Source organism: Astatotilapia calliptera, chromosome 7 (genome assembly GCF_964374335.1).
Source record: "Astatotilapia calliptera chromosome 7, fAstCal68.1, whole genome shotgun sequence".
NCBI lineage: Eukaryota > Metazoa > Chordata > Actinopteri > Cichliformes > Cichlidae > Astatotilapia > Astatotilapia calliptera.
The window spans coordinates 53,137,974-53,240,672 of record NC_137428.1 but is presented as its reverse complement, the minus strand read 5'-3'; the positions used below and the strand labels follow the sequence as shown (position 1 = coordinate 53,240,672).

Genomic DNA, 102,699 nt, shown 5'->3' with positions numbered 1-102,699 from the left:
ACAAAAACGTTTTATTTTTTTTAAAATACATTTTATTTTTGATTTTTTTTTTCTCTTTTGCGGGAAAAATACTTACAAAACGACTTAAAACAAAATATAGAAGACTTGCTGGGTTTTTTCAGTCGAATTTGTCACCACACCACGTGAAAAAAAGTTGTTTCATATATTTACAGACTGGAAGGTCTATAATGTTCTAACTCAGAAAAAATAAAAAGTGCATTTTTAAATCGCTGTTCTAACCTTCTTAAATATCCCATGACAAATATTTAACCATAAAATTATTTAAAAACACCAACACTAAAACTAAAAATATTAACTGGTAAAATCAAACTGTTGCTACATTTTATTTTTTTAAATATGCTGAGGCTGTTCTGAGGTCAAATGAATGAAAATGGTGGTTTTGGGGAATTGGGGGATTTTGAAACGGTGAGACAGTATGCCATGTCTGTGTGTTTTAAGGGCCAGTGGTGACAGAGATCAAGGTGAGCCTTGACGCTGTAACAATAGATGCCTGTGCTCCCACCATATGCCCAGACTCCCACACCTGCTGGTCTTTCATGGATCATGTAGGAATCTCCAAACAATGAAACAGCACCCGAACTCCCATTTCAGTGAGTGCATGAAACACATGCACAAGTCCCACACACAGGTTTCCTGCACCGAGCAGTTTGTAACAGGCAACTTTTGATGTTTTGTGTTAATTAATGTTAAATTAATAATGGCTAATAAGGACTGATCAACCATTCATTAGTCCAGGACACAAACTTCAGGATCTTCCACATAAACTGTGATCAGATTTAAAGATCCCAGAGCTCTGGAGTTTAATAACAGTGCATTTTATACACAGCCTAAATTTTTCACCAGCACTATCAGATTATTCGAACAGCTCATAGACCTGGTTTACTTTACAACAGAAGAACTAACATTTTCTGATAGCTGAAGCGCAACCAAAGCACGATTGAAAATGTAAAGTTTAATTGCAAAGTGTTAAGCTTATTAAATTTTCCCTTATGTTCTGTATTAATCCAAAATGCCAAAGCATCTTTATGTATCGTCTCACTGCCTGCCATTTTCTGCAGAGGGATCTCCACCACTGGGTGGCGCTATTGTACTACCTTAAGTTCCACTTTTAAACTCCTCAGAAGTTCATGGTTAAATAGAAAAGACCTTTGCTACACTGTACAGAAAGTGCTTTCCTAAGTCACATAACGTCTCAGCACTGTGACGTGTCACATCCTACTTCCTTACATCCTGTGTGTTTGATGACTGAGAACATGGAAACGCCTGTACATGGGAAAAGATGCCAGTTTCTCCTCTCACACCATTTTCGCAACAGAACAAGTTGGATCTTGAGGTTCTTTGTATGCCTTTAGACTGCTAATGTAATGCTGCTAAATCCACTCCCTAACACTCTGGGAAATAAACGTGTCCTGTTACTAAAGGAGGATTTAAGATGTGACCTTTTATAGATTTGGGGGAAATCTTAGAGATGAGACTTTTTAAGAAACAATAGCTTTGGTCTGTGGTCAATTCTTGTTTATATTTACTAAAAGGAGATACATTCTAGAAAAAAGTCAGTATGTTTTAACTTAGCCTCAGGTATTTGTCTTCTCAACTACCAGAACATACCAGGAAACAGGAAAATTCCATGGGTTCATCTTCAAATTGGATATTTTGTCCAATAGAACACCAAATCACATACTATTGTTGGTCACTTGATTAGGTACACCTTGCCACTACCAGGCTGGACCCCCATTTGATTTCGGAGCAGTCTCAGTACAACAATAGACTTGACTTAAGTTGCTGGAAACATTCCTCAGAGATTTTGGTCCATGTTAGCACCACATTGTGCAGCTGCTGAACTTTCATGATGCCAAGCACCTGTTCCATGACATCAAAAAGGAGTTGTACCAGAATGAGATCTGGAATCTGTAGAGGTTATTTAAGCACAGTGAACATCAGCAAAAAATAAATAAATAAGGTCTGAAGTGTGCCAAGAAAATATTCCCTACATAATTACACCAACTGTAGCAGCAGCCTGAATTGTTCATAAGAGGGGAAGAAGACATCTATGCTTTTAAATGTTTATGTTAAGTTCCGACCCTACCATCTGAATGTTGCAGCAGAAATTAAGACTCATACCAGGCAACATTTTTTCCAGTCTTTTATTGTCCATTTCTGGACAATCAGCTTCTGTTCTTAGCTAACAGGACTGGGCCTTGGTAGGGTCTTCTGTAGCAGCCCCATCTGCTTTAAGGTTTGACGTGTTGTGCATTCAGAGATGCTCTTCTGCATACCTTTGTTCTAACAGGCGGGTGAACTACAGTTGCCTTCCCTTCATTGCAGTCTGGAAATTCTCCAATGCAGTTTCACCCAGGGAACTGCCTCTCAATGGATAGTCTATTTTGTGGACCACTCTTGGTAAACACTGGACATGTTTGTGTGGAGAGAAAGTATATTCATTTCAAATCAATATAAAAGCAGAGCAGCAAATAACCCTCTTTGGAGAACCTGTAAAAGAGGGGACAAAACTAGAGTTGCATTTATCTCAGGCAAACTGCTTCAGATCTTTGCTTTTAAGAACTGAGCTCATTGATGTTCTGCAATTGTGCATTTTTAAAAATTATAATAAAACAATCAGTTTAACGGGACTTGCTCATTCTTTATACCACAACATCTGAGTTTGAACTGATGTTTTGTGCAAATGCAACTAAAGTGCCTGCATTTCTTTGGCTCTTGGGTGCAGGGTCACAGATCAGTAGTACTTTTACCGATAAAACCCAATACAATACGATATGGCTCGTCCTGCCCACCCCACCTGTTACAGCTCAGGTAAAAGCAGAAAGAAGCGCAACAAAGAGAACAAGTTAGTGAGACATGACACACTGGGGAAGGGTGGGTGGAGGTTTGTACAATGCCTTTACAACACTGGACAAGCACAACACACAAAGACACACAGTCCATATTAGGGGAAATGGTTTAATTCGGAGACAGAGGCAAAGAAACACACCACACAAACAAACATCGACCCAAAAAAAAGAAAAAAAACAGAACAGTCTTTCAGCTACGCACTCCACTATGGGAAAGAACAAAACTACACACAGGTAAAAAGCAAGGCTCAAATTAAACAGTTACCTTTTCAACTAAGACAATTATCCACACAAGTTGTCAAAAATCCTGATGACCATTAAAGTATGTGGACAGCACAAATATACTAACATGAAACTTACCACAATTTAGAGGATCCTAACCCCACCCCCTCCCCTGAAACTGATTCATGAAGTGAGGGACACAGAGATCCAAGGGGGATAAAGAAGATCAAAAATCAGGCATCATTTAGTGGCAAAAGCAAAAGAGAAGAAGAAGAAAAAAATTGCTTGACACCAGCAAGAGGCCAGACTCAAGACCTGGTCAAGGCAAGGCCACATTGATAGGCCAGGCAATTTTTTATTTTTTTTCCCCTCCCCCAATATAGATTTTTTTTTTCCTTTAATTTCCAATATAAAAAGCTTCACGGGTACAAAATACATATGAACCACCAGTTGTAGAAATTGGACAGCCTGTGTATGTCTTTTTTTGTCTTTTGTCTTTTTCAAATCCCACCCAGTTTCAAAAATTTGTAATTGAACAGAACGAAAAATATATATTTATATATAACTGTACTGTGTGTATAATACAGATTACATCAAGATGCACTCACTTTGGCTTTCATCAAGACAAGACAAAAAACATCTATTAAATTATTGGTGGAACATGAACAGAGTCCTACCGATTATCAGACAAGAAAAATAACAAAGTTTTTCTCTACTCTTTTTCTTATAGATCAAGACGATATCTATAGAGATGCAAAGCTACCACACTGTCAAAAAAAGGAAAAAAAAAAAAAAAAAAAAAAGCACTTCAGAATATGAAAACCAACAGAAGAAACCGTGATTGTTAGAGCTTAATCAGGATTTGTGATGGAAGCCCCTGAAGTGAGTAGAGTTCCTGTTGGGACTGCTGTGGACTATACATTGTGCTTTATTCCCCCCCTTTAAGTGTTTTAAACTATATTCACTCATAGTAACACTTCACCATGCACTGCATCACCACAGACCTGCAGTCATTTCAGTGGCCGACACATGGCACCCACACTGACTCTTCTGCACTGTACCTCTGTTTTATTAAATTCAAAAATATCCCACCACCACCAAAACACACGTGATCCCCCACGGTTTGTATCGCCAAGTGTCACACGCGCTCGCACTCACTAAGAAAGACGTTTAACCTTCAAATGTATAGGGAAGTTTATTGTTTATCTACAAGGTTTTAAACCAACTGTTCAAATTGAGTACATCACAATACACATTTACCAATAACTCAACACAGTAAAGGCAAAGGGGAGACATTAGCAGGTGACAAGAGCTTTCATGACACTGGCATAAATAGACCCAAAAGAAAAAACAAACCCAAAACAAAATAGAAAGGCGAACTGCAGCAATCTCTAAACCAAGGCCTAATAATGTGTAGGCAGTTTCTAGACGTATATATGGCACTTTGAATATTGTATTGCATTTGGATAGAAAACAAAACAAAAATACTGTAAAAAGCACATGCCCATATTAAAAGAGAAATCAGTGGTACCTTGGAAAAATTTGGGATTGTAACCACACATACACACGACATTCTGCAAAAATGATTAGCTCCCACAATTGTGCTTAACATCTCCTTACAAAACTATAACACCCCCTCCCCCCGCACCGGTTCAAATTTGGTACCTTCCTTTTGTTTAGGAATATTTAAGTTTAGAGTAAAAGGGGAAAAATCCCAACTGAAAAGAAAGTCAAATGGTGGTTAACAGTGCATTTTGTGTGGTAATCCTGCGTCAGTGTCTAGTTTCCCCCCCCCCCACAAGCACACACACACCAAAAAAAAAAAAAAAAAAAAAAAAAAAGAAAAGAAAAAAAAAAAAGAAAAGAAAAGAAACAAAGAGCCCTGAGCTGACAACTCTTTAGCGCCATCAGGTACGCAGTTTTAGGGAACCCTTTCTTTGGGGGAAGGGGAGGGTGAAGTGGTAGTTTTACCAGGGTCGTCACACAAAAATGCCACCCTGATAAAAAAGTGTAAACTTTCGTGCTGAGAAAAATGGAATGTTATTTGTAAACCAACACTACTGTGGTGGATTAAGTCGATTTAATGTGCTGTGTGACTTCTTGAGCATCACACGAGTGCATGTTTTTAAAAGAAAGAGGAAAGAAAAACAAAACGTGCAGAGACCCACAGGTTGCGTGTTGTGTCCGAGTTCTCTCCTCTTCAGGGGCTCCCACATTTGCAACCACGAAAGAGTGTTTGTGTGTGTTTGCATGTGTTGCAGCGTGTGTGTGTGTGTGTGTGTGTGTACAGACAAACTAGGTAATATTACAGCAAACAAAGTGGTGAGTTTAAAAAAAAAAAAAAAAAAAGCACAAGAAATATTTGACACATGGGCACTTCAACAACAAAATCCAACAGAACAACATTGTCTGGCATCTGTATGATTAACAGACATTGTAAATCATCTCTCAACGAGGCATCCAAACAAAAGCAAAGTGAAAAATTCATTAATTAAATTAGCAAAGAGAAATTCACAGAAAGTTGACAAGATGTACGTACCATGGAAGTTTAGCAGGGATATTAAAAAAAAAAGAAAAAAAAAAAAAAAAGGGGGGGGGGGGAAGGCTCAAAATATGACCCTTAAAAAAAAAGAAAAAAAAAGAAAAAAAAGAAAAAAAGAATTTAAACCAGAAAACAAAATTACAATTAAAGCAGAGGAATTTTGAACTTTTTAATTTACTAGAAATGACCCTCAAATGGTCATGCTGATCAAACAGATTTTTAGTCCTCTTTAAAAATGTAGTACACTGAAGACCCTCCCGCCCCTGCCCCCCCTCCCTGCCCAAACACAGATGACATTACAACGTAATCTACAAAAAACCCAACGTTTGCCTGGGTTCTGTTAGTTAAACTTCTATAGATTCAATGGTATAAAATATAGTTAATCTAAGTGTGCATTTAAACCACAGATTGTCTATTTGTGAATCAGTTCTAAAAAAGTTGACTCATGTAGGTAGTCATTTCTCTCAACAGAGCAATGTACCTTTTATTGTGCCATCAATAGTTCAAAAACAAAAAACCCAAAAAGAAATCAAAGAAAAAGAAAAACACTGGATATTTTTATAAATGAATTTTTCTTTTTCTTTTTTAAATAGCCTTGGTGTAAGTCTTCACGCTGCCTGCAAAATGTAGAGATCATTACAGAGCACTGAGAGGGATTTTAATGGTCAGACTTTCAAAAGTGTTGGAAAGTGGTCTGTAGCATTTTTTTTAAGAAGCCAACATATTGCTAATGGCACCAAATAGCACAGCTGTGTGCCAATCCCTGTAATCAACTTTCAAGTGAGCTTTACTGAGAGAGGTAAAAAGAAAAAACATTAAAAAAAAAAAAAGTCCCACAAAGCTAAATTAAAAGTAAGAAATCCCACAGGTTTTTTCTTTTTAAAACATTCGCAAAAAAACAAAAACAAAACAGGTCACTCAAATGAACTTAACCTAGGTAAAGTTTTCACATTGATTTTGCTTGACCTCTCTCCCACCCGTCACATTTCTATACAGAAAAAGCAAACGAAAACAAAAATGAATATACATGCAGAAAAATCAGGTTGAGCTAAGGTCAAGGTCAGTGGGTGGCCAGGTATTGGGGTCAGGCGAGCTTAGAGAGACATCACAGACAATGGTGGGATGATGTGGGCCAGGAGTTTGGCTTGTCTTTCAACATCATGAAGACATGCTAGGCTAATGATGAGCAAACAGGCATGGAGATTTGTTCTAAAAAGGAACAAAAACACAAAAGGAAGAGAGGAGAGAGAGAAAGAGAGAGGACAAAGAGGAGAGAAGAGAAAGTTAGGGGCACAGCACAAGAATCATTTAGCCATGAGGCACAAAAAAACAAAAATAATGCCAGTCACCACATATACAGTAAGGACAACAGGGGGGACGGGCAACCCCCCCTCCTCTCCCAACGCACAAAAAACAAAACAATAATACACAGATTTAAGGAAGTGACACCACCAGGACATATGGCAGAGACTCCAACATGCACAAACTGTATACTTGGCACCCAAAGAGATCCATCTAGAGCCAGTCCCTTGTGGGAGACTTGGAGGATGGATGGAATGACTGGAAGAGGTTGTTAATAAAAACGCAGAGAGGTAGCCTAGCTCAACATGGCTTAGATAATGAAAGATGACAGAGAGAGAAACAGAGGGGAGGGGGTAGAAGAGAGGTGTGGTGAAGACTGGAAAATCTAGCGTAGAAAAGAGTTTCACATTGACAATGATACGGATGAGACAAACTGCACGTAAACAGCCAAACACAGGCTAAAGCTCTGGGCTCGGGGGTCCTTGTGACCTAGCTTCAGAAACAACAACTGATCCTTAGTCAACCTGTCTAGCTTGACCTGAAGGCAATGAAATGGCATGGAAACATCTGATGCTCTCCACTAAATACAGTGACACAAAATACCTCCAGCGAACACTGACTCCAGTGATAGTCATAAATAATCATATACATTAAAATACTAAATCAGACTCAAATTACATGACAAAACCGCAGGAATGAAATACAGCAAAAATGTGGAAAGATCATTGCAAACATTTTTTTTTCTTTTTTAAGGAATAGGCCGAGTCTCCCTCCTGTGATGGGCTTCTGTCCCCTTGCCCCACTGAGTCTCTGCTGTGGTGACCTTGGCTGGAGGGTGAACTTACCCTAGCAGTGCTAGCTTTAGAGCTGGGGAGGGGGAAGGCCCCGGGGCTAGGATCAGTAGGGTTTGCTGTCGTTCTTGGAGCGTTTCAGCTGAACCTTCAGCCTCTTCATGCCAATCTGGAAACCATTCATGGCCTGGATGGCAGCTTGTGCAGACACAGGATTGTCATAGCTGACGAACCCTGAGAAAAAAGAAAAACTAAACTGAATACATTACAAAACAGCAACTTAATGCCAACATTTCATTTCCATATCACCAGGCTGACCATCACCCCCTCTCCTTGGCATCTGCCTTCCTGTAGCCAGACAGACTCCATCTTCACCATCATGGATTGCACATGGTGAATGTAGTTCTTTTTCTGCTCTAGAAATCCACTAAAAGTTTAAGAGCCACTAACCAGAACCTCCAGCAGGTGGAGTACTGGTTCACGTGCCTCTATATCAAATGGACAGCAGAGCAAAACAAGGACTGCAGTCACTACCTGCAGTTCACAGGTAGTGTGAGTGTTTAGTGAACCTTCTGACAAAATGTACAAAATAATTTCCATATCAAAGTTTAAATGTGAATCATATTTGCTGCATTGGGTGTTTTCGTAATTTATACCTCAAAAGTGTATTGTGTAATTTATTTTGGTTTTAAGGGGAAATTAAACAAGATGACTCATCAGTTTTACACATTTGGACACCATGTGGCTGGACAGGCTGCAGAGGAAAGCCACATGGTGTTTTAATTTTCTCTCTGCCAGTTAATGTCAGAGAGAAGGGTCACAACTATAAATACTGCCTTGTGAATCTGAGATTTAGAGGGCAGGAAGAGCAGCATGTCCAACAGACTGCTGTCTCAAACCTGCTCTGACAGAGAGACTGACGACCTTCTGTCCCCAAGGCCATAAAACTATTCAGCTTCCCTCAACTACAGTCAGAGTTACCTTTATTCTAGCACTTTGATAGTGAACTGCGACTTAGCCATGTTAACGTAATGCACAAAAGCATGTGCATTATTACATACTCCTCTTCAATTTTTGCACCATTTTCACTCACTGCTTTAAATTTGCATTTGAGGTGGTGTTACATCACAATACTGGTGTACTGCTTGCACTCAGTAAAACACTAATGCAAATGATATTTAATACCACCTCCGGTCAGACATACATGCATGCATCTAATCCATTTACATAGAAAATACAAGTATCAACATGTTCATCTTTACAGAGCACTTAGACTCCATTTAAACTTTAAATCTGCAGTGAAACAAAGCTGCTATGCCATTAACTGATGTAACCAGGGAAACGCCAGCAATGTCACCACACTTACCAAAGCACTTGCTCAGATTGGTCTGTTTGTCAATGAAAACTTTGGCGGAGACCACATTTCCAAAAGGCATGAACATCTGCAGAAGATCCTGGTCCCCACACTCCTGGGGCAGGTGATAGATGAACAGGTTGGCGCCCTCTGGCCCTACTCCATTTGGTAAGAAATTCAGATACTCTAGTTAGACGTGAATTCAAATGCACACAAAACATTTACTGTAAACATAAAAGTTCATTGCATTTAGGAAGAAACTTCTGAAAATTCTTATTGAGTGATGTGTGCCAGGGATCTTCTCACCTTCCTTCTGACTGCCAGCCACACTCTGCTGAAGGAGAGACTGGCTGTAGAGGGCGGGCAGGGCAGACGCTGTGTACTGCTGCATCCCTGAGTAGGCCTGGGTTAGGGCATCCATAGAGCTGACTGCTGACCCGTTGGCCATGGAGGCTCCCAGACCCCCGTTCATGGCCCCCATACCTGTAAGAAGCAAAAGTTTAATAGTACCCATTGAGCATGGGGACCCAACATCAACATGCATCTTCCTTTTTTTGGCTTGTATCCAGTTTTTAAATAAGGAGATTCTCACCACTGACGCTGCTGGTGAGAGCGTTAAGGTTGTTGAGGCCCACAGAGGTCCCAGTGAGACCTTGCAGAGTCCCCAGAGATGCCAAGGGGTTCACGGCAGCGGCAGCACTGGACCCTGCTGTTGACCCAACTGTTGACAAATGACAAAAAAAAAAGAAAAAAAAAAAAGATATTCTTAAAACCTTACATCTGCCTCACATTGTTATGGTTATAGAGGAGGACATGGCAGAGATGAGGCAGTTAAAAATCTGTCTCACAGAGAGGAGCGGTCATTAGTAAAGCAGCCATATGTTAAACTTAGACAGATGGAGCCAATGTATATTTACACAGATTGAAGGGAAATGGGGGCTCTCATAAAATTTTTATATGTGGGTGATTAACTCTCATAAAGTAAATGAGGAATGGCTGAGGGCTGTTAGGCAAATAGTAGATGAGGGAGATTTGCAGAGGAGAAGTGGCCCGACTGTGGACATGCACTGTACACCTCAATCAGCGAGAGAGTGAATCTTTATACTTTAGTTAATATATTATACATGAATTAGTACACAAAGAGCAGAGGTGGCGACTCAAGCAATTACAGCCAGGCCATGCCAAAACACACCCCTAACAAAACTAACTAGTCATGATGCTGCCATGGGGCTCGACTCACAGAACTGTTGTATGTATTGTACAGGCAGCATTCAAAATTCATCTCATGTTTGTGTTTAATTACCTGGACTGGCAAGAGCTCCCAGGGCACCGCTGCTGGTAGACAGAGCGCTGGTGGAAGTTGGGCTGGCAGAACTCTGAGCTGCAGCTGCAGCGGCAGCTAATGTGGCCAGGTTCTGCAGCTGAAGTGGATTCACACCCGCTGAGAGTACAAAGACACGCGAATTATCAAAGACTGAATTTTTCTGCATACAGCATAAATTTGAAAGTAGTCATGGAAGAAATACATAGATTTTAAAAGCAAAAGAACAAACAATGAATTTTTAAAGTTTAAAATAGGATGTGCTGCCATTCATTTAAAAGCTTTCCTCTATATTAAACTGCTTGGATATTGGGAAATTTACCATCACCAAATCACATTCTCAGATCTCAGAGAATGCAAGATGGACACGGCTGTAAAACCTCATATTTTTCTTCCATTTACCATTTTGGAGATTTAAAACCAGGATGGCTCTGACTTAGTGGCAAATGTCATCCTCATACAGTGGCTACTTGTCAATTACAGGGTAGGGCCACATTAAAAAAACAAAAAAAAACGCCTTGCTTTTTGAATGCTGGCACAATAAATTGACAAGAGAAGTCGCCCCCCACTGGTCATGAGGGAGAGTGCAAATTCAAGCCACTTAAACCTGGATCGGGAAGCTATTTTAACATTTTAAATACAGTATATTACTTTAGCATGACCAACAAAAGAAGCAGACTTGATCTATCAAATCCATCTAATATGAATTCCAACTTGAAGATTTATCATTCGTTTTAGCACCCCATCTGTAGTTTTCAAGCTCTTCACATTGGCTTTTAATATGACCAAGGCAGAGGGATGAGCAGTTTGTCTTCAAGCAGCCGGAATAGGCTGAAAATAGCATTATTGGTAATTAGCGTGCCACTGATCTGAAAAGAGTAATGTAATTTAAGGTACTTAAAAGCATGTGGGCGAAGCGCAGCGAGACAGAGGGCTGGTGACATGAGCAGCACAGCTTGTAGGGGTGGGCGATAGAAACGATATAAATTTGGCCAACAATAGAGATTTTGACTATATCGCTCTATCACGATTGCGCATGTTGATGTCATCAAGCTGCGCCTGTTTTGGTTGAAAGCATCGCAGCGGCTACAACCATTATCATCTGCACGTCATAGACACTTCACCTCCACTACTGGAACTTCAACATTATGCACTCCATACTGTATAGTAATGCCACTGTTTTGCACATGTCTCAACTCTGTATATTTTTATATATTTTATTTATTGACTATTTAATTTGTAAAATATGTGTACACACACACACACACACACACACACACACACAAACAAAAACATTTAGTATATACATCCAGAATTTTTTTTTTTTTTTTGCATATACTATTATATATTGTACATATATTTATTAGTTTCAGATTTAGCCATTCGTATACTTTGCCTGTTTATGTTATTGTATTTTGCACAACTCTGTTGCTTGTGAAGCTCGCACACAAGAATTTCACTCGCATGTGCTGTACCAATGTACCTGCACATGTGATATGACAATAAAAAAGTGATTTGAGTGATTTGATTCAAATTATGCCCGGCGACAGTCATAGCAAAGAGATGAAGCACTTTTGAAATATGGGGAAAGCCAAAAACTGCGCTTCCTCCACTTCCATAACATTGATTCATTAATGTTGAATTCTCTCGCAGCTGTTCTATTCCCATGTTGTTGCAGTATATTAATAACTAACCTTGTATTGTGGATGAATAATCTTAATTGCTCTCCTGACTGAAGTTTGGCCCCTGTATAGCATCCCACTATGCGATTGCATTTGTCTCTAACCACCAGAATCCCTCACGTTAACTTTTATCGAGTGGAAAAAAAGTTGGCGTTCATCCTCCAGCTTCACTGTGCTAATGTTATGCTAACATAGCTGTGTCGCTAGCAATCACATAGCACAACATTATATACCAGGTAGTCCAACTTCAGTAACCCTGCAAACGCCACTCCTGTTTAGTTTTCTGTCTTCATTTATGTTGGAAGTGGTAGCAGAGCTGTACGTTTTAATTAGTTTAAAAAAAAAAAATCTCTCAGTCAGAACATGGCATGTCATGTTTACGTGGAAACTAGCGAGCTAACTTCCTGCTAACTTCTAACTCTGTTAAAATTAATAAATTCTGTTTTCATGGATGCCTGGATGTTAAACTTAATTGTTACACCCGATAAAGCAGCAACGCTGATGATTTAATTAAAGATGAAAGAATTTAGACCGTTTTTAACTCAATGTTCGTTTGACTTTGGGACCTGAAGGGATGGAGTTTTGGACCCAGATTACGCCGCAAAGCTCCTCACTACGGCAGCCATAATGCTCTGACAATCCATCAAGTCGTGCAGCTTGCCAAAGTTGTACTAAAACATTTAACATAACGCCAAAATCGGTTCGAGGTGAGTAAGCACAACCAGAATTCATACATAAGGCACACTCTCGATTTTTGAGAAAATTAAAGGATTTTAAGTGTGCCTTATACTGTGGAAAATACGTTATACAGAAGAATAGAATATATCGTGATATATATCTCGTTACCGCACGTGCTTCAAATTATATCGCGATATGAATTTTAGGCCATATCGCCCAGCCCTAACAGCTTGTTCTTTTTGCATTCCTACGACTCGTAAACTGATCTTCTGAAACTCACCTCCTAGCCTTTGAATACCATTGAGACTGCCTTGGTTACTGAGAGAAGTGGCCTGCTGGAGCAGCTGTCAAGATATGAAAGAAAACAAAAGTCAAATCTAGAAAACAAAATTAGATCAGACATGATAATTAATATTATTTTTTCCTAACATTATTAAATCCTCTTTAAATTTGGGGACTAAACTATTCATCCATCCATCCATCCATCTTCATCCGCTTTATCCGAGGCCGGGTCGCGGGGGCAGCAGCCCAAGCAAAGAGGCCCAGACCTCCCTCTCCCCAGCCACCTCCTCCAGCTTATCCGGGGGAATACCAAGGCGTTCCCAGGCCAGCCGAGAGATATAATCTCTCCAGCGTGTCCTGGGTCTGCCCCGGGGCCTCCTCCCGGTGGGACATGCCTGGAACACCTCACCCAGGAGGCGCCCAGGGGGCATCCTTGTCAGATGCCCGAACCACCTCAGCTGGCTCCTTTCGATGTGGAGCAGCAGCTGCTCTACTCTGAGCCCCTCCCGGATGGCCGAACTTCTCACCCTATCTCTAAGGGAGAGGCCAGCCACCCTTCGGAGGAAGCTCATTTCTGCCGCTTGTATCCGTGATCTCGTTCTTTCGGTCACTACCCACAGCTCGTGGCCATAGGTGAGGGTAGGGACGTAGATCGACCGGTAAATTGAGAGCTTCGCTTTTACACTCGGCTCCCTCTTCACCACGACGGACCGGTGCAGCGTCTGCATTACTGCAGCCGCAGCCCCAATCCGTCTGTCGATCTCCGGCTCCCTTCTCCCATCACTCGCGAACAAGACCCCGAGATACTTGAACTCCTCCACTTGGGGCAGGAACTCATCCCCGACCCGGAGTGGCCACTCCACCCTTTTCCGGCTGAGAACCATGGCCTCAGATTTGGAGGTGCTGATCCTCATTCCCGCTGCTTCACACTCTGCTGCGAACCGTTCCAGTGTGAGCTGGAGGCCCCCACCCGATGAAGCCAACAGAACCACATCATCCGCAAAAATCAGAGATGAGATTCTGAGGCCACCAAAGCGAAAGCCCTCCGCCACTTGGCTGCGCCTAGAAATCCTGTCCATAAAAATTATGAACAGAACCGGAGACAAAGGGCAGCCCTGGCGGAGCCCATCACCCACCGGGAACGAGTCCAACTTATTGCCGGCAATACGAACCAAGCTCTTGCAAGGGTTGTATAGGGATCGAATGGCCCGTAGCAAACTATTCACTGTTTGTCTAATCTGTGGAAAATTATCTGATGCACAGGAACAACTCGGGACCAAGATTTATACTCCATGTCATTATTTTGACAATGTTAGCAAGAGGCAACACATTTTGACCAGAAGGCAAAAAGTTATGTGAGGTTTAAATTAAATAAACGGCACGACAGCTTTTACAGCTTCATGCAACAGGCTCAATGTCTCATTTTTGTCCCAGAAACATAAAACGCCTCAGCTGTTGCCATCTAAGTCACATGTTCTTTGGCTCTGAATTAGAGAAGGCATATGCAAGTCACATGTCAGTGTCCTTTAGCCAGAAAACAGTTCGAGGAGGAAGATTATTCTACTCTGAGCCAAGTTTCAGTTTGTACTTTTGGTCAAAGTATTGTGCAATATTCAGCTTACACAATGACCTAATACATTTTCAGCTTGCAACAGATTATTTTATTACTTAGAACAATATGGTTGGATATGTCATACACAAAATGGCAGCTGTGTTTCCAGCTAGAACAGTCATTACCAAAACTTAACAAAAAAAAAAAAAAAAAAAGGGATCACCTGACCTTAATATCCTAACACAGGAACACATTCATAAAGCTTGGTGATAAAATTCTTACATGCACGCTCACGCACCCACTCACCCACCCACGGGATAGATTGATAATTATCAGGTGGTTCAGTGCTCTCTACCAAGTGTATTCTGTACACTCAATATATTTAAACAGATAAACTATAAAGGTTTTAGTACATTAAGGCTAATCTGTGTGTTCTTTAATAAAACTCACAGCCAGGTACTGCGGTGAAAGAGTCCCCAGCCCAGCCAGGTTTCCCCAGGTGGAGGCGCTGTTGAGCTGCTGAATCTGCTGTACTAGCTGCTGCTGCAGGCGTCGCTGCTCCTTATCTCTCTGTGTGTCAGCAAACTTCACCACCAGAGGTGAGGAACAGCCCTGGAGCGGTGAAGAGTTAAGAGATGTTAGACCGGTTCAAAAGCACACCAAGTTTATTTACCCATGCAAGGACAGTCACTGCATAGGGATTTTTTTTAATTCGTTTTTTTGTTTTGTTTTTGTTTTTAAAGGGGGGAGTGGGGTGGGTTTGGTTCCTCTATGCCTCAAGATAGTTGTATGCCTGTTGCATTCATATCAAAGCTAAAAGAGAGGACATGTGCCATGCATAGCTAAACCAGGCCACATTCCAAATAAATAAAAGCACAGGACAATGGTGCAGACGGTGAATCATTTAAGCACGTTAAAGAGTTTAATCGAGTCCACAAATAGGCAGACAACAGATGGACAACATTAACAATAAATAACATTCAAACAGGGATATGTCAGACATTAAGAAAAATGCATTACAATACGGAGACTCTCGCAAACAGACAGTCACATGTTCAGACAGACGCATGGACAAGGCATGCGGTGCAAAAGTATTTTAAGAGTTGAGAGCCAGATGGGGACCAGGCTGGTTAGGGAAAATGGCTTCTGCACCAGCAGCAACTCCCACAGCAGCTGAGAATAGGGGAGTACGTGATTGTGGGGGCAGAATAGGTGGCACTGCTACTCCCCCCCCCAGAGTTTAATCTGGTAGGAGGAGTGTTATGTTTGGTTGGACTCCTAATTAGACTTGGTCTGATGCTTCACTGGGGAGCCTCTGACCTGCTAGCTGTCAAATTACCACTGCTCTACTTCCACAAAGACTCCATTGGCTATATGAGTACACAGACCCACTTTTTAAGAAGTCTAAAAGGGGAGCTGTTTCAGTCTAATTTTTTTTCCTGATAACCTATATTTGATAGTGTGGATTCTTTTCCCCTGTAGTCCAAAATACAGACTAATATAATGGCACACTAATGGGTAGGCTCTGTTATCAGAATCAATAAGTGAAATGCATTTAGTTCAGCCCAAAATAAAAGATGACAGCACTTTTTGTGTCCTGTTAGTTCTGAACTCAGCAGCTATGTAAAAGGCAATGTTTCGAGTTTTATTCAATTATTCTGCAGATGACAATGTAATTTTGTAATTAGCAAGAGTGGTTTTGGAAATGACTCATGCTTTGTGATGAATGGATGCCATCTGCTTGGACAGGTTCCTCATCTTTCAACACAAGGGGGCAGCAAAATGTATGGGGAAGGGGGGGGAGGGAAATGAGAAATAGGTGCTAAGGGGTACAGTACCTCCATAGTTTGAGAGTGATGCATGGTTTTGATTGCATTCTGTGCCATTGCCCTGGTAGCAAATGTGACAAACGCACAGCCTGTAGGGGGGAAACAATAGGAGAGGGGGAGGGGGGGAGGGACAAGAAGAAACAAAAACAAGACAAAAGGTTTGGACAACTCGTTATGAACCCCAAAAAAAGACATTACAGTACAGAGAATGGCAACTCCCAAGCACACAGAACCACCCTCACTGGTTAGCACATGAAGAAAGAACAACAAGGAGAACAGTAACACGTGTCAGATGAGCGGTGATCGACAGATTAAATTGCCACCCAGAGAGGCTCGACTACGTGATGTCATGGTGAGACAGTCAACGTGATTATATACACAGAAAATGCACACATAAATACACACTGAAGGGCTTTGATTTACTAAAATATGCAAGGCCTGCAAACATCAAAGGCTAATAGGGCCCGTTTCAAATTGTAGGAACACTGCGTACGTATACTAGAAAAAGAGCAGAAATTCATAGCTAGCTGTGTCTTCTGTGGGATTTAATCGTATATAAGCATCGACGCTAGAGCCTCGTGCTGCCTGCTATCTGAGGCTTTATTCAGCAGAGTGCTATGTAGGAGATGCGATGACAGGCTAATTCCAGCCTTTGTAGAGTGTGATGAAGGAGGCGGTAAAGGAGGAGCTGAGCTGAGCCGCCTGCCAGCTGAGCCTACGAACACCGGCAGCCAGCGGTTGCCTAGGCGACGGGCCATTGTGGCGGACAGCAAGTGCAGTGGCCCTTCACTGCGAGTTGTGGAGGCAGAGTGTCACAGTAATGGGAGGATACACTATGTGGACAGAAAAAGTGCCACTGGAGGTGAATAGCACTTGATCTGAGGGTGCCGGGGTTGCAATGAAGAATCAGGGAGGGGCCCTGCATAAATACTTGATGAGAATATGTACTCTGGTGTGCTGAACATGGCGGATGCGCGGTGCTGAACATCATGTCCACACCGAAGGCACGCTTACCTCTGCTCTGACCATCCGGTCCCCGAAGTATTCGGCACTCTTCGATCTGTCCGAAAGACGAGAACATCATTCTGACCTCGTTCTCACCGTATTTCTTTGAAACCATGCCGACAAAGAGTTTTCTGTCTTCTACCGCTGCAGGAAGACGAAAACAGGAAGGCTATTTAGTGAAACCCAAACAATTATGGCGCTGTGAAAGCAGCACTTACATCAGGTGCGAAAATCTTGCACCCCTCTCTTTCTTGTTCAAGCAAGCGCTCTCTCTTTGTCATGCTGCCACATTTTCTGCCTCTCACTCAGAGTGCCAGCCTTTTGCACAAATCTCTGCGACTTGTCGCTTTGTTTTCCTTCTGTCTACTTCTCTAGACACAGAAGTATATCATCCTGTACCAGCTCTGCTCTTAAACCACTGCACTATATAGATGCTGTGTACTGCTGTCAATTTTACCCTTTTCAAATCTCACACCCCATTTGCCTTTACCTAATCCTTCTCCTTACAGGTTTTCCTCAACATCTCCATCTCATGGCTTACGTCATCCTGCATGAATCCACTTACCACTTGTTTTCTCACTGTCAGCGGGTTTCATCTGGATAGGATGATGCATCTAGGGGGGGGAAAAAAGAAAATGTAGGGAAACCATTCACATCTGTCACCATTATAAACTCTGTTATCTCTCATCATAAAGGCCTCATGTCTTCACTCATCCTTCCATCTTCGAGCATTTCTCCCCATCTCTTGTTTTGTTCTTTTGCTGTAAGACCATCATCCCTCACCGCCGCCAGATTCAGGAGGAAGTGTCTAAGAGTTGCTGGTAAGGGATCAAATTCTCCGGTATCCAATTTCACTTCTCGCTGTAATGTAGACTCGCGATTGAACTTATCGATTGCTACTGACAACATCCCTCATCTTCTATAGAAGAACTCTGTTTGACAAGCAAGCTTCTTTGGTATTGCTTTCGAAATGTACAGTGAGCTTCAGGTTTTGTTTCTTTTTTCCCTTCCTCCAGATACAAGTCTGTCAACACCCAATACACTATTGGATCACATACAAATAGAACAAGGTGTGGCAAATCTGAGCTGTGAAAAATCTCATTTCAGTCAGCATAACATCTCTGAACATGACGCTTGTTCTCAAGCTTGTTATGTGAGAAAGTGGAGGCAGAGCAAATGCTGTCACTTCATGCCACTTAATGAACAATTTTCTCCAAGAAGACTGAACTTCAAGTGACTACATCTATAGCACACTGCATGCCATGTGACGTGAAAGAAGAAATAAATCTAGCCATGAGATGTCTGAGCAGGTTGTACTTATGAAAAGTGGTGGGTTTGTTTTTGACAAGCACTAAGGAGAAGCAGACAGATGGCCTGCTCAGTGTGGGGACTGGCTAGCGTCACTGACCAAGTAGAGAGAGGCACAGAAGGGAGAGAAAACAAACAGGGAAACAAGCTTTTCCTCTATCACGCAAATCAAAAATCAGTCAACTGCAGTCAATGCCAGTAACAGTAGGACTCAGGAATGGGATTTGAGAGCTGAGCCGTTAGACCACACTTTGTTTGAAATGTCTGCCTGATTGATAGTCTTCCAGAGAAGAGAGCTAGGACATTATTCTCAGCCTGTGAGACTCATTTATCAGCTCGGTTCAATATTTACCTGCAAGCGCACTGACAGTAGCTCTTTTTACTGAAAGACTGGACTATTGGTTTCATCGACAGCTGGGGTTGTTGGGTATAGATTAAATTGATTGGAAAGCTGGCAATACAGAATGACGTATAGACAAGACAGTTTTGTGGATGTTTAACAAGCCACTGCACTTATTCCAGTTGGCTGGACTTTAATCTCACTAGAAGATCGGGTTAAGTATTAGGGGACCACATTCTGTCTCACCGGGCTGCATTGTTAAAACGGGGGGAGAGAGGGAGAAAAAAAAAAAAAAAAAGGACGAAAAGAAAGCCTTCAACTTGCCTTCAGCTCCTTTCCTGCTTCTAATTTTGGGGAATAAAAATGTAGATGTGCATCAATAATTCATGAGTACAAGCATTAATAATTTGTTCCACTTTGTGGCAATCGGGTCCTGTGTCTCAGTGAATAACCTGCAGCCTGGTCAAGCAGGCTTTACCCGATACCTGCACGCTTAGCAATTCAGTGTGCCGAGGTTCAGGCCGGTCCTAAGTGTCGCGTAAGTGATAGTGGGGGTTGAGACATTTCTCAGGCTAGACAGGCGTTCAGTGAACCGAGAGCTCATTATCGGCCAGCGTACAGCTCACAGCCTGCATAGGGGATGTAGTGGGGCTCAAGCAGCTAAAAGCAGCCCATGCTGTGCCTACTCACCCCACTTAAGGTCTTTATGTTGTGCAGTGCATTCTGGGCCTCCAGTGCAGCTTTTCTTGTATAAAAAGTTACAAAACAGCATCCTGCAGAGTGAAAAGAAAAAATAAAAATAAAAAAAATAGGGACAAACAATGGGTGGAGGGAGGGAGGAGACAAAACTGCATTAAAAACACAGCACACAGACATTAAATGTAATACCATGACTGCTGCAGAACAGGAAAGATGCTAAATGGATGAAAGTACTTTCACCACATATCATATTTTAGAAGCACGTGACAGGATATTCTTAGCGCCAACTGTTAGATGGTGCACATACACCATGTAGGAGCTGGCAGCGAGGACAAAGGAGTAATGAGACAGCTGAAGGATGTGACACAGCCAGAGAGAGTACCACAGGGTTAGACGGCTGTCAGGAGGCACTGATGTGCAGTCGGCAGGTCAACTCAGCCCAGGCCAACACATTACATTGAGTATATTGCTGCATTACATAAGAATCCAGTCCCATACATGTGTGCATACATATAAACATGAGGCATGAAAACAGCACAAAGAAACAAGAGGGAGTGGGAGAGAGCAAGGAAGAGAAACCATGGGAGGAGAGAGTTTGTGGGGGAGGGGAATGAAGAAAAGAGCGTTAGGAGGGGAGGAGAGGGAAAAAAAAAAAAAAAAAGCCTCTCATCCTTCCGTCCCAGTAGACCGCCAGTGGCGTTCCAGCCTGTCAGTTTCACTGGGCTGGGGAAGTGGAGCACTGCAGCGTCTCTGACCTACATAGTGTGTATTATGCTGTTACTGGAGCTCCCAGGCCACGGGGAGGGCTGTTGAACTCTAATATGCATCAAGCTGCACTCTCCTATCCCTCCCTCTCTCTCCTCCTCTCTCACAACCAGCTGAGCTCTCCCTTTCTCTACTGCTAAGCCCGTTCTCTGATATACTGGAGCTAAATAAACCATCCGGAGAGGCGTGATAGTCATCAGATGATTTTTTCATGACCTGCAGTAGGCATGACCTAAAAAAAAGAAAAAAAGAAAAAAGAAAAAAAAGAAAAAAAAATAGTGCAAATCTGGTGATTTGTCAATTGATCTGCACCAAAGTAAACAAGCAAAAATGGAAGTAGGATTACAGCACTTTCAACAAATAAATTAAACAAAAGCAACATGATTATATAAGAGTTGGTTGGAGAGTGGCATTGTGTGGCATGCAAATAAACAACAGCCAGACTATCAGTAGGTCATTGATGAAACTGCAGTAGGAAACAAAACTACTGTGAAAGGAGGCCTACAGTGAAACTGAGTGTAGAGGTGTTGTTGCAAAACACATTCAACTTCACTTGGCTGGGTGAAAAACCTCCTGTGATCAGGCCTGATTATCTAATAGAATACATTAACATGTCCATAGGCCATCACAGCTGACACTGCATAGAGCAGGGGAGGGGTGCTGCTTAAACAATAAGGAGCTTTGAACTCTTCAGCCTCCCAAATGAACTGCACAGCGTTGTGTGTATATTTATACACACACACACACACACACACACACACACACACACACACACACACACACACACACAGCATTATAAGAACCCTGGGGACTTTCTGGTACACCTGTAAACACTCGTAGGATTATTTAGTGGTGTTACATGTGTGTACATCTGTTCCAAGGCCCTTATCATGGGAATTCAAATGCTCTCCTGGTGGCATGCTGTCCAGCAGTTTTGGCCTTGACACAATAAAGTCAGGGTTTGAAACTCGCTTTAGTCAATGGGCCACGTACAGCCCAATTTGATCTCAAGTGAGCCAGACCAATATAACCACCCTTTCTGTTAATTTAAATAGTATTTATATTTTAAGGTAAGACATCTATTCAAAAAATAAATAAATTAAAAATTAACACAAACAGACAAAGTGATAAGTGCAATTTCTAACATGTAGAAAGTTACACATTTCACTGCAGTTGTTGCCAGTCAAAAGATATCCATGTCAGGTCACATGTTTGATACTCAAGGCTCTTTCAGAACAAATGGTGAAATTGTGATATATCTGAATTTAGTGCAGATCTAATAAATGCCATGTCACAAGTTTATTTTCATCTATTTAGCATCTTTCCTGCTCTGCAAGCTTATTTTGTTGCTATATTGCTCTGAACCCAGAAAAAACACAAGACAGGATAAGTTACACTCATTAATTAAAAAACCCACTTCTGCAACGAATTGAGACAGAATGTCTGCACATTACAAGATAATATAACCTTTTTGTTTTTAAATTACAGTTGTGCAGCCGATGTTTACAAGAATACTAGAAAAGGAGATCCCAGAAAGACATTTATCTCTCCAGACGGTGCAACTGTTGTCAACCTGTCTTTGGCTTGTTAACAGCAACACACACACGATCAGCAAGGTAGTGTCAGTGATTCATAACAAACACCTCACAACAACTACATCTGGCCTGGATTGCCAGGGCGGTGTCTGGTAGCACAAATATGGTTCCTTTTAGACTCAAGCTTAGCATCAAGTATATTCCCACCACATTAAAAGCCAAGAGTGGTTTAGCGCCTTTAGCTACAGCGAATCATCCAACCATCAAGGGAACTGAGATTTGGGTGACCAGGACAGTTACATCAAGGAAACTGTCGTTACTTTATTCACCTGCAGTTAGTTACGGGAGACTGAGCACTTCCAGTGGCACTTTGCAGCTCTCTGCAGACAGCAGGCTTCCACTTCACCGTCTCCTCTAATTGCAGCCTAAACTGAATCGCTCAACTCGAGCACCATTTCTAAGGTGAGCGCATCGATGGATGTCTTAATGGAAAATTGCAGTCAAGTAACACTCCCTTTGTACAATGCTGCTTCTAAAGCTGCATTGTACAAAGAAGAGGAAATTTAGAATATATGAATATTTAAAAAAAGATATTATTTAACCCTGAAACAAAAGACTGCTTGCATATGAGGTGATCTAACACAAACACAGCTGCACTGCATAGGCAATGCACTGCCTGTCTGCACAAGTGCTAAAATCTGAAAGCAGATGAGGAGAGAAGGGGGTTTGCACCAACTAAGAGACCAAGTTGTTTTTATCTATGAGCAATGAAGGTTTTCCAGAAAGTTTCACACCTAATTAGTGTCCATCTCTTATTAGAGATGGTATATAGAGTGAAAGTGAACAATAGAGAAACTGAAAGTATCATCTGAGCTTTTCAGTTGTGTCACTTCATTTAAACAGATTGCAATGCACGCCTCAAATACCTGCAGACTGCTGTTAGCATGCTAGATGCTATACTAGTTTTCCCCACTAGCAACTGGTGCACTCCTCACATATGGCAAAACAAACAAAACAGGTTTTTAAGATAATCTGGATGGATACATAATCCAATGTTTTCAATTAAAATAAAATTATTATATGCCAGATCGTTTATATTGAAATCTAAATCACTAAGGAGAAATTTTGCCTGCAAGGTAGTAGAACAAATTATTCCTGAAAGTGAACCTTTCACCCAGACTGTACCTTTGCTCTGAGGAGGATTCTGAGTGCGATCACGAAGAATGTTTATCTGGTGCACGGCTCCAAAGGGCTCAAATAGCTCTTTAAGTTCTGTTTCTGACCAGGAGCGGGGGATCTGTCCAACAAACATCTTGATGGAGTCAGGGTCTGGCTGGTCCAAGTGCTCCAGCGACCCGTTCATCTTGCTGCTGCTGCCGTTGCTAAGAAGAAAAAGAAAGAGAAAAAAAAAAGAGAGAAAGAAATGAAAAACAATTTTTGTAATGTGTATGCCAGAGGTTAAACAAATTTAATATCATAACCATACTGCTTCAGTAGGTCACGAAAAGTAAAGGAACAATTACCATTATCTGGTTTAGAACTACTTGCACTCACATCTAAGTACTGTCCGGTTTGGCAGCTAACAATTTCAACAACCAGCTGATTTCTGTTTGCAAGCAATAGTGACACTGTCTAGAGCAGAGGTTCCCAAAGTGTGGGGCCCGCCCCCTGGGGGGGGGGGGGGGGGGGGGGGGGAAGCAGTAAGAAAAAACTAAAATGAACCCTTGGACACTGCTAGCATCATTGACAGGTTTTTTGACGGGGCTCCCACACAAACGGAAAGCTGGAGATGAAGCATCGCCAAATATGTTTCCAAACCAACTTCCTTCCAAGCCAAATGCTAGAAAATGTGATGAAGCACATCTTCCCTTTGGCTTCACCTACACAAGTGCCAAGGTAGGTCTCTGTGACAGAATTAGTTTCCCTTGCGTCGGCAGCACGCGCTGGGCTCTTCAAATCACGGACAAACAGTATCCCACATTCTTGATTTTTAGTTCACAAACACTTCTTGTAAAGACTAACTCCTGACATTTTGGAGATGTGAGCTCTTTATACAGTAAAGTTAGTGGGATCCAAATAATATCAGGCTGATCCTGCCACGATTTGTTCCCCCAGTTCAAATCACAGACTAACAGTATCCCACAGTTGTTTATGTTTTTGAACCCATTTTGCACAGAGAGGCATTTGAGAAATGTATCGATAGCAATGTTGAATATTATTACACAGGGAAAAAAAAACAAAACAAAAAAACCCACGAACATTTTTCGTGTAAAACAAAGGGGGGGGGGGGGGGGGGGGCAGCAAAAAAGGTTGGGAACCACTGGTCTAGAGGATGGATATGCACCTTTTTTTTTTCTTTTTTTTTTTTTAAATTGCACGAAAGGACAAGATAAATGGTGGACAAATGTATGCAGGACTGAAATAACTGCATAATACTGCTAACACAACTTTGGTTCTTTGCAAGCATCTGCCAAAACAGCATGCTATTGCTAAGCTAGCCAAGAACCCATAGTGAAAGCCGAGTGAATACCTACCCCAGCTGCCAGACCCTTAGCTTCAACAGGCAACAAGCACATGAGCAGCCTCCCTTTCTACCCGTTCACGTTTCTAAAGCAGAATCACTTTGTATTCTATTAAGAGAAAAATCTTAGAGATGTGCCCTCATTACAGATTTGTATTGGTGTGTGGGGTTGTAGCCTCAGGTTTGTATTGTTAAATGGTGATTATGAAACATTAAAATAGCTGAAATGCACTGAGTAACATGAAAGTAATGTAATCAGTTGTATAACAAATTACTCTCGGGAGTAATTAAGTAATGTACTGCATTACTTTTAAGAAAAGAGTTCTGTGTAATATGTGTAACAATGACGTTTTTGAGTAAAGACTCCAACACTGATTACAAAGAGGAAATACCTCTTTGAACATTTGACCCACATCATGTAATTAAGTTGCATGAATGTAATTTCTTTATTGCTGCTTAAGCAACGGTTTTCACTCTCAAAACTAAGCCAAAGAGAACCTGATGACAATCGATAAGGAATCTAATTAGTGATATCGATAGTGGAATTGCTAAATTCTTATCAATTCCCATCCCTACAATAAATATCTAATGCAAATTTTAGAGTGGCACAGAAAGGGCCTGAGCAAATGATCAGCTTCAATGAGTTATTCTTCCAGCAAAAAAGGCAATGTCACAATAGTGCCAGTAGTTCAGGCAGATTTAAACAGCCATAATGCTGCTTTCTTCTAGAGGCTGAAGTTTAGAAAGTCACTAAGGTCATTTAATTTAGAAGCACGTGACAGGATATTCTTGGCGCCAACTGTTAGATGGTGCATATACACCATGTATGTATATCTGTTTATAGTTTTTTTTTTTTTTTTTTTTTTTAAAGAAAAAGAAAAAAGTTACACCATCTCGTTTATTTTTTTAACATTCACCTAAACATACTGAGACAAAACCAAGATTTAATAAATAGGTTACACTGTGTTTTTAGTATTATAAATAAATAAAAAATTAAAAGTGTGTATTGCATTTTCAGAATTCCTACCAAAAAGTCAAATGATTTTGCAGTGTGACCGTTTAAACACGCGTTTACTCAAGTGCAAGCTGAAACAATATATCATTTACAAATTATTGCCAGCTTCCTCTGGGGAAAGCTTTGGGGACAGAGAATCAATACCCACCAGTGTACCTGTAACTACAGCATCTTTGTCTCACTCTCACACAGAACCAAACACACAAACTGTTCCTGACAGGGGTAGAGGCACTGGAAATTATGAATGAGGGTGAAGTAACAGCCCTTCACAGGAAAAGAAATAACTTGCAACAGGTTAAGACTTCCAACGCACAGATATGTAATATTTCAAACAAGGGGGGGGGGGGGGACAACACGGACAACACCGTGGTACTAATCTCACAAAAAAGTATATGAATGTTTGCACATTTAAAATAACTATTTTGCACACAAACCTCTGAACACGAGTCATCCATCTCTTGCAAAATGAACCCAGCCGTTCAGCAGAAACACCAAACTCCTTGAGGGACTTAAATGACATGCTAACAAATCACACTTCTGCTCGTGTTCCTCCCGAAATCCAACTCCACACCTCCAAATTAGCCCTTGCCCCTTCGCTCTGAACGCTTTCAATACATTTGAATGATGACAAACAATTTTCCCAGAGGGAAAAAAAAAAACAAAAAAAACAAAAAAAAACAAAAGGAACTACTGTGAAACAAAAACCTCTTCTCCAAAAGAGGGGATTGTGGCCCCTCCCACTAGCATGTAACAGCTACTCAAAAACAGCACCGCAAAGCTCTAAACTTCCAAGAATCGGTGGTTAGCAGGCCGAGATTTTGCAGTGCATCTCCTCCTCAGGCGCTTTGGCGATGGTACAGAGAGTAACCTACAGCTTCTTTGCCACAGCAGGGGAACAATCACATATTGTTCCCCCATGCCGGAGAACACTATTCACCATTCCTCTGCGGCACAATGGACCAAGTCATACAGACGCACTGGAACACGTCGAAGGCTACGTCTGCTAAGGCCACAGTACTGGTGTGTGACACCATTTGTCCATTTCTGCCAGTGGCATTCCGACGCCATTTTGCCATAGGCACTTTGCTCAGATCTCACAGCACAGAGAAAACCTCACTTGAAAATACTGGATCTGTGTCAGAATTCAAAAACATGAAGGCTGCATATGACACCGTCTCCTTTACATTCATTAAACTCTCAAAGCCACTGCAGCTGTGCATAGCTCTTCTGCTATGCGACTGTGAGAATACATTCTTCAGGCATGATTCTGCTGCATTTTTAGTATACACATTAGGACATTATTCAAGGAAGTAAAATTCAAGTAAACAAAATCTATTATGAAACTGTCTGCTTCAAGATGATGTTGCATCATACAGCATAACCGAGCTGACAACTGTACAGTCACCTATGAATATTACAAAGGTGACTGCTGCGAACTAAGTATTTACATTTGCACGTATAAACCAGTTTAAAGTGATGTCATATGCTGCAGAGCTGTTTTGCAAAACAAAAACCTGTTGGTATAAAACCCAAATAAACATGTAGCTGATATCCATTCACCGTGGGTCCAATAAGGTCAGAAGAACTGGGGCATTAAGTAAAGACATACCACTGTTGGCATTTTTTTCCTAAATGTTTTTTTTAAAAACAAATACATATTCAAATTTCATCAACTTTACTGTAGTGGGAGCAACACCAGAAAAATCAAGACATTCAGACAGACTTTGTAACTTTAATTACTGCTATCGGTATGACAGGCACAGCAACATTGTTTATACCATGCTAATTAAGGTTGCTTGATTATGGCAAAAATTAAAATCATGATTATTTAACACAATTATGCTATCAGAAAAAAAATAGCATAATTTTTTCCATTTAAATAGTCATTCAGACAATTTGGGCCCTGGGAGCAGCAAAAAGTGGGGCACTTGAAGACCAAACAAGACCATACTTGTTAAACCGAATGTGACAATAGGCATTTTAATCCCAATTACCTTGTTTTAATACTGACTGAAAGCCAAACAAAACAGTAACTGGAGTTAAAATTTGATTCATTGGGCAGCTACAGCGTCAAAAATAAAAACGCTTTTAAATGTAGATTTTACAAGGATGTGCCATTTTACAACTTACAAATGGTAAATAGCTCTGAATTTGTCAGAGCACCCAGAAGAAGCTCATCTATCTTAAGCTGCTCTTTAACCATGTTGTGGACAGAGACAGGTGCAGACACAGATGAGTGGTTATTCCGGTTATACTCCTTTAAGTCCACAAGAAATATGGATGAAGGGTAAACGCAAAGTTGATGCAATGCCACGTACAAAGAGCAAGAGCCACGCGCTCACCTTATGATGACAAAATCTACAGCAAACACCATTATCTACAGCATATCTACATAAGCAGCTGTGTTTTCCCACTTATTGATCACATCATCCAGCCTGCTTTAGATTACAAAGTGTCAACCTGAACACTGACCACCCCAAGATCAAAAGTTTCTCAGGCTCATTGTACATTTTGATTTGTGTGAATTGCCAAAACTCAAGTTTTTTCAAAGCTACTGCAATTTGGGTGGTGCAGCTGTCAGCCTGCTGCAAAGCTTTTGACAGTTTTGAAGATTTTGGCAAATTAAACAACTTGTTTAACATGCACTGTTGCCACACAGTTTTAAAACAAGTTGGTTGTTGATAGAAGGGGAAAAAAAAACAACAACATTTTTTCCCACTTCTGATTGTGTTGCACAGCTTTAGATTGTGAAAACGGGAAACAATCTTTGTTTGCCGTCTCAAGGTTGCAGCTCAAGTGTAAATTGCACCTATGACGCCATCATCTTTGCTGTTATCTGTGTGTTTGTTGAGACAAGCAGAGGCTGAGCTGAATTTCACTAAAATTTATCAAGTTCAAAACATGCAATATAAGACAACGTTGTGGGTGTTGTTGACTTTGTCATGTAGTGATCCAAGCCTCAGCAGGTGGACCACCTCAGGTATGTTGTGTGGAAAAATTTAATCAAACTGGGACAAGACTAAATTCAAAGTCCTTCACTGTATATATTCATTTTATTTAATTTACCAAGTACAAAGTTTTATTTTTCTTCTCAGAGTCAAGTTTCTATTTTGATGCCTTTTCAGACATGGTTTCGGTTTTTGGCTGTAACTATAATAAGCTAGTTATGTCAGACACTTAAACATTGTATTAAACTATTAGACCTACACAAAATGTCGATACTTTACTCCAAGTGTACCGGTTAAAATAAATACTGCAATTGATTCTGTCAGTACCGCCCAGCTCCGCTCCCAGCACCACCTGCCAGAGTATTCCCAGACGGCAGTGATGAAGTCTTTTGCTGAGCTTCCACAAACAGCCCTGCGTTGTGGCAGCTCGTCGCGCTCCAAGACACCCTGCAGCAGCTGACGAGCCATCCAGAGCCACGGCAGTTGCATGCCCACTGCTGCGCCACCCATAAAAACAGGTGATTTATCTAGACCATGTGTCTGTCCTGTTGGTGAGCTCTGACCGCGCAAGTATGCCAGCGACACCTTTTCCTGTGCCCATAATAGAAGGCCAGCCAATTTGCCTGGTTATACTCGTGGTTGTGGACATTACTCATTCCGAAACCCTCAGGAGGGTCACAGCAACACCAAATGTCACATGATGTAGAGTTTTTTCCCCCCCACCATTGCTGATGGAAACCAATCTCACTGCCTGCTATTATCAATCATTAAAAATAAATACCAGCTAGCATTTTATCATTACTAGAAAATCACTAACGTGGTACATTCAATGTCAAACTATCACAATGTTGCTTTAATAAAAATATTGATCAAGTCTTACTAAAGACATGTTACAAATTGCCATGAGTCTCTTCCCGTTTAAATGACAGACCAAACTCATTTCATCACCTGGTAATCAGCAGCATGCCACTTTATTTTATCCCCAATAAAGTATTAAAGTCAAGGTTCACACAAAGAACATGCTGCTTCAAAGAAAAGAGAGAAATCAGTCGACTGGAACAGCTGTTTGCTAGTAATACCCTTAAAGAAAAAAAAATCGTGAGCCGTTTTTTCCTTTTAGGAAACCAGTGGCCTTATAAGCTGATTCAATGAGACACAGAATGCCTCTAATGCCTCAGTAATATCTCTGACAGCTGTCAAGTAGAACAAAGTCTCTCTCTCTCTCTCTCACTCAACTCCATTTATTTTCCCTAACACTAGAAAAAAAAAAAAAAAAGAAAAAAAAAATGCAGAATATTCTTTGATAGCTTCAATAAAGTATAATGAGCCTGGGGGAAAAAAAAATATAAACTCCTGACAGCTTGAAGATGCAACTTAAAAGACTGGCCACAGACAACAGGATTTACAGAATAACTGTTGTTATCAAAAATCAATACAACTCCTTGTTTTTGGTCCCAAACAAACAAAAAATTGTTTTACAACTTCAAGGCAGAAACAGGAGAACTGTGTGTCATTTGATTTCCATACCAAGTGGCTGACCTAATCAGCACACTGTGGTTCTGATGAGAAAATTATTGAAATCTTTTTTTTCCTCCTGGCATTAACTCCAATTCATCTCAAAATGGCCTAATTTCATTGTTGCATTTGCCCTGATGAAGACGGACGTGTTCAATCAGCCTCTGAGTGGGCTGCGTGTTAACAGACGGCCAGCATCTGATGACAAGGCCCGCCCCATTAGCTACATAATCACACCAAGAGTCCCCAGCGGTTATAGATGGCGATGCTAAAGTAAAGCTTGCATGAACAGTCAAAACGAGCAACTACAAACTCTCCTCAGTTAGTGTCAGACAGAGCGTCAGCAATTAGTCTCAAGTGAAGAGACCAACAGCCAACTAAATGCAGCAATCAAGCACAATCAATTTGCCTGAATGTGGTGACTTACTCTGACATTCATTACACTAACCTGTAACAGAAAACAGAACAGCTTTGATTGAGATAAAACTCGTTTTAATTATCCAACCTGTTCTTTTTTCTTTTTTTTTTAAATTATCATCATCAAAATAGAGCATAGAAGGTCGAACACAAATGCACTGCTACTACTGATGTTCCTGCTTACGTGGGATGGGGAATTACCCGTTCAGGGTTCTTCCTTGTTCAAAATGGGCCTCTGAGGAGGAGCATGTAAGCTCAACCGTTCCACATATAGATAAGGCATTGTTACCTTTGCTGGGACAAGACTATCTTCCTGTTATTTCTAGCTATCTGATAAACAGTTACCAAAAGCCCATAACTGAAATGTGTGTACATCAAAAGCACACATGTCAGATTAGTTACAGAATATAGTCACATCAATTTCAGTGGTTACATCAGGTCACTGACAGTCCGAGTACAACTGCTCATTTTTTAAATTAAAATACTGCTAAAGCTTGGGAGAAAGGTGCCAGCGTTTGTCAGGGCTGTCCCGAGATGTCGGAACATGTCTGAAATAACAGATATTTGCCTTGGTACCAGAAATGCTAGTCTGCTTAACTCAGCTTTAGCTTATTTATGTACAAACTAGCCAGACGTCTTTTTGTCCCACACTTTAATAAGTCCTCCTTTTGGTTTTAAGAAATTTAGTCAGTGTGATAAGATAAGATAACCTTTATTAGTCCCACACGTGGGAAATTTGTTTTGTCACAGCAGGAAGTGGACAGTGCAAAAGTTATGAAGCAAAAATTAGAATACAATAAGAATAAATACAGTACACACAACTGTACAGAATAGAATAAAATACTATATACAGTAGAATAAAATATACAATAAGATAAAAATAGAATACAAATGCTATATACAACTGAGTAAAAATACGATGCCAGAAAAGATTATTGCACTTAGTGTTATTGCAATAATTGCGATATTTTCCACCAAAAATAGTTCCACACTAAAAGCTGATCAGATAAATCCATTATTTTTCAATGCTTTACTTTTTCTTTTTTTTCTTTTTTTTAACTGCAACAATAACTGGAGCAACTACTGTACCATTGTGGCCCATACCTTGGTTTGGGGATGGGTGAATACGGCTTTTTTGTGTGTTCTCATGAACTAAAAAACAAAAACAAACCCACACACGCCATTAATGTAAACATTTCCACTTCAGTAATTGTGGAAATGATCTTGAAAAAAAAGAAAAAAAAAAACCCCACAGCTTTCACTAGTATGGTTTAACTAATATTAATAGCACTATCGTTGTACAATATTGCAGACGTGTTTCCGTTTCAGTCTCAGTTTCACCCCTACAGGCTCCAATGGAGAGTTTGCAGAAAATACTGCACATTGAAGAAACAATACTTTAAAACAAGGCTTCCAATTATGCACAAAATTCAAACTTGCACTGTGATCACTGATAGATCAATCATTAGCTTATAATTTATCTAAAGCACAGATACTCAATGCTATGCAAAAGATGAGGGTTGTACCAAATGAGGGTTGTAATTCTCAAATGCCTTTAATCTAATCCATTACTCTAACTAATCCCATAGTTTTCTGCTTAAACAGACCTCTTACCTCTTTGTTAATCACTTCAGAGCCAACTACTGATAGAGTCATGGACATAGTGGGTGACTGTGGTCTTATGCAACTCACTCTGTGCCTCAACGTCTTTTGTTTGCAAAGCTCGCAGAAGAATTTGCTCAACCTTCGATCACACCACCCCACAGTGGAGATAGAGGATCTCACTGAGTGTTTTGTGGCTCCAGGACAGACAGGCTTGCAGTTACTGTCATGCTAAGGCAAGCAGCAACAGCAGCAGTAGCAAAAAAAAAAAAAGAAAAAAAAAAGGAAAAAGTAACAATCCAGATCAGAGTGGTCCTTCTTTTGGCCTTTAACATCTGGCTACAAGGGCATTCATCCACCAGCACCCTGACAGCAAGGAGAGTGAACAATTGGCCCGAGCAGCCATCCAACTCAGCGCCAAGATCCGAGACTTCACACAGATCAACAACTCCCTGACCGCAACAAAAAGGGATCACTGTGACACTTAGCTAACTGACATTGCACTATGGCAGTGTCGGCTGCCAAAGGATCATGCTTAAGCCCCGAAAGCCATTCTCGCTGTCAACAATTAGACAAAAATCAGTCAAGATGCAGTCAACATAGTCACAAAAGACAAACAAAAAGAAGAAGAAAAAAAAAAGAAAAAAAAAAGGCTGAACTGGTTATTTCTTATCATATCCCTGGTCATTTTCCTTTGGCACAAGCCCAGAATGGATGGAGGGAAATTTATTTAGTGGGGGAAAACCCCTTACAATATTCACACATTATTTTACACAAGAAAACAGGATATCAAAAAGGTGGAACTACAACGATCACTGTCACATAAATGGCCATTGATCCTCAGTATATCAGTTTAGTTTATATAACACACAAAGCCACAAATGTAAATATTTGCAGTTTACTGGCACGTTTAAAAAGTTTCTAAAAGCTTAAAAGGCCACTTAATATGAAGCGTTTTACAACCCAATCAGCAAATCATTTAGAAATAGTGCAACATTTTAGACTAGAAGCAAAAATATTTTCTTGTTTAATCTTTTTAATTTATAGTTTGCTCTAGAGCAAAAAACAAAAAGCACAACAAGCAAAGGATAACGTGATTAAAACATTTAAAGAATCCTTGTTCAGCTGTTGAGTTTCCTCATTTGTGAGACCATGCAATAACAGCCATTTTGTTGCAAACTACAGAGAGCATTGCTGGAATTGCAAACATTTAAATGTTAAACAGTGTCGTAAAGCAGGCGGTGATTTTGGAAATGTTTTTGTCAAACAGGATTAGCTGACTTTGTGTCGATACTACCTTCGGGGTGGGGAGTTATATATGGACCTCTGTACTTTATAAATACCTTTCCTCCCACTTGTTTACATGCCCCGTCACAAGATTTCCATTAATGGCTCAATAATGTAGCAAACCACGTGTTTTCTATCGTTAAGTCAGCACTCTATAACCAACATGGACGGGAGGAGGGGGGTACAAATGCATGTGAGCTGCAGCTAACCATGTTAGCAGGCTCGGCTGCTAGCAAGAGACACAGGGAGGGACCGGGAGTAAGTGTGCCGTATCCTGCCTGCAAACAGGCTCACGCACGCTGCTGGACTTTAGAAACTGAAGTCACATTAGTAACGGCTTGGCAACGACATATAGTGTTATGGAACTTTAAAGCAACTTCTCACACTTCGTCTGCTAAAAGCGCTTGTTTTCAAAGCCCGACAATTGATCGTCTAAACATCCACCGTTTGTTTCGATCGACCGCACTTCAAATGAGAATTTGATCAGCTGTAACGAAGTAACCCGAAGTCAGAGCAAAAACAAAAAACCAAAAAATATGTCTGTGCCATTAATGCAACGTAAAGGGCACAAAATGGGCATCATGTTTATTTATTTGCATATTTTTTAAAGCTACGTGGTTTCTTTTTCTGGACTGATACTGAACGTGTGATCTCCGGAAGCACATGTCACTTGACTATTGTAGCGCGCCCAAGCGTCGGGTACCGCTGTTAGCAAACTGCGTTTCCACTCAAAGTGACGAGATAAGAGATTAGCAGCAGGGCCACACTTTACTTAACTACAATTTATTGTGGTCACATGCCTGTATTACCCAAGTTAAGCTAGCAACTTAAACTCCAGGTGAGCGTATCCTCACCGCTTGCGTGATTAGCAACGTTAGCATCCCAGTTTGCTCGTTTAGCTAGCGTTAGCTAACTCAACTAGCCCTCAACTGTTTTGTTCGCCTCGCCTGCTTAAAAAAAATAAAAATGCCAGTCTGTGTTTACGATGTTGAAGAGGCGAGGCGAGAACTCGGCACATGTCTTTAGCTGATTTACTTACATTGTGTCGCTCGAAGTCATTAACCGACTTTCGGTGAGAGGGAGGAAATCCAGGTTGTACGCCGAAGTCATGCTCCAAAAAAAAAAAAAAGAACAACACACACAGCGTCTAAACAACGAAAAGCGACGTCCACTCAACTCCTGTGAGACGGCGAGAAGACGAAGCAGAGCAGGTGCTGGGAGGGGGCGTCTTCTTTAAAACTGCAGAGAGGGAGGGAGGGAGATATATAGAGAGAGCGCGAGGGCACCGGTATCCGCCTTATTCCTTCCTTCTTGTTTCTCTCTCTCTCTCGCTGTCTCCGAGCGAAATAAATTCAGGCGAGCCGCCGTCAACACTGCACACCGAGCTGCAGCAAAGCAGAGGCGTGGCCTCGTCAACAAAAGTCCGAAAGACACGCTGCGTGTTGCTCAACAATCTAAATACCCCTATCTAAATGACTGCAATGTCCCTTTAGAGACCACACGTGGTGCCCTATGGAGAGTTTACTAACCTGTTTTCTAGTTTACGATCTTTTATCTGCTCTAGCATCGCCATTGCATTCCAATAATGACCCACATTCTGCAACCCTTTTACAAAAAACAAAAAAACGTATTAATCAGATCATGTCGAGCCTTATTGTGAAATGACTCTATCTGAGAATGAATCAGTGATCTAATAATCACAATTGGTGAGCGATTTAAAATGTTTAAATATAGTATCCAGGCTATTACTATCAATCACACTAATGCCACTCCTGTTTCCATATCTTCCCAGCACTCTAAATTAGGCAACCGGGCCTTTTGTTTTTATTGGATTACTTAAATAAATAAGATTATTTCCAGGTTGTTTATTGCCTTGCACTGCAGATCGGTCCATAAATCAATTCCCAGTCAAAAAGTTAGATGGGTAAAAATGTAGCTGTTCTTGTCTGCCTTCATCCATTCTTCCCTTCAGGGTCACAGGTCATATTCCCCCTTTGTGCTGGACTGTTATCTCCTAGAAGGTGGGGAGAGGGGGGAGGGGGAGCCTATCTTCCTTTGTTGTGCCGGACTTACAAGGTGAGGCCTCTACACGTGGAGGGAAAGGTAAACGGGCCGGGGAGGGAGGGAGGGGGGCGGGGGGAGGTGGACTGTTGTCAAGTGCTGTTTGAGAGACGAGTTGGGGGGCTAGCTTAATTATCAAACCACTCATTACTGCTTCAGCAGCTGCACAGTCCTAAAATATTCTTCATAGTGAGCATTAAGAAACATCCTATTTATGAAATCCTACTTAATCCCTGTATCCATAGCAATTTCAAGGCAACCTGGCACCAGTGTCGGGTCTGCTCTATTAAACAGTGCCTGAAAGAGGCTTGTGTGCATAATGTGATAATGCAAACTCTTTTTCCATAAGTGCGGACGAGCCCACTGTGCAACATGCATCACCTTTAGCTTAAGGGGCTGATATCAAAAGGTACGCTAAACCTCTCTGAAGATTCGGGTTTCATTAAGACGGAGGCATCTGCAGCATCCAACACATTTCAGCTGTGTTGGTATGTACTATTTGTTTTTTTCTAAAAAGATGTTTAATAGATTGGATTTTACATGCCTAGTGTCATGTCTAGTTGCTGGCACCTTCTAATACTAGACTGTCTTTCTTAATCTCAGATGATTACTACTCTAATCCTATCATAATCCTCCACATGTGCCATCCTTTTGTTGTTTACATCAAATGTTTTCTCCCTCATGCAGTGGGAGCTGAAGAGCCCACTCACCCAGCATTTAAATGTGCACCTTTTCGTGATAAAAAAAAAAAAAAGTACAAGGTGTAAAAATAGGCCAGCTTCAACTAAAAACAAAAAAGAGGCCACATCGTGTGTTTTTAAGCAGGACGCCTTTAACTTGAAAGTGCACTTATTCTTAGCTCTGCCTTTCATGAAATCATTTGTCGAATGGCCGACCAGCTGAAGTGCTCTCAAAATGGAGAGAGTGAACTTCATCTTATCTTTCCTTTGCAGAGGAAATCAACTGTTTCAGGATGTACTAAATAAATATAGCGCTGCCTTATCAGTGTAAAGTTCCACTGAATGTATGCAAATGCACATGTAAATGTTTCCTTTTCTTGCATTTAAAGATAATTGATATCTTCAGTTGTGTTTGACTGGCTCAGCACAGTGAGGCCTGGGCAGCTTTCAGCAGACATCCAGTCACTCGTACTGCTCTTCTTCAGTGGGCCGTGCAGTTCGAAGACAAACACCTACATCACTGACACCTCCACCTTTTTTTTAAACATTTATATTTCATGCAAATCTACAATTCCTTGAGGAAGTTTGAAAAAATAAAAAAGGGAGGTACATTTTTATTCAATTTTAGTGATACATCTTTCTTGGGAAGTTGAGGAGACATAAACTATAAAATGCGTTCAATTTAAACATGGCTTCTAGATTCCTGTTTAAAAAGAAAACCATATAGGCGCACCAGAGGAACACTACCCTGCCCACAGGCACACTCTCACAGCATGGGAGAACGACTCAGCTGGAAACAATACATCCTATGACAATATCCAGCCCAGACAAAGAGGCAGTCCAAATACGGGCTGCTCCACAAAAGCTAGCCCAAATTTGAATGAGGGGCCAACCCAACGTACCTCATAGGCAGGTCCTCATTCCTGACTGAGATCCCGGCCGCAGAGGGGGGACAGCGCATGCTGTTGGCATACAGACTCTGCACCAGGGCCAGCTCAGAAGAGTGTTCCAACATCGGTGCTCTGGAAAAATCCACCCGGTGTAACGGACACTTTCTTCTCTTTCCCTCTTTCCTCGGTGTGTCTCTCTCCCTTTCTGTGTCTCCCGCCCACTCTTTCTCCTTGGTTTAGTGCAGCAGAGCGGTGCCCACCCCCTTCGCTGGCTGTGGTGGCTGAAATAATCCTCTCTGACAGCTCATCGTGCGCTAATGCATTGTGCTGCCTGCGGCAGCGCAGTTTGCAGGCTGTAAAGCTGTGTCCACAGCACTCTTCGACTAATTGACACCCATATTAGGGAAACTTCAGAAAATTGGACATGGATGATTTATTCCCATTGTCACACTAGAGGAAATTAGATGAAACATCAACACAGTTGACACAGAATTTCATTCTGTTCCAGTCCTGATTTTGTAGCATGTTTTTTCCCCTTCTTTTTTTGGATTTTGCCATGTAGTTCAGTCAGTGAACTGCTCTAAATAAAAGCCTAAACAAGGCCAACTGGTTGATCAAGCCTAGCATCCTACGCCTGCGCCCACCACAACTCATTTTATCAATAAATGCTCTGTCTGAGCACCTGCAGATACTAGAGATAAACAGTATAACCACTCTCCAGGCAGTGAGAGCATGTGCATATCACACTATGCATGAGTTGTCTGGTTACCGACCTGTTTGTGACAGCGAGAGCGCTTTCTATGACAGCCTGACATCATTACTATAATTGAGTAGATAGAGATAAAGATAGGCTGCCAGAATATAAGCAAACACTTAAGTAAGTGTGGGTACTTGTGAAATAAGGACAGATGACATTACTCCCCTTATTGTCCACTCCAGGTATTGGAGTGTACCTCCAGTACCTGGAGTGTTTGAAGTTCACTGAGCAGCCCAAAACTGTGGTCCTACTGTGTTTTAGATTATAACGCAAACACCGATGCACAAATGACATGTGCCGGTATGTAATTCTACAAAACAAAGGTTCTCCACAGTCGATTTAAAAACCAGAAACCCCAACCATGAGAATTAAGAGCATGTTGAAAAGACCCAGCAGCTTTTTATCAAAAGTGTGTAGTTTTATCATTTGCATGGCACAAAGTTCACTCCACTCTGCTGGGAGCCATCTAGATAGGAAAATGAAGAAGTCAAGGCAGCTTTTTTTTTAAGCTCCTGCACACATTCTCTCGTACTCTCTCAGCCAATGTTTGTGCTGCCATGGACCAATCAGGTGAAATATCTGAAACTAATTTACTGCAATATTCTTTTCACCAAAACCCAGGAGGAACTCAATCTAGGTCTTCCCCTCCCGTAGGTGTTGTGTCCCGCTTGGGTAATATGACATTAAGTAGGAAAGTCATCTGAAACAGGGTCATGCCAGTGTGTGCTGATATCACAGTCGAGTACAGCAGCATGAACGGGCTCTCTGCTTCTTCTGATCGTGGCACGAAATCCTCTTCATCTCAGCCCCGCTCCTTCTGCTGAATATTTTAAACACTTGTGCTGAAATCCAGGCCTTTATGATGCCATGCTGCTTAGCGTGACTAGTCAGAGCCGCCGAGCACGAGGATAACTGAAAGATTTTCTTGCTGCTCTGCTATGAACACCTACAGTAAGCGTACAGTACGATAACGCCTGCGTGCTAATCGCTGACAACTGAAAAGAGGTGACAGAGGTGTAGTAATATGGCATGGGAATGATATATGAAACAAGGAGTATTGCTCTGAAAGGGAGCGTTATTGGGTTTCAGTGCATTTTGCGGCTGAAAAACAAAATGCATTCATGCCTGACATGTACTAAGTTGAATAACAGCACATGGTGAAAGCACTGCAGGTGGCCTGAACAGTGAAAGCAACCTCAACTTTCATTTTTTTTTCTTCTTCTTTTGCCACTTTTGGCCTCCCTCGGGACCATTTGCACAGACAAATTCTGTCTGTGTTTTTGCAGGTTAAAACTGAAACTGTCACAGCTCGGTGAACACTGCTCGAGTGCAAACACCACACGCTGGCAGCATGACTTTAAAGTCACACTTGACACTCAAATTTTCAAACGGTTACAAGCGGGCACAGCTTCCCCCCCCCGGCATCATAACTTGTTTGTTACCTATTCACCACGGTTAAAAATTTTAATATCTAATAATAAGAAATAGAGATTTAGGCCTTTTTTTAATAGCAAAATTCTGTGTTTGCAGGCACTGGGCAATAAAATTTATGATCCAACAGATGCTAGCAACAGGCACTGACAGCAAGAGACCTGACACCATCTTGATGAGGGAAAGAGACACTCAAAACCTGAGTGGAGTTGACGTTTTAGCACCAACAGGCTGAAGGCAGACACTGTTAATGAAATTCCTATTCATATACAGTCTGATCTTTTGATTTTTCCATCTCAACAATCACTTTTTATTTTTTTTTCAGTTTGACTACTTTGATTTTACAGATTTAGCACACATCAGTTCTCCTCCCACAATGACCTGCATGACTGGACGCGCCTGGTGTGATTAAAAACGCCATACCACATTGAAATGTCAGCTTATTTTGCATGGACAGAAGTAATTTTACTTCCCTTTTCTTCTGTCACGCATCATTTTTTCCACTTCCTCTTTCATTCTATGTTATCGGAAGATGTTGAGTAGATTTCCAAATTTGGGAGTAAACAAGAAAGAAAAAGGAGTGGATAAGTAGGAGGACAAAACATCAAGGATTTAAAGATTTATACGCTGTTTGAGTACAGTGTACAAAGCTTCATTTGCAGGAATAATTTGCAGGAATGAGCAATCTGCAGATGGGTACATTTTGGTCATAAAGGGATGGATATGGTCAGCAACAGTTGTCAGGTAAGCATTTAAACAATGTTCAGTGGGAACTAAGGAGTGATGGGTGTACTAAAAAAACATCCCCCTCTCTATTACACCACCATCAGCCTCAACCATTGATACAAGGTGGGATGGATCCATAGTTTCATGTTTGCAGCAGAAGTTGAGAGTCATCAGACTAGATGACCAATGCTCATGGTCTGTGTGAATTGTAGCCTCAGTTTCCTGTTTTTAGCTGACAGGAGTGGGACCCAATGTGGTCTTGTGCTGCTGTAGATCACGTGCTTCAAGTTTTTACTTGTTGTGTGTTCAGAGATGCTCTTCTAATGTGTGTAGCACTTTCTTCTTCACTTAAATTAGGACTGAACTGAAATATTCAGTCTATGAATAAATCGCAGATGCTAAACAGAAATGCTGGGGTATCCACCTCAAAAACACAGCCTTCATTAGCCAACTGCCAGCACAATGCTGAATAAATTTTTTTTAAAACTCACTGAACTCAGACCTCAGAATTTCTCTACGCCCTTTCAAAGGTTTTCATATACTATTACTTTTCTGTAAAATATGACCTGTGCACCAAAATGCCAAGGACAGCACTGGTATTGCTTGTTCCCAGAAATATATGATGCAGAAGCACATTACAGCAGATACGTATGAAGATGTTTCACATCTCAGTATATAAAGTCATTGATGACTGGTAATCCGCTTCTGCTACATATGTTTCCTCCTCCTTCAGAGGCTTCATTGCACCGTTTAATTTCAAAGAATGGAAAAAGTGACACAAGACAAGCAGAGCCCACGTTCTAAAATTACCATCCAATGATAATTCTGCAAAGGATGTTTTACTACCTGCCCCCCCCCCCCCCCCCCCCTACAGAAACCCACCTTAATAGCTTCTGAATGGCTGTAAATGTTACTGTCATTTATAGGGTGTCTTACAAGGGACAGTGCTTTTAGAGATGATTTCCTTTCAAGGCATGTTTGAGAAGATCCCAAATGCATTACCTAAGAGAGCAGTTATAGCTTTTTTACATTTATGATGTGGTGGAACACGGTTTGCACGAGGCTGTCTCGTCGTCCACGCCTTATGAGCAGGGCGCCGGTTTCTGTGCACGAAGATTGACACCGTGTGGTCATTCGAGGAAAGGCAGCAAGTCTACAAATATCCCCATTTGTAGCAGACAAACTGATCCACACAAAATCGCTCAGGTGACCTTCAGTGTTCAGTGTAACGGTAACAGTAACACAGCTGCAAGGGAGGATCCTGGATTAGTGAATTAACACGGACAAAATTCAACATACGAAACTGGGTTTGATAAAATATTTCCAATCTATTTCTTATAAAGCCAATGCAAAAAAAACAACCCCAAAACAATTGAAAGCGTGCACTCGTCGAACAAAAAAAAAAAAAAAATCAAGGATGCATGGATGGGTTGGACAGGTGAGTTGGGTAAAGTTTTGATGGTAATGAGATTGACATGTTAAAGTCTGTGAGTACACAGACCATTCATCTTTAATATTCAAATCTCAGTGAAATTAATTACATTACAAGCACAGCTACAGTATAACTCCAGGACTACTCCATATGAAGGGAAAGGGGGGGGGGGGGAAATAAAAATACAAACTTTAAATTTAAAAAAAATGTACAGAAATTACAGAAAAATCAGTAGATTTAAAAAGCAATATCTGAAAATGGATTTTTGAGTCAATAATCCTAAGAACAAAATGCACTTGGCTTGGAAGTTGGTATTTACACATTTATACATGCCTGATGCAATCATTTATATACATGACATTTCAGTGATACTGCAGAAAATTGGAAGAAAGGCTTGACACAAAGGTCATGCCATTTCTTGGCAACATGAGGGAAAACAGAAAAAAAGACAACAGCTGTTCTTCTTTCTTCCACTTTGTTGAGAAATTTTAACTCTGATTTGACAGAAACTGCCATGGTCTCCTTACACAGACAAGATCTCCAAGATTGGACAACCAAAAGCAACAAATAAACAATTTATAGGCAAAAAAAAGGGGGGGGACCACATGAGAACTAAGGCTGATTATGTGCTGGTTGAATCCTTTTTTTTTTATCCTCTTACCAACTCACAATGAATCGTGGCTGACATCTTTAAAAAAATCCTCAGAAGTTTGCATCAGCCATAATTTTAGCTTTCTTTAGCTTTTTTTTTAAATTTTACAGCAGTGCCATGAGTGTTCATTGATGGCTTTAGTCCAAAACAGTCCAAAATGTGCTTTTGCATAGTCTCAATGCGGTTTGTGTTTCCTTTTCTTGTGTTTTTTATCTTTCTTCTTGCTGGAACATTTAACGCAGAACCACTGCTGGTCCTCAGGGGGCGCTGTGACGACCCCAACACAAAGCCTAAGGACATTACAGAAGAAGAGAGTTGAGGTTAGTGAGGAAATGGTGAGAATGCAGTCATATTCCTATGAGGCTTTAGCCCCATTTGGTTAGAAGACATTATGTTTGACACTGATGTCAAATTAAAAGGAACACACATATTGTTTATTTAGGCCTCATCCTGTCAGGTTTCTGGCATTTAATAAATTCAACCACCTACAGACTTCCCAAGGAGATGTGAGGGGATGCCATTCATTACTGGAAATCAGGTCATTCAGTCATTGTTGTACTTTTTGATAATAAAAGATGCATTTAAATTACAAAAAAAAATCAGCAGCTCACTGACAAACATATTCAGACTGATTATGTGTTTCATATGTCTGAAAAAAATTGATCTCGAATTATCAGTTGACATGAAAGATACAGTGCTTCTGTTATTTTGTATGATTATAAATGTACCGTTAGCATTTAGCACAATTTCCTGGATTTTCACAAATCAAAAACAGATGATACAAACACAGAAACAACTTTCCCCCTACTGTAATGTGGACCCAGGCCCATTAATTACATACGCATTCAACTACCTATTCAACTACTCATTAGCACAAATTTCTAATCGGCCAATCAGGTAGCTGCGACTCATTGCATTAAGGCATGTAGACATTGTTAAGATGACCTGCTGAAGTTCAAATGGAGCACCCGAATGCTGATTTTAGTGGCTTTGAATGTGGCGTGTTTTTTGGTGACTGATGAGCTGGTCTGAGTATTTCAGAAAATGTAGATCTACTGGGATTTTCCTACACAAGCATCTCTAGGGTTTACAGAGAGTGGTCCAAAAAAAAAGAAGAAAATATGAGTGGGAGTTCTCTGGTGCTCGAGATCTGAGGAGAATGGCCAGACGGCTTTTAGCTTCCAGCAGGATAACGTGTCATGTCACAAAGCTCAAATCATCTCAAACTGGTTTCTTGAATATGACAGTGAGTTCACTGTACTCAAATGACCTCCACAGACACCAGATCTAAATCTAATAGAGCACCATTGGGATGTGGTGGGGAGATAAATCTGTTGGGAGACAAATCTGAGGCAACTGTGTTATGCTATCGTGTCAACATGGATCATAACCTCTGAGGAATGTTAGCAGCAGGACGAATGATTCAACAGCAGCAACAACTTTTTCTGTTTTTTACGATCCCAAACACACTATGTCTCAGTCATACAAATACCTTTAATCAGCTGCTGTAAATCATACACAGTATTTGACAGATTTTTAATGGGGCTGTGCTGATATTTTTTTATCAAAAGGTCCCATTACAGACGCCCAGAAACCACATTTCCCCAGATTAACCAAAGTGACAAGAGTGAATTACATATAAATGCATTAAAAATGCAAATAAGAACCCAGAAGTGGAAGAGCAGATTAAGAATTAGTACAAGCACCCATCCTTGTCATGAAAATACAGGGTTGTAAAGCTCTTACCAGTGATACCAGTCGTCACAGCCATCACATCCTATCATGGGACTGCCATCATCAGGTTTGTTACATCCAGGGCAAATCCAGATCTGGTTTCCCCACTCATCTCGAATCTTGATTGTTACACACAGGAGAAAACTTTAGTGACATGTCAAAGGCAATCAAATGAAAAAAAAATATAGTTATGACACAAACAGATAATGAAAAAAATCCCCCCAAAACGCTGAATAACCCAACAGTCTGTTTTATCTTGAGTGTAACTACCTTTGCCAAGGAGGATGTGTGTCTGGTTAGTGGGGTTCATCAAAAAGACAGATTCATGAAAACAACAGACGGTGCTTAGGTAACATTAGAAGAGCTTTTAGAGCTTGTGGAGTCCATAAAATATTTTTAAAGCCCTCTTTAATATTTCAAGATCAAACTGAAAAAACAAAAACCAAAACAGGAGCAACATCTTTATACTCTTAACCCTTGTATGGTGTTCGGGTCTGTGAGACCCGTTTTCACTTTTTTTCAAAAGAAAAATGAAACAATTAATTATTTTTTCAACCTGAAATTCATTGGCTTTGGCTTATTTTCTGTGAAGAACATAAATCCGAACTAATTTTCAATGACCTCATACTGTACCTCCCCCCACACATTTACATTACATACAAGGTGTTCGGGTCCACTGGACCCAAGTCTAATAAAAGTGTTGAAAGTGAAGGTCCTGTGTTCCCACACTCTGTCTTGCTCCTTTCTGGTGCTGCTGATAGTGTTTTCTTCCCCTCCTGCTCCCGCACAAAGTTGCAACATTGTTGTCTGCTCTTACATTCCCACACATTTTACCCTCTTTCTTGAGGGATCCAAATTTTATTTTCTCATTCCCTGTCCCTCCTGCTAATTAGGGGCATAATACTATAAATAAGACTTTGCCAGTGTGGTTCTTTATCACAACTGATCAAGATGGCAAAAGATTATCTGCTGCGAGGGCCATCCAATTGATTTTGGAAGAGGGGCTTCGGATGATGATGTTGACAAAGAGGTTTCAGAATATTTCACATTTCTGAAAATTCAGAGTCTGACAGTGACTTTGAAGAAGAGGATGAGGTTGAGCACCATTTAGTAACAAAACGAAGACGAGTACCCCATCTGCAGCCAGCTCCAGGACCAGAACAAGCCCACCAGTCAGCAAGTGAAGAAATATGGATGTCAATAACTGGTGAAATTAGATGGTCTTCTTGCCCAAGAAATGCAGAGCTGTTACTGTGATAAGCCAGGGCCAACACGGCTGACAGTTACTCATGTGCAGGACATCAAGTCTTCATTTGAGCTTTTCATCCCAGATTCCATCCAGAAAATTATTCTGGATTGCAGTAATCTAGAAGGAAGGTGTGTTTTTGGAGAGAGGTGGAAGGAGATGGACCAAATTCATCTAAGAACCCCAAAGGCCTACTTTGGGGTTCTTATCCTTGCAGGAGTTTTCAGGTCCAAAGGGGAATCGACAGAATCCCTGTGGGATGCAGAAACCGGCACGAACCTTTCCGTGCATCAGTGTCTCTGGAAAACTTCCACAAAATTTCCAGGATTATCCGTTTTGATAACCGAGATGACAGACCAGCTCGACGGCAGAGAGACAAGCTAGCTGCCATCAGGACAGTGTGGGATAAGTGTGTGCACCACCTCCCCTGGGCCTAATGTCACCATTGATGAGCAGCTGATCCCATTTAGTTGTGAAACATATTGCTTCACGTGTAAATGTGTTGTGTCTTTCCACTCACTCCACTTGATTATAACTGATTTTTTTATAACATTTTATAGAAAAACAAAAAACGAGAAGCACATTAATTCATAAATATGCTCTAACAAAGGTAAAGGGAAAAAATTAACCATGTTTGCTGTTCATATGGTTTGTAATTGGGATGAAGTGAACATCTGTTGAGTAATTTAACATAAAATTGTTTGATAGTGTTAATTTCAAAAGCCAAAACTCTAGCGGGTCCACCAGACCCATGAACACTGGCTGAGTAACAAAAATATGAACACCACACAAGGGTTAAGAAACTTTCATGAGCTGGATCCAGGGATTCAATTCATATATAGATTTTGCAGCCTGATATTCAGGTATGTAATTTCAGACTGTTCTTGTTAATGTGCATGTCATGGACACTAAACAAAGACTGGTGAAGCTAAAGCTCTTAAATGCACAAATATTTTTATCCTGGGCACTTACCACGTAAGTACTGACGGTCTCAGTTACCACGCTGCGGACCGGTGTTTTGACGGAGGCGGCAGGAGGGAGTATAGGGGGCGGGGAAATTAAAGACGATGATGGGGGTGGAGCAGGTGGAAGGGGCGAGGGAGCTGGCGGAAGCGTGGGTATGACTGGCGGCAGCATTGGTGGTGGCGGCGGTGTCCGAGGGCGATTGCCAGGTCCTGACTTGGTAGCAGGGGTCTTGGGTGCTGGCGTGCTGGGCTCTGAATTTGGAACCACTTTGCTGATGACACTGTTGATAGAGAGTTACAAGTTAGAGATGTCTTCTGTTCATACTGTCTCTTTTTATAAGAGTCTTCTTTAAGGTAGAACTAAATTAATTAACTCAATGTGATCATCAAAGGTAAACAGCTGCAGCTGTGAGCACAGCGGCCCACCCACCCAGCTGATAAAACTTCATCAAACAGAATTTATATAATCAAAAATGAGACAATGGACAAAAAACATGAATAGATCTTTAACAGATACCTTTCAGGCAGTACCAAAAAGCACTGAGGCCAGAAAAAGTAAGATTTCATAGGTCAAGAAGTACAGTCAACACAGGCCTATCCGCGGTTCAGTTTGCACAGATTGTTTTGCGGAAAGTAACTCCCAAATATTCCCAGAGAATTTACCTATTCATGGATTTTTTTCTGTAGAGCGTATTTAAAATATTTCTCATTTATTATTATTATTATTCAATTATTTTCGTGACTAAATACATTTTTTATGAATGAAAAAAAAAAAAAAAGAGTATATTTCTCTGCATGGGGAAATCTGCATCGCGGCTGCGAAATGCCTGAGACCTTCATAAAAGACTCGTTGTAAGATGACTTTGAAATGAAGTGTTTTAGGATGATAGTTTAAGGTATACTTGGTGTTTTAACTAATAAAATTGGCAGTTATAAACGTTTTTAGAAAGGATTTGAAGTATTCATGGATTTCAGCTATTCACGGGCAGTTGTGGACCCTAACCCCCATGAATACCGGCCGTCAACTGTAAAGACTCTTTGTGTGACATAAAAACACATTATCAGAGGTAGCACTAGAAAGCTTTAATCAGTACTTACATTTTGTCTTGACCTGCTCCCACCCTGAGCGTCAGTCTGGGAATGACCGGAGACGGTAAAGGTGCTGGAGTGTCTATTTTGACCTAAAGAGACACAAAGGATAATAGAAATATTTGTGGCGCCAACATACAGAAAAATCAAAAAACAATAAACAAAAGGTATGCTAGACGTAAATACAAACTGACCTTTTCCAGTCGAATTCTCTCCTTCTCTTTCTCTTTTTCCTTTTCTCGTTTCTCCTTTTCCCTCTCCTTTTCCTTCCTCTTATCCTCTTTTTCCCTTTCTTTTTCTTTGGCCTTTTCCCGCTCCTTGTCTTTCTCCTTGTCCTTCTTTTTCTTCTTCTCTTTCTTGTCTTTCTTTTTGTCCTTCTCCTTGGTTTTTATTTCCTTCTCCTGGAGGATTGGGGCCAAAGGAGGCAGCATTGAGGGCACGCGCAGACAGGTATGCGGGCTAAACAGTGGCGGGACATCACCCAGACCAAAGGGGGATAATGTAGATTGTTTCTGCTTGTCGTCCTTGCTCTTATCTTTCCCCTTGTCCTTCTTATCCTTGTCCTTTTTACTTTTTTCTTTATCCTTCTTTTTGTCTTTATGTTTCTCCTTCTCCTTTTTAGAGCTGTCCCCATCTCTTGACTTCATCTTGATTGAGCCCTCAGCCAGGGGGAAGTCTCGTGGAACAAAAAGTTCCTCGTCCTTTACCCCAAACTCCTTCCAGGGCATCTTCCCATCTTTAGAAAACTCCTTGTTTTTATCCCTGTTCTTGTCCTTATTCTTCTCTTTTAGCTTACTCTTATCTTTTTCCCTGTCTTTATCTTTCGGCTTGTCTTTCTCCTTCTTCTTCATCTTAGTTTTAAGCTCCTTCTTTAGCTTCTTCTTGACATCTACTGATGACACAATCTTATTTTTCTCCTCAAACACCTTGAGGAGTGGTTCAGGGGTAGGTGGTGAAGCCGATCCGGATGACACGTAATCTGCTGCCGGTTGGGGTACAGCGGGGGCAGATGGCCCCCCCTGGTTGGCCTTTCGAATCACCTCGTTGATTGAATCATCCATCGTCCAATTCCCCAGGCCTATGTGTGGCAGAGGGTGAAGTGGTGTTGACGTGTCTTTTAACAAGATGCCGGCACCAATTGGGCCTTTAGGTGTAGACGGCTCCATAATAGTCAGTCTCCTGGGACTGGAGAATCCATTGCTATCCGAATCAGAGCCCGAGGAGAACGCGAATGGATCGGGTTTCCGTTCAGCACATGCTCTAGCTATCACAGCGTCAATCGAATCCTCAATTGCTCTATTATCTGGCTCTAATTTCTTGAAAGGGCCTGCAGTTAGCTCCCTTTCTTCTATGTTCTGACGCAAATGAATATTGTCTTTGCCCATGCTCTCACTCGGTGTGGACAACGGTAACTTTTGCATGACATCTGGTTTGCTCTGAGGTTGGGGGGCTTTAGCTGAGGCCATTTTAGGGCTCTTGGGACTTTTAGGACTCTTTGTCTTGCCTGGAGACTTTTTCTTTTCCTTAGATGGTTTTGGTGAATTTATGGGACTGCCAACCACCGGAACAGGAATAACCCCTTTAGGAGACTTAGTCCTTTGTCTGCCAGGGGAAGACACCTTAGGCTTTCTTGCTGGAGCAGTGAGGGCCTTCTGATCAGAGTGTTTTGGTATTACGGGCTGAGGTCTAAAAGAAGGCAGGGTACCAGATGGCATTTCAGGTGACAGGGGGTCCAGGCTGTCATGAGAAGGTAGAATGCCTGGACTAACACGTTGAGGGTTGAGAGACGTAAGAGGCTCCCTGGGCTCAAGACCCCACTCTGGGCTGAGGCCAGGGTACATCCGAGGCCTCTTGGAGGTAGGCATCATGCCCATAGCTGCATCAGGACTATCCAGGTGCCTCTTTAGTGGATGATTTTCATCGTTGACTGTTTCATCTTCATCTATTTCCTCCTCATCCTCTTCCAGTGCCACCTGCATAGCTTCAGCTGAAGTACCCATATCAGGGGGGACCTCTTCCTCCTCTTCTTCTAGAGTAAAGGAGATAAAAAACAGAACTAAGAACTTTGACAATCACAACATGACATTTACAACATAAACGTGTGATTTTAGTTTGAACTTTTGACTTTAAATATATTTGGGTATTTAAAAAAGTATTTCACTTTGTGTGAATTGATGCATTTACACTTATTTTTAGCAACTTAAAATAAAATTTACAACACAATAAAATGTCTACAAAGTAAAAAGATGATTCGTAAAAGATTATTTTACGAATCTGCTGTGTTACATCACAGTCTAATGTAACAACCCTGCAATAAACTTAATTATAATGCTATATTATTTGCATAGGATTTAGAGAGGACTTGATTCCACTTTGCTATCAACTTTCAGCCTGTGCACACTAAAAAGTAATGGTCATATAGCTAATACTATACAAGTTATTATACTGACCTTCTTGTAAGGAGACCAGAGGTGGCATATACTCTGGAATGTAATCTTTCCTTTCCTCTGCATCTCGAACTCCAGGTTGGGGAAACTGCAGGACATTGTTTTTGCTAACAGGGTAGAGCGGTGTTTGGTGGCTGAAGGGCACAGGCTCTAGGTTGTTGACATAGTCCTCCAGTTCACTCAGACTCACTCCTAGCAGTCTGAAAGCCTGGCTGACATCGTCCAGGACTGGATCTGTTCTTCCATCTGAAATGGATCAAAAATGTTGTCATTAAACCACAGCACTCACTCTGCACACACAAGAAGTGATGCTCAACAGGTTTACAGTCGGCACGCGACGTTATTTTATAGATTATACAGCAGTTAAGTAACCAATACTCGTGAGATCGGCTACTTTTAACACTGAAAACAGATGCAAAGCAGCATAGCCCCAATAATAACAATACAGGGGAAGTCGCTTTGCTGTGTTCCTACTGTACTTTCTGACATATTAACTGCTTGCTAGGGGGCGCCAGCTGCAGAGTCAGTTAACAACAACGTGATCGACTACTTTGAGTTTACAGGCTAAAAAAGTAATAAGAGAACCAAACAAAGCACTTACACAACTCAGAGTATCGATGACAGACCCGAGCCAACTGCTGGATGTACCGATGCAGCACATCGGACAGCAGATCACACGCAGTGAGCTGAACCGCATCCCAGCCCAGAGCCTGGCAGATCTGCGCCACCGAGACACGCAGCAGCGAGCGGGCATAGCTCTCGCACATCTCGCTGACTTTGTTACGATATTAATCCCGGTCAATTCCTCTTGGAAAACATGCTCCCGCTCGTCATGTTTCGCGGAATGCCCCGAAGGGCTTGGGAAAACCCACTACCACGGTTAAATATGGACATCTACTTCAGTAAATATATTGGCGCTTTTGCCAGAGTCGCCATCTTGTTTCCATCGATAGACCCATCCCCGGAATCTAGTCCGCGCATGCGCGCCAGTGAGCCTCCGCCTACACGGCTCTGCGGAGTTCGAGCGGATCGTCGACTGTCTGCACAGGCGCAGGAGCTCTGTGGGTTTTACAGGAAGCTACATTTTACTCAGGCTGGGGCTGGTTACTAGTTTGGCTAGTGAATGTAAACTGGATACCGTAGATGAAACGTGGCTTTAAATTAGAGCCATGACTCAACTAAACTGAGCTATGCGCGTTTTTTGACGCTGCAGGAACATTCACAACTTTGAGGGCACGCCAGCAGTCAGTTTCGCTTTTAGCTTCTCACCGCCGAGTGACGCCGAAGTAACTGTTTCTCACTCCCGGCCCAAGTAAAAAGTAGAATATTTCAAGAAAAATATACCCAGTGTCTGAGAAAAAAATCCAAATTGGCAGGGTGGCTTTTTAAAATTCGTTTTATCAGACTAAAGCTAATTCTAGATGACTCTTAAATTTGGAAAGCTACCGTAAACTTTACCATATGAGTTTGTGTGAGAAATAGAGCGTGGTTTGCCTGCAGGTTTAATTCCCCACACTGGGTGGTGCTGGATTATTAAAAATGATCACCGCCTTGCAGCTGTAGACCTTTATTAACCAGTCGAATTTCACTTCATGTCCATATATTTCCAGACTCGTGTAACAAACTGACAGTCACATCAAAGGAAAGCCAGTGTCAATGTGTCTGGTCACCATGTGCCCACCAGAAAAGCTTCAGTGCACCTCTACAATGATTCTCCTAAGTTACTGGATCCCTTAAGGATCATTCTTGAAAAAAAATCTTTCTTGGTTCTGTGAAAATGGTGCTGTAGTTGGCTGTTTAATCCAAAGTCCCAAATTCTATCATGGGTCTCAAAACTGGTTGTAGATTTGGTGATGGTGAAGCTTATTAGTTGTGGCGAATGCTGGAAATGTCAAATGTGTCTGTGGAGGTTCTCAGTCAATCCAGAAGTCTTGAATGCTGGAAATAAGTCAACTGGACTTCTCTAGCTTCTCAAAGACGTTTCGCCATTTTATTCAAGAAGCTTCTTCTTAACCGTTGGAGAGTCTTCGGTATTTAGCCCTCGACTGTCCTGTCCTGAGAGTCACTTACCTACCTTTGTGAATGGTTATTTGATTGGATTCCAGAAAGTTGATTCTCTTCACCTCGACTTTGTGTTTTCAGAGGGAGAAACGCTTTGTCACTCCTCCAAGGAATGTCTTAAGTCTCAGCTGACTGCAGATTTCCCAAACCTTTTAACATTACATTTGCATAATGACTGAAGCTAGCCCCAGTGATTAATGATGGTTGTGAGGTCAGTTTGATGATCATTCATATGCAAATGGTTATCACCACTGATCAATGGCCTTGAGTACCATTCACAGAGAGTCGGAGAAAGGGTGTAAGATCGTGAAAAATTGTACCTCTGATCTGTTCCTGTAGTCACTCCCTTTTTACATGAATGGCCTGCTTGTCTCCCCACTCAAGACCAGTGTTGCCAGTGTACATCTCAGCCTAGAAAGAGTTGCCACTGATCTATAGGTGTAAAAAGTCCTGGCCTGTTCAGGTAGCTGGTTTGTGTTGTGCCATCTGGTTGTTTGGTTCACTTCACTGTGGCTCTTCACTATGTACACTATATTACTTTGTCTGTTCTGGGGGATCCAATCCTTGACGTGAAGCAACTTTTTTGCCGTAGTACTTTTTGGGGTTTGAATGGCACAGAGACATTGTGTTTAAAGAAAATGTTTCTCATCTGTTCGGATGCTCCTGACATTGGGGATCACTAAAGGTTTTCATTTAAGCAGCAGTTGTCCTTTACTCCTGGATTGCCTGGAGCAAACGACTTCCTTACTTGGGATTTTCTTACCTAGATAGTTGAGCATGCATCTAGACATTGTTTGCTTCATTTCATTGGATAGCTTAAGCTGGGCATACACTGTGCAATTTTTTTCAGTCGCATTATTCAGCTCCTGCTCAGACTGTATGATTGAATTGCAGGGGTTAGAAGTTTGTAGGTCACGATGCATGGTCTCACACTATACGGCCCAATGCTCTGATGTGACCTGAGTGCTCACACTGTGCGTCCATTAAGTGAAGTGATAACATTAAGCTTATAACACAAAATCTGTCTTTTGATCTCCCTCTCTCTCCCTCTCTGTCTTTCACTCACACAGACACACACACACACCACCATCAACTTTGCTAAATAACTAATGAAAAACATTGACCAGGCAGCTGCAATTGAGCAGCAATGTCCATCCAAGTGTTTTCACAGTTGTTGTGATTGTTTTAATTTTGTGAAGCCACATCGAAAAGGCTTGGATGAGCTTGCCAAAGTTCTACAAGTTTGGCCTCCATCGCTTGTGTCCAGATCATACACTGCACTGCCATGCTACTCCGTCTTTTTCACTTCCATTTCTGTGTTTGCGCATGCTCAGTGTGAGAGGTTGCGTTGATACCCTCACGAGGGGTGATCAGGATTTAAAACAGGTTTGATTTTCTTGCGACCATACGACTGCTGATCGGGAGTTGGTCGTGAGGTGTTAATCGCTTCTCGTTACCCCATATATACCATACGATGCACAATGCACGATTAAGGTAAAACTCAGGCCGATCCCCAAAACGGTTGCACGACTGAAAAATCATCTCAAAATGGGCCAAAAAATCGCACAGTGTATGCCCAGCTATACACTATGGTCTAGAGGTCTGGTGGAAATGCAGAGTTTTGGGGCAGTAACTAAAGGCTTTAAGTCCCATGGTAGTCAGGCAAGTAGATGGAACAGACAAAAGAGAAGCTGAAGATGAGCTGAGTGTATTGGGGGGAGAGCAATTATGGAGAACATCAGACAAATATGGAAGGTCAAGGTTATAAAAGACTGAAAGTGTGAAAGAGGATCTTGTAGTTTATGCATAGGTGAACTGGACACCACTGGAGCAGTACCAGTGACAGATTAGATAAAACTGTTGCACACTGTATTGCATCAAAAAAGCAGTGTATTACCAGGACAGTATTTCCAGACAGAGTAGAGGTTAAAACCCTAAGACTCTCTACTTTTGTTTATAGAACTGAATAACCTCTTGTATGAGAGGTGAAATGTCTTCAAAAAGCTCCCCTTTTCAACCTCCCAAGACTACATTTATGTAACTTCTGGTTCTGAAAAGTGAAGCAAATGCAGTAGTCCCTTAAACCCAGCTCATTTTTTTAAATAGCCAGCAGAGGGCCTTCTCTGTTTGCAAAAGAAAAAATAAGGGGAAGAATACTTCTGGGGATAAAGAAGGCTACAGGAAACCAGCTCTGGGACTTGTTACTGTGAACACCTTCCTGTTGTGTTTATGGCCTGGTTAATCGCTTGTCAATCCCAAATGTTCTGTACCAATAGAAATCATTTGAAAACTGGCTATAAGTTCTGCAAGACTGAATAATGTTAATTGTTGACAGGCCACTGTTCTCCTTAATTATGCTTTAGGGAGCTTGGCTTCTCATAACAACATTAAAGCACAAAATTCAACTGCTCAATAACTGACCTAAGAGCATGCAATCATCTGGTTACAACATAACTTTGAAAAATAATATTCTCTCATTGAGTAGCAGCAGTAAAAAAATAACCTCTTACACACTGTGTAAAGTTATCTTTTGAAAAGTTTTTGGTCTAAGACACTATGAGGGATATGAAGGGAGACCAACTTTCCAGAACTTTAATACATTCTGTTTCGCATCTATAATTGTGAGTCCTTTCACTGCATATGATCATGCTGTTATCATTATATAATTATATTTACTCTTGCGCATTGTGTTTTCCTACAAAAAGGTGATCCAGACAGGTCAGGCTTCCCAGTTTCCACCCTGCTGGGAGACCTGTTGAATAGTAGTGAATTGGGGAGGGTCTGCCATGCCAATACCATGCACCTGGTTTCATCATAGGACAAAGCACCATTTGCCTTTTAACAGCTGGGAAAGGCTGGAGAGAACAGAGAAAATGGGTGGATTGTTTTGATGTATTTCAGGCTGGAACAGGCTCCAGTGCCTGTGGAACTCCACCTGGATAAGCAGCCAAGCAAATTAATCATATTTCAACAAATTTGATGTTGTTGCTTCACCAAATGTGCAGTCTTTGATTGATCTGTTCAACATCCGCTTAATTCAACAATTTGAAACCTCAGGTTTCAAATTGTTGAAACCACTCAACCTCAACCGTCACTACTGTCTGTTTTAAGACCCTTCCCTTAGGTTTGGCCCTCTCTCAGTTTAACAGTCATACCTCCATCCATGTACTCTTACATTTCCAAATCAAGAACATATTAATAAACCCAAACCTTCCAGTTTTCTCTCATGTCAGTTTTAATTTTTGGGAACAAGGCTGAACAGAAAACAAGGCAGTAGAAAATCCACAATAGAAGAAATTGCACTATGTATGGAACAGTTTGAAATGATAAGGTGGAGATGGGAAACCAACATTTTAAAGCAATTCGTTCAATGGTTGATTTTCATTAGAAAACTAAATATTTTTTATTCATGTTTAGTACAGACAGTGCATTTGCTCATTTGAGATGACTCTGTTTACAGGAAAATAGAGGCCAAACTCTTCCTCAACATGAGCACAGTGCCGAGGGTCTTATTGCTGTGGGAAACACAATGTAGCGTAGGTACCGTATTTTCACGACCATAAGGCGCACTTAAAAGTCTTAGATTTTCTTCAAAAAGTGCGGCGCGCCCTATAGCGCAGTGCGCCCTGTGTGTTGTAAGGAGGACGTAGTAGAGAACACCATGAGAACGCTAAAGGGTGAAGTGTGTGCGTTGACTTTATTGCACATACCTGTATAAAAGAACAGGTATGTGCGTTATGCAGGACATCGTTGTTTTAACAACCCTGAAAATGGCAAAGAGACACGCTTACGAAGCACAGTTTAAACTGAAGGCCATCAGCTACGCGGAGGAACATGGAAATCGAGCAGCGGCGAGAGAATTTAAGATTAATGAATCGATGGTTCGCAAGTGGAGGAAGCTGGAAAACAAGCTCCGGCAGGTCAAGAAGACGCAGCTGAGTTTCCGCGGACATAAGGCGATCATCGAGCAAAGAACGAGCGGGAGAAGCGTTTCGACGGTCACCATTCGGCTAAAAGCAGTTTCACTTTCACTTTTTATGAAACTGTGCCATTTTTCCATCCGGACCAGGACTACGGTAGCGCAGCAACTTCCAGCGGATTATAAGGAAAAGCTGGCCATCTTCCGCTCCTACTGCAGCAAACACATCGGCGACAAACACATCCAGCGATGGATGACCGATGGAGACCACAGTTTAACCAAGAGTGGAAACCAGCGCCGGGCGAGTTACGCCACAATTTGCCAATGGATTGTAGATGCTTGGGCTAACATGTCTGCTGGCACTGTTGTTCGAGCTTTCGCAAAAGCCGGCATCATTTCCGAGGAGCCGCACGGCACGGAAAGTGACTCTGACAGTGAAGAAAGTGAACCTGGCATGTTTGATGAAGATTTAGCGCAGCTGTTCAATTCAGACACAGAGGATGAGGACTTCGATGGGTTTGATTGATGATAAAAATGTGAGTACCAAACTTTGTTTTGCTCCTGCTTTATTTTTAAATACGCACACTTGTATGCTTGTGTGTTGTTGATGATGACGATTACTGGTAATAAAAATGTGAGTAAGGTACCGAACTCAGGTTTGCTCCCGCTTTATTTTTAAATACGCATACGGTACTTGTATGCGCCCTATGATCCAGTGCGCCTTATGTGTGTGTTAAATACAGTAATGGCACACATAACTGAGACTGCGCCTTTTAGCACAGTGCGTCTTATGGTCGTGAAAATACGGTACTCAGGACCATCAACTATGTTAGTTGATTTGTGGATGAAATCTCTTTATTTTCAGTCAGTTTGCTGTACAGAATACAACCAAAACTAAAGATAATTTACTTAGCATTAACTAATAACATTAAACTGCTGTACATGTGTATACTATAAATATGTAACATAGCACTTGAAAACAGCCTAATTTAGCTTCATCTGAAGCCCCAGAGTATAACAACAGCTGGTCAACTTTTTTGCCTGAAGCCATCAACAAACTGTTATACTCCCAACAAACAAACACTATGCTGATTGTGCTGCAAATGTATAAGGCCAGAAGTGTGAGGAAAAAGATAAAATAGTCACAATGTAAAACTCACTTGTTAACCAGGTTTACAATACACTTTACAATAAAAATATGATACAAAATCAACACACAGCACAGCTGCTGGTATACTGGCACTACTGCCACCTCTATCCATAAACTGAATGAGAACTAGGTTTACATTTGAACAATGTGGGAAAAAAATAATCAATAATTATTGTTGCATACAAAAACAAAGAAGAAAAAAACTGGTGGGACTGAAGAATAACAATGTAATACACGTAAAATAGCAATTACTGGTGTATTACTGGGTTCTCTTCACATTGAGTGAGTTTATGAGTACATCCTTTAATGGGCAAAACATCAGTTCGTCCAGCTAACTTTTTTTTAGGTCACACTGTAAACATTTCACTTAAAGGCTTTGTTAAGAAAGACTCCGTAGTCATTGCCAAGATCCCATTACTCTCAAAGGCGCCGTCTGTTGCTGTATCTGTAAAAAGAGAACACTACGTTATTCCTTTACAAATGGACTTCTGTCCATTTAACCTGGACATTTTTTGAGGCCATTTTAGCATCTTAATGAATACTATATTTATAAAATCCTCCGGAATACAACTTCAAAACAAGCATATAATGCAACAGCACTCGGTGAATGTCACAGTGAACATAAGTATTAGTATATTCATGTCTCACCAGTTATAAAAACAAGGAAGCGAGATGATATTTTCTGAACCTGCTGGCGGACCAAACATGTGAGATAATCAGGCTGATCTTTTGACATCTGGTCACAGTCATGGTAAGGCAAAACCTCCAGGATTCCAGCCTCCTGGCCCCAGTACAGAAAGTGTTTCTTTTCCTTTGACTCTGCACTCAACCTGGATTTGAGAGGAACAAATTTGATGTTCAGGAAGTTAAGACTCCAAATGAAAACAGATGTTGCAAATGGCTGAGGAAAAAAAAAATACAAATGAGCAAATTCTGTCTGATGAAATATGGTCTCAGTTTCCTTGTATTTAAAAATAAATAAATAAATAAATTGAAAAGCACAGTTTCATTCTGCATCCCAACCAAATATGTTGTTGGCCCTTTGCATGCCATCAAAACAACTGGCATGGCTCACGACTGTAGCGCTCTGTGGAATATAGTAAGCTCAGTAACTCATAAACTTGAACTGTTACTGGCTGTGGCAAACTAGTGCATCTAAGTCCACCAAGGACGGTCCCAAGCCTGGGTGCAAAAAAAGGAGGGTAGTCGCCTGCTGAAGCGACCACAACCAGGTGACTGGAGAAATGAGGCATGAAACCTGTTACAGGAAAAATGATTCTATGTTTCTTTACCTTCTTTTAAATGTACAAAGATGCCTTTTGTCTGCCCTCTCCCTATGGTTAGATTAGTTTAGAATTATCCTTTTAGACTTTCTCAGCAAAGACATACTGTTTTGGGACATATTGTTTTAGATTGTTTTATCTCTCACAGCCTTCTCCCAGCTCTCTGCTGACGAGACTAGCGCCACATATGGAGTTGTTTATTTTATTTGTTTTGTATTTTCTTATCCTGTTCTCACTGTCTTTCCTATAAAAATTACCAAGCCACTGTGCATGGTGTGAGTTGTTCTTAGCAGCTCACCCGTGTACACGTTTGATAAAGAAAGTAACTTTGTCTCATTGTGTCTTTATTTCTCCTGGGTCTTTTACAGAGTTTTCCCCCAACATTTCTTGGTCCTTCGGAGCCGGAGCGCCTCCATCGTGTCCCATCTCCGTGACCAGTCCACGTTGCTCGTCTGTCGACAGCCCACACACTAGGTGTGTGGTCAAAGACCAAGGGCGTTAAATTCGAGTCTTGGCCAACGTTCTTAGAAAGCGACCCACGGTGGTGGGGCCCGATCGAGGTGGACCAGACCCGGCGACACTGACCAGGTAGATACAGACACACTGACACAATCTTGCGTAAAAACGTATTTTAAATTCAGGGAATTTAAAATAGCGAAAGTAGCTCGTCGCGACTGGAAGCTCCCCACTTCTGTGGGTTTAAAGTAGCTCGTCGGCTGGTAGCTTGGAGCTCGTCGACTGGAAGCTCCCCACTCTTGTGGGTTAGGTTTGGAGCTCTGGGTAGCTCCCCCAGCTGGGTCAAGGGAATAAGTAGCTCGTCTACAGAAAGACTGGCAGCTCCCCTTATGATAAGGGTTCCGATCGCGCGAATAAGTGTGAATGTGAATGTATGCGTGTGTATTGTTGTAACTAACGGAGCAAGCTGAATTTTCACGGTCCGATAAGAGACTGAGCTGCTCCTACTGTGTTTTTCTTTTACTGCTGTTCACTGACGTGCTGGTGAGTTGAGAGAACGGTCGAGTTCCGTCTCGTAAAGTTCACACCGCTTTTGGAAATAGTCCGAAAGTAGAAGGGCGTGTGAGCAACCACTCTCGTCTCTAATACCAGCGAAGGTGATAGCAGCTGTATTGTGTATATATTACTTAAACAAAAATAAGTAAATACATAAATAAGATGGGTAATCAAGCAAGTGAAATTAAAACTCACTCCTGCTGACGAGCAGTGGTGAGAAAAGAAAAGTCCAGACGCCGGACAAAAACAGTGTCTGTAAACTGAGAGATTTAAGAAAACAAAATATAAACAGTCGGGAGAACAGAATCCAACTGCCAGTTTAGTAAAACCAGAAGACGAGACACTGCAGTTCCCACAATCCTTTTAGTAAACCATCACCCATTCAGGAAGAACATAATAATCCCTTATTAGGTGAAAACTAGAGATCAAAGTAGTTTGAAGTAGTTTAAAAGGGTTGAAAACAGACCCCACTGAGTAGATATAAATATAAAAAGTACGAAATAAAGATAAACAAAGGGAAAATTACAGTAGAAATGATCTTTAGAGTATTTGAAATTAATAATAGCAAGGATAACAACCTGTAAAGTGATATTAACAATGAAACACAGTTGGCATGATGACCATGCCCAGCATGTATAAAATGAATATAAAGCAAATAATTCACACGAAAATATTTTAATAAAATAAATAAGGTATATTAAGGCTGTGTCATTGTTCAGCCAAGGACAGTGTGTGAAAAGGTAACTGTCTCCACCCTGGGAAAAGGATGATTCTGCAGGTCATCTGAAGCCCTTGATGGATACAAAATAAAATATAATATATTATAATAGAACTGCCTGGTCCGCCATGCAACAGAGAGAACAAATGTGACCGCAGATTGGATGAATTCTAAATTATCTGTTTGCTGAATAAGATGATCCTAACTAACAAATTGGCTCAGGAGTAGTATAGTGGTACACACTAATAAAATATTATGCTATTGCTGTTATATAAGACAAAGAGGATAATATTAACAATGACATAATATTAATATGAAGAGGCACCTTAATCGGTTATGATGTGAGGTGGATAATTGTTAAGCAGTAGTCTGCATCATGCTTAAGGTTTGCTGAAACTCAGTGTAATGACATGTGAGATGAAGACAATACAGAGAATAACTAAACTAATGAAGTGCATAGAGGCACTTGACCAGCTTGAAACCTATCATCCTAGAATGACACATTGCTGAGATAGAGCACACCTATAATAACAACCAATAAGCAAAACCCTGTAGACAACAGCTACAACTACAGGATTGAGAAGCTGAATTAAATATGTAGACACTGCTAAGCTGATGAGCATGTTACACATTTTCTTTTCTTTTTATTTATTTGTTTCTTTTAGAGCAGAAGCTGCTGTAACACACCCAAAGAAAGACTCTAGGTCTGACCAACCGTCTCAGTCGTGGGCAAAAAGATGTCAGTCAATAAAATTCTAAAAGATAATTTATTGACAAAAAATATATCAAGAGATAAAAGATAGAACAGTCCAGTGTCCCACTTATGAATTGTATAAAAACACACAGTCCCAAGGCCAGAGCCAGCTATGCCACACAGCCAAGTTGCACCCCACATGTTGCCTTTAACAGGGTTAGAAGTTGTCCTTGGAGACCCACCACCCTGCAAGCATATAGTCAGTGGTCACTCAAGCCTCTGCAACCCAGCTGCCTTTAGGCTGTGGCATATAATAGGCCCTGGACTGCACAGAGAGACAAAACGACACACTTAATATAAAATTCATAGGGCAAAACCCATCCATCCCAAACATATCTGATTTCATCACATTACATACCTGCACAGAGAGACAAAACAAAACAGCAGTGGTTGTAGTGTGGGCTATAAGTAGACCAGTGTATCAGTGCAATCAAGTACACCTGCCTCTAATTAGTCCAACCTCATTCCAGCCATTGGCTCACCAAAAATGTGACACACACAAAACCACTCCCAACCCAGTGAAACTTCACACAATAATATGGAGCTGAATTAACACAGGCACATTAGTCTAGTATGTTACAAGCTGCATGCTATTAAAAGCCAACATATGCAGACTTCTGCCTTGTTCGGGTGGCAGCATTTTTCTTTTTTCTTTTGTGTCCTGACACGTTTATGTTTTTTGTTTTTGTTTGATTATTTTGTTGGTTTTGGAAACGAATTTAAACGAACTTGTGACCATACTTGAGAATCACAGTGACACATAGTGATTAGGCATATGATTGAAAAATGCCTAGGTTTAGAGCTGTGAGCTATGAGCTGTGAGCAATGCAAAGTTAAATATATATATTTGTATAAATGGGAAACAACCCTAACTTGAAAGTTTGAAATGTGTGAGATCCATGCATTGTTTGAAGAACTAGAAATTATCTAAAACTGCCTTAAGTGAAAATGTAGAGTTGCATCTATTCTCCCAAACAAAAAAAAAAACAAAAAACAAAAAAAGGGAGAAGCATTCTGTAACTTAAAAATAAGGCTGACTGTTGACAACAGACTAAAACACTAATTCGCAGGTGGCTATCAGGAACAGAGAGGCGAGCAAAGTCACAAACACCAAGGCCGCAGACAGCCACGCAGAAACAGCAGATAACATAGAGACAACGCCTGCTAGAACCGTGGAGAGGAAGGTCACTTCACACGAGATTGTTGCGCATGTCAAATACACAAAGATAAACAAATAACCATTTATATAGACAGCCAGTATGTTTTCTCTGCTGTGCATCATTTTGCAAAAAATCTGGAAAACCAGAGGAATGATTACACCAACTGGCAAACCAGTTCACCATGCCAACCTCTTACAACGCCTACTGACTCTTTCATTACTACAGGCAACAATTTTGCTGACAGAGCAGCAAAATAGGCGGCACAACAGGCAAACATCACATTGATGGCAGTAAACACACATCAGATTCCACTGGATGTGTTGAAAAATGAACAAAAAGCAGCAAGCACAGCAGAGCAGGCAAAATGGCTAAAACACGGTGCAGTTCTGACAAACGACTTAATGATGTGTTATGGCAAGCCAGTGTTGCCAAAATTCCTCCACAAAATGGCGGCATTAGTGACTCATGGCTGTACGCATTTGTCAACGGGGGGACTGACCAGTATTGTCAACTCTCATTTCTACACTGTAAATTCTACACAATACTCTCATTTCTACACTGTAAATTCTACACTGTAAATTTTGAAACCTCAGCAAAACAATTTGTCAGAACATGCATGACGTGTCAAAAATGTAATGCTCAGGGAAACCTGAGACCACACAATCCATATGGACTTTATTGAGCTAAATGAATGCCAAGGGTAAAAATACACCCTAGTGGTTATAGATGTATTCTCAAAGTGGCCAGAAATCTACCCAGTGAAAAAGGCAGATACAATTTCAGTAGCAAAATGTATGTCTAAGTTGTAGGAAAATAAAGAGATGATTGTAAATGACGAAGAATGTAATGATGTCTATCAAGTGTCTTGCAGATCACAGCCCGGTGACTGGGTTCTGATCAAAGTGCTCCAAAGGAAAAACTGGAGCTTGCAAAATTGCGGAACGACCATCTTGCATCCATCAGAGCCAGTAAGTGAAGCCATCTAAACACAGCTGACGGCAGGCTTGCCCACTTGTTGTGATCTCGCCCGGTGGAGGGGTCAGCTTTCCTGGCCGGGGGGTCTACTCGCGACAGGAGGGTGTGTCCCGTCGTCATGAGGTGGTGGCTCTTAACAACTGCAGCGGCCCTGACCATGGCCGGGCTCCTCATCTTTGCTTCCGTGAGGGACAATAAGTCACGTTATATGGAGAAAAGGCAGACACTGTATGACAAAGGAAAGTACACCAAGTTTCCCCATGGCTATGCCACTAATTTCTGGTGGCAGTTTATGAACACTACAGCTTACTTGAATAATAAAACTGACTGCTATGCAAATACATATACACTTTCTGCCCACCAAGGAACGAGAGGAAGTGTATGGACTGTTCACTCAACGAAACCTGTGCCAGTAATGCGACACTGATGAGCCTCAACTGTCGCTCCAACTACAGCTACCGAATGATACTACAAACAAAGACTCATTACCAGACAGGATGTGCACGGACGGCACCAAGCAGTAAAGGAACCAGAGTTTCGCATCTGAGGAGGAGTGAAATTCTTACAGAGCTTGATCCCCGGCATTGGAGTTGCCGAGGTGCGGGATCATGTGGAAATCAACCGATATGCTCTGCTACGACACATCAACTTAACTAAGGCCCTGGAACCGCCTTAGCAGGAGAACAGCGGGCCATCAGAACGATGGTGCTGCAGAACAGACTGACACTAGACCTGCTAACAGCATCACAAGGAGGAGTTTGCAAGCTGATCGGGGAAACATGTTGCACTTTTATCCCTGATGGATACGAAACTGGAGGAGACATTTATGAAACTTTGCAGAATTTGTCCATTCTGCAAAAATATGTCACTGACCACACATCTGGAGCAGCTACACCGCCATGTCTAAGAGTAATGATTTCAAAGATGATAACAACTACAATGACTGCTTATGTTGCCGTGCCTAAAGAAGAACAGCATCCCGTTGCAATTCTGTTAGAGGAGAACTTGTAATAACTGCTAATGAATGACGTGGTGATTAAAAATGACTTCTGCCTTTTTCAAGTGATCATGCACTGATTAACACATTAGTAGTTTATGCAGGTACAATATAAGGTTTTCACCCTTTTATTTTTTGAAGTTCTCATCCTTTATTTTTTGAAGTTTTCATTTTAAATATGAAGTTTTCATTATTTTACATATAAAGTTTTCAATTTAAGGTTTGCATCATTTTAAGTATAAGGTTTTCATCCTTGTATTTTTTGAAGTTTTCATTTTACATATTAGGTTTTCATCATTTTTAAATATAAAGTTTTCATTTTACTTTTCACCCTTTTATTTTTTGTAGTTTTCGTTTTAAAATATAAGGTTTTTATCTTTTATTTTTTGTAGTTTTAGTTTTATTATTTTTTCTTGTTTATTCCACTTGTTATTTCATTTACTATGATTTTCATTTACTATGTTTTTCTTTTTCTTTTTATTATTTTATTTTGTTTTAATCTTTAGACCAAATGATTTCCATTTCTGCTATGCTGACATTTTGAAAATTAAAAAATTGCTTAAGATACTTAATAAATAACCTTCACAGACAATTGTTGTATACATTTAAAATAAGTTAAAACAGGAGGGAATGTTACAGGAAAAATGATTCTATGTTTCTTTACCTTCTTTTAAATGTACAAAGATGCCTTTTGTCTGCCCTCTCCCTATGGTTAGATTAGTTTAGAATTATCTTTTTAGACTTTCTCAGCAAAGACATACTGTTTTGGGACATATTGTTTTAGATTGTTTTATCTCTCACAGCCTTCTCCCAGCTCTCTGCTGACGAGACTAGCGCCACATATGGAGTTGTTTATTTTATTTGTTTTGTATTTTCTTATCCTGTTCTCACTGTCTTTCCTATAAAAATTACCAAGCCACTGTGCATGGTGTGAGTTGTTCTTAGCAGCTCACCCGTGTACACGTTTGATAAAGAAAGTAACTTTGTCTCATTGTGTCTTTATTTCTCCTGGGTCTTTTACAGAGTTTTCCCCCAACAAAACCATATGGATCCAAACCGATCAATGTCACACGTTGAAGCTACTGCATCCAGGGGAGCCGATGCACCAGCATTGGGGACCCAGGATGCTGGCGAGAAATGGACTACTGGCCAAGGTAACATTAGAATTTCACAGATCAAGTGACAATCAACACCAGCGTATTGAACATCTAGATGAGACAAAACATTGACCAGACAGAGATCATAGAGGCTAATGGGAACCACAAAGAGGCCGCTAGGAAGGCTCAAACCACCAAATACTGCAGAGAGTAAGGCAAGTCCTGAGGAGTCAGCTGAATGGGATGAACAAGAGCCAGGCAATTAACACCTATGCCCTGCCGGTGATCAAATACCCTGCGGGGATAATAAGCTGGCAAAAGGAGGCAATAGAAGTCACTGGAATCAATACAAGAAAGCTCCTTACCATGAATTGAGAGTTGCACAATGAGACTATACACTAAGTGAAAGGAAGGAGGCCAAGGGCTAGAGAGTGTCAGAACCACTGTCCAGGATGAGACGACAAACATCCATGAGTACATCAGGAAGATAGCCACAAGTAATCGTGTGCTTGTTGAATACCTCAGGCAGCACAAACCTGAGAAAGAAGAGGAGCCAGGAGAAGAACCATAATGGAAGGACAGGCCCCTGCATGTATGTATTAACAGCAGATAGAAGTAACAGCACAGAGTAACTAATCGTGGCAGCACTGGAACAAGCTCATAGAGATCCATAGAGGTTGGTGTCTACCACACCAGGTAAAACCCCATGTGCAAGCTGTATAAAGACTCCCTTCAGAAAATCCAGCACATAACAGCAAGGTGCAAGATGCTAGCAGGTAGGGCATACATGGGACCAAGTGGTCGGCATAGTATACAGGAATATCTGTGCCAAGTATCAAAAAGGTCAAAGTGGAACATGCCCCCTAGGGTGGTTGAGATTGACCTAGTTAAGAGCCTGTTTGACTTCCAGTCTTTTTTAAGTTGCATTGTGTTGAGTTTGTGAAACATATTTACTGCACAGTTTAAAGCAGTTCTTAATTTTCCTGAATATTGAGGGGTTTTTTTTGGTGGTTACACCTTAATGTTGTACCAAAAAGTTGATTCTGTTTATCTGGACACAGTGTTTTTATTTATCCAAGTGACTTCTTCTGTCTCAGGTGATTGCAGGTTTTCCCAACCTTATGAACAGTACTTTGCATAATGACTGAAACTAGCCCACTGACTGAAAAATGGGTTGTGAGGTCAGTTTATTGATCATTTTGCCCTGCTGGATGATCAAAGCCCATTGACCAATGATCAAAGACCATTGTAGTAGACCTCCTGCTATTTTAGTTGCGGACCCCTGATGTAGAAGGTGAACACAACAGTGGTCCCAGTAATAATTCGAGAACTCAGTGCATTGACCCCCAAGCTGGGGAAGTTGCTCCAGCAGATTCCAGGAACAACACCCAGGATCTCTGTCCAGAAGAGTACAGTCCTAGGAATAGCAAAGATACTGTGCAGAACCCTCAAGCACCCAGGTCTCTGGTAGAGTCCGTAATTCTATTAGTTCACTGGTTTGTGTTATATTACTAGTACTACTTCTATGTGCCCATTTTTGTTTGTTCTCATGTTTCTTCATTAATTTCATGTTTTATGCCATTTTGTGGTGCATTATTGCATTTTATCTTTTTTTAGAAGGACTATATAAATAAATAATATCTTAAATTTTAAACAAAGAGTGAAAAAGAAAGAAATTCATCTTGTGCAACTGAGATATACCAAACTGGAAAGTTTTATTTAGTTATTCTTTGTGGGCTGGTCCTTACCTTGCATTTTCCTTTAATCGACGGCTGTCTCTGTAATGCAACATCCATTTCCATTTTCCCATTTTGCTTAGCTCTAGCAAGATTTCAGACACCTTTTTCATGTTACCTACAAATTCATTCAAGGTTCAAGCAATTAGTTAAATTAATAATAATGAAAATACTCCAAACACAGAAAACTAGTGCCCAATAAAAGTGCACATACAAAGGCTGAGAGCATCCAGCGCTGTTCTGTCAAACATTATAAAACCACCCTGCATGAAGAGTTCCTGATGTGTGAGATTCAAAACATCATCTGGTTCATCAATTCCAGCAAACTGCACATGCCGTGACTTCTTCAGCTCAAGCAAGTGTGGGACCTGAAAAGCAGAAAGTTGAGTCTTTAATAACTTTTATTTAAGTTTTGTTGTGATTTTTTACACCAATAGAACCATTACCTCACAGATATGCTCAGCAATGTCTTCATTCTTGAGGATGATGATCAAAGATGAAGAACAATCATCACCAGGGAAGAATTCAGATGGCTGTACAGGAGTGTGGCCCTCTGCCTCTAACTGTGCCTATTGAAATAAAATTATTACTCAGTGAGAAGTTATAAAATATATGGCAAGTTTATATTTTATATGTACAAGGGTTATGAAAAACAGCTTAGATCCTTTACTGTCACACCTCAATAATGGCTACTATAAGCACAAGCTTGTGAGAAATAAACAACAATTCATTTTAAGTTGTATAGATATTTTGTTACATTTGAATCTGACCCTTACCTTATGCACTAGAACCACCAGAGGGTTCATTTTGAACCATTTGGCATTTTAAAATCATGTAACTCAGTTACAAACCCCACAATCTCTTATTTCATTACTTTTTCTAAATTGACTTATTCCTCATATAATAAATTTGGGGATTTAAAGAAAAAAAATTACCACCATTCATACCTGGAACCATCAATAGTTATTTACCCAATCAACACAATGTTGATGTTCAAAGAAAACAATGTAATATGCTGCAGTCAACAATCACTGTATGGAGGGTACATACTTTTTGATATGAAGGCATGCGTTTCATAAATCAGAGACAGCTACATGAGATGGCTAGATGAGTACTATATGAGTACTATGGGGAGTACTATGGGGACTATAGTTAGATTAAAGACAAGGTAGGGTAAAACAGTGATGAGATATTAGGCAGAGTGGAGCAGAGTGCATGCATAATGAATGTTTGAGAGGCCGGCAGTTTGATGTTGGTGCAATGGGGAAAACCTTAGCTGAACTGAGTCCAGAGTCTGTGAAAACAAATCCTAGCAAATAAAGAGCAAAATCCAAATTGGATGGGTTTCAGTCCAGAATAGGTAAGGGGCTGTATACTGGGGTGGATCAGTGTAGATGCTGAATGAGAGAGAGGAAGATACGGTGAAGAGAAGATATCTGCCTCCGGTCACTATGTTTATTCCCTGATAGGTTGGTGAGTGGTTACAGCTGTTGCTAGGCTAAATTTCTTGCAAAAGACATACAGTGCTACACCAGAAACTCTCAAACTCTTGTGACTGATTTGGCTGTTAGCAGAATGCCAAAGTTGCCTGAAGTCTTCACGGAAGATGTTGACTTGTCAGCAAACATTTGCTAACTAACCACTGAGAAGTACTAAAACTTGAAAAAGTCTGACACAAACAGGAAACCTTAATGCTAAAACCCAAGACATTTCAAAAGGCCCAACTTTTACTTTGAAGGCAACCTGTTTCTGTTGTCTGTTTGCTTCACACTTCACAGTTTCACAACCGTTTAGCAAGTTCCACACATACCACAGGCAACCTGCTACACCAGAAGCATTTGCAAGTGGTTTTGGTTCAGATGTCTTGATGCATGCTCAATCATCCAGGTAAGTAAATCCCACTGGGGTTTAGCAATCAATTTCAGAGCAACAGCCAGCAACCACTTAAAACCAGTCAGGGAATAGTCACCCCCCCGTGACAGGGCTTTATAAGTCATCCCCCAAGTGGTCTGTAAGCCTCTGTGACCGACGTCTTAATGGGTTCTAAAATATGTTTGACCATTATAATCTGTAATGAATGACTCCAAATTATTTCCAATACTAATAAAATATATTTACAAAAAAAGTTCTGTAAGAGAGGATTTCTTTGCCATTGCTGCTACTGTTCCAAGCCAGGTTCAAAACAATCCTTTTGGTGGTTCTGTTTAGTTTAAATGGGTTAGGGTGGTATTCAGCCATAGTCTGAAGGAAATATGTGAAAAACACTGAACATACTAATGGAAATCATATAAACTGATTATACTGAGGGAGTAGGCCCAGTACTTTACACCAACATCTGTCTTGACTATTGTATTCAATATCTATTTCTGACCAATGACTAACTTTTTTCTTGTACCTTTCATATACAAGCATCTTGTGTAATTGAATTTGATCAGACATGTCTGAGATATAGCTTATAAACATTATATGGCTGAGAACACTATTTTAAAAAAAGTGTTTTACCTTGGTTTGTTCAAAGAAGACATCTTCTGACGTTGCTAGCATGTAGAACCTATACTTTGTTCTACAGGACTTCTTCACAACTGAATTTAGATTAGTCCGGAACGTTTTATCCATTTCTTTCTTCATTTGTTCACAGAAGTCAAAATGGTTACTTGGTTCAGTCTTAGTGCAACTCCTTCGGAAGTGTTTGGCTTTAGCTGAGACTTTTTTGAAAGCACAAACATCTTGCATTTTTGCTTCATACAGTCTGGCACATTCCACAGTCACATCAGAAACCCAGTCATGTTCCACAGTGTTATCTTTGCCTTCAGAAAGTTCTCCAGGACAAATCATCTTTTCTTCATTTTTGTCAGTTGCATCCTTCCTGTTGGACAGGTCTACCTTAATTTTTTGTCCAATAAGAGAGGTTCCCAAGTGATCCAGTGAATCCTCTTGCTCGTCTAGATTAGAGAAGTTGATAGTCAAAGGACTAGTGCAAGACAGCCTTATTTTGTCATGACTGTCTTCTTGGTGGGTGGGTCTCCTCTCACTCTTTTTCAAAGCCTGTTTCATTTGTTCTGAGAAAATGAGGGATTCTTGTTCAACTGACGCCTGAGTGAGATCATCTTGAATGCACCTCCGAGAAACTTGTTCCAGAAACGAATAAGATCTCTTCTGACTATTGTTATAGACTGTGCATACAAGTGAGCTTTGAGGCCCCAAGACCAGACTTTTATCTATGTTGTCGCTATTTATTTGATCTATAAATGAAGCTGCTGCACTGGAGGGGTCTTTGAGATCCATCTCAATATTTTTTCTAACAGTTTGCTCAACTTTCTGAGCTAAACCATTTGTTAAGAAACCTTGAATTTCATCAACACGTTTTGAGGAACTTTTTGCAGATTCAAAAGACTCCATAGGTGGTGGCAATGACAGATTCATGTCGAATTTTGAAATATCCTTTCTCTGGTACTGATATGAGGGAAATGAATTTGATCTACTATTACCAACAACTGGAAGCCAAGTAGTTTTGAAGGAAAGTTGACTGGCATCCTGGTTATCATTTAGTCTTTCAGAACATCCTTTAGATTTTGCATTTGTCCTCTTTTCTGAGAGCACAGATGTTGGCTTGCTATATTCCAGTCTAGGGGTTTTAGGTGGGTTGTTTTTGAGAGAATTTTCAATTTGTGTATCTACTAAGAAGTAATCTGCTTGACATTCATCATTCTTCGATGGTTTGACAGCCAAGACAGGACAATGATTGTATGCACGGGATTCCTGATTTACATTCGACTGCAGTGTTGGTTTAGGTCTCTCTTGGTCTAAACTTGGTTTAATGACTTGGAACAACTCGGATGGACAATTTCTGGGGAACTGGCCATCCTGCCCTATCAAGGTTTCTTGTATACCGACTCTTTCAAAATATTCCTGAGGAACCGAGTCAGTTTTCTTTATATTCAACTTGACACCAAGCACTTCTTCCAATTTACTTTTAAAAGGTGATACAAGTAAGTTATCTGATGATTCTATGTGCAGATCCTGTGAGGTAGAAGATGACACAAGAGCTGACTTTTCATTGCCTATTTTCTTATCCTTAAAGTCAACTGTAGGTTGGTCAAAGGCTAAAGAACTTGGGGTACATTTGCTACTAGGTTCAGGGGATTGAGCAACAGACTCTTTCATTTTAGGTGTTTCGATCTGACAGGACTTGTCAATGTGGTTTGATTTGGACAGGAACTTGTCTATACTTTGTAGAACTCTTAGAGTCCTTGCTTCAAGATCAGGATGGAGAATCTGGTGAAGGCTGGAATCAGTCTTAACAATGGAACTGTGACAAAGTTTTTTCTCACAAGGCAGCTCACCATTTACAGGTGCTGAGCTTGTGTTGAGGCATTCACGATTCAAGTTTTTGCCAGTTATACTACTACTTAATGCAGAATTGCTTTTGCCTGGGCTAGAACAAGATGGGTACTCATATGGTTTTTCATCTATAGTTGGAGTAGGGCATCGGTCATCTGACTCCATACCAAAGTCTACTGGCCCGTAACTTTCATTTATATCAAGAAGTAACATTTTGCAAGGTTCTTCTTTTTGACTACATGCTTGAGATGTACTACATATCTCACTGGTCAGTGCAGCTTTAGAGTAGCTAGAGTCACTGATGAATGGAATTTCTTCCTGGCCTTGTACCACTTCTCCAGACTTGCCTTGGGGGTGTGAGCCATGTAGATGTACACTAATCTTTTCTGAGGAATCTATTCCAATAAGAGGAATTTCAACACCACTGCAATTTTTATCCAATCTCTCATTTGTTTTGCACTCTGCTCTGAGATCCATTTCTTTAGTGAATGTAACTTGTGCCTCAAATATTTTTGGAACTTCAGACAGAAGTGACTGAGGCTGGCATTGAAATTGTTCTTTGCCAGTTGCATTATCAACTTTTGCCAGTACTGCATCCTTTCCTGAGGCATCCATTCCAATACAAGGAATTTCATCCTCAGTGCAACGTTTGTCCAGTCTATCATTTTTTTTGTCTCTTCCAACATCTGTTTTTTCTGCAAATGCCATGTTTGCCTCACACATTTTTGGAATCTTCCACCGGAGTTGGCGTTGAAATGTTGCTGTGTTATCCTTTACCTGTACTATAAGTTCTTCTGATCTATCTAGTCCAATAAAAGGAATTTCAACCCCAGTGCAACTTTTGGTCAATCCCTCATTTGTTCTGAGGTCTGTTTCCTTAGTAGATGCCACTTGTGCCTCACATATTTTTCGAACCTCACAAGGAGGTGAATGAACCTCGTGTTGAAATTGTTGTTTGAGATCCTTAACTTCCTCTGTTGACACAGTTTCCTGATCTTCATGATCATTGTTACTTTGACCAAATGTGTTTTTGTGAATTGCACTGTCATCCTTTACTTGTACTGTTACCCTTTCTGAAGGGTCTCTTCCAGTAAAAGGAATATCAATAGCAATGGAACTTTTGTCTAGTTCCTCATTTGTTTCATTAGTCCTAAAATCTGCTTCTTCAGTAAATGCCACTTGTGCCTCACATAATTTTGGAGACTCACATTTGGGTAAATGAGGCTGGTGCTGAAACTGCTCTTTGTCATTCTTTACTACGTCCTCTGTTGACATCGTTTCCTGGTCTTCACGATCCCTGTTACTTTGACCAAATGTTATTTTGCTTATTGCACTGTCATCATTAACCTGTACTCCAACCTTTTCTGACGCATGTATTCCAATAAAATAATTTTTAATTCCAGTGCAACCTTTACCCAATCCCTCATTTTCTTTGTTTGTTATGAATTCTTCTTCTGTGAGGCTTTCTTCCTTAGTAAATGCCACTTCTGTCTCACATCGTTTTGGAAACTTACACTGGGGTGAATGAGGCTGGGGTTCAAATGTTTTTTGTAAGTTGTCATCCACTGGCCCTACCTTTTCTAAATGATCTATTTCAGTAAAAGGACTTTCATCTGAGATGCAGCTTTTGTTCCATCCCTCATTTGTTTCATCTGTCCTGAAATCTGTTTCTTCAGTAAATGCCACTTTTACCTCACTTGCGTTTGGAACCTCACACAGAGGTGAATGAACCTGGTGTTGAAATTGCTCTTCCTCATCCTTTACCTCTTCCTCTGTTGACTTAGTTTTCTGATCTTCATGATCATTGTTACTTTGACCAAATGTGTTTTTGTGACTTGCACTGTCATCCTTTACCAGTACTATAACCTTTTCTGAAGGGTTCATTCCAGTAAAAGGACTTTCAAATGCAATGCAACCTTTGTTCAGACCCTCATTTGTTTTATTAGTCCTGAAATCTGCTTCTTCAGTAAATGCCACTTGTCCATCAGATGCTTTTGGAGCCTCACACAGCGGTGAATGAACCTGGCACTGAAATTGCTCTTTGTCATCCTTTACCTCTTCCTCTGTTGACTTAATTTTCTGATCTTCTTGATCATTATTACTTTGAACATTGTTGCAGTCTGTTATTTCTTTGTTTTGGCTCTCCATTTCAAAACTGTCTTTTACCAGAGGCATAGGCGAGCTTCCATCAGATACAAGTAATACTGCTGATTGAAATGCCTCATCTCTCAAATAATTTTTTTGGGGGGAGATTTTCTTAGTTGCAGGCTTCCTGTATTTGGATTTAATTCCCAAAGGAGTGTGAGAATTATTTTCTGAAATGAAATAGCCATCTGCCAGTGCAATACCATCTGCACAAAGCATCGGAGGTAAGCCATGGCAGACATTGTTGGTGTTGCTTACTACTGGTGGTTGCTCGTTCATTTCTGCTTGATGATTACTGCGTGTAATGTAGTTGTTGTTTACCAAGTCTGGACCATTACACATTACAGGTAATGGCTGATCAGTCAAATCCTTTCCAGCAGACATGCAGTTTTCTTTCTCATATAGTCCATTTTCTTTAGAGTGACCATATTCTTTCATCACTTTAGCCTTATGCTTTAGGTCACAGGCCAGAAACCCTTTAAAATGTCCGCGATGTTCTTGTGAGACTCCTTTATGCTCCTCCTTTGATAATAGCTTCTCACTTTCTACACAATTTCCATTGCAGGCAATAATATCTGATTTCTTTCCAGAATCATCACCTGCATGACTAACCTTTTGAGATGGCTCTGCATTACCTTCTTGGCTTGGGTGTTCCTTCCTTTCACACATTGCCAGTTTTTTCAATTTGTTTTTTTCATGCTCATCTGTCTGAACCACACCTTCTACTTCCATATTGAGGTCTCCTTTTTCAGGTTTCACAAATGAAAAGGAATCCATTGCACCTTGTTTCACCAAGTCCATCTCTTTAGCTCCTAGATTTTTAGTGCTCTCTTGCATATTTTTCCCCTCTTCACCACATCCAAGTAACACTTGACCAATTCCAAATTGTGCCACAGCAGTGGTGACCTTGACAGATGCACTTTGTGCCACTTTTTGAAGAGGAATGGCTATTCCATCACCTCTAATAGATGGAAAATCAATCTTCTCCAGGCAGATAGTTTTACTGTGAGGACTGGTCTGCTTAGCTTCATGAGGCTTTATGAAATTTTTCACGTCAGTCACAATCGTTTTGGAATGAACCATGTTTTCAGAAGGCTGAAAAAGAAAGAGTTAACAGAAAATATAAACAAATCACACTAAAATATCAATTTAATTCATGCAATATGTTAATTGAACATTTCAGACTGAGTGGTTTGTATTTAATGTCAAAACATTTTATACAAAACAGCAGATAGGGCTGGGCCATATTATACCGTTCACGGTAATACCAGTATAATGTTAGGCAACGATAGGAAAATGAAATATCGCGATAGAATATGAGTACAACGCGCATAGGCAGTGCCTTTGTTTTCATACGCACATGGCCGATTGTTGAGTGAAACAGATGAACCAGAATTGGTTTGTAAAAATGGTGCAACTTCAGCGATGTGGAACTGGTTTGATGTTTGTCCGTCAGATACACGACAAAGCACATTTTTTTGCAGAACATGCAAGCGGCCGTCGTTATTGTCGTATTTGTCGGACTAAGATGCTCTTAAATCTGGGAGTAATCTGGGTCCTAAACTCCGTATGCTTCAGGTCAAACGAACACTGCAGCATCACTGAGAGTTAAAAACTGTCTAAATTCTTTCATCTTTAATAAAACGATCAGCATTGCTGCTATACCAGGTGTAACTATGAAGTTTAACTTCCAGGCATCCATGAAAACAAAATTTATTACATTTAACCAGAGGCGGAGCCAGACATTTGAAACACCTGGGGCTTAGCCCAAAAGGGTAGTATGCATGTGGGATTTTTTTTTTTTTGGGGGGGGGGGGGGGGGGGGGGTAGAAATGACTGAAAGATTAATAGGCTCTGTTTTGAGTTTTGTTCAAAGAAAGAATGACTTCATATAGGGAAAAATATATATCACATGTGCAGGACACCTTAAACTAGTTTTTTAATTAAGCAGCAAGGCAGAACAAGGTCAGGGCTGTATCAAGACACGAGGACTAAACCCCAATTCAACCAGACCCAGAACTGATCCAGAATTAAAACAGGACTACAACAGTTCAAAATCAGGACTACTTGGGATTTAACCAAGACAGAACCACAATCAGAACTAGATGAAAGTAGCACTAAAAATCATCATATACAGTGGGGCAAAAAAGTATTTAGTCAGCCACCGATTGTGCAAGTTCCCCCACTTAAAATGATGACAGAGGTCAGTAATTTGCACCAGAGGTACACTTCAACTGTGAGAGACAGAATATGAAAAAAGAATCCATGAATTCACATGGTAGGATTTGTAAAGAATTTATTCGTAAATCAGGGTGGAAAATAAGTATTTGGTCACCTCAAACAAGGAAAATCTCTGGCTCTCACAGACCTGTAACGTCTTCTGTAAGAAGCTTTTCTGTCCCCCACTCGTTACCTGTATGAATGGCACCTGTTTGAACTCATCATCTGTATAAAAGACACCTGTCCACAGCCTCAAACAGTCAGACTCCAAACTCCGCCATGGCCAAGACCAAAGAGCTTTCGAAGGACACCAGGAAAAGTATTGTAGACCTGCACCAGACTGGGAAGAGTGAATCTACAATAGGCAAGCAGCTTGGTGTGAAAAAAATCAACTGTGGGAGCAATCATCAGAAAATGGAAGACATACAAGACCACTGATAATCTCCCTCGATCTGGGGCTCCACGCAAGATCTCATCCCGTGGGGTCAAAATGATCATGAGAACGGTGAGCAAAGATCCCAGAACCACACGGGGGGACCTGGTGAATGACCTGCAGAGAGCTAGGACCAAAGTAACAAAGGTCACCATCAGTAACACACTACAACGGCAGGGAATCAAATCCCGCAGTGCCAGACGTGTTCCGCTGCTGAAGCCAGTGCATGTCCAGGCCCGTCTGAAGTTTGCCAGAGAGCACATGGATGATACAGCAGAGGATTGGGAGAATGTCATGTGGTCAGATGAAACCAAAGTAGAACTTTTTGGTATAAACTCAACTCGTCGTGTTTGGAGGAAGAAGAATACTGAGTTGCATCCCAAGAACACCATACCTACTGTGAAGCATGGGGGTGGAAACATCATGCTATGGGGCTGTTTTTCTGTCAAGGGGACAGGACGACTGATCCGTGTTAAGGACAGAATGAATGGGGCCATGTATCGTGAGATTTTGAGCCAAAACCTCCTTCCATCAGTGAGAACTTTGAAGATGAAACGAGGCTGGGTCTTCCAACATGACAATGATCCAAAACACACCGCCTGGGCAACAAAGGAGTGGCTCTGTAAGAAGCATTTGAAAGTCCTGGAGTGGCCTAGCCAGTCTCCAGACCTCAACCCCATAGAAAATCTGTGGCGGGAGTTGAAAGTCCGTGTTGCTCGGCGACAGCCCCAAAACATCACTGCTCTCGAGAAGATCTGCATGGAGGAATGGGCCAAAATACCAGCTACTGTGTGTGCAAACCTGGTAAAGACCTATAGTAAACGTTTGACCTCTGTTATTGCCAACAAAGGTTATGTTACAAAGTATTGAGTTGTATTTTTGTCATTGACCAAATACTTATTTTCCACCCTGATTTACGAATAAATTCTTTACAAATCCTACCATGTGAATTCATGGATTTTTTATTCACATTCTGTCTCTCACAGTTGAAGTGTACCTCTGGTGCAAATTACTGACCTCTGTCATCATTTTAGGTGGGGGAACTTGCACAATCGGTGGCTGACTAAATACTTTTTTGCCCCACTGTACCTGCACTACACTTGTTTTTTTAATTCTACCAAAGTACACTATTTAGATTGAGAAAAGTTTATATAATTATTTAGCCTTGTTGTGCAAACAAGCCTGCATAACTTAATAAATATAGAATTTGAAAAATAACAAACCTAAAAAGAAACACTAGGTACGAGATACATGAGTACCTATGATACGGTGATACTTTTGGTAAACGACCATTTGACTAACATGTCTGTCTCACCTGCTCTTGTTCCATCTCTTGTCCTGTGGAGGTGGCATGGCACAACACAGAAGAGCCACCTCCACAGGACAAGACTCAGCAGTCCATCTGCATCTTAAGGATAAAGGACACTCTTTCGAGGATGCCAATGTTCACATTTTGGACAGAGAGGACAGATGGTTTGAAAGAGGAGTGAAAGAAGCCATCTATGTCCACTGTGAGCGACCATCTTTGAACAGAGGCGGGGGTTTACGACACCAACTCTCTGCCATCTATAATCCAGTTTTGAGATCCCTTCCCAGACGCCTTAACGCCCACTCACATCCTGGGCCATCTGACCTCAGGAATTCGCATGATAAGGTGGGGCCAGGTTTCACAATGAACACACCCGAAACTCTGGCTGATTGGGACCCACACCCAGGAATAGAGCAGCTGCCAGAGAATTCAACATTAATGAATCAATGGTACAGAAGTGGAGGAAGCAAGAAGAATGAGTTTACCGTATTTTCACGACCATAAGGCGCACTTAAAAGTCTTAGATTTTCTTCAAAAAGTACGGCGCGCCCTATAGCGCAGTGCGCCCTGTGTGTTGTAAGGAGGACGTAGTAGAGAACACCATGAGAACGCTAAAGGGTGAAGTGTGGGCGTTGATCGTATATACCGGACAATCGCACATACCTGTATAAAAGGACAGGTATGTGCATTATGTGGAACATCGTTGTTTTAACAACCCTGAAAATGGCAAAGAGACACGCTTATGAAGCACAGTTTAAACTGAAGGCCATCAGCTATGCGGAGGAACATGGAAATCGAGCAGCGGCGAGAGAATTTAAGATTAACGAATAGATGGTTTGCAAATGGAGGAAGCTAGAAAACAAGCTCCGGCAGGTCAAGAAAACGCAGCTGAGTTTCCGCGGACATAAGGCGAGGTGGCCCGAGTTGGAGGAAAGACTCGAGCGGTGGATCATCGAGCAAAGAACGAGCGGGAGAAGCGTTTCGACGGTCACCATTCGGCTAAAAGCAGTTTCACTAGCTGAAGAGATGAACATTGAACATTTCCAAGGAGGTCCGTCTTGGTGCTTTCGTTTTATGAAACGGTGCCATTTTTCCATCCGGACCAGGACTACGGTAGCGCAGCAACTTCCAGCAGATTATAAGGAAAAGCTGGCCATCTTCCGCTCCTACTGCAGCAAACACATCAGCGACAAAAACATCCAGCCCAGCCACATCACAAACATGGACGAGGTCCCGCTCACTTTTGACATCCCGGTGAGTCACACTGTGGAGAAGAAGGGGACCAGCACGGTAGCGATACGCACAACGGGGTATGAAAAGTCTTCTTTTACTGTTGTGCTTGGCTGCCATGCTAATGGACAGAAACTGCCGCCTATGGTGATTTTTAAGCGAAAGACTTTGCCTAAAGAGAAGTTTCCAGCAGGAATCATCATTAAGGCAAATGAAAAGGGCTGGATGGATGAGGAAATGATGAAAGAGTGGCTGAGGGAGGTGTATGTAAGGAGACCAGGTGGTTTTTTCCACGCATCACCATCGCTCTTAATCTGTGGCTCTATGCGTGCCCATCTCACAGCCGATGTGAAAAAACTAGTGAAACAAATTAACTGTGAGCTTGCTGTCATTCCGGGAGGCCTGACAAAGGAACTCCAACCGCTGGACATCGGTGTGAACCGCCCGTTCAAAGTAAGGCTGCGAGCGGCCTGGGAGCGATGGATGACCGATGGAGACCACAGTTTCACCAAGAGTGGAAGGCAGCGCCGGGCGAGTTACGCCACAATTTGCCAATGGATTGTAGATGCTTGGGCTAACATGTCTGCTGGCACTGTTGTTCGAGCTTTCGCAAAAGCCGGCATCATTTCCGAGGAGCCGCACGGCACGGAAAGTGACTCTGACAGTGAAGAAAGTGAACTTGGCATGTTTGATGGAGATTTAGCGCAGCTGTTCAATTCAGACACAGAGGATGAGGACTTCGATGGGTTTGATTGATGATAAAAATGTGAGTACCAAACTTTGTTTTGCTCCTGCTTTATTTTTAAATACACACACTTGTATGCTTGTTTGTTGTTGATGATGACGATTGCTGGTAATAAAAATGTGAGTACCAAACTCAGTTTTGCTCCTGCTTTATTTTTAAATATGCACACTTGTATGCTTGTGTGTTGTTGATGATGACGATTACCGGTAATAGAAATGTGAGTAAGGTACCGAACTCAGGTTTGCTCCCGCTTTATTTTTAAATACGCATACGGTACTTGTATGCGCCCTATAATCCAGTGGGCCTTATGTGTGTGTTAAATACAGTAATGGCACACATAACAGACTGCGCCTTTTAGTACAGTGCGTCTTATGGTCGTGAAAATACGGTAATAAAGTTTGATTTATCTGACTGCTTTGTTTCGCTTAATGTGCCTTATAATCCCGTGCACCTTATGGTCCGAAAAATACGTACTGCACACTGCAGTTTAATGTTGCAAAGCACCTCTTTTTAACTTCAGTGGATATTATACATGGTTATGCTCAGGATATGTCAGCCCATTTCTACTGGAAATGCCTTTTGGTTAAACTTTCAGCAAGGAATTTGCATTTGCACTGTTACATTTTTATAAAGCTTTAATGTACATAAAAACCAGCTTCTTGTTTAAGTGAAAATAAATAGAAGGTTGTCTTTTTGCGCTAGTAATGTTGTGGAGTTGTATTTTGTCTCGCATCAATTATATCGTCAGTTATATCGTTATCGCAAATTTTCAAATATATATCGTGATAAATATTTTTGGCCATATCGCCCTGCTCTAACAGCAGATACTGTTAGCCTTTTTCTTTGTTGCTCCAAGGTAAGAGCTGAAATGTCCTTGTTTCGCATCATCCAGGTATTTGAGCTTTATGAGTGTAAAGATATGTGGAAGCTTCCCAAGAGACTGAACACAAATACCACTTCATGATCTATACATTTGGTTGTATTTTGAATTCAGCAACATAGGAGGACAAATTTAGACTAAATGATTAGAGTCTTTCCCAGGCCATCCAAAAGACGTAGACAGATTTATGGCTTTTCTCAACAACAATGCGCCATTTGATGACAAATAGCCTCATAACATTTAGGACACAATTTACTGGCACTGGGCATTAATTAAAATTCTAACAATTAGACTAAATGACTAGTAAGCCTGATACTAATTAGTGACAATAGTGACAATTAATCAGCTAGTTGACTAGTCACACAGATCCCTAATCCAAACATCCTAGCTGTCTAGACCTAAAATTTCTGAGGTGTAGCTGAAACTGGAAAACCATTTAATTTTAAAAGAAATTAATTCATATATTATTCATATTGTATGTTTGAAGTAATAGTAATGTTAGAACCAAACCTGAAATGTACTTGCCTCATGAAGCTCTCCCAGTGGCTTTAAAGAATTCAGTGTTTCACTGGGTTCTTTCTGTTCACTGGAATCAAGCGACCCTTTTTTGTGGATTTGTGGATGTGAAGTGACTGACTGTAGACAGGTGCTGGAATTTTTCAGTGACAAATCCAAAACCACAGAATCTTGATTCAATATGGTGTCATCCTTTTGGCTGAGGTCCAAAGCATTTGACAACAAAGGGTCTGAAGTGTCTGGTACACTTGGGCAAGAAGCAGCAGTGTCTTTATGCTCAAATATAGTTAAGCCAGATACAACTGCACTCGTCATTCCCAATGAATCATTCTCTTCTGAGCAGGAGTACGCAAAATTTGACTCAACGTGAAAAAGGCGTGGTGTTGACCGACTGTAAAACAAGCCTATCCACATGTGGACAATTAGCCGCACCTCTTCATTAGTGTCTTGAATGGAGAAATCCCATGGCCTGTTGAAGATATCAAATTGTACAAAGGTTAGCTACATAACGACATCTGAAGTAAATGTCAGCGCTATCAAAATAAACAAGAATAACTTTTGTCAACATGTTTAACTTTATGCTGACATATTACTGGATAAATAACTGTGTACATACCCATGCAAAGCTCGAACAATAGTTTTGTCTTTTGGATCGCTTGTAAACTTGCTGTCCAGATTAAAGTCATAGTTTTCTTGCCAGTGTCTTGTGATCTTTATACATCCTTCCATATTAACAAAAGTACGGGAGTATCTGAACTTTTGTCTGCAAGCCATGCGCTTTTTCAGATATTCTGGTGTCCTGTCGTATTCACTTCTGTCTTCTTGACCAACAGAGGGCTGTAGTGTTTGAAATCCATACATTGTCTGGTCATGGTGCAGAAGTCTCGAAGAATCACTTACAAGGGATGTACCTGGCAAACCCAATAGTAGAGAGGAAGATGGGGGCAATGAGTAAGCATGTTCTTTAGATACCAAACCAACGAGTTCACCGTTTACTACAAGGTGGCTTGGTGCAGGAGACTCATGTGGCTGAGTGGATCTATCAGCAGGCTGTCTAAGCAGAGCATGAAGAACTGACTCTTGTTCAGCACTGGTAAGGTCTTTTTTAAGGTCAGACTTCTTCAAACTTGTCTCAGGTTTTCTCTCAAATGATGGGTTTGGTTGTGGAGGGGCCTGGTCATTATTGGCACTGAGTGCCAAGTCAGCAAGTAAGTTCAAAGCATCTGCAGGTGAGTAAGCCCTGTTCATTTTTTCAGTCTTCCTGACAGAATTATCGCTAGTACAGTCTTTGTTTTTGAGTTTTTCACTGGCAAAACAAGCTGGAGTTTGAAAGTGCAACCACCCTGTGAAGACAAAACAGAGAAGAAACAAGAGAAACAGCATGAAAATAAAATGTAGCACATTGAAAGCATTTGAAATATACCAGTCTATTATCATTACGAATTTGTCACCAACATATTAAGTATGCCATTGTTTAGAACAAAGGTGTTGGTTTATTTAGCCAATAATGTCAACCCTCTGGAGATTGATAGGGCTAGCAAAAATGCAGCACAAGCAAAAAGGAGCAAAAGCAAACTAGCTGTTTTCACACAATTCCTCAATTAAACGAAGCACAAAGGAGGAAACATTCGCATCAACTGCATTCTCACTACTGTGGTTTATACACTGAGGTGCCCAAGTACAATGTATAAGAGATAAAACACAGGGTGACCACTTCCTAGCTTTAAATTCCCCGTATTATTATATACAGATATCGCATTAGGCACCTGGCAGGTTAAAGATTGTTTCATGTTTCGTTACATTAAGCATTTGTGTTCTCACATACATTTAAACTAGGTAATTGTGACAAAAGTTCAAGGTTGCTGTGTATGTGTGAAAACAGCTCACAAGTTAGCAAAGGCTTTGCAAAGTGCAGAAGTAGCATGCAGAGGACAGTTATGGGAATGACAGAGTCAGGAAAGGGGTTAGTTTGTCCTGTACATGACAGAAGAGATTGCACATATCAGACAAAAAACAAGCGTTCCACACTTTATAATTACAAAAACATAACTTACATTTCTTTTTGATACATTCTGCAGAGATGCTTTGGTGCTTTTTGAGTGTTTTTATCCTGCCCCGTCTTGTAAAAATTGATGAACCCCTATGCAAGATTTGAGGTTGCTTGTCCTGAATCATTTGTTCTTGTGTCTTTGCTGTGTCCGTCTTTTGCTTGGAGTCCTGATCCTCTGTTTTTTTCAAGTTCTCCGGTATCACTTTAGGGGTCAGGCCAAGGGCAAACGCAAACAAAGGGTCAACTGGCTGCACCTTTTGAACTTCCGTGACCACAGCATTGGTGGTTGGGGTATTTTTATCATTACATGTCAGCGCCTCAGACTCAGTGTCCGCTCCTTTGCTCTTCTTGAGACAAGGCTCAGTGTCCCGAGGAGTATTTGGAGCTGTGTCCTCTGTCACAAGATCCGTTTTCCTCTTTCCTCTTAAAAGTACTGATTTTAGTTTCCTCAACAGAAATTCACTCTTAGTTGGGCACTTTTCAGGGGAGAGGTTCTCAGAGTGTTTTTCCTGAACTGCTTGTGACGAAACACTGTCTGTGGGTTCATTATTTGAGGAATTACTTTCTGGATTCAAAGGCAATGAACTATTACCATAATTTGACTCCCTTGAAATTTTCTTCTCAGGATTAACATCACTAACAGTGACGTTCTGAAGATCATTCCCACCCTCCACTATGTTAGCAGCCTGCATGTCTTCCACTGCTGTCTCTGGAGCAGTGCAAGACTCTGGATCCGATTTGACCACGTCATCAGCATTCACTGGGGCATCAAGCAACATTTTTTCAGAGCACTCTTCATTTTTGTTAGACTGGAGCTTATCCTTCAAAGATTTAATTTGATCAACAAAGTCTGTAGAGCCGTGAGGCACCAAAATCTTTCCACATTCACTGATGATTGGTTTAAGGTCCCAGCGCTCGGTTTTCCTTCTTAAAGGGCAATGCTCAGGATCTGTTTTTTTCTCTTCTGCTATGGGTAAAGCAACCATAGCTGATCTTAGTTTTCTATTTTTTGGAGATAGTTTTCCACATTTGCGCTTACGCCGTTGTAATTTCCTCCAATTTGAAGGATTACTCAGCTGTGGGTGATCTGGTATTTCCTTGGTGTGTTCATCCTTCAGACTGTTTACATTGTCATTCTCCACTGGTGTTTTGACTGTCTGTAAAGTAGACGGCACAACAGAAGCTTTAGATGCTTTTTTCAATCCCCCAGAACCTCCTGTGTGTAGTTTAAGTTTTGTTTCTGTGAAACTAGTGACCTGAGGTATATTCAAAAGCTTTTGAGTATAGCCAGTCTCATCACAGAGAGAGTTTACTTCTGCTGCTTGTAATTTTGCTCTTAGATTTAGAGTCTCATTGCTGACACTTTGTTCTGCAGAAGTGATGCTGACAATCAGCTCTGCAGGAAGGTCATCTGATGTAGGAGGAGTGAGATTATTTGCCACCACATCATCAGTTTTGTTCAGTTCACTGAGGTCACTGGATTTTTCATTGTCTTTGGAAGAAGCTCCCAGTTGCAAATCATTTGGAACCACATTATGAGGCACAAATGCTAAATCATCTTGTGCTCCGGTACTTGTTGTAACATTGTCTACAGATGTCTCAACATTTTCAGAAGATTTCAGGTCTGATAATGTGTCTTCGAACACTGTATTAACAGGGTCTGTCAACTCCTGAGGTGCCTCCTCAGGAGACGATATACAGATATAGACATCATCATCAAGATCTTCTCTCCTCCGCTCCTCTTGTCCAGCTGCAAGAATTTCTGAAGCTCTAGATACTGGCAGTTGGAAGGAGGTTGGTCTGCTCAGATATGACCTGAAGCTCTGCATTGCCCCATCAGTCCATTCAGGGGACGAGTACAGGTGGGTATCCGGCACATCATACTGAAATGGAAACATGCTGACTTCCCGAGAAGGACTTGACGTCAGACCAGGATTTATCAGTGCAGTGTAACTCTGCATATGCTGAGCCAAGACTTCACACAGTTCTTCACTTGGGTCGATGGGCGTTTTCTCAGCTTCACCCTCAGCATAGCTTAGTACAGGCAGAATCCGGAGGATTTCTGATGTCATAGAAGGGTTCTTCTGTCCAAATTTGGTATCTGTGAGAAATCAAGCCAGAATATTTGTTTAGTATCTGCTCTTGTAATTAAACTGCCTTAATGGCAAATTAAGCTCTAATAAATGCTAGTTACAAAATTTAGAATGATTTAATACATTTATATTCAGTGTTTAATAAATGTTACAATGACCTCTCATTACAACTCGAGGATCTGGAAACACAAACAAGCCCTGCAGGACTTCACTTGCGCAGGACCAAGCATCTAGGGAAGAAAAGAAATTTGTGCATGATATGTAGCTTTCTAAACAAAGACAAAATTTTGTTATGCAACTGACAAAACAGTATACTTAAACCATTTTAAGTCTTACCATCATATGAGAGAAAATGGGACGAGTGCAACAGGATAAAAAATCCACCATCTCGCAGCAAAACAACGAGAGCCTATGTGTAAATAAGTAATGGTTTTTGGGTGTTAGGTAAGTCACACTCAACCACATACTGTCAGCTGCATATAAGAGAGCCTAATATTTTATTGCACTGGAAATTTCCACCGATGAAATCATTCACAGTTTAGTCTATCAACAATAAAATAGTTTGTGAACAGTTTAGCGCTCAATTAATTGCTTTAGTTGTTTCATAAAGAGTTTGCTTGGTCCTCTGTGTTTCATATTAGATTGATAGTAAACAAAAACTCACAAGATCTTTCTCTTTGATGTCCCACAGAAGCTGAACAAGTGAGTTGGTTTCTTCTGCCTCAGTAGAAACCAACTCATACAGACTGCAGTACAAGCCATCCAGAAAGACTGAAAGACAGCAAAATGCCACATTTATTAATATGTTTACTTCCCCAAGATTTTACCTTTAAAAATAAAAAAATAACAACAGCACACCTTCACCAGTGAAGCAGGTTTCAAAAATAGCCCTTGGTAACAGCTGTCGTAGATCTAACATCGAAATCACCCAGTCAACGTTCACCACTGGTGGTCTTCAACAGAAAAAAAAGTGAAAGCACATAAAATAGCTTAATGAAATCTAAATGTTCAAAGCCAAATAAGAATTAAATCTCCCTTTTCTATGTGCACATTGAACTTACAGCTTGGCAGGTAGTAAGGCCCCTGCTTTAGACCTCAGCCCAACATTGCATAACTGCCTGCCGATCTGAAGCTCACCTCTCCAAGGCAAGTAATGAAAAACTGAAATGATTTAATACAACAGCAAAAATGTTATGCATGAAAAAAAAAATGCAATTTTCAGTAATGATAACAAAACAACAACAAAAGCACGTTCACTTGAAAATTGCAATAAATATCTATTATGTATTTAGTCATGTATGAAAAAAATATAAAAAATAACAAAAAAGATACACCCTCCGTCAATTATAAGGTTTTCATAATAGAAATATTATCTAGGTTAAGTAATTAGGTTGAGGTGTTTTTCCGCCATTTTGTTGTAGATTTACTGTTGTACTTGTAGTCATTGTCCTGTTGATTGACCTAAGCTTTAGCTGTCCGAAAATTGGCCTCACAGCTGACTCAAAAATTATAATCCTGCCACCACCATCCCTGATAATTGCTAATAAGGTATTTGTACTGAGACACTGTGTTTGTTTTTTCATTTGATTATGGCTAAACATCTCCATTTTTATCCATGTCCCAAGGACAATGTTGCAGAAGTCTCGTAGTTTGTTATGCTACCACGCTCTTTTGAAAGAGAAGAGGTTATACTGGTAACTCTTCCAAACAAGTCTCTACTTGTTTTTTTCTAATTACACAGTCACAACCTTAATAACATTTAACTTGCTATGAGGCCTGTAGGGTCTGCGATGTAACTCTAGCTTTTTTTTGCAGTCTCTCTGACCATTGCATTGCCTGACCTTGATGTGAATTTGCTGGAAAGAGTCCACCACTGGAATGACTGCTCATTGTCTTGAATGCTTCCCACTTTTGAATAATCTTTCTTAATGTACAATTGGAAATCACCTTAAATCCCTTCCCAGAAAGATGGGAAGCAAATAATCATCATTGCTGATATCTTCTCTGCATTATGTTAAAACACATTTAAATGTTTTTAAAGGCGTTAACACCTTTTGTCCCTTTAACATCACAAGGTCTAAAGACTAGTACCCTTTCTTGTCCTAATGTCAAAACTTATGATGCGATTGCATTTAAGCTACGTCCAGATGAACAGAATCAACTTTTGGAGATTGCATTTATGCTCTAATTTATGGTCTTTTGTGAGTGTGTCTGTATACACTGGATCTTACAGTTTTTTAATGTTCTTATTCTGTGACCCTCCTATTTTATGTACAGCACTTTGGTCAACTCTGTTGTTTTAAATGTGCTCTTAAATAAGGTTGGTTTTCATAGGTGATTTATATGGGGATATAAATGGGGTAGGTGAACTACATAAATGTAAAATATATGTAACAAAACATATTCTACAAAAACTAAACAGAACCCTCATAAAAGTGACCCTCCAGCTCCTTGAGAATCTAAATTACGTGTAATCATAATCCCAGCCTTTACTTACATAATTTTTTCTCCTTGCTGAAAAGAAGAAAAAGAAAAAAGTCAGTATGATTTTAATAATCTCACATTGCATGGAATGGTATCGGACTAGAACATGAAGATTTAAAAAACAAACATGTATATGTGATAATAAAATACCATTTCTCCTGAGGTGATGCTATTGTTGCTTTGGTATCCGTATATGAAAACAATACAATAGCAAACGGACAAGCAGCACTGGGAGATTGTGCTGTAGCATTGCTTCCACCATCTAGCAACTCATACATGTAACACTGCAAGACAGAACAAAAAAGGTACTTGAACAGCCTGGTATGCTTTCATTTTTCTTTTTGAACATGCACTTATTCATAAAAGGAAGTAACTAAGCAAGGTTAAAAAAAAGAAAACAACAACAACAAAACCACCCCACCACCGGAATGCTACAATACTAATAACAGAGGACTTGTTAAGTTGACATTTATCAATGATATACCTCAGGCAAATCAATTAGCAAATGAAAAGTTTTTTTTGAATGTGCTCCATAACCCCCCCCCCCCCCAAAAAAAAAAAAAAAAAACTCATTAAATGAATATCTATATAGATAGGGTAATGTGTAAGGAACAAAGGGATGCCACATCCTTTGATGGAAATGAAAATTATCAACCAACAGACTGCTAAATTCAAAGACACCCCCAAAAGTGAAAAACTGATGCAACACACTCTATACATTGTATGACCCCCACACCCTTGCATGCCTGACAATGTTGGGGCATGCTACTAATGAGAAGATGGGTGGTATCTTGGAGGATGTCCTCCCAAACAAAATGCTCCGAAATGTTGTTCTATTAGACTTAGGTCAGGCGACCCTGTGGGCCACCTAATGGTATCAATTCCTTCATCTCCAAAAACTGTCCACATACTTTTGGCACGAGGCCAGGCATTGTCCTGCACTATGGAAAATGCCAATTGGTGAGCCCAATTGGCATAGAATACCAACACTGTGAGCACAAGGCCCACTAGAGAAAATTCGGGCCTTCTTGGGATTGTGCTGGAGGAAAAAGCAAATGGTAATGGCATGTATTGATGTGCCATCCTGAAAGAGCTGGACTACTTGTGCAACTACTGTGGGATCCAAGTATCACCTCATGCTGCCAGTAGTGCCATTGACCTATCCTAACCCAAAAAAAAAAAAAAAAGTCAGAAAAGATGAGGAGGGGAAAAACATCAGTGGCCTCCATGTGTAAAACCATTCCTCTTTGCGGATTGTCTCGTAGTTGCCCCTCTAGTGCACCTGTGGTTGATTTCATTAACGCCTAAGCAGCTGAAACTGATTAACAACCCAGATCAATAGTTTAATTGACTTGATGCTATATTCTGATTAAAATATAATATATATCCTTCAGTGTGTGTTTGTTAGATAGATAGATAGATAGATAGATAGATAGATAGATAGATAGATAGATAGATAGATAGATAGATAGATAGATAGATAGATAGATAGATAGATAGATAGATAGATAGATAGATAGATAGATAGATAGATAGATAGATAGATAGATAGATAGATAGATAGATAGATAGATAGATAGATAGATAGATAGATAGATAGATAGATAGATAGATAGATAGATAGATAGATAGATAGATAGATAGATAGATAGATAGATAGATAGATAGATCTGGGCCATATTAGATAAGATAACTCTTTATTGTCATTGCACAGTCATACATAGTACAGTAGTACAATGAAATTGGAAAAACTGTCCTACGTCGGCACTACATATAACACAACACGACACGATATGACACATCACAACGTAACAAACAACACAACACAGTATATTAACTTAGTATAAAAAAGAAGAATAAGTGTATGTGTATTGCACACTGTTATTATTGCACATTAATTATTATTGCACCTTGTTATAAATATAAATATTATTGTTATCGTTTTAAACATTGTTACCTCCCCCTAAAAAGTCCAGGGAGGTATCCAGTCAGGTCAGCTATTTACATTGATCAGGGCATATTATACCGTTCACGGTAATACCGGTATAATGTTAGGCAACGATAGGAAAATGAAATATCGCGATAGAATATGAGTACAACGCGCATGCGCAGTGCCTTTGTTTTCATACGCACATGGCCGATTGTTGAGTGAAACAGATGAACCAGAACTGGTTTGTAAAAATGGTGCAACTTCAGTGATGTGGAACTGGTTTGGTGTTTGTCCGTCAGATACACGACAAAGCACATTTTTTTGCAGAACATGCAAGCGGCCGTCGTTATTGTCGTATTTGTCGGACTAAGATGCTCTTAAATCTGGGAGTAATCTGGGTCCTAAACTCCGTACGCTTCAGGTCAAACGAACACCGCAGCATCACTGAGAGTTAAAAACTGTCTAAATTCTTTCATCTTTAATAAAACGATCAGCATTGCGGCTTTACCAGGTGTAACTATGAAGTTTAACTTCCAGGCATCCATGAAAACAAAATTTATTACATTTAACGGAGTTAGAAGTTAGCAGGAAGCTAGCGGAAGTTAGCTCGCTAGTTTCACTAGTTACCTAAGCATGATATTGCATGTTCTGACTGAGAGATTTCTGAAAAAATTCAAACGTACAGCTCTGCTATCACTTCCAACATAAATGAAGACAGGAAACTAAACAGCAGTGACGTTTGTAGGGTTACTGTAGTTGGGCTAGCTGGTATATAATGATGTGCTACGTGATCGCTAGCGACACAGCTATGTTAGCATAATATAAACAGTGAAGCTGGAGGACGAACGCTAACACTTTTCCACTTATAAAAGTTAACGTGAAGGTTCCTCATAGTTACAGACAAATGCAAGCGCATGGCAGGATGCTGTAAACGGACCAAACTTCAGTCAGGAGAACAACTGAGATAATCCATCCACAATACAAGGTTAGTCATTCATATACTGCAACAACATGGGAATAGAGCAGCTGCCAGAGAATTCAACATTAATGAATCAATGGTACAGAAGTGGAGGAAGCAAGAAGAATGAGTTTAATAAAGTTTGATTTATCTGACTGCTTTGTTTCGCTTAATGTGCCTTATAATCCCGTGCACCTTATGGTCCGAAAAATACGTACTGCACACTGCAGTTTAATGTTACAAAGCACCTCTTTTTAACTTCAGTGGATATTATACATGGTTATGCTCAGGATATGTCAGCCCATTTCTACTGGAAATGCCTTTTGGTTAAACTTTCAGCAAGGAATTTGCATTTGCACTGTTACATTTTTATAAAGCTTTAATGTACATAAAAACCAGCTTCTTGTTTAAGTGAAAATAAATGGAAGGTTGTCTTTTTGCGCTAGTAATGTTGTGGAGTTGTATTTTGTCTCGCATCAACTATATCGTCAGTTATATCGTTATCGCAAATTTTCAAATATATATCGTGATAAATATTTTTGGCCATATCGCCCTGCTCATTCATTCATTCATTCATATATATATTCATATATATATATATATATATATATATATATATGTATATACCGTATTTTCACGACCATAAGACGCACTGTGCTAAAAGGCGCAGTCTCAGTTATGTGTGCCATTACTGTATTTAACACACACATAAGGCGCACTGGATCATAGGGCGCATACAAGTACCGTATGCGTATTTAAAAATAAAGCGGGAGCAAACCTGAGTTCGGTACCTTACTCACATTTTTATTACCAGTAATCGTCATCATCAACAACACACAAGCATACAAGTGTGCGTATTTAAAAATAAAGCAGGAGCAAAACAAAGTTTGGTACTCACATTTTTATCATCAATCAAACCCATCGAAGTCCTCATCCTCTGGGTCTGAATTGAACAGCTGCGCTAAATCTCCATCAAACATGCCAAGTTCACTTTCTTCACTGTCAGAGTCACTTTCCGTGCCGTGCGGCTCCTCGGAAATGATGCCGGCTTTTGCGAAAGCTCGAACAACAGTGCCAGCAGACATGTTAGCCCAAGCATCTACAATCCATTGGCAAATTGTGGCGTAACTCGCCCGGCGCTGCCTTCCACTCTTGGTGAAACTGTGGTCTCCATCCGTCATCCATCGCTGGATGTGTTTGTCGCCGATGTGTTTGCTGCAGTAGGAGCGGAAGATGGCCAGCTTTTCCTTATAATCCGCTGGAAGTTGCTGCGCTACCGTAGTCCTGGTCCGGATGGAAAAATGGCACCGTTTCATAAAAAGTGAAAGTGAAACTGCTTTTAGCCGAATGGTGACCGTCGAAACGCTTCTCCCGCTCGTTCTTTGCTCGATGATCCACCGCTCGAGTCTTTCCTCCAACTCGGGCCACCTCGCCTTATGTCCGCGGAAAACTCAACTGCGTTTTCTTGACCTGCCGGAGCTTGTTTTCTAGCTTCCTCCATTTGCGAACCATCGATTCGTTAATCTTAAATTCTCTCGCCGCTGCTCGATTTCCATGTTCCTCCGCGTAGCTGATGGCCTTCAGTTTAAACTGTGCTTCGTAAGCGTGTCTCTTTGCCACTTTCAGGGTTGTTAAAACAACCATGTCCTGCATAACGCACATACCTGTTCTTTTATACAGGTATGTGCGATAAAGTCAACGCACACACTTCACCCTTTAGCGTTCTCATGGTGTTCTCTACTACGTCCTCCTTACAACACACAGGGCACACTGCGCTATAGGGCGCGCCGTACTTTTTGAAGAAAATCTAAGACTTTTAAGTGCGCCTTATGGTTGTGAAAATACGGTATATATATATATATATATATATATATATATATACACACACACACACACACACACATACATACACACACACACACATACACAGAAACTTGTTTACCTGGGTTCTCTCAAATGCAAGGAAGGAGCTGGTTTGTGCAGATACTGAAGGGAACTGTTCGGACACATGGCAGTCCAACCCCACAGTGGGTGCTGTGAAATTCTGGGTATAGTTTTCTGAAACCCTTTTAACTTTACCCTGTTAATAACAGAGAATAACAACATTTTTGTGTTTATAACAGCAGGAACAATCCTTCTAGAAACATCCATTTCTTTTTTCAGTACCTTTGTCAGCCTGATGATGGCGATGTAACCAGATTTCCCATGATACCAACGATTCAGATCCAAACAATCAGAGTACATCGATATGTAAACACCTTTAAATACACAGAAAATTTAAACTTAATATGTTTTCAGTCAAAAATAAACACAGTGAGGTTCAATTATTTGTAATAGGACTTCATAGACAACTATCATGGTGAAGTCATAACTCTGAAGTCGCTGTCTGTCACTCCCAGAGTAATACAACCACACCTAGGAAAATGAATGTCTCACACTTCCAAGAACACACCTCATTGAGCAACAGTCTGACTGAATTACCTTAGGTACTGCAGTAAACACTAAATTTCAACAGACCATAACGGTAACATTTATCAGTTTAGAATAAAATAAAATCTAGTTACATAGTTAAAATGCAATAACATGCGTTTTCCTGCTTATGGTACAAGTAACTGAGTCAGTTTTGAAAAAGAAAAGAAAACTTCATAGAAAATGCTTGAAAAATAGTGACATACTCAAGAGCAAGTTATAAGGCGAGGTAGACAGCCACAAACTAGTCTAAGAAGTCTGTTCCGTCTTGTACTTTTTAGACTTTTTTAATTAGGAATGTCAAGTAACAAACATGTCGAGAATTACAACATTTATGAGAGAAAGGTCATGAAAAAAAACCTATTGCACAACTGCAAGTCTGCACAGGATGTGCAGCAAAAAAAACAAACAAAAAAAACCACTGGCTGAGTCGATAACATGTGACACACTGAAGCTGTTGTTTTAAAGTGTCAAGCCGGTGCCATTTTCTCCTACAGTTCACTGCAAAACAGCTCCATAAAAACTGACTTTGACCAAAGTTTGCTCTTGATAACGGCTACTCTTTATCACAGTCCGTACTGGGCCCCGTGGGTGTTCCAGCAGCATTTTAAACTGGGAGTTTTAAGGCTAAACAGAGCTAACAAGAATACAACTCGCAGTGCAAAACAGAAAGAAATGCCAGTCTTCCTTAAACACCAATATCCCGAAAACCTCATGTAATGTATAGTTTCTGTTTCACACATTCTTTCACTTTCATTTGTATACATTCGGGGCTTTAATTTGCTTTCACTTTCAAAACAAGGCAGCACTGGACAAACAACATGGACTATTCTTTAGCTTGATCTGCAAACATGAAGGACAACTTATATCTGGCCTAGGTAAAATCCTGCTTATTAGTATTGTTATAGGTTTACAGCTAAGGAATTTATTAGAATAAGATTTTAACGTTGAGTTTTAACACATAGATATCATATGATATCAGGCTCAGACTGAGGGAGGGAAGGACACGGTGGAGGATAAAAAATACATGTATATATATATATATATACCTTTAGAAGGATCTCCCAGAGTTGTACATGTGCTATTTCCAGTGAGCACACCGGTTTCTCGGAGTGCGTTAGCCTTTAAAACAAAAAAAAAAGGAGCACGGTATGAGGATTCGGTTGATTGTGTGCGTTTTCTCAGCTGTGTCTGTGACCTCCAGTCTGTACCTTGTTGACATCGTCAAAGAGCAAAAAGCCATAGGACTCCTCTAGATCCTCGTCTGAATACCCAGCGTCTCTCCTTTTTGCTCGGAAGGCATTGTACTGATACAAAACAAATTTTAAAAAAAGAAATAAGGAAATCAGAATAAAGGCTGTGCTTCATGTAAGAGCAGTTCCTGTTTCAGGCATGAGAAATTTTACCCTTGTGGGATTTCTTATGAGCTCAAAAGAGGGGAAATCTTCAATATTATATGTATAAAAGAGAAACAAAACCCACCGCATGTGTATAAGATACCATCTGGTGGGGTTTAACGACCACGTGTTATTTAAATGTGGTTATACTGGGGCTATATAAAAATCTACTTAAATGCTGGGGAAAGACTTAGACTAACCTTTTCTTCCAAAGTTGGATTCTTTACCAAAACAGCAGACTTGTATCTGAAACACTGCTTCGACTCATCATACAAGTATGCACGTTGAAGTGGAGCCAAGATACTGTTTTTAAAGATGTCAGAAGAGTCTGGCACAGGTATCAAGACACCTAAAGAAAGTGGACAGAATGCAAACATGAGCGCAAAATCCACGAGAGACTGGAAAATTACAGGCAACTGCGGATTGGATTTCAACCAAGGGGAAAAAAACTCTCCGAGCTGTTTCTCAATCCTGGAACAGGCTGTCCCCATTGGATATCCTTATCTACGCATTTATTTTCAGTTTTAACACATAACATTAGCAGGTGTCGAGTAAAGCAGGAGAAAAATCTCCCACCACACGACTTTTTTTTTTAAATCTTGAAGTGAAAGTCGTATAAGTGGTGCTGGTGGGGGGAAAGGGCTCATCACCTTTACTCGAGGCACCACCATTCCCACTTTCCATTGCTTATGAAATCTGTCGGCCTCCCTTTTCCTTTCGCTGAAAACTGCTCTCCCCGGATTCAAACATCACAACTCGGTAATTAGATCCCATGTATCCCACGTCAGATAAACCTTTCAAAGTCACTCGAGCTCCTGTCGCCGCCGTTTCAATAGACATATTAACACGAAAACCAGGAAGTTAGAAAATAGCTGTTTGTCCACAGCACGTAGAAGCAAAAATATCCACGTAGCTTCACGTTTATCGTTTCATAAACAACGCGTCTGTTTACTCATGAAAGCCCCTCAGTCCTCCACATGCCTCCTCGCGTGGGGACTCGGCGTTACTGTCGTCGGTTTCAAAAAGGAAACAGAAACCTATCGAGGCGAAGCATCCATCTTGAAAGTCTACACCGAACTGTGTTCGCAAGGCAGCTGCTGAAGCAATGCTGAAGCTAGTTTGCGCCTGCGGCTCACTTCTCCTGTGTGTGTGCGTGTCCGTTTTTTCCTGTCCCTTTCCCTCCTCCTCGCGAAGAAATACTGATTTATAACAACAAACAAGCTAACACCGTGGGGTTATATTTGAACGCTAACTCGTTATCAACTGGTTTGATGGGTTATATGGCTGATTGAACACCGTAACACGGTTTAGATAAACTACGGGAGGTGCGGGGGGGAGTTATGGAGATTAGTGCTAACACGTCTTTAGCACGTTCCCATGAAATTTGGTTTCCTGGAAAATCCTGTTTACCAAATGCACAGGCAAACTCACGGTAACTTAACTAATCGCTATAAAAACTAGTGGAAATGTGCAGCTGCCTGTTTAGTAAAAATAAATAAAATAAAGGGGGGGGGGGTCGTGTTCTGCATGAGTCTATTTAAAAGGTTTTCTCTGTATAGACTGCTATGTTATGGTGGGCAGCTTCGCCTATATCGCTATCAAAGGTTACAGCACCTAACTAATAACCTGGTTTGAGTACCTACTTCATTGTGATTTTTTTTTTTTTTTTTTTTTTTACATGGAGTGGGACATTGCTCTAAGTCCATAGTTCACCCTTTGAGACACATGACAGCCTAGTTCCTCTGCACATCTGTTTGTTCCTCTCATTATGCTAAGAGCATGTGCAGTGCAAGTTAACACTGTGAGCTGAACAAAAACAAATATTTGATATGTTCCTTTATCTCGAAATAGCCTTTCTGCATACTGGACAAAGACACAGCTTCCTAGTTTGAAGAGTCAAGCCAGTGCAGACGTGCTTCGAACCTGCATTCTTTTTAATGGCCACCTGGGGTGATAGCTGTGGTTCCAAAAAGACTTAGACTATTCCAAATAACTTGGATCTTAGATGTCAGAACTCGGGAATGGCATCAATCCTGAGTTAGCGTATTCCAGAAAAAGTGAGAGAAAAAAACAGTATTTATTTTTCCAGATATCACAATAAATATGGCATAATACTTACTTATGGGCGACCGTGGCTCAGGGGGTTGGGAAGCGTATCTGTAACCGGAAGGTCGCCGGTTTGATCCCCGGGCTCTCTGTCCTGGTCGTTGTGTCCTTGGGCAAGACACTTTACCCTACCGCCTACTGGTGTTGGCCAGAGGGGCCGATGGCGCGATATGGCAGCCTCGCTTCTGTCAGTCTGCCCCAGGGCAGCTGTGGCTACCCTGGGGCAGACTCCACCAGTGTGTGAATGAATAGTGGCATTGTAAAGTGCTTTGGGTGCCTTGAAAAGCGCTATATAAATCCATTATATTATTACTTTTTACTTAAAAACACTGATGCATGGATAGAGCCTGGTTTTACAGTTTTGCTACTGTTTATGGCCCATGCTACCATGTTGGATTGTTAACGTCAGGTTCAAATTTTGGTTGGGAACTCAGAAATTCTGACTTCTCACATCTGACCATTGCAACATCTCCCTCTGTATAATCTGTAAATCTCTGAGCTTCTGTTCTGATATAGAATTAAAAAACAGTGTTAAACACTGATACGGCTTTACAGCTGTGTCTTCAGCCAACCTTTGGTTGCAGCAACACAACATGCCAGGTTGCAAAAATTGAGATATGCAGCACTGGCAGAAGTTGTGGCTTGTGACAGTGGATGCGACGCCAATCAAGTATGCACACAGGCCTAGAGGCCTATCTGTGACTTCTTCCTCTTTGTGTTTAACGGCGGTTGGCAACCAACGTAAAGGAGCATTACCGCCTCCTACTGTTCCGGAGTATGGGTCAGACTTACAGCTTAAGATAACCTTTATTAGTCCCACACGTGGGAAATTTGTTTTGTCACAGCAGGAAGTGGACAGTGCAAAAGTTATGAGGCAAAAATTAGAATACAATAAGAATAAATACAGTACACAACTGTACAGAATAGAATAAAATAAAATACTATATACAGTAGAATAAAATAAAATAAATATACAATAAGATAAAAATAGAATACAAATACAAATACTATATACAACTGAGTAAAAATACAACGATGACAGAAAGGATTATTGCACTTAGTATTATTGCATATGTATGGATGTGTGTGCTTGATCAGTTAAAGTCTTTATTATGGAGTCTGACAGCAGTGACTTACAATCTGTATCCAAAAAAACAATACAAAACCAAAAAAAAAAAAGACCCTACACTCTTTCATAAACACCTATATCCTTCAGAAACCCCACCAGTTCCCTCACCTGTGCCCTACTACCCTCCAACACACAGATTAAATTCCTCAATTCCCCGCTCCTTCAATCTATTCTGCAGAACTTTCCTCTCCACATCATAACCCTTGCACCGCAGTATTACATGCTCTACCATCTCCTCCTCCTCCTGGCACACTCCACAAAGCCCTGTCTGATGTTCTCCCATCATCTCCAAACAATACCTTTTGCTTCAGATCCGCTGCTTTTAATTTCCATCTCAGTCCTAGTTAGTCAACGCTCCTTTTGCCAACCTATCCACCTTTTCATTTCCACTGATTCCTACATGAGCTGGCACCCAAAGAAACTGAATATTGCCACCACAACACCTTATTCTGCTTATAGTCTCCAGAATAATATACAGCATACCCTGCCTTGTCTTCGAACAAAATGATTGTAGACTTGAAAGAACAGCTGCCGAGTCAGAACACACTACCACCTGCCTGATTTTTGAACACTCTACCCATTTCAATGCTACCAAAATTGCTACCATTTCAACCGTGTACACTGCCAGTCCATCCGGAGTGCGTCTGTTTATTTCAATATTTTTTGACGGAACTGCTATTCCAAACCCTGTAATTCCTGTATCTGGACTTTTAGCATCATCCGTGAACACATGAATACACTCAGGGTATTCATTCAAGCTGTGAAAATGAAATGCTGAAACAAGATCGACTCTTCCTTTCAATTTTCTCTTCAGATCCAGCAAGTACCAGTGCACAGGAGGGGTCTCCAGTAACCATGAAGGAACCACAGGGAACACTCCTGCAGGACATATTTTAAGTTCATACACTTGACACTCCTTAGCCCACTGATTCCCCACCTTTCCAAAATGATCCTTCTGACTTCTTCCATACTCCCAGAATTCCAAAAGTACCTCCTTTGTGGGATGTGCGTCACCATGACCACCAAGATGAACCCAGTAATTCACAGACATTTGCGTCCTCCTAAGATGCTGGACATTATGAACAATGCTGGGCATCCTCTGCACACGGCCATTAACAACCAGAAGAGTCTGTTCAGTGACAGGTTGCTTCTCCCAAAGACAAGAACTAACAGACTTAAAAACTCCTTTGTCCCACACGCCATCAAACTGTTTAACTCCTCTCTGGAGGGGAGAGGGAGGGGAAACAGGAGGACAAAGGAGGGGGGAACAACTAAGTTGTAGTGCCTCTTCACCTCACTGTGCAATACCTTTGTAAATAGTCAACGGTGCAATAGACTCAATACTTGAAATGTGCAATTCACTTGTATTTTTATTTTTATTCCTATTTATTCTATTTATCCCCTTCGTATATTTTATTTATATTGTCTCTGTATTTATATATATGTGTGTGTGTGTATATATATATATATATATATATAATATTCTGTAACTCTGTAACTTCTGTCGGTGCTGTGCTTTTTTGGAAATCGAATTTCCCAGAGGAACCCACCCGAGGGATTAATAAAGTTCTATCTAATCTAATCTAATTTAAAGATCTAGGGGCATTTCTCCCATCTCCACCTGTAGGGCACTGACTGGAGACGTTTTAAAAGCTCCACAGCACACTCCAAGGGCTTCCGATTGCAGAACATCCAAACATCTCAACACAGAAGGAGCTGCTGAACACCCATAATCTAATTAATGCCTGGTAAAGTCTTTTCAAAGCAGAAGAGCTCGCTCCCCAACCCCTCCCAGCTACACACCTCATAACATTAATAACTTTTTTGCATTTGGTTTCAATCTGGTTAATATGCTCCCTCCCTTCATATCAGTCTTGAATCAAACACAACACCTAAGTACTTAAAAGAGCTCACTTTCCCAATTACCTTGTCATACAGTTTCAATGTCAAAGTCTCACTCACTTTTCTTTTGGTAAAGAACATCATTTTTGTTTTTTCCACTGAAAACCTGAATCCCCAGTCAAATCCCCACTCAACCACCAACAGCCTCCTGAACCTTGCCCACTAGGTGCTCAATATTTCTTCCTTTTTTTCCATAACATACCATCATTAGCAAACAAAGACCTCCTAATTCCCTCAGGAACATCAGAAAAAACATCATTGATCATTATAACAAAAAGCAGGGGACTAATCGCACTGCCCTGTGGCGTTCCATTCTCAACCGTGCACTGACTAGAAATTGTAGACCCAATTCGCACTTGGATCTTCGTACCAGATAAAAAGTCTTGGATCCAATTGAATGTCCTGCCACCAATACCCAACTTATGCAACTTGATTAAAAGCCCATCCCTCCACAACATATCATATGCCTTTTCTATGTCAAAAACACTGCCAAAACAGACTCTTTATTGGCCTGCGCTTTCCTAACAACATTCCCAAGTCTAATAATAGCATCAGTTGTGTTCCGAGCTGTCCTGAAACCACTTTGGTAATTGGCTAAAGCCCCTTTTCTTTCCAGCTCAAAGGACAGTCTTGCATTATCATACGTTCCATTAACTTGCACACATTTGATGTAAGAGCGATTGGTCTGTAGCTATCTGGTTTAGATGGATCCTTCCCAGGTTTTCTTATTGGCACAATAACAGCCTCCTTCCAAGTACTTGGGAGCTCACCCTTAATCCAAACTGTGTTAACCAAACACAGCAGTTTATTAAGCGCTTTCGTACCAAGGTTCTTCAAAATTAAATAACAATTTTGATCCTTTCCCGGGGCTGTGGGCTTCGTTTTTTGAAGTGCTCTCACCATTTCCTCCCGAGAAAACACTGCATCCAAACTACTGTCTATGTGTGCCTTTCTTACTAAATCCTCCAAATACCGTGTTTTAGTTTGGCACATTCTGTCTTTTCCCAACACTGATATGTTATCAGAGCTATGAATCTTAGCAAAAGTTTTCACCATAACCTCCACTTTTTCCTGAGCTGTTACAAAGTTCTGTTGGCCTGAAGATAGAACTGGGTAATCCCATTCCCATTCTTCTGACCATGCCCCAGACCTCCCCCACTGGAGTGGTTCTTCCTATTTTAGAACAGAACAACCTCCAACTGCTCCGCTTTGCTTGTCTCACTGTTCTTCTGACCACTGCCACTGCTTTTCTGTATGCAATCAGAGCTTGTTAAGGTTTCTTTGGAGAAATTTAAACGCCTTGTTTCTTTCCTTTACAGCAATTCGACATTCCTCTGTCCACCATGGCACCTAAGTCCTACTTTCCTTACCTTTACTGGTTGGGATTGAGGCCTTGGCGGCTACCATAAGTACTTCAATAAACTGATCATTCATTTGATCAACGCTACCAGACTCATCAACCTTGTCAATCGTTTCCTCACATAATTTTTGAAATTTTGTCCAGTCAGCCCTATGAAAACTCCACTTCTTATGCACCTCTCTTAGAGATACCTGTATCTTCCCTCCAACATCACAGAAAGCAGGATAATGGTCACTGCCTATGGTAGTGTCTGTTCTGATGGTCCACTGACTTATTCCTGCAAGGACAGTTGAGACTAGAATTAAATCCAAAACTGACTCTGTTCCATTAACAACATTACATCTGGTCCCCCTACCATCATTCAGGCACACCAAATTGCATGTATCCATCAATTCCTCAATTACCTTACCATTTTTATCTGTGTGTGTGCCTTCCCATACTCTGCTATGGGCATTAAAATCCCCACACCAAATAACTCTACGACAGTCACTTCCTTCAATTGAACGAAGACACAGCAGCTCCAATCTGGCGCAAGGATTGTAGAAATTCACAATAAGATTTGGTTCATTCCTGTACCAAACGTCAATAGCAACATACTCCAAATCATTGCCTTTACCCAGGAGTCTATATGGAATGTCTTGTTTGACAAACGTTGCACACCCTCTCCCTCCACCACAGTCCCTGTCATTTCTTATTATCTTGTAACCATACAACACAAAATCCAAAGAAGATTTAAGCCAAGATTCCTGTACACAAATGACATCTGGTTTAACATCAAGTAGTTTGATGAAATGCTTCAACTCTTGGCCATTGACCTACAGACTCCTTGCATTCCATTGAAGAATAAGTACCACGATTACGTAAAAGAACATCATGTTTCCTGACTTGACTGATAATTGAGGTTGTTCCTCACTTCTTCCCATGTCAGTCCTACTAACCCCAAGTGGTTAATTGCCGCCTTAACAATGAGCTGAATTTTCTCCTGCTTAGATCTCACATCAGCTGTGGTGTTTATCACTCCTGCAATGAATGTAACCAATGCCATCTTATCAATAACCACACTATTTGTGTTGATCCGGGTAACTCTTTGATCCCGAGATGCACCCTGTCCTGGGTTGACGTTGACCTGTTCACTCACTCTCATCACCCTCACTGCTTCAGGATAGGAGATCTTCTTCTCCACCCTCACTTTTTGAATATGATTTTCTTGTTTCATTCTCTCACATCCAGCATACGCAACACTGTGACTCCCACCACAACTACAACACTTTGGTTGAACTCCATCTCCACATTTCCCATATTTGTGATCTCCACCACACTGAGCACATCTCCTCTTTTCCTTACAGTTTTTCGCTAGGTCTCCAAACCTTTGACAGTTAAAGCACCTCAGAGGTTTTAGGCATTGCTCCAACCAATTTTGCCAGCAGACGCCACTGCCATCCGTCCTCTCTCCTTGATCCACCTCCCCTACCAACAAAACACCCTCCAGCCCTCACAGTATCACAAGCTTTCAAAATCAATCTCACCTCCGCTCTTGCGACAACATTTCACCCACTCTATCTGTGACTTTCTGGCAGCACCCACTCATGAGGGAAGAATGAGTATTTCCCAACTGGCTGGAAGAAATCCTCCTTGTTAGCATATTGCTGTTGTCCCAGTTTGCATGGGAGTAACAGACGTGTCTACGGACACGTTGCAAACCAGTTGTGCCTTTTGAAACAAACTGGTGGCAACACTGAGGAACAGCTTTTACTCTGAAGGTGAACCTTTTACATTTCTGGTTTGCGTTAAACTTTTCCACGTTTTACTATTACTGGACTAGTAGTTTTCGGGGTTTTTTTTTCTTCCAAATATTTGTAGTACATGAAAAACTAATGGCAACCACGGTTATGTTACTCTCTCATTTTGGGAAAACATGAATAATTTTGCCATTTGAAGTGCTAGAAAGTATATTGTCCAAAATATTGTCATGAGCTAATGATTTGTGATTGACAAGTCATTAGCCAATGCAATTTCAGTCTGATGTGCCCTTCTTCATAACATAGGGTTTCAAAACAACAAAATGGCAAAAATGCTCATCAAAAGGCTTCAAAACAAGACTTCACTAACCAGTTTGCAGCTGCAGAAGTAGCTGTCTTTTATAGATAAGATAAGATAAGATAAGATAGAACTTTATTAATCCCTCGGGTGGGTTCCTCTGGGAAATTCGACTTCCAAAAAGCACAGCAACGACCAAAGTTACAGTTACAGAATTGTTATATATACACACACACACACACACACACACACACACACACACACACACACACACACACACACACACACACACACACACACACACACACACACACACACACATATGTAAATACAGAGACAAATATAAATAAAATATACAAAGGCAAGGCAAGGCAAGGCAAGTTTATTTGTATAGCACAATTCAACAACAAGGTGATTCAAAGTGCTTTACAGAGACATTAGAAACAAGAACAAATAAAAAGCATGATTTAAAATTGATTAAAACAAGCAAATAAACTAACTAACTAATTAATAAACAAACAAACAAACAAACAACAGTATATAAAATCAAAACAGATAAAATCAGAGATAAAATCAGTAGTTAAATGTAAGTTTTGAAATTTAAGCTTAAAG

At 40.8% G+C, this 102,699-nt stretch overlaps 3 protein-coding genes across 8 annotated transcripts; all 3 read right to left on the bottom strand.

Moving 5' to 3' along the window:
- Positions 1–7,781: 7,781 nt before the first annotated feature.
- On the bottom strand, positions 7,782–37,314 carry LOC113026547 (CUGBP Elav-like family member 2). 5 transcript variants are annotated; one of them, XM_026175460.2, is made up of 13 exons: positions 37,026–37,314; positions 23,263–23,459; positions 19,769–19,851; positions 17,996–18,044; positions 17,440–17,574; positions 16,435–16,514; positions 15,047–15,208; positions 13,043–13,106; positions 10,385–10,522; positions 9,674–9,802; positions 9,388–9,564; positions 9,094–9,240; positions 7,782–7,961 (listed from the first exon to the last, which is right to left on the bottom strand). In XM_026175460.2, exons 1-13 carry the CDS (start codon positions 37,136–37,138, stop codon positions 7,834–7,836), a joined length of 1,602 nt encoding a protein of 533 aa, XP_026031245.1. In that variant the 5' UTR covers positions 37,139–37,314; the 3' UTR covers positions 7,782–7,833. The 5 variants fall into 5 exon arrangements, with proteins under 5 accessions (XP_026031245.1, XP_026031246.1, XP_080159969.1 ...); XM_026175461.2 differs by having other exon boundaries at positions 9,094–9,237; XM_080303843.1 differs by having other exon boundaries at positions 19,769–20,774; positions 37,026–37,209.
- A 4,089-nt stretch (positions 37,315–41,403) lies between these two features.
- On the bottom strand, positions 41,404–50,462 carry taf3 (TAF3 RNA polymerase II, TATA box binding protein (TBP)-associated facto). Its single transcript, XM_026175459.2, has 7 exons — positions 50,094–50,462; positions 49,496–49,738; positions 47,240–49,074; positions 47,055–47,137; positions 45,964–46,237; positions 43,758–43,864; positions 41,404–42,301 (listed from the first exon to the last, which is right to left on the bottom strand). Exons 1-7 carry the CDS (start codon positions 50,257–50,259, stop codon positions 42,187–42,189), a joined length of 2,823 nt encoding a protein of 940 aa, XP_026031244.1. The 5' UTR covers positions 50,260–50,462; the 3' UTR covers positions 41,404–42,186.
- Positions 50,463–56,305: 5,843 nt separating this feature from the next.
- tasor2 (transcription activation suppressor family member 2) lies at positions 56,306–94,835 on the bottom strand. Of its 2 annotated transcripts, none has more exons than XM_026175456.2 (22): positions 94,204–94,835; positions 93,754–93,902; positions 93,368–93,463; positions 93,206–93,278; positions 91,854–91,945; positions 91,630–91,767; positions 86,950–87,083; positions 86,813–86,829; positions 85,377–85,476; positions 85,174–85,268; positions 84,980–85,086; positions 84,652–84,724; positions 84,474–84,545; positions 82,227–84,323; positions 80,789–81,515; positions 80,167–80,641; positions 68,856–73,934; positions 66,800–66,922; positions 66,568–66,721; positions 66,366–66,471; positions 57,271–57,452; positions 56,306–57,067 (listed from the first exon to the last, which is right to left on the bottom strand). In XM_026175456.2, the coding sequence occupies exons 1-22, from the start codon at positions 94,235–94,237 to the stop codon at positions 56,970–56,972; spliced, it is 10,221 nt and encodes a 3,406-aa protein (XP_026031241.2). In that variant the 5' UTR covers positions 94,238–94,835; the 3' UTR covers positions 56,306–56,969. The 2 variants fall into 2 exon arrangements, with proteins under 2 accessions (XP_026031241.2, XP_026031242.2); XM_026175457.2 differs by having other exon boundaries at positions 80,182–80,641.
- Between the last annotated feature and the right edge of the window lie 7,864 nt (positions 94,836–102,699).

What these genes read in the sequence shown, in the direction of transcription:
- LOC113026547 (XM_026175460.2), bottom strand. Translation starts at nt 37,138, where the DNA reads ATGTTGGAACACTCTTCTGAGCTGGCCCTGGTGCAGAGTCTGTATGCC. An exon ending in GAATCCTCCTCAGAGCAAAG is followed by an intron (nt 19,852 to 23,262) that starts GTACAGTCTGGG and finishes TTCACTCTGCAG; the next exon opens with GATGCTGTTTTGTAACTTTT. An exon ending in GGGAGCTCTTGCCAGTCCAG is followed by an intron (nt 9,803 to 10,384) that starts GTAATTAAACAC and finishes ATTTGTCAACAG; the next exon opens with TTGGGTCAACAGCAGGGTCC.
- taf3 (XM_026175459.2), bottom strand. Translation starts at nt 50,259, where the DNA reads ATGTGCGAGAGCTATGCCCGCTCGCTGCTGCGTGTCTCGGTGGCGCAG. An exon ending in AGAGAATTCGACTGGAAAAG is followed by an intron (nt 47,138 to 47,239) that starts GTCAGTTTGTAT and finishes GTGTCTCTTTAG; the next exon opens with GTCAAAATAGACACTCCAGC. An exon ending in TGTGACGACTGGTATCACTG is followed by an intron (nt 42,302 to 43,757) that starts GTAAGAGCTTTA and finishes TAATGTCCTTAG; the next exon opens with GCTTTGTGTTGGGGTCGTCA.
- tasor2 (XM_026175456.2), bottom strand. Translation starts at nt 94,237, where the DNA reads ATGGAAAGTGGGAATGGTGGTGCCTCGAGTAAAG. An exon ending in TGGTGGTGCCTCGAGTAAAG is followed by an intron (nt 93,903 to 94,203) that starts GTGATGAGCCCT and finishes CACTTTCTTTAG; the next exon opens with GTGTCTTGATACCTGTGCCA. An exon ending in TCTTTGACGATGTCAACAAG is followed by an intron (nt 93,279 to 93,367) that starts GTACAGACTGGA and finishes TTTGTTTTAAAG; the next exon opens with GCTAACGCACTCCGAGAAAC.